At 41.9% G+C, this 117056-nt stretch overlaps 1 protein-coding gene across 1 annotated transcript; it reads right to left on the bottom strand.

Annotated features, from left to right (window-relative positions):
• Window positions 1-693: 693 nt before the first annotated feature.
• DOK7 (docking protein 7) lies at window positions 694-108742 on the bottom strand. Its single transcript, XM_073343207.1, has 12 exons — window positions 108656-108742; window positions 108430-108475; window positions 94196-94426; window positions 87900-88100; window positions 71947-72066; window positions 61518-61625; window positions 58534-59408; window positions 29338-29380; window positions 18494-18559; window positions 17361-17432; window positions 13332-13484; window positions 694-830 (listed from the first exon to the last, which is right to left on the bottom strand). The coding sequence occupies exons 1-12, from the start codon at window positions 108707-108709 to the stop codon at window positions 694-696; spliced, it is 2106 nt and encodes a 701-aa protein (XP_073199308.1). The 5' UTR covers window positions 108710-108742.
• Between the last annotated feature and the right edge of the window lie 8314 nt (window positions 108743-117056).

The following is a 117056-nucleotide window of genomic DNA, read 5'->3' on the forward strand; positions in this document are numbered from 1 at the left end:
TTGCAGGCACAACTAGACAGTCATGAATATGGCCCAACACTGCAAACACTTACACATATGCATAACTTGATGCACAGGAGTAGACCATTAACTTCAATAGGACTACACACCTATATAAAGTTAAGCATGTGCATAAGTGAGCCTGTATTTGGACAAAATTATGCCAGTAGAAAAAGGTTTTACATTCTGAATTTTCTTTCTTTGGAATTTAAGTAAGATCCTTAACAATATCTGAATATGTTTTTTGTGTTTTTTATGTACTCACGTGTATGTATACAAATATGTCTATTTGCACAGATCAATACTGTATGAATACACACCCACCCACAAACATACATCCTTATTTGCACACATTCAAAGTTCTTTAAATACAATGCCTCTGATCAGTAATCATTAGGCTATGGCACCACATTCTTCCAGGATTATTGAGTTACAGAAAAAGAAAACAGTAACTTACATATACTGTATATGGAAAAAAAAGAGGAACGTCTGGACATTACACTCAAAAGCTTAAAACACACACCATGCTACCAGTTTTCCAATTAGGAATAAGAATATTGGAATGAGTCTGGTATAAATATGATAAACAAGGGCAGCTTTTGTAAGAGGATATTTTAAATAATAAATATGTGGATCGTTTGAAATTTAAATTAGTACCAAGTTAGTGAGCAAAAAGTTCTTCCCCCAAACAGATCACTCCTGGGACCCTTTCCTCTTGTGTTTAAGTTCCTGCAGGCGTTCCTCACGGCCCTGAGCGTGCTGAGTTCCCACTTTGTGGGCTGTCTCTGTGGCCGCTAGGTCAATCTGTGCATATTTGGTTGAGCCGCCCCCTGAAAAAAAACACAAATACAACTGTATATACAAATATAACTGTACTATCATGCATTTCTGGGAAAGGCTGATCGAGAGGTTAACTCACTAGCCTGGGCTGTGAAAGGCCTGGGTTCAATCCCTGCCTACCACAGACTTCCTCTGTGATGTTGGGTAAGTAAGTTAGAGACGGAGGACTTGTGGCACCTTAGAGACTAACCAATTTATTAGAGCATAAGCTTTCGTGAGCTACAGCTCACTTCCTCAGATGCATATCGTGGAAACTGCAGCAGGCTTTATATATACACAGAGAATATGAAACAATACCTACTCCCACCCCACTGTCCTGCTGGTAATAGCTTATCTAAAGTGATCATCAGGTGGGCCATTTCCAGCACAAATCCAGGTTTTCTCACCCTCCACCCCCCCACACAAATTCACTCTCCTGCTGGTGATAGCCCATCCAAAGTGACAACTCTTTACACAATGTGCATGACAATCAAGTTGGGCTATTTCCTGCACAAATTCATCTGGACCCATGGAAAAGAAGCCCTTGAGGAATTCCACCATGATTTCAACAATTTCCATCCCACCACCAACCTCAGCCTGGTCCAGTCCACAGAAGAGATCCACTTCCTGGACACTACAGTGCTAATAAACAATGGTCACATAAACACCACCCTATACCGGAAACCTACTGACCGCTATTCCTACCTGCATGCCTCCAGCTTTCACCCTGACCACACCACACGATCCATCGTCTACAGCCAAGCTCTGCGATACAACCGCATTTGCTCCAACCCCTCAGACAGAGACAAACACCTACAAGATCTCTGTCAAGCTTTCTTACAACTACAATACCCACCTGCAGAAGTAAAGAAACAGATTGATAGAGCCAGAAGAGTTCCCAGAAGTTACCTACTACAGGACAGGCCTAACAAAGAAAATAACAGAACGCCGCTAGCCGTCACCTTCAGCCCCCAACTAAAACCCCTCCAACGCATTATTAAGGATCTACAACCTATCCTAAAGGATGACCCAACACTCTCACAAATCTTGGGAGACAGGCCAGTCCTTGCCTACAGACAGCCCCGCAACCTGAAGCAAATACTCACCAACAACCACATACCACACAACAGAACCACTAACCCAGGAACTTATCCTTGCAACAAAGCCCGTTGCCAATTGTGCCCACATATCTATTCAGGGGACACCATCACAGGGCCTAATAACATCAGCCACACTATCAGAGGCTCGTTCACCTGCACATCCACCAATGTGATATATGCCATCATGTGCCAGCAATGCCCCTCTGCCATATACATTGGTCAAACTGGACAGTCTCTACGTAAAAGAATAAATGGACACAAATCAGATGTCAAGAATTATAACATTCATAAACCAGTCGGAGAACACTTCAATCTCTCTGGTCACGCAATCACAGACATGAAGGTCGCTATCTTAAAACAAAAAAACTTCAAATCCAGACTCCAGCGAGAAACTGCTGAATTGGAATTCATTTGCAAATTGGATACTATTAATTTAGGCTTAAATAGAGACTGGGAGTGGCTAAGTCATTATGCAAGGTAGCCTGTTTCCTCTTGTTTTTTCCTACCCCCCCCCCCCCGATGTTCTGGTTTAACTTGGATTTAAACTTGAAGAGTGGTCAGTTTGGATGAGCTATTACCAGCAGGAGAGTGAGTTTGTGTGTGTATGGGGGTGGGGGGATGTGAGAAAACCTGGATTTGTGCAGGAAATAGCCCAACTTGATTGTCATGCACATTGTGTAAAGAGTTGTCACTTTGGATGGGCTATCACCAGCAGGAGAGTGAATTTGTGGGGGGGGGGAGGGTGAGAAAACCTGGATTTGTGCTGGAAATGGCCCACCTGATGATCACTTTAGATAAGCTATTACCAGCAGGACAGTGGGGTGGGAGTAGGTATTGTTTCATATTCTCTGTGTATATATAAAGCCTGCTGCAGTTTCCACGATATGCATCTGAGGAAGTGAGCTGTAGCTCACGAAAGCTTATGCTCTAATAAATTGGTTAGTCTCTAAGGTGCCACAAGTCCTCCTTTTCTTTTTGCGAATACAGACTAACACGGCTGTTACTCTGAAACCTAAGTTAGAGACGGATTTTTAAAACGTTTTAGATGCCACTTGACTGAGGGGAGCAATGCCTCACCCCAGGCAGCCGGCCACCTCATGGAATTTTCAATCCTGCGTTGGGTGACTCCACGTAACCTAAGCTCCATGTAGCTGTCCCCTGTGCATGGAGACAGCTAAGCCCCTAAGAAAGGGATTTTTCAGAGCCAACAAGCTGAGTAGGGAGCCGGCTCAGCTAACCAAAATTGAAATGGCAGCGAGAGGAGAGGGGCTGTGACGTTTTGGGGCTTCACCCAGACCAGAAAGGGGTCGTGTCACTGCCTGCCTTGTAACCATGTGCTGTGCAGCTATGACTCAGTTCCCTGACACCAGCAGCCTGTTCACATCACAGTGGCCTCCCCCTGGCTTCCACCAGCCTAGTTGCAGGGCAACACCAACAGCCCTTCCAGTCCCACATCTCCCCAAAACCGTCTCCCCCCGCAGTGTCCAGCCTCTATCCCAGGATACTCACAGAAGTTATTAGGTTTACTGCCTCCAAAGAGACACAGAGCACACACCAGCCTGTTAGTTTAGACTTCACCCTTCAGTTTAAACACACAGCACTGAGATGGTTTTATAATAAAACAAGAATAAGTTTATTATTAACTAACAGATATTTAAGTGATAATATATAAGAATCGAAAACAAACATGGTTACAAACAAAACATGTTTCTGGTGGCTAAAACTTAATTTCAGCCAAGGTGGATTTGATTCAGACAGGTGGATAGAGCCCTCTTTAATGTTTTTAATGAAGTAAATCCTAATGGAAACTGCGTGATCATGGGAGACTTTAACTTCCCAGATATAGACTGGAGGACGAGTGCTAGTAATAATAATATGGCTCAGATTTTCCTCAATGCGATAGCTGATGGATTCCTTCATCAAGTAGTTGCTGAACCGACTTGAGGGAATGCCATTTTAGATTTGATTTTGGCGAGTAGTGAGGACCTCATAGAAGAAATGGTTGTAGGGGACAATCTTGGTTCAAGTGATCATGAGCTAATTCAGTTCAAACTGAATGGAAGGACAAACAAAAATAAATCTGTGACTAGGGTTTTTGATTTCAAATGGGCTGACTTTCAAAAATTAAGGAAATTAGTTAGGGAAGTGGATTGGACTGAAGAATTCATGGATCTAAAGGCAGAGGAGGCCTGGGATTACTTTAAGTCAAAGCTGCAGAAGCTATTGGAAGCCTGAATCCCAAGAAAGGGGAAAAAATTCATAGGCAGGAGTTTTAGACCAAGCTGGATGAGCAAGCATCTCAGAGAGGTGATTAAGAAAAAGCAGAAAGCATACAGGGAGTGGAAGATAGGAGGGATCACCAAGGAAAGCTACCTTATTGAGGTCAGAACACATAGGGATAAAATGAGACAGGCTAAAAGTCAAGTAGAGTTGGACCTTGCAAAGGGAATTAAAACCAATAGTAAAAGGTTCTATAGCCATATAAATAAGAAGAAAACAAAGAAAGAAGAAGTGGGACCGCTAAACACTGAGGATGGAGTGGAGATTAAGGATAATCTAGGCATGGCCCAATATCTAAACAAATACTTTGCCTCAGTCTTTAATAAGGCTAATGAGGATCTTAGGGATAATGGTAGCATGACAAATGGGAATGAGGCTATGGAGGTAGATATTACCACATTTGAGGTAGAAACGAAACTCGAACAGTTTAATGGGACTAAATCGGGGGGCCCAGATAATCTTCATCCAAAAATATTAAAGGAATTGGCACATGAAATTGCAAGCCCATTAGCAAGAATTTCTAATGAATCTGTAAACTCAGGGGTTGTACCGTATGATTGGAGAATTGCTAACACAGTTCCTATTTTTAAGAAAGGGAAAAAAAGTGATCCAGGTAACTACAGGCCTGTTAGTTTGACATCTGTAGTATGCAAGGTCTTGGAAAAAATTTTGAAGGAAAAAGTAGTTAAGTACATTGAGGTCAATGGTAAATGGGACAAAATAGAACATGGTTTTACAAAAGGTAGATCGTGTCAAACCAACCTGATCTCCTTTTTTGGGAAAGTAACAGATTTTTTAGACAAAGGAAACGCAGTGGATCTAATTTACCTAGATTTCAGTAAGGCGTTTGATATGGTGCCACATGGGGAATTGTTAGTTAAATGGGAAAAGATGGGGATCAATATGAACACTGAAAGGTGGATAAGGAATTGGTTAACAGGGAGACTACAGCGGGTCATACTGAAAGGTGAACTGTCAGGCTGGAGGGAGGTTACCAGTGGAGTTCCTCAGGGATCGGTTTTGGGACCAATCTTATTTAATCTTTTTATTACTGACCTTGGCACAAAAAGTGGGAGTGTGCTAATAAAGTTTGCGGATGATACAAAGCTGGGAGGTATTTCCAATTTAGAGAGAGACTGGGATCTCCTACAGGAAGATCTGGATGATCTTGTAAATTGGAGTAATAGTAATAGGATGAAATTTAATAGTGAGAAGTGTAAGGTCATGCATTTAGGGATTAATAACAAGAATTTTAGTTATAAGCTGGGGACGCATCAATTAGAAGTAACGGAGGAGGAGAAGGACCTTGGAGTATTGGTTGATCACAGGATGACTATGAGCCGCCAATGTGATATGGCCGTGAAAAAAGCTGATGCGGTCTTGGGATGCATTAGGCGAGGTATTTCCAGTAGAGATAAGGAGGTTTTAGTACCATTATACAAGGCACTGGTGAGACCTCACCTGGAATACTGTGTGCAGTTCTGGTCTCCCATGTTTAAGAAGGATGAATTCAAACTGGAACAGGTACAGAGAAGGGCTACTAGGATGATCCGAGGAATGGAAAACTTGTCTTGTGAAAGGAGACTCAAGGAGCTTGGCTTGTTTAGCCTACCCAAAAGAAGGTTGAGGGGAGATATGATTGCTCTCTATAAATATATCAGAGGGATAAATACCAGAGGGGGAGAGGAATTATTTAAGTTCAGTACCAATGTGGACACAAGAACAAATGGATATAAACTGGCCACCAGGAAGTTTAGACTTTAAATTAGACAAAGGTTTCTAACCATCAGAGGAGTGAAGTTTTGGAATAGCCTTCCAAGGGAAGCAGTGGGGGCAAAAGACCTATCTAGCTTTAAGATTAAACTCACTAAATTTATGGACGAGATGGTATGATGGGATAATAGGATTTTGGCAATTAATTGATCTTTAAATATTCATGGTAAATAGGCCCAATGGCCTGTGATGGGATGTTAGATGGGGTGGGATCTGAGTTACTACAAAGAACTCTTTCCTGGGTATCCGGTGGTGAATCTTGCCCATATGCTCAAGGTTTAGCTGATCACCATATTTGGGGTCAGGAAGGAATTTTCCTCCAGGGCAGATTGAAAGAGGCCCTGGAGGTTTTTTGCCTTCCTCTGTAGCTTGGGGCACAGGTCACTTGCTGGAGGATTCTCTGCTCCTTGAAGTTTTTAAACCATGATTTGAGGACTTCAATAGCTCAGACATAGGTGAGAGATTTATCAGAGGAGTGGGTGGGTGAGATTCTGTGGCCTGCGTTGTGCAGGAGGTCAGACTAGATGATCATAATGGTCCCTTCTGACCTTAATATCTATGAATCTATGATTTAAATTACTAGTCAGGAAGACTCGATTTAATCATGGATTTCTACATAAAAGTGCATTCTTATTGGTTGTTATAACCTTAATACATATTCTTCACAACTCAGAGATAGATGTAGGTTTCATTTTTAGAAGGTACACACTATACATTTTTAAAGTGATTTATTTTGAAAACTTCTCAGATTGGTTTTACAGCTATATCAAAAAATGAATGATTGTTTAGTTATTTCATTTACCAAAGGTAATTGAAGCAGATATTTATGAAGTCATTGGGAGGTGAACTATCTCCAATTGAACAAATTTATCATTAATATTTGGAGAGTTTTCTTGCCATGCTGTATTAGGAGGAGATCACAACCAGACAGACATTTAAATTGTTTTATTTAACTAAAACAACAACATTATGTATTCTGGATTTTTTTCTTCAACAACAAACATATAATATTTTAACGAAACAAGCATATAAATTTTTGAATTTAGTTAAACATTCAAGTTTTTTAAAATCAGGTTTGTTTTAGTTAAAATTGTTTTTAACTAAAATAGTTAAATGAAATAATTTTAAAAAAAAATTAAATCGACTATGTCAGCCAGGTCAATGTGAGAAACTTAAAATATTGGCTTCTGCAGCTAACTCAGTTGTCTTCACCTTCATTTTCCTGGTGGTTCATAATCTGGAAAAGAAAAACAAGCTTTCCTGCTTTTTCAGGTCCCAAACCATTTCTCAATTTGGAATGAATTAATCCAAAGGAAGAAAATATTCTTCCTACACTGGCAGAAGAAGTTACTGCTGTTAAAAGTGAGATTATCACTTCAACAGTCTCTTAATCCAAGTGCTTCAGTGACTTCCACCAGTTCACTGGTATGACTTTCTTTAAAACATCATCAGCAAACATATTTCTTGAATGGTTCACCCTTAGCTCTGAAGTTTTTTATAGTTGGCATTATGGAGGGGTGATTGCTGGATGTCCATGTCACAGACGACTCCTCCTCTTCAGCAGTTAAGGTTTGACCCTGGTATTGAGAATATTTGCAAAAAATGAACTGGAGATAGTGCTTGTCCCATTCATTTTTTTAAAGCTTTTAACTCTGTCATTGCATATTTCTCTTTTTAAGATCTCTCTCAGTTCCTTCCAAATTTCAACAGCGTCATCAATAAAACAGCGATTTCCCTGCATTTTGTTCAAGGCTACAGAAATATGCTTCAGGGTACTCAGCACTTGTTCAACATTTCTCTTAAGCCCAATGGTGAGAACTTTGGCTGTGACAGTGCCATCTATTTTTTCACGATTTTGTTCACAAACTGTCATCAGATTAGGCCAGTTCTTGATATAGAGCTCAAAACAGTCCACTCCTGAGTTCCATCACACGTCTTGTGGGAGAGTTATCTTGGGTCCTCCCACTTTTTTCAGAGCAGCTGCTGCGAAATGGTTGTTACGGAAGTACTTTGCAATTTCAACAACATTAGCTTTTATTTCTGGAACACTGAAGTCTTTGGCTAGGAGGTGTAGCAAATGAGCACTGCAACCATATGTTATTAGCTTGGGACTGGTCTTAATGACTGAACCATGTTAATGAAGTGTGGGTTCTCAATCATATGGAAAGGACAGTTTGTTGCATAAACAAACCAGGCAATTTTTTCATCAATTACCTCTTTTTGTAATCTGCTGGTTCTTATCACAAACTTATTTATTGTTGTTTCTGGATAATGGAGGCTTTTTCTTCTTTTTGCTACAGGTGATATACTGTGGCTATGTGACATACATGATGTGACTGAACCACTATCATTGGCAGATAACTTTGAAACTATAGAAAATGATGGTGATCTTGAAGGTGGATAGTCTTCAGAATCCTGTATGTTGAGGATGGATTCTCCTAAACAAAATAAGTCAATGCAGTTATTTAATTATTATTACCATACTGCTCATTTAGTATTACTCATTGCATTCATTGATACTCAGTACTGCTTTAAAGGTGAAATTGTAAAAGGAGGAAGATCTGCCTATTTCAGCTATTTATTTTTTATCACAACTGCGTCTAAAATGATAGTACCATAGAGTAACAACTATATTTTTTGCTCAAACATGAGAATTCAAGAATAGTCCAGAAGGAAGACAGGCAGTCCTTAAGAAAGAAATATTAAATAAAGAAGTTTACCAACCTGAAGATCCTACATGTTCAGACATGTTCCTTTCATCATCTTCAACACAGCTTCCTCCTGAGAAGGAACTTCTCATGATGTTGTTTCATTCGTGCAACCAGGCCTTGCATTTCTTTGTTGCACTTTTTGTATTTTGGATGCATGCCTGTCTTACCTACAGGTAGAGGAACTTCATTAAAATATTCCCAAACTGGGTTTCTTTTATGGACTGCTGCCATTATAGGTTTTCCCTTCTAGTGAGAGAATGGTATGGTAGATCTCAAATCAATGAAGGCTACGCTCGGAAAGACCTCAAGACTTCTGGAATATGCTGCTCAAAAAGTTTAACTTTTGTTTCTACTGCCTGTCCCTTCCTTCTCACATTTATCTCCAGACTTCTTCTCCTTGTCCAGATCTATTCTGCCCCAACAATCTTCTACTCACTGAACTTTTTGAAACTTTGCACTTTTAGAGAGAGGTAAGGTACACAAATTTGCAGAGGGACAATAGGGTTGAGGTCTGTTATTTCTCACCTCTATATATTTTATTTATTTATTTATTATTTAAAAACATTTTTGCTGTTAACAAGCATGTTATCCGTGGAAACACAAATCCACAGTTTGAGAACTGCAAAACTAAGCATCTCTGATGGTATCTTCCATACTGAGCATTGAGTCCCATTGGGTAGATAGAAAGATTAACCTAAATAATCTATACAGAAGCTCCTGGAACCCCATAAGATTGGGTCCCTAATCCATGAACTATTGGAACTCATTTACAAATCTTTTCTTAAACATTACATGAATATATGGTCTCATACTATAGAATTAGAATTTATAATCCCTATTCAATGATGAGATATTTTTAATTAAGATACATTATAGCTCAAAGCTATCTTTAGATAGGTTTTTTCCTCAAAAAGCATTTTATAAAAAAAATCCTATTTAAATTTAAAAAATCTGATTTTTTTTAAATCATTGATTTTTATCCACCCTGATTTCATCCAGTGACAATCTTTGTCTATGTAGGTTTCTCACCTATAGTCAGTTTCAGCTGGATCCAAGACGATCCATTTTTCATCAGCTCAAAGGGCACTGCTCCCCCTTTGGCCCCTAGGTGATGGATGCCAAAATGGCATTGTGTTTCTGCTTATATTTTCTAAAATCTATTGTGTCTGTTTCAAGAGCAGAGTGCAGGCTCCATCCCATATCATGAACATTAAGTGGTCTTCCCCTCCCAGCACAAGTTTAGCTTGATGGCTTTGTTTACCTTATATGTAGATATACTTTTCATTGTCCCCTGAGGTATTACGTGGCTCAGTTTACATTGGAGACACAGGAAAAGAGGCAAAACAACATTCCTTTGTCTGGGACAGGCTGGGTTTATGCCCTGTTTGCAAAACACCTTTTAACACTGTATTTCCAGCACACATCTTTTAATTCTTTATGCATCACCCATACATACATCACACAATAATCTTAACGACTAGAGTGTTACCGGTTTGCATACGATACCTTACCTGATACCTTTTAGATATAGATTATGACAACACTGTTGGGGCAATGAGTGTGTCAGGCCTGTTGTGAGTTATGGAATGGTGTGCCCTCTGCCAGTTGGCACAGAGGGGCTCCCTGACTCACGGAGGCTTAGATGGCTAAGTAAGTAGAGAGCAAGAACAGCTCTATAGTCTGGTGGTTAGGGCACTCATCTGGGAGGAACGACACCAGGTTCCAGTCCTTGCTTCAATGAATATTTTATTTATACGAAGCTGAACAGCATCAACAGGAGAGACTGAGAAAGAGCCACTTGTGAATACCCAATAGCCTCGTGGTTAGGTAGGAGACTGTCTTTAAGCCACTGCTCTAAATCAGACAGAGTGGGGATTTGGACCTGGGTCTCCCACATCCCAGGTGAGAGCTCTAGCATTGGGCACAAAGGGGAGTCACCTCACCTTTGTTTACTTCCAAGAATGGGTTGATCTGATTTAGGTACCTAACTTCAGGGGAGGGCTCATAGTTGAGAGTCCCAAGTGGACAGAGACATCTCCCGGAGTTTGGTTCTTAACTAGCTTTCTGGGGTGGAGCTTTAGGTAATGCCCCTCTCCTCAGCATTTCTTCCTGGCTACTTTAGGCTGCTCCCCACTCAGAGTGCTGGCTTCTGTGAATCTCATTCTTAGGCACTGAACTCTCACCATTCATTGTAAATGGAGCCTGGGCACATAACTCAGGGCTGAGATATCCACTGTGTGGCAGGGTAGTTAAATGATGCAAAGCCAGATCCTGAAAGGTATTTAGGTGCCTAGCACCCATTGATTTCAATGGGAGTTAAATACCTTTGAGGATTTGGGCCTAAGTCCTTTTGTAGATCTAGACCTCTGTGCCTCATTCCCCCCACCCCCCAAATGGCAGTATTAGCACCTCACAGTTCTGTTGTGAAGACAACTACATTAATGATTGTGAGGTGCTCAGATACTATACAGTGATAGGGGCCAGATTAGTACCTTAGATAGGCATGGAGAAACAGTGGTAACACTTAAAAGTTATAAACCTGTTTAATCAAAACTAGATTTAAAAAACACATACAGAAAATTGCAATTTCAATACTTGAAGATCTTATAGGGAAAATTTTTGGTCCTGAGTAGAAGGAATTAAATGCAAAATTCTCACTGGAATTTATCTGAATGGGGAATTAATCTTCCATATCTCCATGTATGGTGTTTATGATTTATTCTCAGGTGCCAAAGGGTTAATCCTGTAAGGGGCTGAGTAGCCCAGAGCCATATTAAGGTATATGGTCCTCTGATCTAGCAAACCACTTAAGCACATGTTTACTTTTAAGCATGTGAGTAATCCCACTGGTCAATGGGACTATACATGTGCTTAGAATTAAGCACATACTCAGGTGCTTTGCTGGATATTAGAATTCGTAAAAGTACAGAGAAAGGGAACAAAAATGTTTAGGGGTATGGAAGAACTTCCATATGAGAAGCGATTAAAATGACTGGGTCTGTTAAGCTTAGAAAAGAGACAACTGAGGTTATAAAATCATGAATGGTGTGGAGAAAATAAATAGGGAAGTGTTATTTACCCCTTCACCTAATACAATAACCAGAGGTCGCATAATGAAATATATAGGCAGCAGGTTTAAAACAAATGTAAGCAAGTACTTCTTCACACAACACACAATTAACCTGTGGAACTCATTGTCAGGGGATGCTATGAAGACAAAAAGTATAACTGGGTTCAAAAAAAAGAATGAGGTAAGTTCATGGAGGATAGGTCCATCAACAGCTATTAGCAAAGATGGTCAGAGATGCAGCCCCATGCTCTGGGTGTCCCTAAACATCTGATTGCCAGAAGCTGGGACTGGATAACAGGGGGTGGATCACTCAATAAATTGCCTTGTTCTCTTCATTCCCTCTGAAACACCTGGCACAGGCCACTGCCGGAAGACAGGATACTGTGCTAGATGGACCATTTGTCTGACCTACTGTGGGTATTCTTATGGATCATACCAGAGTATTCAGCATCTTGCAGAACTAAGTCCTATAGGTCCATGCCTCAGGCCCCAGTTCCTGGAGTCATGAAATTATATCAGGTTCTTAACTTTTGTTTATTTAAAAAGGCAAGTCTCTAAACCTCATAGACATGAAGAAAACCTTGAAACTATGAATCAAGTACAGGCAATTAAATGATATCTGCCTGAGTCTGCAGACAACCTGAAACATTTGCTCTGAAAGGGCTGAAGTCCCATTCATCTTAATGGCATCCTAATGCCAAGACCCACTACTCTGGGAGGCCCTACCAACATCGCTGCAGCAGAGGAATCTGTGCCTGGCAGGAGAGGAGTGCAGTGGACCTGAGCTACCTAAATTAGGCCAGGACAGTGCTAGATACCAGAGCAGCCCAGAATCAGGTAGGCACAAAAGCTCAGTAGGGCCTTTTTGGGGCTTGCATCTCTGAGAAGCACCAACACCAGTTTCTAGATGAAAGACTGTGGAGGCCCTGTGTGGCCTGGTTTGGCACGTTGAGGAGGTATGCTGATAGGGTTAACTTTTTTCTGTTTTATGAATTTCATGGATGTGGCCTTTTTTGCCTGCCAGAGACATTTAAATACATAGGTGATGAGCCCCTGCAGCCCTACAGAGCTGCGGGTGCTCAGTGCATCTCAAAATAAGGCTACTTTTATGTAGGTGCCTAAATATGGGCTTAGTTGTTTAACTTTATACACCTACATTTGAAAAATGTGGTTAGGCCCAGATCCACAAAGGTATTTAGCTGCTAATTTCCATTTAAATCAATGGTGGTTAATACCTTTGTGGATCTGGCCTATGTGACTCACTTTCCACATCTGTATAATGGAGAGGATAACCCTGACCTAACCCCCAAAGGGCTTTTGACAATTGCATGCTATATAAGTCCTAAAATATTATATAAAAGGCAAGGACAATCCTGCAAGGGCTGGAGACATAGCAGCCTCCAGAGCCTGAGCTTAGCAGGACAGTCCCTAATAAAATGTTTCTAAATGTTGACAGTTGCGGGCAGACCCCAGCAGAAGCAGCTGGCGGCCATGAGTACAGGACCTCCCTCTGGATGCACACACAGTTTACATTTGTTATCATTTAGTAGTAGTAATAGCCCACTTAAAGGCCCTTACCTCTTATGCCTGTGCTAGGTTCTTGAAGCTCCAGTTCCATGTAGTGGAGCTGTTTCTTCGATGTAGGAGTGACAGGAATATTAACATAGATTGTTGTCTCACTGTGCGGTCGATCAGACACAGGTAGATCTGTTGAATAACCTACTGCCCCTCCTAAAAAAATTAACATAGTACAATTATGACTGAAGTTCATAACTACTAATAATCCATTTAATAAAAGCAAACATTTCCTTCAAAAGTTCTATATGGAAATGCTCAGTAGAAAAAAGACACAAGGGATCTGCACCCTAAAGCATTCATGTACGTAACTGTGGACCTGATCAGGCTGGAGCTGAGGAGAATCTTGAACTGTTCATATATATGTTATGTTGGAAGGTTGGAGAAAACCTCTTTGAAGCTGGTTGGTGTAGCTAACCACTGCACTTCATTTAGAATAAATGTAACAAACAAACAAGCTCCTTCATGGAACCAAACAGCTAGAACAGTAGAAGCCACATCCAAAGCACAGGTACATGACCCACCTGGAGTAGAAGCTGAACTAGGTGGCCCAAGGGGTTCTATAGAGAGTGATACTTTACCACCAATGCAACAGCAGAAAAGCACAGAGAAGGAGCACAGAAGCCCCAGACACAGCCAGAGAAACACTGGTAGCGTAACCCTGAGAAAAAAAGCTAAAGGGAGAGCTTTAGGGTAAACGACTGGCTAAAAGAGCCTTACAACTGTGAGCAAAGAAACTGTCTCCTGTTATGGATTTCTACTGTGTTCAGTAAACTGGACTTATTACATTATTTGTAAATAAACGGAGTGCATCAAAGAAATACCTGACTCCATCACCATTTTCTCCTACTAACAAAACCAAACCACTTGATCCGGAAAATTGGCTAACCACTTGGGTCAAAAAGTGATAACAATATATATGAAGAGAAGAAAACAGCAAAGAAATTCTAGAAAGTGGGGTAGATGGTCAGAGCAACGTGAAAGGAAGATGATTTTGGTAGCAGCTTTCTAAATTAACTGGAGGTGGAAGATGAGGGGGCTAAGGAATAGGAGTTTCACGTAGCCAGGGTGGGAGATATATGTTGGACATGAACAGACCATGAGGAACATTTGAATTCTGAAGATACTGTGGGAGAAGAATTGGCAAGATTTGGCAATTGCCTGGATGTGAGAGGAGAAAGAAAGAAGAATTAGAGATTCTGCAACCAAGACTGCAAGCTATGGAGACAGGAAGAATGGTGTTGTCAACAATCACACAGAAAGGGGGAAGATGGGATGGTTTTCAGGGCGCGGAGGGGGAAAGGCATGAATGATATGATTTACTGAGACTTCTGGGCAGTATTTTGGCATAAACTTTTCTCTTGCTGTTACCATGTTTCTGATCCCTTTGCAGACATTGTGGTGTAATGAAAATTGTGTTGAAATTGTGATTTATCACATTACATTCTCAGACATTTTCCTGGTGCTGCTTGCAGGCAGGGGGTTCTGTAGTGGAGCATATGATCAGAGTCAGTCTTCCAACAGATAGCCTACAGTAAGGAAGGATGAACTGTGCTTCTCTGTTTTAGAGAGCAGCATGCTTTGCTGCTCTCTGTTTTGGGGTTCTTGTATGTTATCATTCTGAATGATAAGAAAGTATATGTTGCAACATTCCAGCAAGAGTACTTTATGTTTTTTTCTAACTTCTCTGTTTGTATGCCATAAAATATAACAGACACCATCCTCAGCGTGTGTCTATACTACAAACATTACAGTGGAACAGCCACAGCTATGCTGCTCTAGTGTAGACACTTACAAAAGTGATGGAAAGGGTTTTTCCATCACTATAGTAAAACCACCCTCCTCAAAGGTGATAGCTAGGTAGAAAGAAGGATTCTTCTTTAAAGTGTAGACATATTTAAGTGAATTTACTACCTTCTGATAGGTTTCAGAGTAGCAGCCGTGTTAGTCTGTATTCGCAAAAGAAAAGGAGTACTTGTGGCACCTTAGAGACTAACCAATTTATTTGAGCATAAGCTTTCGTGAGCTACAGCTCACTTCATTGGATGCATACAGTGGAAAATACAGTGGGGAGATTTATATACATAGAGAACATGAAACAATGGGTGTTACCATACACACTGTAACGAGAGTGATCACTTAAGGTGAACTATTACCAGCAGGAGAGCAGGGGGGAAAAAACCTTTTGTAGTGATAATCAAAGTGGGCTATTTCCAGTAGTTGACAAGAATGCCTGAGGAACAGTGGGGAGGTGGAGGGAGGGGGAAATAAACAAGGGGAAATAGTTTTACTTTGTGTAATGACTGTGACAAAGTTCCTGAGCTGTAGCTCACGAAAGCTCATGCTCAAATAAATTGGTTAGTCTCTAAGGTGCCACAAGTACTCCTTTTCTTTTTGCGAATACAGGCTAACACGGCTGTTACTCTGAAACCTGCTCTACCTTGGTGGGTCTTGGGCTTATTTGTGGATTTGCTCTCCTTGGAGCTTCACGGCAGCCCTCAGCTTGGCCGTTTTTCTGAACCCACAGTCCAGGTTGACTCCTCCTGTGTCTGACCAGGAGTTGGGAGGATTTGGGGGAACCTGGGCCCACCCTCTACTCCAGGTCCCAGCCCAGTATGCCAACATTTTGCCCAGTATGCCAACATTTTAAGTCAGCCATAAAAATGTTGGCATACTGTGGGGCCATGTGGGTACCCATAGCAGTGCCGCTGATTTGAAGGTATACATTGACCCCAAATGTGAAATAGTTATGGGTAAGGACAAAGTCACAAAGCTCAGCCACCAGGTTTACCGTGACATTATCAGGGATACTGTTCCTGACAGCTTGTAGTCCATCTTTGTGTGGAATGTTGGTGTAGAGGGCTTCTGCATCCATAGTGGCCAGGATGGTGTTTTCAGGAAGATCACTGATGGATTGTAGTTTCCTCAGGAAGTCAGTGGTGTCTCGAAGATAGCTGGGAGTGCTGATAGCGTAGGGCCTGAGGAGGGAGTCTACATAGCCAGACAATTCTGCTGTCAGGGTGCCAATGCCTGAGATGATGGGGCGTCCAGGATTTCCAGTTTTATGGATTTTGGGTAGCAGATAGAATACCCCAGGTTGGGGTTCCATGGGTGTGTCTGTGTGGATTTGTTCTTGTGCCAGTCTTTGCTTACAGACAGCCCCCCAACCTGAAGCAAATACTCACCAGCAACCACAAACCACACAACAGAACCACTAACCCAGGAATCTATCCTTGCAACAAAGCCCATTGCCAACTGTGTCTACATATCTATTCAGGGGACACCATTGCAGGGCCTAATCACATCAGCCACACTATCAGAGGCTCGTTCACCTGCACATCTACCAATGTGATATATGCCATCATGTGCCAGCAATACCCCTCTGCCATGTACATTGGCCAAACTGGACAGTCTCTATGTAAAAGAATAAATGGACACAAATCAGATGTCAAGAATTATAACATTCAAAAACCAGTTGGAGAACACTTCAATCTCTTTGGTCATTCCATTACAGACCTAAAAGTTGCAATTCTTCAACAAAGCAACTTCAAAAACAGACTCCAATGAGAGACTGCTGAATTGGAATTAATTTGCAAACTGGATACAATTAACTTCGGCTTGAACAGAGACTGGGAGTGGATGTGTCATTACACAAAGTAAAACTATTTCCCCTTGTTTATTTCCCCGCACCCCACCCCCCACTGTTCCTCAGACATTCTTGTCAACTGCTGGAAATGGCCCACCTTGATTATCACTACAAAAGGTCCCCACCCCCTCACCGCGCCATTCTCCTGCTGGTAATAGCTCATCTTAAGTGATCACTCTCGTTACAGTGTGTATGGTAAAACCCATTGTTTTATGTTCTCTATGTATGTAAATCTCCCCACTGTATTTTCCACTGAATGCATCCGATGAAGTGAGCTGTAGCTCACGAAAGCTTATGCTCAAATAAATTTGTTAGTCTCTAAGGTGCCACAAGTCCTCCTTTTCTTCTACCTTCTGATGTAATTGGTTGCCATTCTGTTTACTCACCAGGTTCTTCAGGGCCAGTAGAAGTTCCAAGTTCTGCAGGTGGTGCCATGAACCCAAAACCACCTTTAGGACCTAGAACATTGAAAAATTTCCAACATATTTGGTCCCACTGTAGCTAGTAAATTGGATGGTGACGATAATGTATACAATTGCTTTCTTTTAGTTTCTAGACACATAATCTAAATAACAATGCTAAAAACCAATTGAAGAGCTAAATACAGGCCAAGTAGAAGACATTCATATTTTCTAATGAGAACAACTGCAAGGAATAAACATTAACACAGTTTTAAAACTTCTCAACTGAGAGCTGTTGGCGTAAATGTGCATTTTACCATAAACTGCAGTAGGAGTAATATCGAGCCTTGAGTGTAGGTTTCAGTGAGGGGTGAGAGGTTGATCTTGGGAGCTCCTGGAAGGCCCTGATTAAAGTTCCATCACCAGAATGGCGGGATGATTTTCCCAACTGGGATGGAGTTCGCCTCTTCCCTGGAAATTGCTTAAGCCATCCCTCCCAGAGATGATTCTGCTTGCTGACAGGAAATTTGTCATCTTTGGAATGGACCACGTTGCACCACATCACAAGTGTTTACAAAACATACCCCAGGGAGAATACCCCCAGCTCCCTCTACAGAATCACACACCATCCCAATCAAAATTATGTAAAAGGAAGGCAACACTATACTATCAATATACTTGCATTAGGTTTTCATCTACAAATATTCCAGCTTAATGTGCTTGTTTGCCCTTGTTTGTCTCCTCCCTCCTTCGTTTTTACAGTGACGTATATTTTAAAAGGCCCTCACCGCCAGTATATAGGATTTATCACAGGCTAAGGTGGAAAATGTTTGTGGGAGCCCCTTGTTAAAATATTGGCAGCATTTCACTGACATGAATAGGATTAGTGCCTGTGCTTTGGCACACATCCCACCTGTCACTCCCTTTTCTAAACTTATCCCATCTGTCAATGCCATTTCTAACAAAATATTAATTCATCTACAAATTGAATGGAAAAATAAGCCATAAGACAGAGGAAAATATCACTATTAAACATCACTTTTTAAAATATTTTATTTTATGGGAAAAGTTACACACTTTTATGTACACACCACACCCCTTTAACTCACTATACTTACCAGCTTGCAGAGTGTGCCCTTTGGGTATTTTCAGAGATCCAGAAGCTGCCATGACAGAAGAAGCACCTGTTTTTAAAGAGAAATCTGCACATTAATACAAACTATCCTTCGTTAGGATTAGCTGTCTGTTGTGCCCACGCATTCACAGTCAATGTTTCCAAATAAATTACCCTGGAAAAAGAAATCATTGGTAAGAAACAAAAGATTGCTTTTGTCATTGGAGGTCTTTGTTCCCATAGCTCCCTTTTTCAGTTCATTGAAATCCTCATCTTGTAATTGTTGTTACATAAATTAATTCTTCTGTGTTGTTTCTTTGGAACAAAGAATCCCCCCAAAAAGTTTCCACTGGCCAGAAGCTGCCATCCCTACTCACCCAATCAATGGGCCTATTCACAGAGTAAGGTACTACTACCTAGTGTGGGTAAGAGGGACAGAATCACCCCCAAAGTTTCAGTTGTGAATTGCTGCTGCTGCAACCCTAACTGTGGTTTTGGAATAGTTTAGCCACAAAACTTGGTGCTGTAATTAATGCCTCATCAGACCTGATCCAAAACAATCGAATTGTAGGCATGATGCAATGAATAAGCAACAAATAGAGTGGGGAAGGGCCAGGCTTTGACTTCAGTGGGTTTGGATCCAGCCCTCGCTTGCGCCGATGAAACATTGTTCAGAGCTTTACTGTCTGATTTAATCACAGGAGTCTGAGATAACATGAAAAGTAGATTATCCAGACCATCTCTCCATCAATCCAGAATTGCTCAGTATGGTACAGATGTAGAAATATACATCAGATTTATACCATTTCCAAGTTATATAACCTGTTAAGACTGTTATTATGACATCTATTTAGGCAATTTAGAACAGAGTCACTTTTCATTGTGGGCACCATTACTCATGATGAGTTGCACTTACACAAATAATCCCAGTGGGGCTCGTTGTGTGTGTAAGTGCTACTCAGTTTAAGTAAGGGTGGGGGACTATGCCCTTTATTGTCTTTTTTTAATACCACACTACTGGTGACAGAACAGCTGCGCTGTGTGCTGTTTGGCAGAAGGAGACTGCATTTGGTACCTGGTATAGAATTACCATCACCTCCTAAAATTATGAAGATTCCTTGAAGAGGTGAGTGACTGAGTTTCGGAGACACAGTTTAAAAATAGCCAAGCATATCTTACCCTCACCTTGAAGAAATTATATAAAATAAACAGGCTCTCAATATTGAACTGTCAAACAAAGCTGAATAACCAAGGAATCATGCTAAATCGAAGCAATGCAAAGATGATTTAAATCAAATATGAATACAGATTAGAGGGTGGTAAACAAATACTTCACAAGTACACAGCTGGACAAAAATCTCAGCATTACAGTACTTGTGCACACAAAAGTATGTACTCTATAACCAGAGGACACAACACACATTTTAAAAAGTATCTAATACTGAGGAACTGGATTTAAAAACAAAAACAAAAACAAAAAAAACCCCTCAAATGGGGCCAGTTTATAGAGCTCTTATACACCCCGGTGAGCACTTATTCACTCAGTCACATTGGTTTCAATGGAAATACTCACATGAGTAAATGTTCCTTAGAGTGAAAAAGTGTTTCACAATCTGGCCTCCTGGTAATGACCAGCTATGTTTTCATTGTGATTGGTTTTCTTTTTCCTCCTCTAGCTTCCCAGAGGCTATAATGTGCCCCTCTGTGCGTCTTTGAGACGTAATCAACTTTATGCAAATGACAGTTTCAACTTTTTAGGAGAGACAGACACAGATGTTTCTTAACTGCATTGTAATAAGTTTCATTTTCCTGTTCATCACAAAACTGAGCTGAGTGAGTTTAATCAGGAACTCAGTGCAATTCAATAGGATTCATCCAGCAGGGCAGGTGGACTTTTAAGCAACATTCTATGAGTTGTGGAAGAAGAGAATCTGCCCTGACATTTGGAAAAAAAAAAAACCAAAGAGAGAAAATAAACAATTAAAATTAAATATTTGAATCCATTTATGGTCAGGTTGATGTTACCCACTGGGCATAATCTGGTGACTGACGTACTTATGTTGTGGAATTTCATGTGAAGTCTTTTCATGTGGCTTTGAACTCCATATTACATCTACTTGTGCTAATGGAGAACATTAAAATAAACACATTGTCTGTTGAGACAGGATGTGATGTCCTCTTGCTTCTTTAGAACCACACATATGGTATGTCCTGTTCTTTGTTACGGACACAAGCATACATAATGCAGCAAATGAGAGGAGCTGGCTGACAAGGTAAATTTTCAAGAATTTGAAGCACCCATCTCCATGACAGGCATTCTCTTTCCCTCTCCAAGCTCTTCTGCCAAGCGACTTCATATGATGTGTTTTTGGGGGGGTTTTACAGTTCTTGGTGATGTCCATTTTTAGCATGGCTGACTCTGCCATGCCCTGTGTTCAAATGCATTAACTCATTTATAAAACTGTTTACATTTTACTTCTCATGCTAAGAGGAAAAAAATGTTCAATATGGAGCAAAGAATTGGTACCCTTCCGAGGCATTTTTCTTGTGAAAATCAAGTCCACATACATTCTATCCATAGAATTGCACTCATATAGCTCCTGCAGCTATGACAAAAAGAATCAACACTTGAAATGGCCAGCTGACCTGCTTGTAGCTTCATGTCAGTAGTCAGTCCTTTATGCCGACTCTTCAATGGTCAGAATGTTTTGCTATGTATGCAGTTAAGTAGATAATGCGTAAAAATCTCATAAAAACAAAATGAGAGATTATGGAGGTTCAAGTACAAACATTATAAACTGAGCCTTACGAGTTAAATTTTCAAACTTTGCCACCTATGTGATGGCCACTAATAGGAATGTGCACATGTTAAACAAGCGCTTACGTGCACAAGCTCCTTTTTTGCATTCACAACGTTGGCAACAAGGTCTGAATGTCTAGACTGCCTGATTGTCTGGAAAAGTCATTACCTACAGAAAAGGAAAATAGTTTAAGTTCTGCGATAAAGTTGTGTTACTTGCTGCATTAAAACTAGATGAGGCACCTAAATCTGCTCAGCACATCACTTAATTAGATGCAAATTCTTTCATCTCTTTCTTTGAAGAGAGATGTTATCTTAAATAATAGAGCATCCAAAGCATTGTGCCATTGTGACTGTTTGACGATGGGGGAAACTTTGGGCGTGTTTGTTTTTATCGAAACATATCAGAAGACTTGCTGGTGCTGTAATTCATTTATAAGATCTCCCCTGCTTGTATCTTTCTGCTATTTTAAAGTGATTTCACACCTTATTTATGTGACAAATAGTGTTTAACTATGGTGCACAAATCCGTGGACATCTACAAACATTTCTACTGTTTCTGAAGAGATCTTGCCATACTCTGAAATATTCCCCGTCTTTATAATGGGGAATTTCTACAGATAGGATAGAATCTTTCAAAACAGTATACATTTTTAAGGGCACCCCATAGTCATGATATTGTCTAAACTGTGTGACAGGGTCAGGCCAGATGCCTACAGAAGCGTGATAGAAGGCATATATATTAGTCCCAGATTAAGTAGATCCTTTTTCCCTGGGTTAGGTGACAGGGGCAGTTCCAGAACAAGCAGGAACTTGCTGGAACCAGTTTTGACAGGCAGGCTAATTACGACACCTGGAGCCAATTAAGAAGAAGCTGCTAGAATCAATTAGGACAGGCTGGCTAATCAGGGCACCTGGGTTTAAAAAGGACCTCACTTCAGTTAGGGAGAGGTGCATAAGGAGCTGGGAGTGAGAGGATGTGCTGCTGGAGGACTGAGGAGTACAAGCATTATCAGACATCAGGAGGAAGGTCCTGCGGTGAGGATAAAGAAGGTGTTGGGAGGAGGCCCTGGGGAAATAGCCCACGGAGTTGTAGCTGTCGCACAGCTGTTCCAGGAGATACTCTAGACAGCTGCAATCCACAGAGCCCTGGGCTGGAACGCGGAGTAGAGGGCGGCCCTGGGTTCCCCCCAAACCTCCCAACTCCTGATCAGACACAGGAGGAGTTGACCTGGATTGTGGGTTCCACCAAAGGGGAGGTCTCTGGGCTGTTCCCCGACCTACATGGTGGATCAGCAGAGACTGCATGAGTGGTTATTCTCTTTTTCCCCATGCTGGCCAGTGATGAGGTTATCTGAGTGAATGTCAGATATGAGCCATGAGAGTGGCCTAACCGAGGGCTGCCGTGAATCTCTGAGGCAAGCAAATCCGCCAATAAGCGCAGGACCCACCAAGGTAGAGGCTGAACTTTGTCACAACAGTTTATGATTCTTTGTGGTGCCAGGAAGAGCCAGGCAGGGGTCCCTATGACATATAAAGAATATAAAATTCCCCATGCTGATTAACCCTCTCAGGTCCAGTCCTTCGGTCCTTAAAGGTTGGAAGGTGCCAAGGCTGGCATTTTCAGTTTCCTATCTCGGGTGCCTCTCCTTATGGGCACTGTTTGACAGATGTATTTTCAAACGTGTATTAGATGTGTCTGCTGTAAACATGTTGATGCACCCCAAGTCCAGGATCTGTGTAGGCCAACGATGAAGGTCATGAGAATGGATTTCCTTAAAGGAAAAACCCTGGCACCCACACCATGCTGGCACACAAGAGTCTGCATCTGTGTTCACCACAGAGTTGAGATCTGCAGGCTCCCTGCTTCTCAGTGCTAGGGGAGCTGGGGCAGGCGAGGAATAGAGGCAGGAGAATACTAGAGCATCTTATTTGTGTAGTCACAGCTCCATCACCCTTTGCCTCCCATGGAGCAGGGACTAGGACCCATGGGCTCTACTTCCACTCTGAAGAGGAAATAGCAGCCACTGAGTGATTCTGCAAGTGCCCATGGTGTTATAGGAAGGATTCCTTCCCTTCTTGCCCCAGCACAGATCCCATTATTCAGATGTGCACTCAGGCCAAGATTTCAGGCACATTAAATAAGATATATAAACTGATTAAAATTCTGTACCAGTTTATCTACACTTTTTCTGAGCTCATTTCCTTTTTTCTAAAGGAATTTTAATTGTGTGCTCATAAGATTCAGTACAGTCAAGCAAGAGTAAGTCATATGACAGAAGACTATTTATTATTAATCAATTTCTCATCATAAAAACTCTGCTATATTAAAATCTCTATCACTGCCAAGGATGACATATTAACTGTGGACAATGTTCAAAATATAATCCTTTTTTGGTCCAATAAAATATTACAGTCTACTTTATCTTTCCCCCACCTCAAGGACTGATGATAAATTTCCTGCCATGCTTTCATGAATTATAAATTGCCTTCAGCCTTGTCAGTGGCCACCAAGTCACCATGGCACGGATTCTTCTCTTGCAGTGATCTAAGTCAGGAATAACCCCCCTGAAATCAATGAAGGTACAACAGTAACTAGCTTCAGGAGAGGGGAACGAGGCTGAACAGTTCTGCAGTAAAAGAGATGTGCTCCTAAAAAGCCTCTTCTTCTTCTTCTTCATAAGAGCTAAATTACCAGATAGTTTGGTTTAATTTCAGCACCCATTCCCTCTCCGTTATATATATCACTTTAAGCTGTCTTGGGTTTCTCTCTTCCGTTCTTTATCTACATAACAACAATTTAACCAAGATACCATGTTCATAATTAGCATCCTGACATTTCAGTGCATTCCATTCCATGGCACTGTTTTGCCTATATTCCTTTATTCATCCTCCAGAACATTTCCAAGTCAAGCTTTATGCAGCTTTTGTATAACAAGCAAAGAAGTTGTCACGTGGAGAAAGCTCTGTTGTGATGCAGATGATACCTATCATTTGAAAGATGAAAAAAAGGAACTGCATGCACAAGAAATGAAAAGTTTTAATGATGATGATACCTAATTATATTCAGGTTCACTGCTTTAGGGGGGGGTTATCTGCTACGATTCTAATTAAGTTCCTGATTTTGCACAGGCAATTAAAAAATGAAGGCAAAATTCTGTCTGACTCCTGTGAGTGCAAAAAGTGGTGGTAGAAACTGTGAGGCCACCACAACTTTGTCCCAATACATAGGTCCTGTGCAAGGCTAGAGTCACCAATGGTGCTAGTTGTTGCAAAGGATGGGGAGGTGGAGGGAATATTGGCCTATCCTTTTCAAGCACTTGCCAGCAGAGCTTCCCCTAATCAGAAGGGACTTCCTTCTTCAAAGCTGGTTCTGTGGTGGTACTACCGGCTCCTGAAGGCATCGTGCTTACTTGAGCACACATACCTACAGGGAACAGCTCCATTCCAGCTTCTCCCATAGATACTATCACAATGCCATAATGGAGCTCAGGATATCTTAGTCCTGCAAATCCAGCAGAACCAAGTTTTCCAGGGAGTCTACTTCCATCTCATTCTGCTCAGCCTTGCTGAAGTTTTTCAGACAGATACAACATATGATTTTAAAACAGAATTAAATTATTAATTTCACCAGGTTATTTTGCACTTAGTAGCAGTTCTTGAAAGACATTTAAACAAAAGCGTTATTCACTGACATATTTGTGAACACTTTTTCCACAGCATGTTTGAGTTGATATTAGAATTAAACACATTTCTTTTAAGCTGAGAAATATTTAACCTATTGTGTTCATGCCACTGGTAGCTGAACATGTAACTCCAGTTGTTCATTCAAAACTGAAGTGATTAGCAAGAGAAATGTTTTAGAGAGCACATAGAACTTCATGGCACTGCAAAGATGTCTTTGCATTTGTGCAAGGTATTTATGTGCATAGTTCAGGCAATTGTTTATGTAAATTGAGGATTAAGATGCACAGAGAAACAGGCATGTGACTAATTGGGTTGCTGCATGTTCAGGTAACAGAATTGTGCATGCAGTTACACGCACAAATTATACACGTGAATGCGTACAGCTTGCACCATGGCTTTTCGTGTGCATGGCCTATTTGGCCAATTCATTAGATCAGTTACCTCAAATTAAGTGATTTTTCTCAAAACTCCTGGTCAGAGACGGTCTTTAGTTTGGCACCAGCAAATGAAAGGCAGGGGATGAAAACGGAGATAAAAAAATATATGTAATAAAGAAATGTGGGCAAGCTCTAATGAGGCTCCCTAAGCCTGATACAATTCTTTGAAATACGATTGGAGAACAACGTGACCTGGATTAAAGATGAAGGAAGCAAGATATCAGGATAGTATTACTTTCCGAAGCATTGCAACACATCAGGTTCAGTTACATTTGATGAGTCTGCAAATACAAAGACAATACTTTAAAAGGAAGCATCTGAGAATGATAAAGATGAGACACTGAGAAAGAAGTTGTGTGGGTTTCTTATACAGAATTTAAAAAGAAATTCCAAAGATGCAGTTATAAAAAAGTAGAAGAGATGAAGATATCACAAAGGAGGCTAAGAAAATAAAAGTTAGATGAAGGAATAATTAAAAAAAAAAGATTGTTTTGGACTTTTATAGAAGTGTTCTTACCTTCCTTTGCCACTCTTGCATTTTCTGATCTTTATCACACATTCTATATCTTGCCCACTAGTTGCGTTCAAATCCCCACTTTTCTTTATCCTGCTGATTTCTTCTTCTTTCTGTCAGATGGTGAATTATATTGATCCATTTTCAATTAATATTCTTGCCATGTATTTTTGCTTGTGTCAATGACTTTCAAATCTTCTCACCCTTTAAAGAAAAGATCTATTTTCTCACTAAGTGGATATTTAATTGTAAATTTTAAGAGAGCTTTGCCTCTGTTTCCCATTTTCCTTGTGTTCAGATGGATAACAGGGAGAAGATTGTAAATTTTCAAAGAAATTTCTCTTAGTGGCACATTTATAATAATGTTGTGTGACTCTCTTTCTCTGCTGCAAAAAAATATTATAATCCCAACTAGGTTTTTCTTTATGCATACTTTTTTTTAAAATTATGGCAGAATTCTTCATCTCATGAACATCTTGATCTTCTGAACTACATCAGTGGGTTTATATAATGTACTGTTAGATTTGCTTTGCTTAGATGAGCAAACATTTCCTGTAGATATAGCCATTATACTCTCATTATGATTACATTTCCTTTGCTAAAAGATAACACGTTGAAATATACTCAGATGCAAAACCACAGCATGCTCTTCCTTTTGCCAGCTTCATTACATGCATTTATATTATTATGATCCCATTAATAATTCCACTATTGTTTTTGTTCTGTTGAAGTTGTCATTTGACTTTTAAATTACTTGGAGCTAGATTGTTACACCATTACTCATGTTAAGTAATACTCTTAGGGCTTGTCTCCACTTACCAGGGGAGTGATGCATGACGATCGATCCACCAGGGTGTCGATTTAGCGGGTCTAGTGAAGACACGCTAAATCGACTGCTGATCACTCTCCCGTTGACTTTGCTACTCCACCGGCCCGAGAAGTGTAAGGTAAGTCGACAGGAGGGTTTCCCCTGTCTACCTAGTGCAATGTAGACACCACTAAGGTATGTCAACTCCAGCTACGTTATTCACATAGCTGGAGTTTCGTAACTTAAGTCGACTTAGCCCTGTAGTGTAGACCTGCCCTTAGTATCCCTATTCATCTCAGTGTGACTACTCAAGGAGTAAGGCACTACTAACAAGAGTAACAATCCAGCCCTTTGTATTATATCCTCCTGCAATGCATTAGAATTATTCCATTACTTCTGAGTATCCTCACTGTAAGAAAATGCTTATTTGCTTAAGTAAAATGTTCTAGTGCGTAATATATAAAAAAGCCAAAAAGTATGATGTATTTTTTCAAGGGTGGCCTCCCTTTTTGCTGACCCAGCATACTCCCAGGAAATCTGCACATTAATTGTGAGCACAAATCTGTGTGCGTGTACCTCTACCTACTTGACAGCAGGCACAAATCAGGCAATTAGAGATACAAATACTCGCCAGATGAAGATATACCACAGATAAAAAGTGCAAGTTGCCACAATCAAGTGATCCTTTTCAAACCTGAAATTTACACCTACATCTTGTGCTCCTGCAAAGTATTGAAGGTGCAAATACTGGTATTTAGACAACTACTTCCTCTGCACACAAAATCATGGAGTAAGTAGTCTATGTGCTATTATTTGAACCTATAGTTTTGCAAGTTGAAATAATGGCGACCGAAATATTGCAGCTAAAAATTGCAACTACAAATAAGAGGCCTTGCTGAATTTTAATCCTTAATTAGTTTAAACTTCATTTGTTCTATTTTATAAACATTTCCATCATAAAGCAGACCTCTAATTTGTTTAGGATAACATTACTAAATATTAGAAGGAAAGAGGACAAAATTAGAAGCAGTCATCCAAATTCTGCTTTCTGTTACACCTGTATAAATCTGGAGTAACTCCACTGACTGTACTGCAGTAACAGAGGACAAGAGTTGCCATATGGTTCTAAATGAAGTTTTTCCTCCTTACACAATGCAAATCGTCCTAATAACAAGTGATCTTCATTAGAAGACTTTCTGGTGTTTGATTTGTTCATTCCAGAATCAATCTATTCGTGATATCATAAAATCCAGCTGTTAAAGAAGTAGGATAGATGGTTTAAAATGAAAAACAAATATGTAAACACAATTTTGTTTTGTTTTTTATGTATATCAGAAGCAGGAAACCTGGGACAAAATCAGTGGGTCCATGGGGCTACCAGGAAGTAAAGGGAGCAGTTAAGGAAGATAAGGATGTTGCAGAGTTGCTATACAACTTCTTTGCAACTGTCTTCACCAAAGACAATGTCGGGGTGCTACATACCTCAGATTGACTGTACTCTTTTCAGATAATAAAAATGAAATCTTATCAGAGACCAAGACGATTCATAGATTCCAAGGCTAAAAGAGAATATTATGATCATCTACTCTGACCTACATAACACAAGCCATAGAACGTCCCCAAAAATAATCCCTAAAACATGTATTTTAGAAAAACATCCAATCTTGATTTGAAAATACTTAGTGATGGAGAATCCACCACCACCCTTGGTAAATTGTTCCAATGGTTAATTATCTCACCTTTAAAAATTTACGCCTTATTTCCAGTCTGAATTTGTATAGCTTCATCTTCCAGCCATTAGATCGTGTTATACCTTTCTCTGAAAGAGAAGGTGCTGGAACAATATGGTAAATTAGACAGAGACCTTAGGGAGAGTAAGATATTTTACTGACAGACATAGTTTCCATGCAAAAGTATATAACATGTTGTCGTTACCTAAGTAACCTGAGGTCATAGTTAATCTTGTAAGCCAGATTTGTAGCTTCTTTTCCAGCTTTTGTGAATCAGTGTAGTTCCACAATGGAGCTGCACTGATTTAAACTAGCTGAGGTTCTGGCCCTATGCATCTGAATGTTATTGAGAGGACCTGGACGTGTACATTATGAATGGTTCTATGTGCGCAGCGAAAGGAAGCTTGTTGTGAAGGTGAAGAGTCTTCGGCTGCCTGGAAATATGAATGAGCTTGAGTGGAAGTCATGTGAGCTGAGTTTACTCTGGATGCTACTTAGCCTTAACCATTCACCCCAACCTTATTGATTGTATTGGTAGGAAATGCACTTGAGCAACCTTACCTCTAAATTAAATACTGTTTTTCAAGTTTGTGAACCCATGTCTTGTGTTGAACAGCAGTTGAAGACACTACAGATTTTTAACATATTTTACAAAAATGTAAATCATACAGACTGCACTAGAATAGCCAACCGCAGGGGGAATCCTTTTCCACAAAGAAACTCAGTCCCGAATGTAGTGTCCTTATATGGTCAACAATCCCGCAGACTGCAAGATTTGGCCTTCAATTTGCACCCCCACACACACCCTTTTTGGCAAATTGGGATTACAAATAGTAATATTTAGCAAACCAAACAACTAAATGGGCTCCTACCTGGGAGAGCTGGTAAGACTCCAGACTGTAAAACTGCTGTTCCCTAAACAAAACAGAAAGGGTTAGAATGAAATCTCTCTTTACATGTAACAAAGGTTACACAAAAGTACAATCAACATTGTGAAGGAGTCTTTAGTTACGCAAAAAAGCCTGTTTAAGATCCGGAACAGCAACAAAAATACCCTGGAAAAAATGTATAAACAATACCTATATGAAATGTCTACAATATACTTTTAAGGGTCACTAACTTTACTTTGACTGCTTTGAAACATACAAAAACAGCTACTCTGAAACTCAGCACTGATTATGAATTAATTATTCATTAATAGCTATTAGCCAGGATGGGTAAGGAATGGTGTCCCTAGACTCTGTTTGTCAGAGGGTGGAGATGGATGGCGGGAGAGACATCACTTGATCATTACCTGTTAGGTTCACTCCCTCTGGGGCACCTGGCACTGGCCACTATCAGTAGACAGCATACTGGGCTGGATGGACCTTTGGCCTGACCCAGTATGGCCATTCTTATGTTATGTTCTTATGTAATTATGAATTAAGTGAGAAAAAAGCAGCTCAACTCTCTAATTCAAGATTAGATAAAATCAGAGTAACAGGTTTAACGTAAGGCTGTATGTGTGCTTGAGTCTCTCCATATGCAATATAATAGATCACATTCACCTCGCCACAAGCAGAGTTAGACTTCCAAAAAAATCTGAAATAATTTTTCTCAATCAGTAGAAAACAAAATAAAACTGTCCACATTAATTATTAGCTACATCGAAATTCAAGTCACATGGAATTCCTGCAGGAAACATGCACACAGAAAATGTGTTATTTTAAAATCTAAAAACCATGATGCGATATGCCACTGGGTGACAGTGTAGTGTGGCACCAAACACTGATGACTGGGGAGAACTGTGTGGGATGATTCATTATCTGTGAGAAAAATCTAAACACTGTGGCAGATGTACAGCTCAAGTTTTTACTAGTAATCAATCTGTTAGGCGATCTTCAAAAGGCTGTTATTTTTACTCTAGCATCCCTATATCTTTTCCAATGCCTATATAATGTCAGACTTTGCTTATGCTTTTTTTGGTTGATAACACATTAATTCAGGGACAAACTCATGCAATAAAAATCTTTCAATTTATTTACTTCCTTCAAGTTCTTATTCTCAACTGCCTACCTCTGTTCAGAAGTTATATACATAAATTCAGTAAAAAATAAATAAATACAGTATTAGGGACCTGGTCCGACTCCCATTAAAGTAAATGGAAAGACTCCCATCTATTTGGATGGGAGTGGGATTGGGCCCTAAAGATAAGAAGGAAGAATATTGGTTCAGGGAATGAAGAGAAGGTTCCTTATCTTGTGTGGTAATTGAGGTTCTTCAAGATGGGTTGTCCCTGTGGATGCTCCACTTTAGGGTTTCTAGACACCTATAGTGGAGCACCCAAAAGGATGCTCCTCCAAGAAGAACTAGACAGTAGAAAGAATTCTGCTCAAGCTCTTTTAATGTTAAACAACAAGAGACAAGTATTTAGATTTGCAATGTAAAACCACCTCTACCTGTGGGAAGAGCACACAGGAGACAATTTCAGGCGTTGACTGACTCCACTACAGTCATGAAATCTAAAGCTTCAATATTTACTTGTGTAATCCTGCTTGCTATATTTTTTAACATTGGGGAGATTGACGATGAGCAATTGTTTACACTGGAAGGAAAGAAAACACCCTATAAAAAGAAGCAGAGCCAAGATTTCATTTCTGAAGGATAAATCTAGCAGCATTTCAGAAAAAGAAAAGAGCATTTGATCAAATTAAACTCAAGTGTTGCTGTTCATTTCTATAGTTACTGAGTGCCAATCTACAAGTGGATGCATTTCAGTGGCGAGTAAAATGTTTTTTTGCATATGTAAAGTCTGAAAAGTGTTTTGAGTTCTTTTGGGAGGAAAGTTGCTATTATAAGGGGAGTTGATCTATTATATCAACAATTATAAGGGGCATTGACATATTTTGGTTGCCTAACTTTTTCATTATAATAGATTCTTGCAACGATTTTTGAGAAGCTATATCATCTCCATTTTAATTCTGCAGAGGTGACTCCCTGAGGCTAGAGAAGTGCCTTTTTTTTTTCTTTTGTCCCATGGCAACTCAGGGTTGCTAGGTTATAATACGTTCACAATCACCACAGCTCTCATTTGTGTTCCTCAGGAAAGTTCTGGAAAACTGAACGTGAATATTCTAATGCTAGGCCCATGCTACCACAAGAACAGTAGCTGCCAGTTAATTTAATTAATCCAGTACCTCAAGTGACAGATTACAGTGCTGTAGATTTAGGGTTCACACCCTGCTAATGATGAAGGGTTGTGTACATATACTAATTTGTTTTTACCTTTTCCCTTTAAAAACCCCCTACATAATTATATACACAAAACCCGTGTTCAAAGAACATTTTAGTTAGCTTGCAAAGTCAAGCACTCAAAAGTGAGAAAAAGCTAGATTTAAGGTTGTCAGTGCAACTTTAATTTTTCCCCATTGTGCATATGAATTATGATATCAAGGCTGAAGTTTTTAACACCTATTTTGCTTCAGCCTTCATTAAAGTTTAATCATGATCAGATACTTAACACAGTTAATATTAACAATAAGAGAATGGAACACAAGCCGGAATAGAGAAAGATAAAGACTATTTAGATAAGTTAGATATATTCAGGTTGGCAGGGTCTGATGAAATTCACCCTAAAGTATTTAAGGAACTAGCTGAAGCAATCTCCAAACTATTAGTGATTATATTTCATAACTCATAGAGGATGGGGGAAGTCCCAAAGGACTGGAGAAGGGCAAACATAGCACATATCTTTAAAAGGGGGAACAAAGGGGACCTAGGGAATTATAGACCAGTCAACCTAACTTCAATACCTGGAAAGATACTGGAACAAATTACTAAACAATTAATTGGTAAGCACTTAGAGGATAACAGGGTAATATGTAATAGCCAACATAGATTTGTCAAGAACTAAATCATGCTTAACCAACCAGATTTCCTTCTTTGACAGGGATACTGGCCTAGTGGATAAGGTGAAAGCTGAAGACATTATATGCCTTGATTTTAATGAGGCTTTTGTCACAGTCCTACAACATTCCCATAAGCAAACTGCAGAAATGTTAAATTTCTAGGTTAAATTACTATTAAGTGGGTTCATAACTGTAACAGGGTGCTGGCCAGGAGGTCCTGAGCCAGGCCTCTGTTAGCCCAGCTCCAATTAAGAAGTATTAATTGGGGCTGGCTGAGTATGCCATGCCTAATTGCTAGAAGAGAAGCTCCTGAGGGCCTTATTAACCAGGGGGCTATATAAAGCTGGCAGGCAGGCAGGAAGTGAAGGGGGGAGAGAGAGAGAGAGAGAAAGAAAGAAAGAAAGAAAGAAAGAAAGAAAGAAAGAAAGAAAGAAAGAAAGAAAGAAAGAAAGAAAGAAAGAAAGAAAGAAAGAAAGAAAGAAAGAAAGAAAGAAAGAAAGAAAGAAAGAAAGAAAGAAAGGGAAGAGCTGCCAAAGGCTGTGCATCCCGGCTGGCTGGAGAAGTTAGCTAGCTAGCTGTCCCGCAGGTTGCTGGTTTGGAGCAGACTGTAAATAGAAGGTGGTGGGAGCTGACACTGAAAATAAAAAGCACGGGTGATTCCACTCAGAAGAAAAGGAGTACTTGTGGCACCTTAGAGACTAACGTACTCCTTTTCTTTTTGCGAATACAGACTAACACGGCTGTTACTCTGAATCCACTCAGAAGGGGTCTCTGGCTGATTTGTTGCGAGGGAAAGCAAACGCCTTGTTACAATAACTGATTGAAAGACTGTACTCAAAGAGTAGTTACCAATGGTTCTCTGGGAGGGTGTATCAAGTGGGGTCCCACAAGAGTATGTCCTGGGTCCAGTAGTATTCAATATTTTCATTAGCGAGAGATTATGCTTATAAAATTTGTGGATAATGCCAAAATGGGGTGGTTGCAAGCACTTTAGAGGACAGGATTAGAAGTCAAAACAACCTGGACAAATTGAAGAATTGATCTGAAATCAACAAGATGAATTCCAATAAAGATAAGTGTAAAGTACTACACTTAAGACAGAACAATCAAATTTACAAATACAAGATGGGGAATAACTGGCTAGGCAGTAGTTTTAGTTTTTCAGTTTTATATTCTCGGATGTGTAAAAGAAGTGTCATTTATAAGATATGGGAGGTAACTGTCCCACTCTACTCAGCATTGGTGAGGGCTCAGCTGGAATACTGTGTCCTCGTTTTGGGTGCCACACTTTAAGAAAGATGTGGGCAAATTGGAGAGAAGCCAGAGTAAATCAACAAAAATGAGAAAAGCTTTAGAAAAACTGACGTATGAGGAAAGTAAAAAATTGGACATGTGTAGCCTTGAGAAAAGACGACTGGGGGGGGGGGCGGGGAGAGAGACCTAATAACAGTCTTAAAATATGTTAAGGGATATTTTAAAGAGGATGGTGATCAATTGCTCACCACGTCCACTGAAGGTAGGATAAAACGTAATCAGCTTATCAGCAGCAAGGGAGATTTAGGTTAGATATTAGAAAAAACTTTCTAACAATAAGGATAGTTAGTGCTGGAATAGGCTTCCAAGGAAGATTGTGGAATCCCCATCCTGAGAGGTTTTTAAGAACAGGTTAAGTCAAGGACCCTTCCTGCCCTGCATTAAAATGAGACAGCCCCTTCCTCATTCAGCATACAGGATGGATGTGTAAAGGGCCAGAATTAAATAGCAACCTGTAGAGTGTTCTTTTAACTGTTTTGTCAAAGTACAGTCATATAAATAGATAGCAAGATATTACAGGTCCTGAGTGAGAGGTAGGACGCCGGTATGGTGGTAGTAAACTGAAAGTATTCTAATATTCTGAATAGTTTACTATTAATGTATTCAGTTTTTCTTACTTGAAGTTATCATCTGAAAAGTGGCTTTGGCACCTTCTAACTCAACAGCTCTGCTCCCTGTATGTATTTAAAGTCATAACTACTCACTTAACTGACAAAAATAAGATTTTGCTCCTTTTTAGACCTGTCAGCACTGCAGAAGCTTAACACCTACAGGAGAATGAGTAGGATTCTTTGTTGGCTCATGCACCATCCATAGAATTGTTAATTAAATTTCATTTGCAGAATTGTTAGGGTTGCTGATGTGAGAGCTAGAAAGAATTCAGCTTGATTTTCAGATGTAAGGATGAGCTTGCATTCCTAGCAGTCCAGAAAACCACCTTTATACTTGTAAACTGAGCTAATTTGATATGGAAATAATTAAAAGCCTCAGATTGTACAGTGCCTAGCACAATGGGGCTGCGAGGTGCTATTACAATACAAATACTGAATAAAATAATAATAATAATAATGAGAACACTCAGTTACCATGAGGAGTGTGTTGCAAATGGGCAGATAGATTAGGAAAAATTATACAGAGAAAATCAAATAAATACGATTTTTAGATATATAATTAAAGTAGAATAGTTAGATTACAATAGTAGATATAAAGATAGAAATGGTTAATTAGAAAAGATTAGGTAAAATTAGATAAGATTTTAGATATACAGTTAAATTAGATTAGCTAGATTTGAATATCTGGACCAGATTAAGATAGATAAGATTAGATACTAGGTGGAATAAGATATAATTAGATACAACTAGACAGGTAAAAAAATTATAGAATTGGTAGACTGAATAACTAGATAATCACTGAAAAACAGCCAACATTGAACTCCATTATGACATTTTTACTGAGTAACTTTGCAGAAAAGTGCCATACTCAAACAGAATTGCATTGTCCATCCTTTTATGCAATATGCCATATTTTGCTGTTTCTACACCTTTTGGCCATAGCCTACAATCCTTATTTAGGGAAAAAAATCCACTCAGTCACTATGACTTTTGCCACAGTAATGACAACATTGTCAGACCCTTAAGTAGTATACAAAAGTTGGCGGGGCAGGGGTGTAAGGAAACAAAAAAAGGGTTCTTGTCTGTCTGCACCATTTTCAGATTATTGCATAAATTTACAAATGTAACACAACATTCTCAAATACAAAATGAAAAATATAAAGAGGTGCATAGTATAGATCTGTAAATTATAATTGAGTCAAAGCAGCAAGAAGATAATTTACCTAACTTAAATTATGTGTATCTTTGTTATGTATGGTATGAAGCGTGGACAAAGTTTATGCATAAATCCAACCATTCTGCTATGACTCATGAAATAATTTAGGTGAAGCAGCTTTCTAATGCAGGCTTTTTTATCTATGACCCAGGAGCTGGGTATTGAAATAATGTAATGCATGGACTTAGTTCAAACAACCTCACCATTACAACACCCACAGTAAACGGATATGTACCATTTGCGTATTGCACATCATGAACTTCATGTCCAAGGCTATTTTAACCCTGGTAGGGATCTGGTTGCTGTCAGATGACATTCATTTTTGATGTTCTACTTTCAAATATCTTGGGTAGGGTTCAATGATAGATGTCAGAAGGACCTACTAGGTGGATACACTGGATCATTATTCGCAGATTAGCTCGGTTACCCCCGACTAAGCGTAACCTAACTGTGGCACGCATTTCCATGTTTGCAAATCAGGACCATGGCACAAGATTTTTTATGGCCCAAAAAAGGATGCTTTTAAATGTGCCTATTCCATAGCAGTGCGTTCATCCAGTTTATATTAAGATGGTATTTGTCCACTTTAAATCCTATTAAACTACTGATTTACTTAACCAGATTTCACTTAAAACTATAAGCCAGTCAGGAACACTGTCACATGTAGAATGTGCAGCTTTTCCTTTCTTAATAGGCCTACAATCTCATTTCCAAACTACTGAAATATTAATATACAACAATTGATCTCATCACATGTATCACTTCATAGAGCCCCGATCCTGCACTGCTAAAGTTAATGGGAGCTTTGTCTTTCACTTCAGTAGATGCAGGATAAGGCTCAACAGCCCAGGTTCTCTGCTCCACCAAATAAAATGGCACACAGCAAGCTTAAACCAACTGGATATTTGTACTGGAGAATTTCCCTGCATAGGGAAATTTCTGACAGCTTTAGACTGATGTAGGTGGCATCACCACTTCCTAGGCCAGTTGTCCCCCACCTCCTCAGTATAATAAGGGGAGAAGGGAACCTGTTTGGGGCTGGGTGGGCGTGGCTGTGCCAGGAATGTGGTGAAACCAGGTTCCACTATGCCTGATCCCCGGTGATAAAAGCTCAGAAATTAGAATAGATTCCCTGTTGCTTTAACTTCCGCCTGGGCCAAGCAGCCAGGGATAAGGGAGCCACAACAATCTCTCTGCAGCCACCACACCCCACTCCATGTCCATGCTATTACTGGATGAATTGGAACCAGAGTTCCTAATTCAGGGCCATATGCACAGGAACACAGAACTGACACACTGGGTCACACGAATGTTCATATAATGTGGTGTCCTAACTCTGACAGTGGCTAGCCCCACATGCTTCAGTGACGATGCAAAAATAACCTGTGTACAAGGAAAGTTTCTTTATAGCCCCTCCCCCACACTAGTTCTCTGTTGGCATAAGCCTTGCTATATGAGGATTTATATTCCAGATAGGCTCTCATATTATGTGCAAAATGAAGAAATTTATAGCAACTGACATGAAAAACTGATCTTGAAAGCTACCAGATAGAAGATTGTGATTGCTCAGTAGGATGGCACCCAGTCTTGTCTGGAAAACAAGAATTCCATTTTGTGAAAAATGTTGAGGTTTTTGGCATTAGGTTCCACATTGGGACAAAGTTGAAACCTTTCTATATTTAAAAAAAAACAGGAAGAGCCAACTTCAAAATAGCCAATAGCTTAGTGGTTAGGGCACTCATCTGGGATATGAGAGAACCATACTCCCAAGTCCCTCCTCTGCCTGACTGAGACTAGGGACTTACACGTTGGGCCAGTGAATATTTAATTAGTTATACATAGTAGAACAGCTCCACCAGGAGAGATTGAGCCAGCCGGAGACTGGCTCTGTAGCTGGATGGTTAGGACACTCACAATGCGAGAGACCCACGGTCAAGTCCCTTGCCTACATCAGGCAGATCAGAGACTTGAACCTGGCTTTCCTGCATCCTGGTGGTAAATTCCCAACCAGCTCTAGTCAGAGATTAATTCTGCTTGGTGCGAAGAATTTCATACATAAATACAAGGTGGAAAGTATTGATGAGTGCAATGGTACCCAATCCACCATTAATTAGTGCTGCTGCACAGGTTACGCCTTACTTAGGCACAGATTGGCAATAGAACTGTTGCATGGTCCAACATCAGGCCTGCAGGAGGATAGACAATGTATTTTTTAACCCTAGCCCCCCAAAAACATGGTAGTGATTAAATGGAGTACAAAAACCAAAAGTATATTTTCAAGGTGCTAAAATGAAATCATTTAAAACATGGCTGATTAAAAACAGGAAAACTACCCTTCCAATAAGTGAATCAGCTTCTGCTGGTCATAGTAATCAAATGTCTCCAACATCACCTGTATAGGAACCAAATGTCAGCTCCCTGATACTTTTAGCATTTCTGAGACCCCTCAGCCACGACGACTTAAGTAATTAACTGTGCACAACTTTGGATAAGCAAGCCATTCTTTCTGTTCATCCTGCTTTGATGATTTTCAATGGCTCCATTATTCTGAGACTAGTGACAGTGTACTTTGTTTCTACCGTTGTACAACTTTTAAGTATAAACTACTTTTGACTAAGTAGACAGATGACGCTTTCCCAGAGTCTGGATTCTCTGACTGGAACAAGGCTTGAGACAAATTTCTGAGACACCAAGCTTTTCCGCATCACCACCAAGCAGTTGATAGTCTTCAAAATATCACAAAGAACGTTGGTGATATGCTAAGTTTTCAGAACTCTCAAAAGAAACTAGACAACCCTAAAAAAAAAATACTAAGTATCATACATTATCTTGGCATACAAGGACTTGCACTCCAGAGCCATTACACTGATCAAGCTGAAAATACACCCTTACGTGGACAGCTTGACTGCAGCTATGTTCAACTGTTTTGTCTGCAGGCAGAATGTAATCCTGATATTTCAAAGTGGTTTAAAAAAAGAGTCAAGATAAATTCACAAATGTAGTTATTCAAAATGAGATAGTGGAAACCATGAGTCTTAAATCCAGGAGGGAGATTTCTGAGAAATTTCCTGGAAAGTGGTCTACAATTATGGTAGTTGAAACAACGGAATTCTCCAACAAAGAGCAAGTGGTTTTATGGATATTATATGTGGATGATGACATGAACGTTGATGAAGAGTTCACCGGATTGTACAATATAACCTGTACATCTGCAGAGGTATATGTGTCAATAATTAAAGATACACTACTGTGTCTAAATCAGAGGCTCAGCAACTATCATGGACGTTATCAGGGTGCTGCTAATATGGCAGGCTTAGTAACAGGCGTATCAATTAGACTGTAAGAGCTACATAACTCATTGCTATGGACATGCTTTGAATTTGGCATGCTGGGACTTTTTAAAAATAATACTATCCTAATAGATACTCTTGAAACTATTTACAAAAATCACAAAATGTAATTTAAAATCACCCAAACGAAATATTACATTTCAGGACATTAAATATGAAGTGTTAAGTACATTGCCAAGCATCAATATCCTCTGTCCAAAAAAATGGACTTTCTCTGCAGAAGCACTGGCTTCAATTTCTGAGAACTACCTTTCACTTTGTGCATCTCCGAAGGTTGCAAAGCATGCTACTAAAGATCCTGAATGAGCACTCAAACTGATGGTGTAACAACTCAAATGGAAAGTTGAACTTCCTTTTTGGTATTGAACTAGCTTGAAACGTTCTAAATGTGCTAGATATGTCCAAAACTCTGCAAGTGTCAGACATTTCAGCAACAGAAGGCCAATCTTTTATGAAAATGACACTTAATTTACTTTAGTCCATCCAATCAGATGAAAGCTAGAATTTATTTTGGCAGCAAATCCCCCAGAAAAGTTTCAAGTTGGAGAGGGTCAGCACAGAAGAGAAAAGTTTCCAAGAAACTGCAAACAGGCACAGATGAACCCAGTGCAGCAAAGGAATGTTGTATGTACATCTGCTTCAAAGTAATTGATTTTACAATGTCCATTAGTCAATCAATATTTGAATAGAAAGGCTACCAAAATATTCAAAATTTTGAAACTCTCATAACTCCAAACATCATTTTTGCAAGTTCAAGGCCTGCTTCAGGTGAATGGTTTCAATTTCATCCTTGATTTTCTGATTACTCAGCTTCATCTGTTGCAAGCCAACTGTCAGCTTACAGAAAGATCACTGAAGTCAGTTCATAAATATCTCAGTTCACTAAGCCAAATCAAATGTCAGCTGTTTTCTGAAGTGATGATGTGGATGAATATCATTTTGGTGATACCAGCAACCAACACTGTGAGTGAGTGTAGTTTCAGTGCTCTCTGCTATGCTAAAACATAGCTTTGATCCACAATGGGACAATCACACCTCCAATGCTGTATGATTTTACATGTACACACAGATAAAATTTTATATGTAGGCAAGGAAAAAAGCTACAGCTTGCAGATGTTGCAGAGGAATTCATTTCAGGAAACCTAGGATAAAGATCATTTGGAACATTTTTTTGAATGTATAAGTCGTTATTTTTGTTCATGTTCAAAAAAATGAGTAATTTTTGTACCATGACTAAATTTGTCCACTTTTAATAAAGTGAGATAAACAAGCTTCTGTTCCAAACTCAGTATTTCCTTTATTTACTTATGCAATCTCTAAATTTCTGGGGAGGCTACTACTCTCCCCTGGCCCCGATTTGTCTATGCAATGAGTAGCTAGTGCATCTGTATGGCGGCAGATCCACTGGCCTCACTGTGCAGCTATCCAGAGAGTCACGCTGGTGCTGGAGAAGCGGTACACCTGAAATCATGTCTGCCTTCCCTCCCCTGCCCAATCTGTGTACATTACATATAATAGGTTGCTCTAGTGACACAAAATGGCAGTTCCATTGTGGGCACGGAAGGCCTCACACACCGGCAGCAGGTAGGATTTGACACCAAGCAAATCACCGCAGCAGTAGTACACATAGCGTTCTCTTTCAACCATGATGATTGTGAGCATTGTATTCCTGAGGAGAAGGATGGGATAGCTGGTGTCAATAGGGTAGTGGTTAGAGCACTCAACCAGAATGTGGAAGACCTGCGTTCAAGTCCCTGTTCTAATGACCATAGATTTTTATACAAAGTGGACCAACTTCAACAGGAGAGATTGAGAGAGACCCACTCCATAATACCCACTAGCCCAGTGGCTAGGGCAGTCACCCAAGAGTGGGATAGCTTGGTTCAAATCCCCGCTCCACATTAGCCAGAGGGAGAATTTGAACCTGGGTCTCTCATATCTGGTGAGAGGATGTAAGAGGATCACAGCAGCATCAGCAGCAGTATTCTGTGTGAGGCCAATTCGCCTATTGAATTGGGCCCCAGAGGCAAGATCTTTGGGAGAAATGCCTAGTCTGAAGATTCCACTGGGGTTCAGGCAAGAGCTAGGTGCCCAAACATCAGGACTTAAGCGCTATGCATATACCCAGTAGCAGAAATTTAGGTGTCTAGGGGACTTTACCAGTGGAATTTTAGGTATCTAGGGAATTCAGTTACCTGCAATGTTATTTGGGAGCTGAGTGAGGGGTTTGAGGATCTAAATTGTGGATTTAGGTGCCTAAATTCTTTTGTGGATCTAGCTCCAAATGTCCCATAAAATTATTTATTTTCCACTGACGTTTATAGCATGCCCTGTAACTGATACTGTAGTGCGGGGACAAGAGTAGAAAATCAAAACAACCTTCGATGAAAATTAAACAATATGCAAATGAGATAATGCATATTCATAATAAATGAAAACTGGGACATTTTGTTATTTGCATAAAGGCCCCAGATTTATGGACCTACAGATTTAAATGGGCATGTACCTCCATAGTGATAACAGTCACAAGGCAAACTGCATTTATCATGCACTGTTAACTGCCTCAGCTTCATTCTGCCTACCAGTCCACCTCACCTGGGAATATTTTCATAGAATCATAGGACTGGAAGGAACCTCAACAGGTCATCTAGTCCAGTCCCATGCACTCATGGCAGGACAAGTATTATCTAGACCAGTGGTTCTCAAAGCCGGTCTGCCACTTGTTCAGGGAAAGCCCCTGGCGGGCCGGGCCAGTTTGTTTACCCGCCACGTCCACAGGGCGGCCACCACATCCCTCGGCCCGCACCGCTTCCCGCAGCCCCCTTTGGCCTGGAGCGGTGAACCGCGGCCAGTGGGAGCCGCGATCAGCAGAACCTGTGGACACGGCTGATAAACAAACCGGCCCAGCCCCCCAGGGGCTTTCCCTGAATAAGCAGCGGACCGGCTTTGAGAACCACTGATCTAGACCATCCCTGGCAGGTGTTTGTCTAACCTGCTCTTAAAAATCTCCAATGATGGAGATTCCACAACCTCCCTAGGCAATTTATTCCAGTGCTTAACTCCCCTGACAGTTAGGAAGTTTTTCCTAATGTCCAACCTAAACCACCTTGACTTATTTTTTTAAACTGCCTTCTGCTGAGTTACCAGCCAAAGCACGGTCCTGTCTTCCCATTGATAGTTACACCTGACTGTGGCATTGGCAAGCTGTCTCTGCTCCCTACTCTTGAGTGTTGCTCTCTGGCTCCATCTTCCGGGTTTCCAGCCCACATATGGCGTTTATCAAAGTCTGCAGATTGTAACCCCAGCCTGATAGGTTTGCAGGCAGACAGGAGTTAGCAAGGGGCCATTTTGTTCCTTACATTCCAAACATCAGGGTGCCTTCAATCACCATTAAAACAAAAACTCCACAAAAATGGTTCCTTCTTTCTTCCAAATGTGGAATTCCACTCCAGAATTACTCAGTAAAGATTCTAGAATAGGCAATAATCAGTCCTGTCTCAATGACAAATTTAAGGTTTAATATATCATGACTCCTCGAGACTAGACAAAGAGGATCAAATCCTCAACTGGTATAAACTGATGTAGCTGCATTTATTTCAATTGAGCTATGCTGATTTACTCCACCAAAGGATCTGGACAGACGTTTTAAACCAATGGAAAGAGACAATTCCTCTGCTAACTAATAGAACATACAGCATTTTTTCCAGCCCTGATAGATGCTCCAATATCAGACTGTAAAGCATTTTTATACATAGAATGGCTATTCTGGAGATATTTTAAAATATTACTTTCAATTTTTCTCGCATCCTGAATCCTGTTCAAATGCACTCCTGATAATTAGGCATCTGATATTAGAAACGGAGAGATGCAAATAACACTTCCAATAATATATTTTAAAATTGTCTAAACATATCCCAGACAGATGACCAAAGCTCACTGTAGGGTGTAAGAAAAAAAAGTAATACTTTTAGATTGTCTTATTTGAGACATAGAATGTGACCTTCTAAATGTCATCTATGTGACTGTGCATCAGAGAAATTTTATCTGATAATAAAAGATTGCATTGTAATACATATGCAAAAAGGGGAAGTTATTAGTATGCATTCATCCTGATTTATAAGTGCACAGCAGTACAACCTTAGCATTGCATTAATTATTGCCACTTTCACGGGTAATAAGGATTCATGGAAAGAGGCTTGTTTGTTGTTTAAATAATTAATAGACCATGCATACCCATTTCCTGTTATTACTTCATAAAATAACTAAAGGAAAAGCATAACCCAGGCTGTCTATCATCTCCTGAGCCACACAAAAAGACAAGATTTGCTATGAATCATTTCTTTTTTAGAAGTGATTAAGCCCTTTTGAAGAGATACATGAATAGTAAAATCAATGTAAACTGTCCAGAATACAAATTTGTAGCCCATCTGTCTTGGTACAAAATTCAGAAAGATGGGGCAGTTGAAGAATCAATACACAAGACAACACTTGTAGCCCTTCACACACATGAAAATAGATAGTTTCAAAATAAATCCAGTTATGATGACTGGACAAAATAGCAAGTTCTTCTACATTTGTCCAAATAAATTGTGATTAGTAATTATACTAAATTCTCAACAGAGCATGGCAGCCATTTGACTATATAGGTCTCATCAGAGCCAATGGAAACTCTTGAATAGAAAGGCAAACAGCCATATACTGTCATTTCCAGCAGGAGGTAATGTCACACTACTGCAGGAATGATAGATGATTTAAAAATAAAAAGCCACTCAACGGTCCCATACTTACTGCATCAGACTTTTCTATTGCATTAAAGCTGCTAATTCACACTCATTCTATACTGAGCGAAGCTCACCTCAAGCAAAGAACTCATAGAAGGCCTCTGCACCATTCAAGACCAGCTCATCCTCAAAATAGGGCTGAAATGCGACCCAGCTAGTACCTTATGCAAACCCTCTGAACAGGGGTGATACACTGTGTGCATCTAACAAACTGTGGGTCTGACCCTGCCCTTCTTTACTCTGAATTCAATGGCAGCTGAGGTTCCACAGGACTTCACAGGCATCATTTAGCATGTCACAGGATCAACTCCGTTATTTGTTCAAATTCATAAGCATGTGCCTAATGGTGCCACACAGATTCACGGTGAGTAGCACCTTAGTATTCAACTAGGCCAGTGAAGCAATCAGACTGTGCAGAGTGAGGTACTATTCGATGTGTGTAATGGTGGAGTAACTAAGCCCCAATTTAAATAACAAATAATTTTCTATGTAGAAAACCATGACGTAGTTTCAAGGCTTAAAGACAGCCAACATAAATATAGTGCTAAGTTATAAAGTTCTATAGTTATAAAAAAGTTGGCTATCAGTAACTTTGAAAATTCAGTAATTATCCGTGGAATTATTCATTATACTCTTGTAATACTGTAATGAACAGGAATGACTTTTAGAAACAAAACAGTTTTTTTTTGACCCGATAGATATTAACAAGGCTTTTATGTGAGCACTGTGTACACTGATTGTGTAAAATTCACAGCAGGTTAGACACCATGCATAGGGTCCAGTGACTCACTTAAATCCTTCATCTAGGGCTTCAGTGGGGCATTTGTCCTTTCACAATGAAAAGGAATGAATTTCAGCCAACAGTCATAGCAGAAATTCGGAGGGAATTTCATTGTAAAGTAGTTTTTGTGCATGCATGGCAATAGGCTATTAACTTATCACAATTATTTGTACTTGTTCTAAAACATCAATAACCTAAAAGCAATTCAAGCAATTATAAAAAACTAAAACAAGATATTTTCCACTGCATGCTAAGTTATTGCCTGCGATAAAACTTTACTGATGAGTGATAGGACCCTGCAAAGCTGGGAAACCCCTGAAAATAACAAACACCGCCGCTTAATTATAGCGGCATGGCTACTGGGCACTTCTACAATAACAAACACACAGTAAAGCCAGAGGGGATCAAATGTGGAATTGCTACAAAAGCTGGTAGAGACACAGGTCTGGCATCATGCTACAACTAAAAGAACCTCTGTGTCTGAAGTGCGAACACAGCAGCAAAACTAACAATAGTTTCTGGGGTTTACAGTACGCTGTGATTACAACTTTGAAATTTGCAGCTAAGGACTATATTAGTGAGGATCTGCTCCTTGTTCTTTTCCCATTGACACTGTTCCTACAAAGTGACAGATAAAATTCTGCTTTCATGAACCAGCACTTAAAATATACTTGGGCCAGGTCGTCAGACAATGGAGCTGTGCCAGTTCATATCAGATGAGGATCTGACTCCTTCCTTCAAGCCCATTCCACATAAGGACAGAAAGTAAAAATCTTGTTATAACCTGAGTTTCTTTCACCACACAAACAGAGGAACACAAGGGGCCATAACAAAACACATGAGCAAGCCAAATCAAATAAAAATGGAAACCTTTCATGAAAAACACCTTTGTATCCATTTTCTCTCCTTTCTAACCGCTGGATGTTGCCCCTTGTTTAAAGCTGAGGTTAGTCAACTTCTCCAGAAAAAAACAACAGGTAAGGAATTTTTCTCCTGTGATCACTGAATGTGTTAAAATAATTAACTAAAATATTTTTTCTCTTCACTATATTAATTTTGCTGTTCATGGCTTCTCCCCCATTCTTACTTTTACTTCTGTCCATTTCCCATTCACAGTTCCATCATGAACGGGAAACGGCCAGAAGAAAGAAAGAATGGGCGAGAAGTCATGAGCAGCAAAATTTAATATAGTGAAGACAAAAATTATTTTCAGCTCATTTGCAGCCCATCACTGAAGTTAGAAATTGGCACCAGCGATAAAACTTAATCACAAAACCTGGAGCACCTTGCAGTACTTTGATACTGACCCAGATACAGGGTCTGTCTTGCATGTTGCCTCTGCTTATGAAGAGCAGTGTTGCAAATTATTAATTACTATTATTATCAGGATTTCTATAGCAATCATCACCCGAATACCCACACGCTCTGCAACAACCCTTACTCTCACTTCAACTGGAGGAATTTTGCACAGTGCTGCACAAAATTCAGATATGCTATTTGGGGAATTTTTGGGTGGCACAGAGCAGCTAGAGTATCCCGTGCAGAGGGGATAGCTGGGAAAGAACGAACCTGGCAGGACTCTTTTATGCCCAGCTGATTCCATGCTGCTGGAACAGTACCTTGAATTCATTGGCAGCTGGCTCCTCTAATTTACACAAAGGACCAGGACCCAAATGCCCCAGGATCAAGGGAGTATAAAAGGCTCTAAAGCCACTTTTCTACCTACCCTCTGGACTTGTGTGTGCATGCTTCAACCATACCAGAGAATTGAGGCCTCCTTTTTCAGTGCTCTTCCTGCCCCTAATTTGTGCTACTGCTTCTCCTTTGCACGTTTCTGATCTGGAGCCAAAGAAGAGAATATTTCCTGCACCCTATGCATTTGTAAACTCAGAAAACATCCTGTCCTAAACAACAGTTCAATTGGGTGAAATTATTACTATTATATGGATTAAAGTGGCACCGACAACATATCTATATAATAAAATGTCCCAAAGAGCTCACAATCTAAGAACTGTTTTTTAATCCCACATAGTATTGTTACATACATTGATGGCTAAATCGAAAATTCCACAGGAGCAGATGCTGCAGAGTAGATGGAAGAGCAAAGGCTGCTCTAAGTTACCTTCCCTGCTCCACAATACCAGGCCTAGTTGGAGGCCAAATTGATCCCCAGAGTGAGTTAGAGCAGCTTAAACCCCAAGCTCCTTCAACTTGCACCAGCTTGTGATGGCGACCAACGAGCCATGAGACCGGCCAGAGCACAGTGAGTTCCTGTCATATCCCCTGCTATCTACAACATGCTCCCATACCATGAGGGAGTGGGGTGCGGCAGGCGGGACTGGAACAGAAATCAGCTATGCTGACTTTACATCAGGCAAGAATTCCCTCAGGCTGGGGGAATCCTCAACTCCTCATCTAAAGCAGCTTTCAGGTAGTTTTGTGCTGCCATGGGCCTGACCCCGGCCTTTGAAATAACTTACATATGAGCTAGCTCACAAAGAAAATCCAGCAATGACTTAATTATTGGCTTGCAAGGGGACTGGCCAACTAACAGAAATACCCTGCTAAGGCTCCTCAGCAGATTTTTGAATAGCTATAGAAGCACCACAAGTTTAGCTGCTCTTAAGCATCTCACCATGGGCCAGATCCTGGAATCTTGACTCAGCCCTTTCTCTGGCAAAACTGCTGTTGACTTCAGAGTTTGCCTGAGAGAGGAATGAGTGAAGGGCTAGCATTTGTATATTACTTTACACAGTCAAAATGCTATACAAACATCTATTCAATCCTGCCAATAGTTCCAGGAAGGAGGTAAATATTATCATGCCTGTACTACCAGACGGGCAAAATGAGGCGTCGTTGACTTCCCTAAGGCCACAGAAGAAGAGAGAGGTAGAGCCAGGCTTAGAACTCAGGATGTCCTAAAATCTAGTCCCACTCTCAAACCGCTAGGTCCTTTCTCTCTCACACTTCCTGTGTTTTCTTTCTAGAATACGGAGGGAACAGACTCCATGTTGTCCAACTTTACCATCATAATTTGCTGCGCAAGATGTGCCTGAAAAGTGAGAATGGCTAGTTTTATGGCATTGCATTGAAGAAAATTCATGTCTTCGTATCTCTCCTAATCACGCTACATGCTCTGTGCTGACCTCTGCAAGGAGCAAACAGCCAAGCTGTTGAAATTTGTTGCTATTACTCTGGATGGGAGAAGGTAGAAGCAGCAGTGGATTGAGTCCTTACTCACTCTGCTGTGTAGAGTCTGAAGAATCACTTGAAGCTTTTCCCAAGATGCCTTCCATACAGTTCCAGTATTCCAATGGGAACATTTGTAGCAATGTGCAGAATGATCCAAGAACCATTTTTTGCAGGAAAAAAAAACTTTAATCATGTTAGTCTTAGAGCCTGCATGGCAGATGCCTGTTGATTTTCCATCCACACTAGAATGACTGATGGTTTTCTGAAACTGCCCTCATCCTATTCTGAACATATAACTCCTAGATATATTTTCTGAGTTGATATCAACTGGCACTCTGTAAAGTTGATGACAAAAATCATACTTCTATAATGCATCTACTGGCCACTCTGTAGCTATGTCTGTCACCTTCTTGAGAGCTAGCTCTGAAAAGCATATAGTCCATATAAAGATATAGGTGTGCTCCTGGATTAATAGACTTCCTAGATCAGCATGGTCAAAGTCATCATTGCAAACTTGTCCATATTGTCAACTTTAAGTGATTACATGGAAAAGGTTTTTGGTAAAAGACTCTAGGTTCATTCAGTATCCATTTTCTCTCACCTTCAGGTCCTATCTGTCCATAGTGGATTATTGCCAAGCCTCCAGACATTTCATGCATATCACTCATATCCTACTGTCATTTACAGAGTCCTTTTCTGACTCATGCAGTTACTTTGGCACTGCTGGCTAATAAATAATAATTCTTACATACCTTCTTTTAATCACAAGATCTTTGCAAATATGGCTTAAATGAGCTTCACAAGAGCCTTGTGAGGTAGGTGAACATTATACCCATTTTTCAGATGGACAAACCAAGGAAAAGAGACGTTCTTAAATTACTTGTTTATGGCCATAGAGCAACTCAAAGGTACATCTGGCTAAGGAACTAAGGAATCCTAATCCCAGCCTTCTGCTTTAATAACTAGGGCACAATGCATGCCTCTGGGTTCTGCCAGAATTTGTCATCCCTAGAACAGCCCATATTCCACAGTATATCCTTCTCATAAGAGGAGTCTCTTCTATTATCTTTTCTTTGACTGAATGGGTAAAAGGAATACTTTCTTCTGCCGTGTGATGCTGGAGTGGTGATTCTTCTTTCTGTATCTTAAAAGAAGGAAGGTATAGGATGTTGTTCTTTTTGGCAAATTCCGCCACTTCATTGTATAGTGTTCCAACTGATAATTCTTCTAGTGAGGAACGGGTTTGATTCAGAAGAAAAATGCTTTCTTTTCCTTTTTCCTGTCTTAGCCATAGTCCCAGTGTTCTGATTGTACTCTTTACCATCAATTCAGAAGACAACCATTTTTCCTGATTCTCTGTCAAGATTCCTCCTCCGTCTCCTCTAAAACAGCTAATTCTTTCTCTCTCCAGAGAAGCTCTTGCTCCCAGATGAGAAAGAGGAGGGTAGTCAGCTCTTGTAATTTTTGCTCTTATATATCGTATATCGTTCAGCTTCTTTTTCTTTCACAAGTACAAGTGGTTTTTCTCATTTACTCATTCTGACTGGGTAAAATGGATCAATATCCAAACTATCAATATCCTATTCAGCTTATCGACAGACAAATGCTTTGGCAAAAGTGTCTGCTTAGGCCATGTGGATAAATAATGATGAGCTGTCCACCCAGCACTCTAAGCAATTATTTCACTACAGGGAATTAATATACTAAAATCATCCTCAGTTGTTATCATTCTTGAGGTGTTTGATACCATTTCACTTACCAGTTCTCTTATGCCAGCCAGTTCCTTTCCAAATGTAGATCTTTGGGCAATCTAGTATGGGCCTGATCCTCAGAGGTGCTGAGCTCCTATAGTTCTTATTTATAATAACCACTTTGGATTAAGATCTCTACTCTGATGAAAAGTGCGATGGGGTCTTTCATGACAGATGGTCAGTTTATCTAATTTACATCTCATCTGAAAGATACAATAAACGGGCCCTAGTTATGCCAATGATGGTGATCAAATCAGGAACCTTCAGCACTTAATGCATGAGCCTCTACTCTCAAATTGAAGGAATAAGCCCACTCGCTGAAAGCAGCAGCAGACACAAAAAACTTCTTATATACACCAGCCATTAGAGGGAAACAAAAATCCTACCCCCCATCCCCCTTCCCACACACACAGTGTGGGTTAAAATAGCACCTCCAGTATCATGGTTGTGGTACTGACTCAGGGAAGTGCCATCCATTTATGTCACCAACATAATTTCCTACAGCATCTGTGTGTTCTTTGAATGTCTCCCATCCAAGATGGGACCCTTTTAGTAGGGCTCCAAACCAGTGTCTCAGTCTCCCTGTGCTTTTCTAGAGAAACCTTTGGTCAACCATTAAAATTGCAGGTGCTCCGCATCTCTCAAAGACTACAGGGAACCTCACCAAAACATTTTCTAACAACTCATGTGGAAGCTGGGCCTCATCTTGCTTGTTGGGGAATTGGGAGCCACGTATTATAGTATTCGCAGGGAAGACCTCCAAGGAGCACTAATAAGGTCCTGTAGGAAATGATGCTGATGATACAAGTAGAAGACTCTCTTTCTCTTTGAGTCAGTAATAAACCAATAGAGCTAGGGAACCCTGTATCACTGGAAGGACTGTCTGTGGAATGAGATATAAAAAGGTCATCATCACTTGCCATTAAGGATCCCATGGCACTTTTTATAAGAGTAAGGATGTTAACCCTGGGGTCTTGTCCAAATTCCAGCTCCAATTATTGCATTCTGGCCACCTATTTTACAGAATATCTCCCTAACAGCTTCATTTGGGAAAGTATTCTTCCCTTCCAGGCTTAGACTGGTATACTGCTGCTGTATGCCGTTTTCAGTTGATGCAAACTGCTTCAGAAGTGGCTGCAATTCAGTGGTGAGTGAAGTGATCCTCAGATTCCTTCTCTGTTTCAGGGGGATGTTATGAGGTAATTATTTAAGGTGCCCTGAGTTCATGCAAAGGATAATTGCTATTGTCACTGCCTCTGTAGAAGCTTTGTTGCCTAAGGCTACATACGCAGTACCACTTACGTCAGTATAAGTTATGTCGCTCAAGGGTCTGAATCAGCCACGCCCCGGAGCAACACGAGTTACAATGACCTAAGTGCAAGTGTGGACAGCACTAGGTCGGTGGGAGAGCTTCTCCTGCTGACATAGCTACCGCCGCTTGCGGGGCCTGGAATAGGTAAGTCAATGGAAGAGCTCTCTCCCATCAGCTTAGAGCTTCTGCACTCGAAGCACTAGAGTGGTGCAGCTGCATGCTCTGTAGTGTAGCCGTAGCCATAGCCAATAAACTGATGCAGGTGAAACGCCATGCTGGGATACCCTTGCTCATCTTCCACCATGAGTAGCCACATTTAAGTCAATGGGAAGCAAAGTACTACTCATTGTGAGTATCACAGTCTGGCCCTAACTAAGAGCACCAAATGAGATGTAATTGAAGAGAATACTATTAATAGAAATGGATAGAAATAGCCTGAAAACTGTTCTGATTTTATGCCAAATGCCAATGGCATCAAAGTCCATTCTCATAGTGAGTCAGTCAAATGTAATAGATCCCCAGACATACCTCTTCTTTGCGCAATTAAATATCATTTATTGTTGGGCTGTTATTTATTTGTATATGAGTGTGACAGTCTCTCCTTTTATAATTAGGTTACAACATGTTGCACAATAATCAGTGGGTTGGTTTTTTTTATTTGGAACTTTTGGATTTGTCTGTGTTATCAGGTATTTTAAAGCATTTGGGCTTGAAGGCTTCTTCACTGCAGCTCTGTGAAAGAAATGGTATCAAGTCAAGTTTGGCCCAATGCATTAAAGTGTTTCTAACAGAAAAAGAAACTACGTAAGACAAAGCCCACAATTTATTATGGGCCTTGTTCACTCCCATTGAAGTCAATGTCAAATCGGTCATTGATTTCAGTGGTGCAGCATCAGCGCCTATTTGTAAATGAAAAATGAGAGCAGATAAGTGGGAACACTCAGGAACTGCCTACAGCTCTGATCATGGAAGAAGAAGAGGAAGGTGTGGAGCTTTAAAAATTGAACAGTCTTTCCAGGCAGTTTAGAATTGCCCTGGAGTTTTAAAGGTAAAAGTAGTAGAATATTTTTGTTGAGGTTCAATGGAGATGTTCAAAGATGGAAAAAAGGGTTATAAAGAGTGTTGTCTGATGGTTAGACCCGGGAAATGGGAGACAGAGCTGCTTTGCTGCTGTCTCGCTGATCTGATCTAGTCAGGTCCTCTCTGTGTCTGTTTCAATATCTTTAAAATGGGTTAATTTTTTTAAGCACTTAAACTCCTCAAATGAAAAGAAAAAGTATAGAAATGCAAAGCATTCATAGCAGTATTAATCAGCAGGTGATTTACATATAGAAATAACTTCTCAGAATTGTTAAGCCTCAGAACACACTGATTTACACGCAAGGGACAGTAAGACTTTTTTTTTTAGTAGAGATTTTCTAGTACTAGCTGACTGAAAGGCAAAAAAATCTGTTTAGAACAAAGCTTACCTATCGTCATTTAGAAGAAAATGTGTATATGTGCTGATAAGAATTAAAAGTATCATATTTGTTATGTGAGCTGAGTTACACAAACCTCTGAACAAACAGAGTTTAAATATTGATAAGTGTATTTGCCAATGACATGTCTTCCTATGTTGTCCTTTATATTTGGAAATTAGAAGAGACCAAAGACATTACAAGGCACAAATGAACAGTTCTGTCTTACGTGAGATGGGAGTGTGATGACACTAGTAGAAAAATGGATGTGTATACTGATACTGTACATTATAAACAGATGTGGAAGGATTAGATTTATCAGTAAACACCGATTTCACCGTAAAAACCAATGATTAAAAATATTTCCATTGATAATAATCAAAATTTACAGATAGGCAAAGTAAGAAAAATGTTGCTTAAGAACTTATTTGAGTTTCATTTAAGATATTTACTGTGTATATATTTTGACATGTGATGTTGACAATTTGTGTTTTGAAGGTTATAAAGACTTAACTTTCTGAATCTCAGTCTACTGTCATTAAATAATTATCTGATCCCCCCATTATTTCCCACAACTCTGAAAATGTAAATAGATAAATATTGAAAAAATGCTTAAAATTTTGCACAACTGTAAACATTAAAATGGAGAATAAAAAATGCTTAAACATAATCAATATTAATCATCAACATTATTTTTAAAAAATCTAGCTTTGCCAGCCTAATTATAAAGCACCTCTATGATTTCTTTAGCATCTTTTTTTTTTTTCCCACTAATGAAAACTTCAGTGTTAAAACAAAAAAACTGAAAAACTTCCCTTTACAGATGTAACAATGAAATTGTCTGTGGCCATCCCATTACACAAGGTTACATCCTACAGACATTCTTCTTTCACACCCATTTTATAGGCTTTTATCCCCAATGACATAGGATTCAGGAGGCCTGGGTTCAAGCCTCTTCTCTATCACAAGCTTCCTGTGTGACACTGGGTAAGTTATTTAGGACTAGATCCACAAAGGGACTTGGGCACTGCAATGTCAAACTTTTAGGTGCCTGATGCTCAGTGAAATCCTCAGCCAGGCACCCAGGTTCACTTTACAGTGCATGGACAGAGTTAGATGCCTCAGAATGGGATTCACAACAGCCAGCAAGCTGAGCAAGGTAACTACTTAAGCTAGCCAGTAGGAAATGCCAAGGAGAGGAGTGGGTAGGCACTTAAGTCCAGGCCTGAGGGAGGTGCCTGACTCTGCTCAGTCACAGCCTGTGAACCCACCCCTGGATCCACCTAAGGGCCTAAGACAGGCTAGCTCTTTCTCACAAAAAATCAGAGATACCCACCCATTGTTATCACCAATAGCCCACCAGATAGGGGCACTCACCTGGGATGTAGGAGATGTGTTTTCAAATCTCTGCTCTGCCTGATCTGAACCAGGAACTTGAAACTGGGTCTCCTATATCCCAGGTGAGTGCTCCAACCACCATGCTAGAGAGTCAGACTCTCCCTTTTGCTCTCTGGCCCAATGAATATTTAACTATTTACAAATTTCCAACAGGAGAGACTGAGAGCGCTCCACCCCAGAATACCCCAAAGCCTGGGAGTTAGGTGTTGCACCATCAACGTGCCATTTGTGAAGCTAGCCCTCTGTGCCCCAGCTCCCCATCTGTAAAATGGGATAACACCCATTTCCCTGCCTCACAGGGGTGTTGTGCAGAAGGTTGTGAGGCATTCAGATACTATGGTAATGGGAGCTATACAAGTACCATAGATGGATGAATTCAGTAGAGTCATTCCTGATTTGTACCATTGTAAGTGAATTGGGACCCTCATCTCCACAGAGGTAGTGGTATTCCAGATGATCAAGCAATCAAACTGGCTGAATATATGCTGGTATTTCATAACAGACCCATAGAAAAACAATGCTTTTTATTTTTATGCTGACTGAGTCACAACAAGTTAACTAGCAAAACCTTAGTCCAATCCTATACTCTTCATGCACAAAAAAACTCCCATTGAAATCAATGGTTTCAGAGTAACAGCCGTGTTAGTCTGTATTCGCAAAAAGAAAAGGAGTACTTGTGGCACCTTAGAGACTAACCAATCTATTTGAGCATAAGCTTTCGTGAGCTACAGCTCACTTCATCGGATGCATACCGTGGAAACTGCAGCAGACTTTATATACACACAGAGATCATGAAACAATACCTCTCCCACCCCACTGTCCTGCTGGTAATAGCTTATCTAAAGTGATCATCAAGTTGGGCCATTTCCAGCACAAATCCAGGTTTTCTCACCCTCCACCACCCCCACACACAAACTCACTCTCCTGCTGGTAATAGCCCATCCAAAGTGACAACTCTCTACACAATGTGCATGATAATCAAGGTGGGCCATTTCCTGCACAAATCCAGGTTCTCTCACCCCCTCACCCCCCTCCAAAAACACACACACACAAACTCACTATCCTGCTGGTAATAGCTCATCCAAAGTGACCACTCTCCCTACAATGTGCATGATAATCAAGGTGGGCCATTTCCAGCACAAATCCAGGTTTTCTCACCCCCACCTTCACTGATGTTGGTACACAAACTGAGTTTGTGTGTGTGTGTGTGTGTGTGTGTGTGTCCCCGGGAAAAGGTGGGGGGGGGTGAGAAAGCCTGGATTTGTGCTGGACATGGCCCACCTTGATTACCATGCACATTGTAGGGAGAGTGGTCACTTTGGATGAGCTATTACCAGCAGGATAGTGAGTTTGTGTGTGTGTTTTTTGGAGGGGGGTGAGGGGGTGAGAGAACCTGGATTTGTGCAGGAAATGGCCCACCTTGATTATCATGCACAATGTGTAGAGAGTTGTCACTTTGGATGGGCTATTACCAGCAGGAGAGTGAGTTTGTGTGTGTAGGGGGGTGGAGGGTGAGAAAACCTGGATTTGTGCTGGAAATGGCCCAACTTGATGATCACTTTAGATAAGCTATTACCAGCAGGACAGTGGGGTGGGAGGAGGTATTGTTTCATGATCTCTGTGTGTATATAAAGTCTGCTGCAGTTTCCACGGTATGCATCCGATGAAGTGAGCTGTAGCTCACGAAAGCTCATGCGCAAATAAATTGGTTAGTCTCTAAGGTGCCACAAGTACTCCTTTTGTTTTTATTGAAATCAATGAGAGTTTGGGGTAAGCCAGGAATATAAGATCGGGGCCACCATTTCCACAGTTAGGCACATTTCTTGCTACCTTCACTGATGTTGGTACACCACAAGGAAGTCAATAAAAACAGCCATATTCATTTCATATCCATTCAAAATGCAAGGGGATGACAGTTGGGGCAGGGAAAACCGTATCTGCCAGATGGAAAAGGACAAAATCAGTTGGAAAAGACAGTTTTATTTCCAGGCTTCTATGAAATTTTACAAACAATGGAGGAGTTTAAAAAAACCCAACACCAACACTCTATAAAAATCTTGACGTTATTTCCTAAACTATGGCATCAAATGAAGTTACAGAAAAAAAAATTTTGTACAGTGAAGTGCTATTCCCCATTCTAATAGTGACTAGGTAGTCGGAAACGGAATGAACATGGCCCAGTAATAAATCTATAAACCTTAATAAAAACAATCCAAGATTCTGAGCCTAAAATATGCCTGATGTATATACTATACAAGGATCTCAGCTAAAATATTTATCTGCATAACTGAAAATACCTATATGAAAATACAGTGGCAAAGGCACACACAATGCAGTTTATAATGAAGGGAATCTTGCGCACACTGGGGCAATGTACCACAGAATACAAAAGAGCTTGGACATTTACTTCCTAATCTTAAACCTCAGCTGCTAATATATTTCTAGTTCCTTTATGTTTTATTTCAATGTACAATAGATTTGCTCAGTGGTTATATTCTTCACCTTGAGTGAAACAGGAAAGCGTTACTGCCATATTTTCCGTCTGAGCATGGAAGATTCCCAGTTTACAAGCCAAATGTTGATGTCCTGCATTCTGGTCATCATCCTTCCAGTCACTAGTGGAGTGGATGAGCCTTCTCGATTTTGCTCCTTAACTAGCTACTGGAGTCACTCTTGATTAGAAAAGGCAAATATTACCCTCCACATCCAGCATTCTCCATCTTCTATCCCAGACCCATTTCAGTCCCTTGATACACAGCTCTCTGACACACAGGTGTCTACACCCCTGCACCATAACCCCAAATCTGGCCTCCCTTACTGGTTCTGTTGCCAGAGGACACCGCACACCTGTACTTGCTCCAGTCTTGACATTTTTACTCCCTTCTTTCTTGGTCAAATTACCATTGAAATAAACTTTTGCCTGAGTAAGGACTACAAGATTTGCAAAAGTTCACTAACAAGGATGAACATGAAAAACTGCTGCTGTACTTCATTACTGTTATGGACTATACTGTTCTCTCCATCTCATTTACTTAGACTAAATATCAGGAATTTAAAAACATCAACACAATTTAATTAAGAGTTTATCTGAAATTGCAAAAGCATGCAAAACATTGGCCCAATAAAGGCTTTCTGAACATCTTCAAATAGATGTGGAGAACTGATGTCAAGTAATCCATGATTCAATTCAGCTTGCTCCTAGTGGTATCCCAAATGTATCCTATTCACAGCATGTAGAATAGGAAATATTTAATTACAGAATATGGGTTTGTGCCTGCACCATTTTACATGTAAAGAAGGCACGGACAGGGTCCAGTAGTCGTTTCTAAAATAACTAATCTTGCTATAATGGTTTTGATTACTTTTAACAAAAACACAATTGTTATTTGTACAATTCAGTAAAGCATATTTTCAGAGTTCTTTAAGATGGGCAGGGAAGAAAAGCAAAAGTATTTATCCTGTACTAAAACAAGTTCAAGGGAGGGCAGCATTTCTCATGTCACTGTTTATTTTCTAGATTACCATCCATTCTGCATAAGACCTTTTCCAACATTTCCCTACTGTTAGAATGGCTGAAAGTACAGTGGCCTCACAGTTTTCCTCCTACATGATGTCTGGTCTAATGCATTTAGAATCAATCGTCCAGTCAGGGAGCGGACTGGAAAAGGGGGGAGTAGTGACTTCAGTCCTTTACAGTTTTGAAGACGTAGCGTGCCAATACCATCCTCTAGTGCCCAGAGACTTTAAAACAGACTGCACTACCAGCACATAGAGCGCTGCAGGACAAGAAAAGGCCAACAGCCCAACAAGCTGATTAACTTCTTCTGAATTTGAAAACCTGTTCTCTCCCACATACTCATTTAAAATTATACACTTAAATTACCTTATTTAACAACTGTTTCTCTAAGTGAGATAATTTTGCCTGATTTCTCAGTTTATACTTCAGTTCCTAATTTTTTACATTCTCTCTCTCTCTCTTTCCCAGGTTTTCTGTGCCTCACCAACATGAACACAGCTTTATCTAGTTCCAGTTTAGCAACCACAATAAAAACACCACAAAAAAATCTTCTAAAAAACCGGTACAAGGAAATATTTTCTTCACATAATGCATTAATAGCACGTGGAACTCATTACCAAGATATCACTGAGGCCAAGAATTTAATAGGATTCAAAAAGGGATTAGACATTTATATGGATAACAAGAATATCCAGAATCATAATAGTAAATATTTTAAAATAAACAAAAGTGTAGGAAAGTATGCAAACCCTCATGCTTCAGTTCTTAAGTCAGCCTCTAACTATTGATGGTTAGGAAGAACTTTTCCTGAGAGCTGGCTCTCCCATAACCAGCTACTTCTGGGTTTCTTGCACCTTCTCTGAAGCATCTGACACAGGCCACTCTTAGTGTCATGATACAGATGGACCACTAGTCTGTTCCAATATAGTAGCTCTTATGTTCTCCTTCACCAGTCAGAAGCGCCACCATTCTGGCTTCCCCATGCACACAAGGTGCTCACATACTACAGTCATGAGCACAAACCAACTATCTGTCAAAATAAATATGCATTTTTAAAAAATGGCTATCCTAGCATATCATCCATCCTTTTCAGCCTCCCTTCACTCTACTCAAGGAATACCAACAGCAAGACATCCTCATTTGTACTAAATTAATTATCACGGGACAAACTCAACCCTCCGATGTGCCTGTGACATTTCTACTGAAGTCAATGGGAGTCACTCATGTGTATCCAAGGAAAGAATCTGGTCCACTGAAAGACAATGCTTGATGGTCTATATGTTTCAATGTTTTCCTGTTCCAGACATGGTTTTTAAGGAGGGGAGAGGTTGCCATCTACTGAATCTTTCAACATACCCATAAAACAGCACAAATGTCATTATCCCAAAAAGAAATAGGCTGCAATTCACAACTATTCTTACATCCTTACATCATTTAAATTAATGGTGTTAAATATGGTACTTAAGTCTTTGTTAGCATCTGCTCAGTATTAGGTATTTACCTTTAGTCCACCACAGATCGGACAAGCTGAAAAGAGAGCTCTTGCCATCCCAGGGTGGGGGCTATATATTTCACAGGGGTCAGCTGGGACTCCACTAGGTGGTGCCAGCTCACTACTTTTGGAGTCTAACACCTGTCCTTGTGGTTTTACATCTGACCACCTCGAAACAAAATCCACATATGTCTCATCACTTGAGTCTTTGGTGCTTTCTGGGAGTAAGGATGCATGCCTCCCCCTGTCTTGGCTCTGCTCAGGTGCCATCCGTGTTTCCGAGTGTGGTACCAGCACCTTAGGGTCACTAATGCCTTGAGGTGCTGGGTCCTGGTCCTTTGGTTGGGTGGAATCCGCACTCTTGTGTTGTACATCTATAGCAGCTGCCTGTAATAAACTCCTGGGTGTGTCATAAATATGTCTGACAGGGCTAGGAACCTGATATTCTGAGCCCAAGCTCCTCTGGGGTTCACTGTGCAGGCAAGTACATAAATTCTGATCTGAAGGAAGGTTCAATGGCAGGCTAAGCAATGATCCAAACTCATCACCATGGCAAATATCCAGACTCCCAGCATAGGAAGAGAAACTTCCAGAGTAAGAAGAGTGACTACCAGTAGCTATCCCACTGTCAGAAGAACTCTGACGACCTATTTCCTGTAGCTGTCTAGACCGAAGAGGCTTAGGAGGTGGTTTGGTGGTGCCACGTGCCCCTTCTGCAAGCGTTTTTTCTTCCCCAAAATGAATGCCCTTTGCAGGTACCAGTCCATGACTCTCTTGAGAGGTGCTGGCCGAAGACTGTTCAGGCCAAATTGTTAACCTACTCCCAACACTAGCGTCCGAGTGGCTGGTATCTGAAGACGAACTTGACAGGCTTCTATCATCTCCTGAAATAAAAGAAACTAGATCAACCCATGTTCAAAATATAATTAAACTAAAAGCAAGGAAAGGACAAATAAGCAGAGAGGACCATGGAATTCTATCTGTCTCAGGGGAGGGCTGGTTCTGCCATATTAACAGAGTGCATCTTACAATTTGTACCCCTGGAAAAAGATTCAAGAACAACTTGGTGCCCTTAGTGTAAATGTATTGTATCTCTGAAAATATATCACATTCTATGCTAAAATTGAAGATTATGTGCCTGAATCTCCTCTCTGGTGTAGACCAGGAATAGCTGAAGTGAAGCCAATTACATAACACTGGGGTAAAATATACATCAGCATATATTCTACTCCAGTGTTATTTCACTGGCTTCAGTTCAGCTATTCCTAACCTACACCAGAGAGGAGAAGTAGGCCAAATGACCTCAAAATATCTGAGGATGTTCCAAAATATAAACTTTTAATTCTAAATTGCCACGAGCTGTATATTAGATTTCAACATTTGTATTTGATTTGAAGCTGTTGAATGAGTTTCTGTTTCATAGAAATCCCTGAAATGTAGAGCAAGAAGGGACCTCAAGAGGTCATCTAGTCCATCACCCAAGCCAAGGCTGGTTTGATGCTTTTTATCTCTTACCAATGAATTTTAATTGAACAATTGCAAAGTCAACATTTTTAAAGGCATCAGATATAAAAATCAATTGTTCAGCTCGAGATTATCTTTTAGCTGATAGACCCGAAACTAAACTCTACCACGTTCCAAAGAAAAACAAAACTATACATCACGTGAGCAGATGAAAATGTAACCGATATGGCTATGATGACAGTTTTGTATTCATAATATATACACATATCCCGCCATGATACATTTATGCATGGATTGAAAAACTATTTTTCCCCACTAGTAGCTGTAGCAAGAGTATTTGCACAGAAGGTCATACATACCTGAAGCACTCACTGGAAGTGGAAAACTAAGAAAAGGCTATGAATTGTCATGGTAAGGACAGCCAGGCATTTTCATCCCATTTTAGGTATTATGGTATAGAAAGTGATTTTCTGCCCTTTTACTTAAGAATGGAAATTAATGGGTAGACAATGGGTCATTTTGTTAGTATTAATTTTAGACTTGGTGGAACAGATTCTTAGCTGGTGTAAATAGGTATACCTCTGCTGAAATCATTGGTGCTGTGTCCATTTGCATCACTCAATGCTCTGAGCATGAATCAAATTCTATTCTCAGTTACAATGGTAACCTCATTGGACTCTGTGGTGTCACTTTGGATTTGCACGGATGCAAAGGAAATCAAAATATAGCCCCCTAAATCTAACCTTTTTTTCCCCACTATGTTCATTGACTCTTGACTGTTGTTTTTCATGTTCTTTGGCTCCAGATGGGAAGATCTAGTTTTATTACCAGAAGGTATATAATAAGTAAAAATCAGAACAATAAATCCAGAGCATAGCACAAGAAATACACCCTGGAATGTGTGAATCTATTTACAAAGAAGATTTTTACTGAGGACAAAGCAAGTTATAATGGTTATTGGCTTTTAAAAATATTTGGAAGTAAATGTATATTTAGAAACACTAAGCACCAAATTATGCCTCCACATGTAAATGTCTTTAAGACTGACATGCATACACGCGCCCAAAGACACAGAAAAAGGAAGGGTTTAACGTCAAAGGACAGGAAACCAAGGTTCTGTTCCTCACCATGCCAGAGATTTGCTGTGTGACTTATGCAAGTCACTTCATGCCATAGGCCTTAATTCAGCAAGGTACTTAATCACATATCTGACTTCAACGAGACTGCTCACTTCAATGTGACTACTCACATGCTTAAAGTTATGCACATGCTTACGTACCTTCCTGACTTGGGGCTCTGGAGCCTGATCCAAAACCCACTGAAGACAACAGAAATAGTCCCACGGACTTCAGTGGACTTTTGATCATGCCCTTAAAGCAAAGGGAGCTAAGAGAGTGACCTTGTCCAATACATTTGGAAGACTCAATATTTTAAAAAGCTATGGTTTTCTTATGTCAAAAGCCTCAAGAAAAAGACCGTTGAAATAAAATCCAGACTTGTATCATAGCTTGATCGTAGGCACTTCTTACCTCCACTGCCCTGGCGACTTGAATGGGATAGTAGGCTCAGACGCTTTTCTAATTGCAAAGCTTCGTGGGCCACTCTCTCCTCCATGTAGGCTGGATTTGCGCTTGGATCTTTAAGAAAGGAACAAATGGGTAAGTTTTTGAAAAAGTCAGTGAAACTACTGAGAGAAAAACAACAAAATGTTATACTGCATCTTCTACTGTAGGGCTTTAGCAAACCTTGTCATGTGTTTGCATAGGCTACCTTCCTAAGTAACATCTCACTGACAAACTTTTTATCTTGTTATTTCCCCTCTCCAAAAGGTCATAGGATATGGGACAAGTGACCTTTAGGCCTGACCTGGAGAGGCACTGAGCAATCAGTGGGAGTTCTGAGTGCCCAGTACCTTTCAGGATCTAACCTAAAGTCAGCAAAAGTAGTAACTAGGGGACTGATCCTGAAAGGTACTGCACTGGAATCAAGGGCAGTTGAGTGCCCAGATGAGAACCTAGATCTGGGGGATTAAGAAGAGAGTATGTGACCTTTAAAATTAAGGGTGAAATCCTGGCCTCACTGAAGTCAATGGGAGTTTTGCCATTAACTTCAGTGGGGGCTGGGTTTTCACTCTGAGAGTTTCTGGTGTGGATTTATAAACTAATTCAAAGACAGTAATATTTTTGCTACCATGCAAGTTAGAATAATAGAAATAGGAGGTTGGAAGGGACTTCAAGAGGTCATCTGGGCCAGCTATTTAAAAGGATACCAGCATACGTGTTTTTTTAAAACCTTGTAAAAATTAGACAGAGAAAAGGTCAATTAGACCTTGCCTATAAAGGACTATTGCTTATATGCTTATAGTATATTTTCTACTGGTTTAGCCAGTCTAGCTCAATGAAATGTCACAATGAGAGAGGATCCCACCACCTCCTGTGGTAGGGGAGAAGGTATTGAACACTTCACAAACTTGAGTGTACACCTTCCTCGGAAAACATGCCATTCTTCTCTGTATCGCTTCATTTTCCAGCCACGCATGATAAAACCAGATGTTGGTAGCAATCATTATTATATTCTTGAGAATAATTTGACAAGATTACTGTAAACATCTTAAAAATGTACGGCATGTTTAACAGCTGCAGTGTATATGGGCTGCTAACTCATTCTCATAGAAGTTTCAGTTGGTCTCATAATTACACAGGAAAAGAAGCAAATGTGAGATACAATACAGATTAGCTTTGGCACAGCTGCAGTTACCACATTCCTGCTCACACTGATAGTCACAGCATCTGTAACAAATATATACGGAATCATTTAACAAGAGAGGAAGGATAAACAGAGAAATACATTGCTGTTCATGGGCTGGTTGAGATTATGAACAATTTCTAACTGTGGAAACCAAGATTTCCATGTTTTTACATTGTGTTTCTCCATTCTCAAAGACTCGGGCTTGGTTCATTCCTACAGTGCAGATGCATCAATGGAGACATTCACAACCATGTGACAGCTATTACTGGCCACCTTTGGAGACAGTAGGCTTAGCAATTCAGCCAGGGTTGTATAGGACCAGCCAAGGACATCCAGGAGATCATAGAGACGTACGACTGGAAGGACCTGGAGAGATCGTCTAGTCCAGTCCCCTGCACTCATGGCAGGATCAAGTATTATCTTCTAGACCATCCCTGACAAGTGTTTGTTTAACCTGCTCTTAAAAATCTCCAGTGATGGAGATTCCACAACCTCCCTGGGCAATTTATTCCAGTGTTTAATCACCATGACAGGAAGTTTTTCCTAATGTCTAACCAAAACCACCCCTGTTGCAATTGAAGTCCATTGCTTCTTGTCCTATCCTCAGAGGTTAAAGAGAACAATTTTTATTCCCCTCCTTGTAACAACCTTTTAAGTACTTGAATGAGCTCAATCAAAATATCTCACAGATCCCTTGCCCTGACCCTCACCACTGACTTTCTGGGCTGCATCAGCTGGCCCTAAGCCCTTTGGTGGAAAAGAGGTTACAGTCACGACGCACTCTTTAGCTTTCCTCCCCATCCAGGTGGGCTTTTCATTTCTGCAGATCAGTAGCCTGGTTCCCACTGACAGAATGAATTGGGTATACTAGGTATTAGTTATAGATACTTATATTGAACATTAAAGCTGCTCTGCAAGTGACAGGGCTTAAAGTGTTCTCAAAGAAATGCTGGGTCTATCAATGATCATGACTGGAACAAAGTCAGCGTCACTCCCATTTCACAACTCCAGGCCATCCTGAGGTCCACTGACTTTATAACCCTCTTTGCTAGTGACATGTCTCAGAGGCATCGCCAAAGACTTTTTTTTTTTTTTTTTTGGAGGCTGGGTCTGTGACCCCACCCTTATCCCCCTGCAACCCATCCCATTTTAGGCATTGATTAGGACCAAATCCTGCACATCTTTACTTAAGCAAAACTCCAGTTGCATACAGTGGGAACCTTGCTAGTGTAAATTGCAAGATTTCTCCATCAGTCCTCATGGCTCAACTCAGACATATCTAAACGAGGAGTTGGCTCTTTGTATACCAGGTTGCAAATTGCTGCTTGTATCTGTCCACGACCTGAGGGTGCAGAGCTGTTAGCTGTAACGCCCCTCCATTTTGGCATGCTCTTCATGCTGTGGTTTCTTCTGCTGTCTCTATTCACGTGCTCTCACATCCAAAAGGGGATGTAGTTCAGCAGAGATAAGTTTTACAAAGCACTTCAAGTGCAAGACTGGTATAGTGAGTGAGTGAACAAAACCAGACTGAATCTATATGAAAGAACCGATTAAGATGGGCTAGGAGGAAACGTGGGTTAAAGTGCATTAAGGCTTCTGATCTCCGGAGAATTGTTTGTTTGTTTTTTTAAAAATACTGGTTTAGGTCACAAGACAAAACGGGTTGGTGGTGTCATCCTACACCCCATTTGTGCACAATACAAAACCACTAAACAATGTGTAATAACTTGCCATGACAGGCAGTCTCTGCTCCAGAGAATCCCAGGACAGCGATAGGATGACCGGTCTGGACATAGCTGTCTGAGGAAGTTTTTACAGCATCTTCCCACGCAACATCTTATTAGAGCTCTAGCCAGAGAATCATTTCACGAACACTAGCTCGCTCTCTCTCTCTCTCTCCCCCCCCCACCCAGGTTGTCCATACACCTGAGCCCATAGTATCTAAGCACTTAGATTCATGCAAACATTCAAATTAAGAAAAATACTTCATCATTTCCAAACAGAAATGGATCCCCTTGTGTAAAGAAAGCTGCGCATCAGCTGCTGAAATCTTCCCCTGGCCCTACTTTCCTGGTCAATTAGCAGGGGGTTATGTGAAGGTTGAATTGACTGAGATACCTATGATGGAGGGATTTTATTTTTATCATGAGCGTTGGTGGGTATTCATTAGAACCAGCTGAGCAGTCCATTGTGGGATATTTTGAATACTTTCATACTGTGACATTTTATTCATGTATTTAAAAGCTCCAAGACCATGGAATGAGCACTATGTAGAATCACAGAAATGTAGGATTGCCAGGGACCTCGAGAGGTCATCTAGTCCAGCTCCCTACACTGAGGTGGGACCAAGTAAACCTAGACCATCCTTGAGAGGTGTTTGTCCAACCTGGTCTTAAAAACCTCCAAAGATGGGGATTCCACAAACTCCCTTGAAAGCCTATTCCAGGATTCAATTTGTGATCCACTATAACCCCCAGATCCTTTTCAGCTGTATTACTACCGAGACAGTTACTCCCCGTTTTGCATTTGATTTTTCCTTCCTAACTTCAGTACTTTGCACTTGTCTCTACTGAATTTTTTATTTTGTTCATTTCAGACTAATTCTCCAATTTATCAAGGTTGTTTTGACTTCTAACCCTCTCTCCAAAGTGTTTGCAATGCCTCACAACTTGGTGTCATCTGCAAATGTTATAAGCATACTCTCCACTCCATTATCCAAGTCATTAATGAAAATATTGTGGAGTGCTGGACCCAGGACTGACTCCTGCTGGACCCTACCAGCTATGGGAACCATTGATAACTACTCTTTGACTGTGGCCTTTCAAGCAGATGTGCACACCCTTTATAGTAATTTTATTTAGACCACATTTCCCTAGTTTGTTTAGGAGAAGGTCATGTGGGACATGTCAAAAGCCTTAATAAAATCAATTATTTTAAAATTAGTCATTTATTTTGATCCATAAAAGATGAATCCGTAACTTTTTGAGATGTCCTTGCATTATAGGTGCCATAAAAATGTATTACTGTGTTATGTTACATTGTTTTACAAAAATCAGTCAAGGATGGAGCAGCAGCCTTAATCTCTGCATTTCCTTCCTTTGCATGTGTCAGTCAGATCCTTGCTGTTACAAGTGTAGGGTGATCTTACACCTGGTTCAGCCCCTTTACATCATGTAAAAAGGGACAGAGAGTGTAAATGGGACCTAAGAAGCTCCATGTCTGATTGAAGGAGGATTCCCTCAGCACAGGCACCGTGGACAACAGCCATAAAGCTAACAACCATAAGCCCATGCACATCATCACTCACGAGCCCTGACACAGTAAGTGTACCAAGGGCATGCTGAAATGGGGCCGTAACACTGCAGACATTCCAGTTATAGGGCAGCCTGGGGATGCTGCTGCAATTTAAAATGCTGCAGGATCAAGCTCTTTGACTGTAACATCTTCATGGCTGGGGTTGTGTCTTTAATGCTCACATGTTGCTCCATCAACAAATACTATATGTAATAATAATTAATAATAAATGTGAACTATCACATCTTTTCCTTCTAAATTTTATTTTGGATTGATGTATAATGGGTTAATTATTATAGAGATGTGTGTATTTGTTTGAATGATCCATTCCAAAGCATCACAGTGGTTATTCAAATGTAGAACAAGTTTCATATACACCAGATTTCTTAAAGTATGTATATTAGAAAAGAAAGCATGGATCAGGAAAATACTTTTGTACCAAAAGTTCATTATATTTTCTACACAACTGAACTATACTTTTCAAAACTGAATACCTAAACTACCCATGCAAATCCTGCATTTGAGCAAACAAGTATGCACCTAAACATATAATGGCCACGTTTGCGTAGCTATGTGCCCACTTATGCATGCAATTAAGGCCACCACCTTTGGAAATTGGATGTTTTTTAATTAGACAAATTATCACTATTGTGAATAAAAACAAGACAATATGCTAGTTTTCCAATTTATACTTTCCCCTGTGCCCCTACACTTTCTTAGGGTTAATATTTAATAATGACAGAGCACCATTTAGCAAAGATGCTCTGTGAACTTTGCACATAAAAGGCTACGAGAGGTGTACATCATCATTTCCTCCTATCCATAGACATACTGGAAGGAAGCTTGGGGAAGCTGACTTGCTGCTTCCCCAGTCTATACCTATTCTGTGGATAGTGGAAAATTCAATCTGACTCCTTTCACTGCACTAAATTCTCTCTCTCTTCGCAAAAACGCCTTTGTTACATTAAGCAAACATTACGGACCCTTTTCCTTCTTGAGGCTGTCAAGGAGGCATGTCTGTAAGTTCTAAGTAGTCAGAGAGGGGTGGTCAAAGGCAAAAATCCAAAATCCATCAGCAAATTGTGGAAAGAAATTCTAGTTCATACTTAAACTTCTAAACCAACCAAATTACGCCATTCAGAAGATTTCATAAATAAAGCCCCAAGAAAGAATGTATTAACATGACTTTGCATTAATTAATGTAAATGTAAATAATATTAATAACTTGAGTATTTCTGAGTATAATCCACTACAAGGAAGTTTAGATCTAGTTAGCTAAAGTGCAGGGCTGATTTATCTATTTAACATATTCCTTTCAACAGACTGGGTGGATTTTGATACTCTTGCCAGATACAGTATGCAGCTGCTGGCAACCTGACCTTTTCAAGTAATACAGTACATTCTGTGTAATAGAATACTTGATAAGGAAAACTAGTCTGCACATGAATCTCCAGCACTACACAGAAGTTAGGATAGGTTGTGTCATTTTAACACACGTCTTAAACTTTTGAATGGCACCTGATAAACACAAGTCTGAAATGCAGTTGCATGCAAAGATATGCCTCTTACAATAATACAAGCTAGTCAGGTCACCTTTTTTTAATTTGCTTTCCATATGTCCACATACAGTCATCTGTATATTGTTCTGCCATTCACTGCTGATTACAGCCATGTACATTTTCCAATCTACTATGACAATATTACATGTATCTGTGAAGCATTCAAAATTCATAGGTGGGAGAATAAATTTTAAAACCATATATTGGCTGCGGCTGACGATGAGGCCGTAGAAAAATCTATAGATGCATTTTTTGGAACATTAGATGGATATATTAGCTGAAGTGTTGATGTGGGAGGTGAAGAATGGTAGATCACAATTTGATTTCTGTACAGGAATGATGACAGTGGAAAGCTAGGAAAATCAGGGAAAAGACAGAAAAACGGCCCACAGATGCTTAGGCATCCAGAGTGATTGATATAGTATAAATCCTGAAACAACAGATAGAGAACAGAGGGAAGTATACATACTTATCTATATCCACAGAGGATTTTTTATACCAAAGTACAATTACGCCCAAGTTTTGGGAGATAGCAGGCCACTAAAAATATCAAAAAAGCGCAATCCAGTGTAGCCCTATTGGCTTCAATGGGACTACACCATTTACACCATGTGAGGGTCTGGCCCTTTTAATTAAAGGGGGAGTTTGGCAGCAGGATGAGCTGCAATGGCAGTGTCTGAATCGATTAGTCAACAAAGCGACAATTTTCTATAACCACATTCAATCTTCAGGGGGAAAAAAAAGAAAAAATTGAGAGCGTTTCTGTCACCGTCCCCGCAGTCTGACACGTTTCAAGTGCCTCAAGAGATCTATGTACTTTTGTTTCCCTCTGTCTGCCCAACATCTTTATCAGCAGGAATATGGCCAGCTCTAAGAATAATGTTTATTAGTGAACCACTGCTGCAGAGCATACAGGAGGAGCGGACATTCCCTAGTGCTCTGTGTGGGTCGGTGGGGGAGTTTAACAGCAAGAACAACAGACAACGCATCACACTGACTCTTGTCAGTTTTAATCATTTCACTGGTGGTTTTTATATTATAATTCTTTGATTTGTATTAGCTTAATGAAAAAAGTACCCCATTGTTCACAGATATATATGCTTTGCAATCCTCAGTTCTGGCTGCCTGCATAAGGAGTAGCCAATTCTGATGCTTCAGTAGAAGACAAAACAGCCAAATAAGCTGTAAACGCACCCAAATCAATTCTGCAATGCTATGACATGGGTAAAATACTTCTCCCAGTTCTCATAAGCTCCTGTCTGTCATTAGAGACCCTGATTATTCCTGCTTTCTCGTTTTGCTTCTTGTTCACGTCTTGTAGCTGCACATTTTATTCTCTCAAAGAAGAGTATGAACTACACTGTAGACAACAGACAACGGTAGCTGCTGTTCTGTACTTTCTAGACAATAAAAAACTAGTGGGGAAAACTACTATTTACTCAACCTATTGGATTACCTCTTTCAAATCTGTTCCAATATGGGTCTCGTATGTATTCCTCGCACACCGAAAACTCCCATTAAAGCCAAAGGGAGATTTGGGCATGCAACTAATGCAGAACTGGCTCCTAGACATGTAAATCCTAATATACTGTACAAAGCCAACACAGGGCCAAATTCTGCTCCCTGTTACACTAATATAAATCTAAAAAACTCCCCTGAAGTTAGTGTCACTCCAGTGGAGCAGGTTATGATCAATCTGGACTAACAGAGGGCGGCACCATTTGTCTCAAAATTTATTATAGGCAGCACAGGGAGTGGCACTTTCCATTATAAGAACCAGTTTTCAGTTGCTGATAACTTTGCCCAACTTAAACAATTCAGGGTGGAATTTACCATTCCAGAAGTTTGCCTCAATTTGGAACTTAATGATTATCAGTAATTTGTTTGGATTATTTTGTAAAGTTTCAGATAAAATGGTTAAGCTGTTTCCAAGAATGAGATCAGGGGAAAAGAGGTTGCTTCGCCCGTGTTAAAAAAAAATTCTTACAACCACTTTGTTGAGAAGCTATAGCTGTCTTATCAGCCTCTGAAAATACAGCAGTTCACACGTGCTCAGTAGCGACTTGTTAGAGTTTGACAGCTAAATTCTCTGAAGACTCCATCTACACTGAGCATAGTTGACCCAGGCCTTCCTGCAGTTGCTGTTCCAGGCAGCTAGGGACTGCTCTGACACCACGCACAGGAATCGAGAACAGGGAAATCATCTTTCTTGTACTCTTAGTGCTCCCCAAGGCAACATGGTGGAGAAGGAGGAAACAGCCTAACTGGAATGCAGAGGGGTATGAGAAGCAACATGAGGCATAGGAAGAGGTGCAGGGTTAGGGAACAGGGGCTGGAGCTCAAGGGTGAGAAAGGGTTAGAAACTGGAGCCAGGAAAGGTGGCCAAAAAATAGGGTTATCATAGTTCTACATGATGGAATTTTTGTTTATAACTTTTAATTTTTTTTTTTTAAAAAAGGAAATTATATAAAAAAAATATGTTAAAAGAATATGAAATTTGCAAAAAAGTCAAGCACTCAAAAGTTAGAATTAAGGTTTCTTTCTTTAGTAGTCATAATTCTTTATCAAATTGAACCTCTTTTGGAGACCAAATAAGTTTGTATGTAATTAAATAATTTGTTTTTGCCTGTCCATAATAAAAGTCTTTATGTAAATTACAATTTTCTGAGTATACCCTAACTGACAAAATTATAAATCTGAACATCCCAACCACTTTTGTACATGTCAAAAAGACTTAATTATGAATTAATTGTTTGGCATTTTTAAATGAATTAATGTTTACATTATAAATGCAAAAAACAGCATATAAAATTAGTGAGCTGTTATGAGCCTGATTTGCCTTTCTCTCACTGGTTTTATTTACAGTAGCATAGAAGCATTGATTTCAAGGAAGCAAAAGATTAATCAAGTGCTGTATACAATATGCATCTAATTTTAAAGTGGTAGGACTGAGAGGTTTTTTCTATCTTTCCAAAAATTTCACATCCAAACTACAGGAGAACCTCAGAGTTACGAACACCTCGGGAATGGAGCTTGTTTGTAACTCTGAAATATTCGCAAAAAGAAAAGGAGTACTTGTGGCACCTTAGAGACTAACCAATTTATTTGAGCATAAGCTTTCGTGAACTACAGCTCACTTCATCGGAAGCTTATGCTCAAATAAATTGGTTAGTCTCTAAGGTGCCACAAGTCCTCCTTTTCTTTTTGCGAATATAGACTAACACGGCTGCTACTCTGAAATCTGAAATGTTCGTAACCCTGAAAAAAATGTTATAACTTTCAAAAGTTTACAACATTGACTTAATACAGCTTTGAAACTTGCCTATGCAGAAGAAAAATGCTGTGTGTGTCTCTCTCTCGCTGCTGCTGCCTGATTGTGTACATCTGGTTCCAAATGAGGTGGGTGGTAACTCATGTTTGCAACTCTGAGGTTCTACTGTAAATCTTTCATATCACATTTCAACACAAGAGATTGGTTTGTTTGCATGTTTACAGCAATGATAAAAATCCTGTAAAATTATTCTTATCATGAAAGCCATTAAATACCCCTAACTATGGACGTACAAACATTTGCTAAAAATGTGAAAGCCCCCCCGCCCTCCACCATTTTAAAAGTTTCCTCCTTCACCACAGACACTGCACAGCTATTGTTCTACAGGCTCATCTTCCACCTTCCTGCCCTGCTTGACATACTCCTTCTAACTGCGTATTACATTTCCTCACCTACTAAAACCAAAAGGTGATAGACCTCCCGCAAGATCACATCTAATTTCTCTCTCAACATTACAGTGCATGCAGCATATACCACAAAACAGAAAAAGGAATTTAATCCTTACTCACCAGAGAAGAGCCTGAACTGCAAGAGTGAGATCAGGATGAACGGGCCTGGTCCAAAGCGCTAGAAGTTCATTGGGAGTTTTTCCAATGATTTCAGTGGGCTTTGGAATGGGCTTGAGAGGTCATCTAGCCCCAAAATTAGTATTCTAGGGGTTTGGCTCAGCAAAATTTTCAATATTACAACCAGCAGCCTGATTTAGATATGGATCTAGGTTCAAACTGGGACTATTCAAACCGCAGATTTGGTTTGGGCCCATCCCTATTCAGAATATTATATTTTGGTGCAGTTAGATAAGACCAGGCAAAGGCCAGCAGCAGCAGAAATATGAATGAGCTAGAGCAGCAAGGGAATCTGGGACATTCAACTGATAAATCTGTAATGTGACATTTCAGAATGAAAATCACTTTGCACTGTCCATGCCCATCAAGTGTCTGCAAGCTGTAATTCCAATCTGAGCAATAAGTGCTAGACATGGCAAGTTCCTACTTTGCACGGTTACTCTATACTTCCTATATTAACCTGGTAGGACTGGACGCAACCCAAAAGGGCCTTTCGTCGGGGAGATGCCACGAACGATACAGTCGAACAGAAAGCTGATCTGCTCTCCTTCGGCACAAGAAAGGAAAAAAACACCAGCCCCTGAAAGAAAGCACAACATTAATACAGACTTTTCATCTGCACGTATAACAGAAACAAAGATTAAACATTTATATGTGATGATCAAAAGAATGTTGTGTGCTGTCATGAAAGAAATCAGTGAGATATATTCTGAGCAAAAAAATAAAAGGAACAAATTTAATGGCAACACATTTTGATCCGAGAAACTGTAAGCAGCAGACTCAATCATTTCTACCTTCTCAGTTAGCTTTCTGAGAGTCATGCAACCAAAAACAAATTAAACCAAGGCAAAATACAAGCGGTGGAAAACAACAGCTGTCTGTTTCTTATATTTTTATTTATACATCAACTTTCTCAGGTCAGAGCTGCATCAGTCATCTGCTTTAGAATTTAGGAGATTTGTTTACATATCAAGTATTTACTGTAGAAATCTAAGTCGTAGTTAGAGATGGGGCTGAGCAGTAAATTTCAGACCTGAACCTCTCCCAAGTTTAGGATTGTTTGGATTTGGAACATAGGAATTGCCATGCTGGATCAGAACCAAGATCCATCTAGTCCAGTATCATATCTCCAATAGTGACCAGTACCAGCTACTTCAGAGGAAAGTGAAAGGACCCCACAGTAGGCAAATGTGGGATAATCTGCTCCCCCACATTAGGTCTCAACCTGACCTCTAATAGTTAGAGATGGCTTAAGTACTGAAGCACGGAGGTTAAACCTCCCTTCTTAAATTTTTGCTAGCATTAAGGTTTGATTAAACTGAACTGAGACAGGCCTGAGTCTTGAAGCTCAGGTATGAATTTTCCCATAGTTTAAGGGGTGCTTTTTAAAGTTATATACACAACACCTACATATTGTGATGATTGGTGAGCTATGAATACCGATAGATAAACAGATCTGTCCACCGTTCTTCAGGCCCAAAACTGACCACAATCAAAGTGCAACTAAAATGCCTGTAACTGCTGGTGGTTCAAGAGCAGAAATTGGAAGAGACTCAGTATGTGTTGAGTCAGCCATGAAGGAGCAGGCTGCAGTGTGGTCTGCTCAAATGTTTGGGCTGCAACCTGCCCCTGCACTTGTTGCTGTTTAGAATTCCACAGTCTGAGATCTATAAATACACAGAAGACTTGTGGCTTTAATGAAACAATGTTTTCATTTTAAAAAGTTCAGAAAACAATAAAAAGGTACAGGACATTTCTTTACTGATTAAGGTTGAATCCAGTGAAGTCAATGACAAACTCCCATTGGGCCAAATTCTCTTTTCAGTGACGCCAGTGTATAGCCAAAGTAACTCCACTGAAATTAGTTAAGTTACTCCACATTCAGCCCATCTTAATTAAGAGCAGAACCTGACCTATTATTTTCAAACAGATCAGGACTTGGTCCTCAAAGAGTTATTTTTCTGCACAGTATTATAAGCTAAGAATTCTTTTACCCATTTTCCTGCGTACCCAAACAACTAGTATCAGTTCTGTGTGCCTATTATTAACAGAATGTAAGGTGATCCCATGAGTTGTCATCAGATCTTTACCCTTCATTCTGTTCTCGTATTTTGCTTTCCATTCATTAAGAATAGCACTCAGCAAACTTAGAATGAGAATCATAAATAAGTAAATAAATAAGCAAGCTTTGAGCTGAGTGTTGTGCAGAGGCTAGATAGCTCAGGGATTGCAGATGCCATACAGAATCCTTTACTTCTAGGTTGCCAGTATAAATCCAACTCAGGTCAGACATAACCAAAAAATTATCTTCTGTTGCTGGTTTTTTGCTGATCTCAGTCCAGTTCCCACTGGACAAGTGCCCACATTAGAAAAGGCTCTGCCATGACTGACAACCTCAGCAGAGACAACAATGACTGAACGGGCATCAAGACTGAACTTATTGTATGCACCACCATGAAGTGTTCCTGCAAGTTGGATTTGAGACACACTAGAAGGGCAACATGTGGAAGTTTGTGCCCTGCAGTATGGATAAACAGAAGATTTCAGCCATTATCCTCCCTGTGACACAGGCCCATAATCTGGGCATAATCTTTGACTCGGCCCTCTTGACACCCTTCCAGTCTGTATGTAAATCCTGTCACCTCTTGCCACAGAACATGCTCTTGTCCAAGCCCTCATCATCTCATACCATAGCTACTGTCATTTCCTTCGTTCTGTCCTTGCCTCCTCCTTCCTTGCCCCACTCAAGTCCGTTCAAAACACTGCTGCTAGAATCATCTTCCTGACTTGTTGCTCTGGGATGCCACCCCTGATAGTGCCCCTCCATGGGCTCCCACTTCCCCATCACAATAAGCAAAACACCTCTGTACTCATCTTCAAGGCCCTTCACCTTTTAGTGCCATCCTGTCTATGAGATCTAGTACATAAGAACATAAGTAAGTATTCTATGGCAACGTCATCCTCCATCTTTGTTCAACAGCAGCCTTTAATAGCTGTTAGTGCACATCTCACTTAAGCACTTTTGTGTTTTCACCCATGCTGCGCTTTAGATATGGGATCTTAAATAAAGATTTCATTGTCTCTTTCAGGCACTGGCCTCTATGTGGGTTATGCAGAGTCATACCGGGGGGATGTATTGTGCTTCAGGGTGGAGGGGAAGCTCACCTTCAGGGGTTGCATTCTCCCCCTTGCATGCTAGTCCTGCTGTGTGCAAGCTTTGGGTGGGATTCAGGTGAGAATACTCCTTGCTTCCAAGGTCCTGTAGTGGCACCAAATCTTGTATAAAGGGTGTCAAATAAGGTGTCTAAGACAAGGTTATGTTTTGCTGGTTATGATTATGCTATCTATAAATACAAAAATGATCCATGCATAAAGTTATAAGTATTGGCTCTATACCAGGGGTGGGCAAACTTTTTGGCCCGAGGGCCACATTGGGGTTGTGCAACTGTATGGAGGGCAGGGTGTGCGTCCCCAAACAGCCTGGCCCCTGTTTCTGCCCCCCCCACTTCCCACCCCCTGACTGCCCCCCTCAGAACCTCCAACCCCTATCCAACCCCCCTGCTCCATGTCCCCTGACAGCCCCCCTGGGACTTCCACCCCCTATTCAACCCCCCTCTGCTCCTTGTCCCCTGACCACCCCCGCCCGGGACGCCCCACCCCTAACTACCCCCTGGGATCCCACCCCCTTATACAGCCCCCCCTGCTCCCTGTCCCCTGACTGCCCTCCAGACCCCTATCCACACCCCTGCCCCATGACAGGCCCCCTGGGACTTCCACTCCCAACCCTCCCTGTTCCCCATCCCCTGACTGCCCCCCCCCAAGTACCTCCTCCCCATCCAACCGCTCCCTGACTGCCCCCCAGGACTCCCTGCTCCCTGACACAACCCCCCGCTCCCTACCCTCTTACCAGCAGCAGGAGCTCGCAGCCGCGCCACCCAGCCAGAGCCAGCCACGATCCCCATGCTGCCCAGTAGGAGCGGTGGGCCAGAGCACTGCCTGCACGGCAATGTGGCTGTGGGGGAAGATGGACAGTGGGGGAGGGGCCAGGGACTAGCCACCCAAGCCGGGAGCTCAGGGGCCGGACAGGACGGTCCCGCGGGCCGAATGTGGCCACGGGCCGTAGTTTGCCCACATCTGCTCTATACTGTCTGTAGTTCAAACTTGTGCTATGCTTCTGGGTGACACCCCAGACAAGTTGGTGTCAGCTCTGCCTAGCCTGCTTGATGGCCCATTAAGGACCATCAGCCATACAAGTGACCCATTGAGAGAAGGCAGACACGCCTTGTGACTCAGCAAGGTATACAGGGACATGCCTACGGACAGAACTCTGAAGTTTTTCCAGGCCATGTGATGGATAGCTTGTCTGTGGGACAAAGAAAGAAAGACCACATGGCAAGAGAATATAAAAAGCTGCTGCAGCTCCTCCATCTTGTCTTCAATCCTCCTTCATACCTCGGGAGGAACTATGCTACACTGAAGCTTTGAACAAAGGACTGATGACCCATCCCAGGTGTGGATGTTTGTACTCCAGAGACTTGATTTGAACCTGCAATTTATTGTATCGTTGCAAGCCTGAACCAAGAACTTTGCCATTATTGTATGTAATTGATTCCTGTCAAGGTTCCTTCCCCACTCTGAACGCTAGGGTACAGATGTGGGGACCTGCATGAAAAACCTCCTAAGCTTATCTTTACCAGCTTAGGTCAAAACTTCCCCAAGGTACAAAATATTCCACCCTTTGTCCTTGGATTGGCCGCTACCACCACCAAACAAATACTGGTTACTGGGGAAGAGCTGTTTGGAAACGTCTTTCCCCCCAAAATACTTCCCAAAACCTTGCACCCCACTTCCTGGACAAGGTTGGGTAAAAAGCCTCACCAATTTGCCTAGGTGACTACAGACCCAGACCCTTGGATCTTAAGAACAATGAACAATCCTCCCAACACTTGCACCTCCCTTTCCTGGGAAATGTTGGATAAAAAGCCTCACCAATTTGCATAGACCCAAACCCTTGGATCTGAGAACAATGAAAAAGCATTCAGTTTTCTTACAAGAAGACTTTTAATAGAAATAGAAGTAAATAGAAGGAAAGAAATCACCTCTGTAAAATCAGGATGGTAGATACCTTACAGGGTAATTAGATTCAAAACATAGAGAATCCCTCTAGGCAAAAACTTAAGTTACAAAAAGGATACACAGACAGAAATAGTTATTCTATTCAGCACAATTCTTTTCTCAGCCATTTAAAGAAATCATAATCTAACACATACCTAGCTAGATTACTTACTAAAAGTTCTAAGACTCCATTCCTGGTCTATCCCCGGCAAAAGCAGCATATAGACAGACACAGACCCTTTGTTTCTCTCCCTCCTCCCAGCTTTTGAAAGTATCTTGTCTCCTCATTGGTCATTTTGGTCAGGTGCCAGCGAGGTTACCTTTAGCTTCTTAACCCTTTACAGGTGAGAGGAGCTTTCCCCTGGCCAGGAGGGATTTCAAAGGGGTTTACCCTTCCCTTTATATTTATGACAATTCCATTTAACCAATTCTAGCTCTCTTCTATATCTTTTTCCATTTATGAATAAACCTTTAGATTTTAGATTCTAAAGGATTGGCAACAACGTGATTTGTGGATAAGATCTGATTTGTATATTGACCTGGATCTGGGGGTTGGTCCTTTGGGATCGAGAGAACCTTTTTTCTTTCACTGAGGTATTGGTTTTCATAATCATTTGTCCCCGTAACGAGTGGCACTGGTGGTGATACTGGGAAACTGGAGTGTCTAAGGGAATTGCTTGTGTGACTTGTGGTTAGACAGTGGGGTAAAACCAAAGTCCTCTCTGTCTGTCTGGTTTGGTTTGCCTTAGAGGTGGAAAAATCCCAGCCTTGGGCTGTAACTGCCAGGCTTTAAGCAATTTGTCCTGAATTGTCACTCTCAGTTGGGTCCCGCCAGAACCAGCATCATTACAAGGGGGTCAGACAATTATTTAATGATGGTAGATGTTGAGATTCAAAAAGTCAAAGCTTTATAACCGTTAAAACACAAATGGCCAACATCACACATCAAAATATACAAAGTCAATAACCTTAAATCAAACTCTAGGAAGTTCTCAAGCAGCACTTTTCTTACTTTGCTGATCTGTAAATTTCTATTATTTTTGAGGGAAATATTTTAGTTGGTTTGTGTATGTACAATTAAATCGATGTTACCAACATTTACCAATCGAAATCTAATCCTTTCAAGCCTAATTATTTACAAATACATCACCTCCAAACAGGCAATTTCTCAAGATACAAAAAATTTTGCAGGGTCAAACTTATTAACACTTTGCTAGAATATGAAATTAAATAGTAATAATGTGGTCAGTTTGTCAAAAAGATGAAAAATGTCCAAGAAGTCTAACTTACAGAGCAGCCTAAATTCTGAGTAAGTGAACACTTCACTGCTATTCATCATTAGGCTCTCGCATGTCTCAGGCACCTTAGTCATGCCTTAGGTTAAATAAATATTAACACACTAACATTGTATAAATAACATGAAGGTTGATATGCAGACTAAAGATGTGAAGGCAGGCCAAAGTCAAAGCTGATTTACTCTGTGCTACTCAGTGGCATAACAAGATTGCCAGTGATGGGCATAGTCTGATTGTAGATTCAGTTTATCTTAAGCACCTCACCGGAGGTTGATTCAGGTGGCACTCAATTTGAAAAGAGGCCACATCCTTTTGGGCTTTGCCACACTGATGAACCTCAACAAATTTTATTTGTTTAGTGATCCCCTTGCATGTCTCTGACTGCATGTATACAGATACAGAATCAGACACCAAAATCAGTCAGGGGAGACTAAAACACACTCTTGTCATGTCTGCTGAAAGGTGCTAATGCCTGCCCTCAAGAGTGTTGGATACTAGGTAAATCACTGAATAAAATAAAGGGGCATGCCTAAGAGCAGACACAACTGAGACTCTTTTATAGTAAAAAAGCTGGACACAAAGTAGGGGGTTGATGCAGGAAGCCAGAGAACAAGCCTGTCTGAGGGAAAGAGTGGTGGTAATGGGTCACTAATTAGATTCCAAAAGCAGGGGGTAGGTATTGGTTCCAAGCTGTGAGAGTGAGCAGAATCAGTGTGACCCTAAAATAAAGCAGAGCTGGAGGGACAGCCATGCAGGGGACATGAAGTCCCTTCCTATCCTACACTTCTATGATTTTATGATTTCTTGGGCACAAGGCTGGAGTGTCTGTCTTGGGATTTCTACAGAAGCCCGGGTGATGTAAGTTCCTACTGCAGTTCAGGAAAACACATCTCTAACGTGTATATTTCTGTAGCTAAAACAGAAGAGATCAAGGATTACTCTAACTCTGTGCCACCGATTTCTCATCCTAACGCAATCACCGCAAAATGGTCCAGAATACTGGCTTTCCATTTGGCCAAAGGAGCAAACAACAAGAACTACAGAGGGTGAAATTCACCACTCCGCTTACAGAACCCCAGTAAAAAGGCTACAGGTGGGTAATGTACCAGGGGTTACAGACTAAACTAATCCCACAATCTGAAGACACAATTTGAGTTAATGGGGCGAAACAGTGTCCACTGTCACTCCACACTCACCTGGCCAGGCTTCTGTGCATGGATTCTTGTAAGTGTGGATAAAACACTCCCCGTCTTCCTCACCCTCTGCAAGGTTATCAGATGCTTTAGTGGAGGTTCCTACTGCCTACCCACCAAATACTCCTTCCACTGCCATGCAGGAGTACAACAGAGCTTCCATGACATGGAGGGCCTTCTGAAAGGGGGAGAACTTCCACCAATTGCATAAAATTGGACTCAACAACCTAAAACTTAATTTAAAAATAAATCAATTCCTACCTGTGCTCCTGAGGGCTCCGATACAACAGCTACTAAATAGCCTTTTGACTTTACTAGAAGTGAAAGCAATGAATTCAGAGACCCAGTGAGAGAAAAACAGAAAGGCAATCATGTTGGCTTCTGCAGCAAAATAAATATTGATCTATTTAGGTTCTCTTAGGTGCCCTTTCACAATACTGTTTGATCCCCTCCCTTAAGAATAAGTGACAACAGTGATCTCTGTCTCTTGCTTTACCAATTAAAGCTAGATTGACAATAGAGAAAATAGTAGTTTATGAGTCCTGGTAAGATGCTACATGGTGGATGGATGGACTTGCAGTGTGTTTCTAAATGTTAAATATGTATATGCAGGTGACTACTACTTATTTATTTCTGGTGTGTTAAATTTCTAATTGAGAAGTTCTCTGCTACTAGAAATTATACAGCTCAGTCGTCCGTTGGAACAGAGTTCACTGCACAAGCATTTGGAAGCTCAGGAATATGTGGTATGCATCACTGTAATACCATGCAGCTGTTTACTAGATTGAAGAGCTCTCTCTTCATGGGTAAGGGACTTAGTGGAAAGCAGCCTGCAGCCAATCATGCAAGACTGAAACACTAAGCCAGTCGTTAGTGACAGTTGGCAGTATGATACTGTACAATCAGTCCCCAAATGTTAAAGAGAAAGTACGATCGGGAAACCGGTGGTGAAACTAAATAATATCTTACTGAACTTTGCTTAGTGTTATTTTAATTCTACACACAAAAGCCCACAGAAGTTGTTCTGTAATCGTACTGTGGAATGGTATGCACCAGCAAACTATTTACATGGAACCCCACAACAAATAAGACTCTGTGTGTCTGTCTGTGTAGGAGGAAGGTTCATAAGATTTCAGTGAATTTACTACACATGAAAGGTGCCATGTAGACAATCCTGGAGACCGAAGTCCACAGAAAAAGTACCACACTGCAGCAATGCAAGTTTCTTCATGCTTTCCCATCAATGTGCCTTAATCCTAACCTTGAAGGACCCCCTGTAGAGATGAGATAGCTCATTCAGGCCGTGTCCTCTCTTTTGAAACTGCATCCATTCAGAATAGGATAGTCAGCTTAACCCAGCTCACATATCCTAGACTTGCACAAAACCTCCAGGGCCCAGTCTGCAAAAGGCTAGCCATGGTAAAATGCCTGCAAGTTGGCATGGAGACTCTACACAAACCAGAACTGCCCAGAAAAGTCTTTAGCCATTACACACAATCTATGCCTCAATGATCCCCTCCTTATCATCTGTCTTCAAGAAAAGGTCTAGTGACCTCCCCATGCGGGGCTCCTCTGGTTAAATGGCCCCTTCTGCTCTCCCTTGAGCTTTATGGGGGTGCCAGCAGGCTTTTCAAGGGGCACCCACTGTAGTGGAGAAGATAGGAAGCACCCACTTCCCTTCCCCAAAATGTCAGTAAGATAACGGAAAACACTCCTGCTCCCATTGCCAGCCAGCTGCACACACCCTAGCACAGTAGCTGGCATCCTCTTAAGGGTTCTCCTCCTAGGAGATGCACTTGTGGGGAAGGTAGGGCAGCTTCAGACCTGGTTCAGGAACATTTTCCTCAGTCTTGGGCTGAAGTACACAAATGTAATAGAACCTGAGCCCATGTTGAATCTTAGTGGCTTTTTGCGCATACTACATGAATTTTTCACAGCGCCCTCGAAATCAAAAAATCTCTCGTAAAGGGTAACAATTTGTGGTCACTACAAATCTACACTATATTTGAACTAGTCATTACCAAACATGTGAGCAATTCCTTCCCTAGATAATTCTTTCAACGTATTTTGAGCCAAAACACATTTACAAAAAAATGTGGTGTGTCTGAACTTCAGCTATGGATGGATATTGTGCATGCAGTACCCCTGGCCTGAACGTACACTTGTTTGCAGCTCCTGGAAACAGAACAAGAAAGTACTTTCTACTCTCCGGAACTGTAGTACAAAAATAGTGCTGTTCAGGGTAAACAAATCAGAAATTAAGGAAAACTGGAGTTGGGTAGATGTTTTGTTTTGCAACTTTAAGAATAATCAGTTAGTCCCATGGAAATGCTGTTTAATTTAAAATACATTGGCAGCATATTCTTGAATATTGTCCCACCTATCTGAACTGGGCTTTTAAATCTTCTTCATGCTGGCAATTTAGTTGTGCTAAAGTGGGCTGGGTTCAAACTCCCACCTGAATCAATAATTATCATCGAAGTACACTTGTTTTAGGTTCTTCTATAGCACCTGCCAGCACAAGTTATTAGTGCCTTACCATATCAATTTATCTTCACAGGGGGAAATTATTAGGAGGAAGAAAGGCACAGAGAGTCTGTGGTAATATTCAGACCCTCTGTGTCTCAGGTCTGATGGTAACATCCAGAAATGAACTGTGTTCTCCTGAAAACCTGATGGTCCAGTGCTTTAACCGCAAGACCATCTCCTCCTCCTAATAATGAATATGTTATTGTGGAATCTATTAATAAAACCTTAAACTCACTCTTCCTCCCCAGTCAGAACTATAATCTGAGGGAACAAAAATGGATTAACAAAAAGCAAGACTACATTAGAAGACTCTACATAACACAGAGCACCATTGTTACGATGACCTAACAATTAATATTAGAATGTAGGACTTATCATAGTAACCCAAACAAAAGCACACTTCCCAATACTCTTCTTAAGGTGAGTTTATGGAGGTTTTGGAGAACATAGGCAGCCAACTTGTGTAAATATACACTTTCAGCTCTTTTTGTAACCAGATTTCTTGTTCTATAAAATTAATATGTCCCTTTAACTGGTTGTCTTCATTAACTAGCCCAGTTTTGATAGTACAGGACAGTAAAAAAGAATAAGGGATAAGGAGATGGAGAGTTAAATATATGCATGAGGATGGTCTCTTCTGTGCCACCATTTTTTCCTACAACAATCAATTAGAGTAACATTCTACGTAGGTAGCGATTCAGAAAAGCATCCCTGCTTGGGACAGCACTTAAGCACATTCTTAACTCAGACTTAAAATTAAGCATATGCTTAAATGCTGTTGTGTGTAGGGATGTTCTTAAGTGCTGTTCTGAACCAGGGTCTCACTGGGTATGTCTACTCTGGAATTAGACACCCACGGCTGACTTGGGCTCACAGGGCTCAGGCTAAAGGACTGTTTAATTGCAGCATAAACATTTGGGCTCAGGCTGTAGCCCGAGCTCTGGGACCCTCCCCTCCCACAGAGTCCCAGAGCCTGGGCTCTAGCCCAAGCCCAAATGTCTACACTGCAATTAAACAGCCCCTTAGTCCAAGCCTCACAAGCCCAAGGTTTTTAATTGCAGTATAGACATACTGTTGATAATGTTTTGAATGTTGCTAATGGCAGATAATAGAAATATGGCATTTATTTATTTATTTTATTTACAATGGCAGATTTTTTTTTGTGCAACTTATGACAAATGAATGCACAAGTTCTTGCTCTTTAATAGCACATGTACGACTTGCAGATCATGGCACATCTTTCAGTGGGAATTGTGGGCATTCGGGACCTGGATATATCAGCTGAACACTCTTGATAATAGATCAGTGTCCCCCCGCCCTGCCCAGCAAAAACACCAAAATAAAAATATATGTAAATATTACTTTTAAAAATAAAAATGAAAAAAGTCTACAGGGTTCTTCTTAGCCTGGTCTCCCACTGATTATTTTCCAACATATTCAGTAAACGTGGATACTGCTCATGGCGGACTCTGCATCAGATGACATACTGCACATTCAGTTACACCAATAAAACTCATACTAGATTAAGGCTAAAATATACTTTGTGGGGTTTTTTTTAACATGGATTACAGAGCCATAGCAACACTAACATTCACAACACCAGACATTGATAAATAGTTGACGACCATCCAGAACTCAGACACTTCACCTGCACAGACTTAACCATGTGTTTAAAGACCATTTTAATCAACATCATATCAAGAAGTACAGCATATCTTCCTGGGTCTGTGAAAATGCCCCTTTCAATAGGGGACAGCAGGCCTATTTCTTTTCTCACTGATAACAGTTTTACGCTAACTTCAGTGGCAATACTTCTGATTTACCCTGTGTAAGTGGGGAAAATCAAGCCCTTTATGTATCCTAGGACACTCACGTGGCTAAAGGTATAAACACCAATCGTTAAACTAAAAGTTTATTTACTATGTGATAGACCCTCAGTAATAATCACTTTGCTAACTGTGCAAAAAATTAGTGGCCTACACCTTTCTTTTGAAAGACTCAAGAGATGATGTAGCAAATTCTATATTGCTGAAATGTCATTCTTGAAAAATAAACTACAACGCGTTTACTTCTACTGTATGAAGTATACACATAAAACTAAACTCCAATTGACAAAAAAGAATACATTACATTTTGAGATGCTTTATATCCTTAAGTTATCATTTTTGTTTATTTTGTTCATTAATTTTCACCATTTTAGTGAGTCTGTATTTTATTGAATAAAGCAATAGTGCATGAAATATATATAGCACAGATTCTTGATTAATAACATCTCATTAATAAGAAATGTCTGAGCATCTCCTATATATCCTTAGTAATATACTATGACATTAATATACACTTCATTATTCACTACAAACAAACCCACAATATTTGCTACTTCCTACACAATATATTTAATAAAGTGGACAATACAAAACTTGTAAGGTCTATACACACTTACACAGTCATGTTTCAACATCAACATATTAAATAACATCACAAAGATCAATCACTCTGACTCTGTCCTTTTCTATCAGTACATCACACTGAGAAAATACATAGAACTCTTAAATAATGTACCCTGGGACTATATTCCTTTTCAAATTGTAACTAAAGATTATTAATACACTATAGATAATAAACAGTATATATCCATTTCCATTACAGAACATAACAAGGGGGAAAGGTTAAGGCTGGCTTGGTACTACAGATCAGGTACTGGAGTGGATTATGTGGTACTAGGAATTGGCTGGTCCAATTGTCTATTCATTTCTAGTCTTTCTAACGTTTAGGGGAATATTTCTTACAGGTATATAATTTTTGTAAAGAAAGTTTAATTTAAATTCTGTGGCCTTTGGGTGTGAATTTCTCCCCACCCTCTCTGGGGAGCTCATCAGTGACCAGTCAAGTCCTCGTGCTGAACATCAATGACTGGATTGTCCCCTAACTCAGTGGTTCTCAACCAGGGGTCCGGGGCTCCCTGGAGGGCCACGAGCAGGTTTCAGGGGGTCTACCAAGCAGGGCTGGCATTCGACTTGCTGTGGCCCAGGGCAGAAAGCTGAAGCCCCAACACATGAGGCTGAAGCCTGGGGCCCCATGCCCCACCGCCAGGGGCTGAATCTGAAGAGTGAGCAACTTAACTTCATGGGGCCCCCTGTGGTGTGGGGCCACAAGCAGTTGTCCTCTTTGCTACCTCCTAAACACTGGTTCTGGCTTTTATATGCAGAAAAATGGTTGTTGGGGCACAGCTGGGCTGTGGAATTTTTAAAGCACGTTGGGGGGGCCTCAGAAGGAGAAAGGTTGAGAATCCCTACCCTAACTGAAGGGACATTCACTATTCCTTACAGAGCTGCACTCTGGGAACGCTTCATGTCCTTGTACGTCCTCTTGTAGCAGCAATGTTACACAATGAGGTGGTTTGACCGCAGGAGTAAACAGCACAATGGCATAAATTTACTGGCCAGCTATGAGACAACCAGCACAAATGCCTTCCCCAAAGTACTCAACTCCTTGCATTTCCCAGATTTCTTGGCTTAGTCAGGCAGCCAATGAAGAAACATCCTTCCAGAGCAGGATGGCTGCTAAGTAAGCATTTTCATTTTGGTCTTCACTTACCCCTAACATTTCTACTGTCAAGAAAGAAAACTACAAATGGAATTGCATTCAGTCATTCTCTTCTCATGTACACTAAGTAGCAGTAAATCTCTCTGCTTTACACCCATGGTAATAACATTCTCCTCTTCTCAGCTAAGCAAAGCACCAAACAAATCAACCTTTTAAACAATGCAGATTTCAGATACATTTTTAGTGGTTACTGGAGACTCTCTGTGGGAAAGGGAGGGGAAGGCACCAAAGAGAAGTGCTGAGGTTTTGTTAGTTACAGGCATGTGAGGCCTGGACTTCATATTAGTTTTCTATTAGCCAGTAAGGTACAAAAACTGCCATTTTCACTTTTGAGAAATTTCAGGAAAATATTCGGTTTTTTTCCAGTGAAATTTGCAGAAAACAAAACACTCTGAAGCCAACATGTTCCAATAGCAACATCCCACAAACCACAGAACTGCTCATCAAGACAACATTTAAAGCCCCCATTGCTCAGAGAGGGAAGGAGAATGTCTTCTCCTGAGGCATCTGTTTGAAGAGTCAGGGGGGAAAATTGAAGCCAAAGCATCACATCACTTTTGTACCATTTATCTAGTACAAATCACAGCATTTCTTATCTCCAAGAGAGCCTTAGTTCTAAGTGAATACAGTACTCCGTTCAAACAGTGAAATGATATACTCTCTCTTTTGAGGTGCTTATGTTAATAAAGATTAATACCTGATTTAATCTACCAATCTGTTACTAAATTTATTTAAAGGTTGCTTGGCATTTCCATGATAATTCCCTGCAGTGTGGGGATGAGGAGCTAAATATTGCAGTTGTTTCATATTTCATCAGTTCAAAACTTGGTACTCTGTACAAATGGTCAGGAAACAGCAACAGCTTCTAAAGGACTTTTCACTCCATTTTAGATGCTTGTGCAGAAACTCTACACAGTAAACTGCTCCATTCAAAACCTAAATACATTTAGCATTTTCAACAAGTAACTAAGGGCCACATTTTCTAATGCAAACTCTGAAATTACTCCTGCAGTGCAGCATACACGTATGTTTAAACACACAACCATCAACTGCATATGAACAGTTTTTTGCACATGCAAATCAAGTAGCTGCACCTGTGATTTCATGACCTGAAAGTGAAAATGGATATGCACATAACTGACAAGCACAGTTCCAAAGTTTGCTTTTGAAAATATGATGCTAAAGGACTATTTGGATTTGGCATCCTGCAAAATTATATTAGAGTGATTGATGTAATTTTGATCAACTGATAGATTTGAATGGATAGATTGATATGATAGTTTAGTAAAATAAATAATACACTGAGACTTGGTTCCAGTGGTGGATTAATGCACAGGCCCACAGGGCCCATGTTCCAGGGCCCCAGCAAATTTGAGGGCTCCTGCAGGAGCACCAGAACCTGGGTAGAAGTAGGGGAGGGGCCGCCAGCAACAGAATCGTGTCCCCTCCCCCTGCTCCTCCTCGTCCCCCTGAGGCCCTGCCCCCTGTCCAGGCTGGAGCCTGACCATGGTAAGAACCGCCCAGGGAGCATGGGCCACTGTGAGGAGCCCCTGGCCCGTGTCTCCACCACCCAGGGCAGCTGGAGGGTCCAGGGCTCCCTACAGAGTGGCCCAGACTCCCTGGGTGGCTCTTACCACAGCCCAGCTCTGCCGGTCTCCAGCTCGGCCAGGAGGCAGGGCCTCAGGGAGGAGGAGCAGGGGCAGGGCCCCATAGCGAGGGGGGCTAAGGGCCACCTCAGGCCCCCCACTGGGAAGAGGCTGGCGCCACTAGCAGGGGCTACACTTCACAGTGCGGGGAGCTGATCACCTTATCTCCCCCCACTGCGAAGCACCCTGCCACTGCTGCTCCGAGCCTGCACAAAGCTACTACACCCATGTCAAAAATGGGTGGGTGGGCATGGCCCCTCTGACTCCCCTGCCCCCCTGCCCTGCCCAGTTCTGGTGCCCCAAGACCCCCCATAGTGTGGGGAGCCCCAATGTTCTTTGTGCCCAGGGCCCTAATAAATCTTAATCTGCTTTTGATTGGTTCCGAAGACATTTCTCTGAAATACCCAGAATCACTAAGTTGTGTAATAACTAACGTATATAACCACAGGATTTTATTTTCATTATCCTTGTCCTCCCTCCCCCTTTCCTTCTTTTGTTTCTTACATGCCTTTGTTTTTTCTCATCTCAAATTAGACTATAAAACTCTTCAAGGCAAGGACTGTCTCTTACTTATTGTCTGCAAAAACAGAACCTTGATTCTGGTTGTACTGAGTCCTAGAGGAAACAACTATCCTCTACTACAATACAAATGATAATATAATCTTAGTTTAATAGATTTAAGGCCAGAAGGGATCATCTAGTCTGATCCATAGCACAGGCCATAGAATTTCATTCAGTTATTCTTGAACTGAGAGCAAAAAGTTGTGTTTGACTGAAGTATACCTTTCAGAAAGGCATCCAGCAATATTCACGCAACATCCATCACACCGATACTATTTTTGTCTGCATAACAGTGCTCAGTCCTGCAGCTTCTTGCATACATGAGTAGTCCCACTGAAGTCAATGGGACTACTCATACAAGAAGAGCTTCAGGATTAGGTCCCTAACTTGCACATTAATCAGACTGGTATTTATTTATCTGCAAATAGATTTTAAAAAACTAGAATGACAGTTTCCATTTGTACTTACAGAAGCCGCACCTGGTGCCCCCTTCAAAGATGAATCCATTAGGGACCGCTCCATATCGGCGCAAATCTGAGAGCTTCCACTGCCCCATGACCGTGGGTGGAAGGTCTTTTACAAGGACTAGAATGTCATTGCAGAAGTGAAGAGTAGCCGGTCCACTCTCCAGCTTAGTGCCAGGTGCTACAGCAACATGAAACCTATGAACTATTCGTGGGCAAAAAAAAAAAAAAAATACAAATAAACCAATTAATTATGGTAGCAAGCAGGAAAAAAAACAAGCATGTTTGTAACAGAAACCAGTTTATTTAATAGTATTGTGTAGACTGAGTCCTAGCTACTATGCCATTTGGATCTACTATTATCAGATAAGGAACTCAGAGCATTTTTTTCCCCTCTAATAGTTCTGGGTAGCACCCAGATATCTTGGCAATGGCAGTATGGTTGCCAACCCTACAGGATTGGTCTGGCGTCTCCAGAAATTAAAGATTATGTCGTGTGATTAAATCTCCAGGAATAAGTCCAACCAAAACTGGCAACCCTAAATGGCAGTCATGGATCACTTGCACAGATATTAGGCCAATTTAGCTTTTGGAGCAATGCATTTAGGCTGTGAGCCATAGTTCAGCAACATGACTGATTAGAGACAGCTTTTTTCAAACATCCTTAAAGGGTGATGTGTTCCTCAGTGGTCTCGTTTCCTACCCCTGTTGCCTTCCCCAAATGATTCACCTCATGTTTAACCATCAGGACTCAAGGACAAATATATTCATCCCCAGATAACTGCATTCCAATAGGGAGTAGAATCCTCCAGACATCTTGGCCACACCCTACCTCAATTCCATTGAGAAAAGGAGTACTTGTGGCACCTTAGAGACTAACAAATTTATTTGAGCATAAGCTTTCGTGAGCTACAGCTCACTTCATTAGATGCAGTCCATTCCATTCCACTGATTGCTCAACTCTTTGCTGAACCTCTCCCCACCTCCTTTACCCTCCTTCTTCAAAATGAACCCTCCTCCTCCGCCATGTCAGGCCTCCATAGGCACTTGCGTTGCTGCTGAAATTGGAGGGTGTGAATGGAGGGCCTCACTTTGACATTTCCTGCTCTCACCCTCCAGCCTGCTCTTTAGAAAGAAGCCACTGAGTGTTGACCCCTCTCTGGCTGTTCTGAGTTGCTCTGACGTTTCCTAGGCTGAAGGCAGGACTAGGAGCTGACTGATCAGGAGGATACCCCAAGAACTAGATAGGGGTTCACTTTAGGCACGGGGTTCTACCCATCCTATTCTCACAACAGTCACAGACTCTCCTCCCCACACGTACTATCCATGTGGTTCAGTAGACAGGGCAGCAGGCTAGGTTCTATTCCCAGCTATGCCACTGACTCACTCTGCCACCTTTGACAAGTCATCCCCAATCTTAGTGCCTTGGTTTTCCTACATGTAAAATGGGGATAATGACGCTTACCCACTTTTGTGAAGCGCTTCGCGATCTATGGATGAAAGGTGCTGAGTACTGTTGTTATTGCTGTATCCCAGGAAGTTAGTGGATTCTCAGGTGACAGATACCTCAAAACTGACCAACTTCCTAAGGATTACCTTGATCTAAAGTATTACTACATATTTAAAATATTAAAATATTTAAAATTTCCTCTGCATCAGAGGTGCACACTAAGCCCAAAAACTGCCTACTCATCACTAAAATCCACAGGGAAAGCACTAAAGAACCAATTCTTATAACTATTCTTCCCTTCTCCTTGACTAGATTTTCTCACCTTTAAAATGTCAGGAAATTTAACAGCATCTGATCTTTGCTTCTCATATAAGTATTCTGCTGTGTTCTTCAATAAATTACCATCTAGCTATCAGACAACTCCTCATCTATACCTGCATTTGATAATTTCCCTAAGGTCCTAGCAGAATTAGCCAGAAAGTAATTCAAGAGAAATGTAAAAGGAAGCCAGAGAGAGAACTCACCATAGCTCTACTTATGGCGTGGCTCCAAAACACTGCTGGGGAACAAATCTGTGTTCAGGTGATATTGCTTGTCTGCTGTGTGATTATTACCACTTATTTAGAAAAATCCAATACACTACCAAAGTGAAACCAAATCATCGCTGATTATAGAATGTTCCTTATTCAGTCTTACATCAACTTAGACATCACTCGGACGTTACTTCTGTTTGTACAAGATGGAGCTTTGTAAGTAGCCCTAGTTTAGAGGCTACCAGACTATGAGCTTAGTGGTTCTGTTCCACCACATCTAAATGATGAACAGGGTAACTAATGGTTGCAAGCTCCAATTGCTGCATAAATAAAAAATTGACAGCTAGAGTTCCAGAATCACCCCTAAAATGTGCCAAGTCAACACCTAGATTTAAACACACCCAAATTTGAGGAAAGTTTAGATCTGGATAGAAACTTTGTGGTATAGGCCCAACTCTGATGTAGCTGTAGAAAGCAGCAGTCTTTCCTTCCTGAAATGTAACTTTTACAGTGTAGTCCCCAAACCTCCACTCTACACAGGAATACAGGCATTGGCACCCTGACACCAGGACTGTCTGGCTATGTAGACTCCCTCCTCAGGCCCTACTCTATCAGCACTCCCAGCTATGACTCCCAGACACCACTGACTTCCTGAGGAAACTACAATCCATCGGTGATCTTCCTGAAAACACCATCCTGGCCACTATGGATGTAGAAGCCCTCTATACCAACATTCCACTCAAAGATGGACTATAGGCCATCAGGAGCAGTATCCCCGATAATCTCATGGCAAACCTGGTGGCTGAACTTTGTGACTTTGTCCTCACCCATAACTATTTCACATTTGGGGACAATGTATACCTTCAAATCAGCGGCACTGCTATGGGTACCCGCATGGCCCCACAGCATGCCAACATTTTTATTGCTGACTTAGAACAATGCTTCCTCAGCTCTCGTCCCCTAATGCCCCTACTCTACTTGCGCTACACTGATGACATCTTCATCATCTGCACCCATGGAAAAGAAGCCCTTGAGGAATTCCACCAGGATTTCAACAATTTCCAACCCACCATCAATCCCAGCCTGGACCAGTCCACACAAGAGATCCACTTCCTGGACACTACGGTGCTAATAAGCGATGGTCACATAAACACCACCCTATACCGGCAACCTACTGACCGCTATTCCTATCTACATGCCTCCAGCTAGACCATACCACACGATCCATTGTCTACAGCCAAACTCTACGATACAACCGCATTTGCTCCAACCCCTCAGACAGAGACAAACGCCTACAAGATCTCTGTCAAGCGTTCTTACAACTACAGTACCCACCTGCTGAAGTGAAGAAACAGATTGACAGAGCCAGAAGAGTACCCAGAAGTTACCTACTACAGGACAGGCACAACAAAGAAAATAACAGAATGCCACTAGCCATCACCTTTAGCCCCCAACTAAAACCTCTCCAATGCATCATCAAGGATCTACTACCTATCCGGAAGGACGACCCATCGCTCTCACAAATCTTGGGAAACAGGCCAGTCCTTGCCTACAGACAGCCCCCCAACCTGAAGCAAATACACACCAGCAACCACACACCACACAACAGAACCACTAACCCAGGAACCTATCCTTGCAACAAAGCCCGTTGCCAACTGTGTCCACATATATATTCAGGGGACACCATCATAGGGCCTAATCACATCAGCCACACTATCAGAGGCTCGTTCACCTGCACATCTATCAATGTGATATATGCCATCATGTGCCAGCAATGCCCCTCTGCCATGTACATTGGCCAAACTGGACAGTCTCTACGTAAAAGAATAAATGGACACAAATCAGATGTCAAGAATTATAACATTCAAAAACCAGTTGGAGAACACTTCAGTCTGTTCGGTCACTCGATTACAGACCTAAAAGTGGCAATTCTTCAACAAAAAGACTTCAAAAACAGACTCTAGCGAGAGACTGCTGAATTGGAATTAATTTGCAAATTGGATACAATTAACTTAGGCTTGAATAAAGACTGGGAGTGGATGTGTCATTACACAAAGTAAAACTATTTCCCCATGGTTATTTCCCCCCTTTCCTCCCCTGCTACTGTTCCTCAGATGTTCTTGTCAACTGCTGGAAATAGCCCATCTTGATTATCACTACAAAAGGTTTTCCCCTCCCCCGCTCGCCTGCTGGTAATAGCTCACCTTACCTGATCACTCTTGTTACAGTGTGTATGGTAACACCCATTGTTTCATGTTCTCTGTGTATATAAATCTCCCCACAGTATTTTCCACTGCATGCATCTGATGAAGTAAGTTGTAGCTCACGAAAGCTTATGCTCAAATAAATTGGTTAGTCTCTAAGGTGTCACAAATACTCCTTTTCTTTTTGCGAATACAGACTAACACGGCTGTTACTCTGAAATCTCTCATTTCCCTCAGTTTTATAGTTGGCTCCCTTAATTCCACTGGATCCTCTAACCCTGCCTCTCTTGCCTCTCTCTCCCACCATCATCTCACTAGCTCCCTCTGTATCTACTCCCTCTGCAGAACACTTCTGGAGGAAACTCTCCACTTCAAGTTCACCCACTCCTCATTCTGTTCTGCCATCTTCCTTGAAAAATAGCTCCAGTCCTCCTCCCTAATGGTATCCCATACCTACAACCACCAATGCTCATTTGCCACCTTTTACTGCCCCCTCAAGTCCTTAACCACCATCCTTAAATTCATAGATTCCAAGGCCAGAAGGGACCCCGGTGATCATGTAGTTTGACCTCCTGCATAACACAGGCCATACTACCTCCCCCTCAGCCCAGGAGCTCGTTGACTTCAAGGAGAAAATTGTCAGGTTCTCTTGTAAGTTTCCTCCATCCCCTCCTAATATCCTTTTCTCCTTTACCTCAGTCAGACTCAGGTATCTTGCTCACTGTCTATTTCCAAACCGCCCACCCCTCCCCGTTTTGCCCCATGGCATACAAACACATTTTACTGTCCCCATCGTCAAAGAACCAAACCTCAAACAACTACTGTCCCATTTCCCTGGTTTCCTTCACATCTAAACTGAATGGACTGTGTACACCCACTACCTTAACTCCCTCTCCTCTAAATCCCTCCTGAATTGCCTCCTGTCTTGCTTCTGCACTCCACTGAAACTGTTCTCCCCAAGGTCTCCAAAGAGCTCTTCCTGACCAAGTTTTACGTACTCCATTCTGTCCTTTCAATAAGCCCTGTCCTTGCTCTGCCAACTGTGCCAACCTTCATGCCTCTCCAGTTCTTTCCCCAACTCCTATCTCCATGCCTTCCACACTGCCCCCTATGCCTGAAACAACTTCTCTATCCTGATACAGCAGGTTCCCCCTACACCTCATTCAGCTCACTTCTACCACACATACACACCCCATGCACACAAACTTATACTACATGTTTTCCCCACCCCAACACTGCATTAGAATGAAATCAGGAAAACAAAACAAACCCTGCCAAGCTTGCACCCTCCTCCACAATTCTCAGTGCATCTAGAGTTATCTGCATCTGTCTTTTAGACCATAAGCTTCTGAGGCAAGGGTGTCTTTGTATAGTGACACGCCCATCGTCAACACTTAACAGGTGATAAATTATACATAAATAATAATGATCATCAGTAATAATAAATGTATGTCCTAATGCTTTACCAAACACTAAAAGCCAATTACCCTGGATTATCCCCATATAATAAATTGTCGGCCACTACAACGCATTTCAGAGCTACAGATCTGAAAATGAAGGACATAGTAGATTAAAGTTAAACGTACAGGTGAGAATGGCATCTTTACTATGAGATTCTCCCATTACATGTATTTGAGAGGGGATGTTCAGCAGCACTGCTCATTATCTAGTCTATCAGACAGAACTGGGAGTGGGTATTAATTCCTGGGTTCTAATCATGGCTCTAACACTCATAGTTTTTGTCCTCCCTGAGCACAAGGATTTGTCATGAATCCATGTGCTATAGACACAATTAAAAGCTAAAGTTGACAAACCTCTGACTTGGATAGCTAGGACTAGAGCCCTGGCCCCTCAGCCCCACAAAACACAAGCCTTTAATACCTGAGCCAAAGAAGATAGTAGAAGCACGTTGCAGTTATTACCTTACCCTCTCTGTGGCACACCTCTAGTGGGCAGTACACACACATTACACACTGCATGTGACAGCTGACCTGGAGCACACAAGGAAGTGAAGGCTGTTGGCTCCAAGGCCAGTGACAATCTGGACCCTTTCAACTAAGGGTTTTGTTTGCATTCTTTCCAAAAGAGAAGAATGTGACAAGACAAAGGTTACCTTCCCCCAAACTGTAGCGAATCCGTACATCCCATGCATACATAGTTTCCTTGTTGTCAAATCCCAGCATCACGACTTGAGATAGACAGATGATAGCAAGTGTGTGATTTAAGCCCTCATAGGAGAGCCCAGGATCCAGGCCACAGATGTCTTCTAAGGTCACACTGCTCCTCTCCTTATGTCCTTTGGCTCGCTCAGATTTATCCTTGTACACCAACATGACTAAACAATCTGAAAGAAGCAGAGCTGTCAGAGAACCTGACGCGTAACGGAACACAATTCTCAGTACTCGACTTGAGAAAACACATTTGCCAACTGTGCCATAGGCTGGCTCAATTCAGTTTTCACTCCGTGGAAACTACTAAAAAAAATTGTAAAAAGTGAATATTTTCCAGGCTGTTTTTAAGGTGACTTAAGACAGACAGAGAAGAATATTTCTTGCAGATGACTGTCTCTCTCCAGAATTCTGCCCTTCAGCTTAATTTCCTGTCAAAACTATGCTTAAATCGTGATTTTTAAAGTTATAATCTTACTTTTAGAACGATAAACAAGATCAAGGGTAAAGAATCTCTTCTGGATAATGCCAATAATGGATCAGGTAGAGAATCACTTAAAGCTATGCCCTCTCATTTTTACCTAGCATTCACACTCATATTTCCTTTCTTAGAATTCACTGTGTTCTGAAGTGCAGGATTTGATGTAGGGCCCAAATCCTGCAATTCCCTGTGTGCAAATGGACTGCTGAGCCTGGGCAGAGCCCCACTGACTTCAGGGGGCACCATGCAGGCACATCAGCTCACTCTTGCACAAGAAGTTGCAGGCTTTGGGCTTAAATTGTATAAGTCAACATTTGATGCTTTATGTTCAATTTCTTTTTATTCATGGTGTCTGTGTGAGCCCCCGTAGGATGTGTCCAGGACTTGTATTATTTGTTTAAGATTTGACATTTGTGTTTTTATTTTGATGCTATTATACTGTTGGTGCTCTTTTGATAACAGTAATTGTTACACTTTTTACATTATGTTTTAAAATCTAGTCTCACTGTAAGTTCCATCATTATGACGCTCTTCCTTATCTCAGGCTTATGTGGGTGCAACAGACTGTACACCCCTGTATTCACCCCTTGCACACTACTGTAATAATCTTTGTACAAAGTATGCCTTGTGGGGTATCATTTGAAAACTTAATTTGCTGGTCATTATGGTCCTGGTAAAATACATCTAGCAACATTGTATGTAAATTACAAAATTCCACTTTATGGTATTACTAAAACATATTCCAAGTCTGGGTAGTGGTCAAACCAGTTCCTCAGAGACAAAAGGCAAGCTGATGCCTCAGGCCAGGTGATAACAAGGTCAATGGGCCATTACTTACTAAATGGTCATTCTTTGGCAGGAAAGGGGGCATGAGCGAAAAATGTTCCCATCCACACAAACTTTTTGTCTCCTGAATCTCAGCTGAAGATGCTTCTCAAAGGAGGAAGAGAACTATAAAAAGAAAGGGGAAGACATCCAAAGAGCACCCCTCTCTCTGTCCATTGAGTCACTGCACCAGAAGGAACAAAGGAAGTAGCTGTTAAACAGCAGAAGGGGTCCTGGCCTAACAAGTTTGGCCAGTAAGACTGTTGAGAGCATGTGGCGCGGAAAACATTTACTTCGAATATAACATTGCTTGTTAAATGAGACATGAGTTGTGTTTTATCTTTGTTTTGCTTGTAAGTGTTTCTGATTTGTATGCCTCATTAATTGTAGTCACTTAAAATTCATCTCTTTGTTGTTTTATCTAAACCAGAGTGTTTGCATTGAAGAGTTTGGGAAACTCCACTTGGGATAACAGGATTTGTTCACATCATTTCTATTAATAAAATGATGGTCTATTAATAAAATGATGAGCATGTCCAGGAGAGGACTGGGCAATACAAGACGTACATTTCTGGGGAAATATCTGGGACTGGGAGTTTGCTGCAGTATATTTCAGGCTGGTAAAAACCTGGGCGCAACTGGCAGTAAAGTGCATGTAAAAAAAAAAAGGAATACTTGTGGCACCTTAGAGACTAACCAATTTATTTGAGCATAAGCTTTCGTGAGCTACAGCTCACTTCATCAGATGCATTCAGTGGAAAATACAGTGAGGAGATTTATATACACACAGAACATGAAAAAATGGGTGTTTATCATGCACACTGTAAGGAGAGTGATCACTTAAGATGAGCTATTGCCAGCACGAAGGGGGGGAGAAAACCCTTTGTAGTGATAATCAAGGTGGGCCATTTCCAGCAGTTAGCAAGAACGTCTGAGGAACAGTGGGGAGGGGAGGGAAATAAACAAGGGGAAATAATTTTACTTTGTGTAATGACACATCCACTCCCAGTCTTTATTCAAGCCTAAGTTAATTGTATCCAATTTGCAAATTTTAATTCCAATTCAGCAGTCTCTCGCTAGAGTCTGTTTTTGAAGTCTTTTTGTTGAAGAATAGCCACTTTTAGGTCAGAAATCGAGTGACCAGAGAGATTGAAGTGTTCTCCAACTGGTTTTGAATGTTATAATTCTTGACATCTGATTTGTGTCCATTTATTCTTTTACGTAGAGAAAGTCCAGTTTGACCAATGTACATGGCAGAGGGGCATTGCTGGCACATGATGGCATATATCACATTGATAGATGTGCAGGTGAACGAGCCTCTGATAGTGTGGCTGATGTGATTAGGCCCTATGATGGTGTCCCCTGAATAGATATGTGGACACAGTTGGCAACGGGCTTTGTTGCAAGGATAGGTTCCTGGGTTAGTGGCTCTGTTGTGTGGTTGCTGGTGAGTATTTGCTTCAGGTTGGGGGGCTGTCTGTAGGCAAGGACTGGCCTGTTTCCCAAGATTTGTGAGAGTGATGGGTCGTCCTTCAGGATAGGTAGTAGATCCTTGATGATGTGTTGGAGAGGTTTTAGTTGGGGGCTGAAGGTGATGGCTAGTGGTGTTCTGTTATTTTCTTTGTTGGGCCTGTCCTGTAGTAGGTAACTTCTGGGTACTCTTCTGGCTCTGTCAATCTGTTTCTTCACTTCAGTAGGTGGGTACTGTAGTTGTAAGAACGCTTGATAGAGATCTTGTAGGTGTTTGTCTCTGTCTGAGGGGTTGGAGCAAATGCGGTTGTATCGCAGAGCTTGGCTGTAGACAATGGATCGTGTGGTATGGTCTAGGTGAAAGCTGGAGGCATGTAGATAGGAATAGCGGTCAGTAGGTTGCCGGTTTAGGGTGGTGTTTATGTGACCATCGCTTATTAGCACCGTAGTGTCCAGGAAGTGGATCTCTTGTGTGGACTGGTCCAGGCTGAGATTGATGGTGGGATGGAAATTGTTGAAATCCTGGTGGAATTCCTCAAGGGCTTCTTTTCCATGGGTCCAGATGATGAAGATGTCATCAGTGTAGCGCAAGTAGAGTAGGGGCATTAGGGGACGAGAGCTGAGGAAGCATTGTTCTAAGTCAGCAATAAAAATGTTGGCATACTGTGGGGCCATGCGGGTACCCATAGCAGTGCCGCTGATTTGAAGGTATACATTGTCCCCAAATGTAAAATAGTTATGGGTAAGGACAAAGTCACAAAGTTCAGCCACCAGGTTTGCCGTGACATTATCGGGGATAGCGTTCCTGACGGCTTGTAGTCCATCTTTGTGTGGAATGTTGGTGTAGAGGGCTTCTACATCCATAGTGGCCAGGATGGTGTTATTAGGAAGATCACCGATGGATTGAAGTTTCCTCAGGAAGTCAGTGGTGTCTCGAAGATAGCTGGGAGTGCTGGTAGAGTAGGGCCTGAGGAGGGAGTCTACATAGCCAGACAATCCTGCTGTCAGGGTGACAATGCCTGAGATGATGGGGCGCCCAGGATTTCCAGGTTTATGGATCTTGGGTAGCAGATAGCATACCCCAGGTCGGGGTTCCAGGGATGTGTCTGTGCGGATTTGTTCTTGTGCTTTTTCAGGGAGTTTCTTGAGCAAATGCTGTAGTTTCTTTTGGTAACCCTCAGTGGGATCGGAGGGTAATGGCTTGTAGAAAGTGGTGCTGGAGAGCTGCCGAGCAGCCTCTTGTTCATATTCCGACCTATTCATGATGACAACAGCACCTCCTTTGTCAGCCTTTTTGATTATGATGTCAGAGTTGTTTCTGAGGCTGTGGATGGCATTGTGTTCTGCACGGCTGAGGTTATGGGGCAAGTGATGCTGCTTTTCCACAATTTCATCCCGTGCACGTCGGCGGAAGCACTCTATGTAGAAGTCCAGTCTGTTGTTCACTCTCCTTACAGTGTGCATGATAAACACCCATTTTTTTGTGTTCCGTGTGTATATAAATCTCCTCACTGTATTTTCCAGTGAATGCATCCGATGAAGTGAGCTGTAGCTCACGAAAGCTTAGGCTCAAATAAATTGGTTAGTCTCTAAGGTGCCACAAGTACTCCTTTTCTTTTTGCGAATACAGATTAACATGGCTGCTACTCTGAAAAGTGCATGTAAGTCATTCCCAGCTATTGATGAGCAGTCCAGAAGTGCAGGCAACACCAGAAAGCAGTGTAAAAGACACCACAGGTTAGAGAGCACAGGTGATAGAGCTACTCACCAGTCTAGATTATACCCTGGGTATGGCAATGGCATAGCGTCAGGACAATGGGATGGCCAGCTATGACTGGAGCTGGAACAGGCACAAGCAGGGTCAGGAGCACTGCATCAGAGCTACCAGGCAGCAGGGAGTATCCCTGACAATTTAGTGACATTGAGTGTCTGCTTTCATTAGGAGCCTAGCTAGCTATCTTGGGGTCACCTGATTAGACTCCTGCTTGTGGATTCGCTGGATCCCTAGGACTCCCAAGTAATTACCTCAGATGACTCATCAGACTCAGGCTCATGATGACTCATCACACAAAGGCATCAACTCCTTGCAGGGCTAACCACTGCTGTAATTTATAATGTGCAAGTGGGCAGTTACACCTGCTTGCAGCCCCACGGACATCAAGGGGGCTTTTTATAGGCACATCAGCCCATCTATGCATTGTAAAGTGCAGGTCCAGGGCCTAACTCAACTGAATTTCATGACCCTAGGATTAACACACATTAACGTACGCATTTTGTATGCATTATAGACATGCATATGGTTTTCCATGTGCTTCATGTCATAGCCAGCAATTTCCTTAATTTCCTAAAATTAAGGTATTAAATATTAAAAGAGCTAGTGTTGACATCAGTAGTAAAAGTACTGTTGTCTCATATTAAGTCATCTTTGTGATACTCTAAATTTAATGAAAAACATGTTTTTAACTTGATACTGTAAAAATCCCTACAACATTCCTTATCTATGTTACAAATAACACCACTGTTGTCAACTCCATGCAGTCAAAATTCATGAATTAGGCCTCCAATCATGAGATTTTAAATATAATAAATGTGGGATTATTTTTGTTTGCTTTCTGGTTTCTGAAATGTTAGGCTTCACTTGAATAACACTTCCAAGCTTTTTCTCCACAACCATGAAATATACTTTAAAAAAGAAAAAGAAAATGAAAAAGAAGAGAAAGAATGAGTTGTTTTAGAGTAGCAGCCATGTTAGTCTGTATTCGCAAAAAGAAAAGGAGTACTTGTGGCACCTTAGAGACTAACAAATTTATTTGAGCATAAGCTTTCATGAGCTACAGCTCACTTCATCGGATGCATTTGTTAGTCTCTAAGGTGCCACAAGTACTCCTTTATTAAAGAATGAGTTGTAATCATATGATTCCAGGACCTAAGGGTTCAAGAAAAACACCCAATATGATCAATCTCACAATAAAAACCAAAAGTGAGCAAGACTGTAACACCATAGTTGATAAAAATGAAAAGGATTCTTTTTTAAAAAAAATTTACTTTTCCCTACTTATGAGATTCAATTTGTCACTCCCCTGTTTCTCAGACTAAATTTCCATTGACTTCATTAGGAACGTTGCCTGAGTGAGGGCTGCAAGGTTAGGACCATATCATTCATTTATTATTTGCATTTATTTCAGTTTGGACAGTGAAAACGGATGAGCCAGTAGTAACCATTTTGTTCATGGTCAGCGTCACTCTTTTTGAGTTCTAGCAGAACACTGCAATGTTTGAATTATAAACACTTCAGGGGGATATTTCTTTGTTTAAAAAAAATCTAGTGGATCTTCTTAATATCATAGAAACATTTGTTTTGGTTTTAAATTTTGTAAATTCTTCAGGTTTACAAAATGTAAAATTGGCAGCAGTTTGTCCCAACACTCTCTGGGGTGGAAATGGAAACAAACCCCAATCCTGCAATCCGATTCTCCTGGGCAGACTCCTAAACCTGCATGCAGTCCTGTTGACCCCCATAAGACACTAGTTCCAGGGTTAAAAGTGTCCAGGATTTGTCTGTGCTATCAGATTGCAAGATGGGGGCCACTGTTATTAAGAAGTATTATAGTTGCCATGTTGTCAACTTCCATTATTTTAATCATAATTCTTGTGGTATTTGGAGACAGCTCATGAAGACAATGACTATGTGAGACACTCAGCTTTTTTTCTTAAGTACATTTCTACCTAGAGCTGGCGGGACACACAAACACACACACTATTGTCCCAACCTGTGAAAAATTTTGAGATTTTAAAAAGTTTCCCATTGTGCAAAGAAACAAAAGCAAGATCTTTCTCAGATTTTTGTGAAGCACGAGAGAGAGAGAGAGGGTATGTCTACACTGCATCGGGGCAAGAGCCTCCCCATCTGGTTCCACAGACTCATGCTAGCAGGTCTCACACTACCATGCTAAAATAGCTGGGCAGATGTTGCGGCCTGGACAGGAGCTCAGACTCTGAAGCTGGGCAGGGCCTCCAGATCCTGAGCTGAAAATGCCATCATGACTAAACAGAGTAAAAGAGACAGTGAGAGACAAAAAGACATCTTTTAAAATTGGAAGTCAAAGCCTTCTGGGGAAAACAGAAAGGAGAATAAATTCTGGCAAGTCAAATGCAGAAGGATAATTAAGCAGCCCAAAAAGAAATTTGAAGAACAATTAGCAAAAGACACAAAATGTAACACCAAAAAAATGGTAAGTACATGAGAAGCAGGAAGCCCCACAAGCAATCAGTGGGGCTACTGAATGATCAAGTTGCTAAAGCAGCACTCAAGGAAGACAAGGTTGTTACAGAGAAGCTAAATGAATTCTTTGCATCAGATTCCCACACCTCCCTCAGCCATTCTTTTCAGGTGACAAATTGAGGACCTGTCCCAGGTTGAGTTGTCAACAGAGGACATTTGGGAACAAACTGATAAAGTGAACAGCAATAAATCACCAGGACCACAGAATCATAGACTATCAGGGTTAGAAGGGACCTCAGGAGGTCATCTAGTCCAACCCTCTGCTCGAAGCAGGACCAATCCCCATCCCAGCCAGGGATTTGTCAAGCCTGACCTTAAAAACTTCAAAGGAAGGAGATTCCACCACCTCCCTAGGTAACGCATTCCAGTGTTTCACCACCCTCCTATGAAAAAGTTTTTCCTAATATCCAACCTGAACCTCCCCCACTGCAACTTGAGACCATTACTCCTCGTTCTGTCATCTGCTACCACTGAGAACAGTCTAGATCCATCCTCTTTGGAACCCCCTTTCAGGTAGTTGAAAGCAGCTATCAAATCCCCCCTCATTCTTCTCTTTCGCAGACTAAACAATCCCAGTTCCCTCAGCCTCTCCTCATAAGTCATTTGCTCCAGCCTTCTGATCATTTTTGTTGCCCTCCACTGGACGCTTTCCAATTTTTCCACATCCTTCTTCTAGTGTGGGGCCCAAAACTGGACACAGTACTCCAGATGAGGCCTCACCAATGTCGAATACAGGGGAACGATCACGTCCCTCGATCTGCTGGCAATGCCCCTACTTATACATCCCAAAATGCCATTGGCCTTCTTGGCAACAAGGGCAAACTGTTGACTCATATCCAGCTTCTCGTCCACTGTAGTCCCTAGGTCCTTTTCTGCAGAACTACTGCCTAGCCATTCGGTCCCTAGTCTGTAGCAGTGCACGGGATTCTTCCGTCCTAAGTGCAGGACTCTGCACTTGTCCTTCTTGAACCTCATCACATTTCTTTTGGCCCAATCCTCTAATTTGTCAAGGGTCCTCAGTATCCTATCCCTAGCCTCCAGCATATCTATCTCTCCTCCCAGTTTAGTGTCATCTGCAAACTTGCTGAGGGTGCAATCCACACCATCCTCCAGATCATTAATGAAGATATTGAACAAAACCAGTCCCAGGACCGACCCTTGGGGCACTTGATACCGGCTGCCAACTAGACATGGAGCCATTGATCACTACATGTTGAGCCCGACAATCTAGTCAGTTTTCTATCCACCTTCTAGTCCATTCATCTAGCCCATAGTTCTTTAACTTGCTGGCAAGAATACTGTGGGAGACCATTGCAAAAGCTTTGCTAAAGTCAAGGAACAACACGTCCACTGCTTTCCCCTCATCAACAGAGCCAGTTATCTCATCATAGAAGGCAATTAGATTAGCCAAGCATGACTTGCCCTTGGTGAATCCATGCTGACTGTTCCTGATCACTTTCCTCTACTCTCAGTGCTTCAGAATTTAGGACCTGCTTCATGATATTTCCAGGGACTGAGGTGAGGCTGACTGGCCTGTAGTTCCCCGGATCCTCCTTCCTCCCTTTCTTAAAGATGGGCACGACATTAGCCTTTTTCCAGTCATCCGGGCCCTCCCCCGATCACCATGAGTTTTCAAAGATAATGGCCAATGGCTCTGCAATCACATCCACCAACTCCTTTAGCACTCTCGAATGCAGCGCATCCGGCCCCATGGACTTGTGCTCATCCAGCGTTTCTAAATAGTCCCGAACCACTTCTTTCTTCACAGAGGGCTGGTCGCCTCCTCCCCATGCTGTGCTGCCCAGTGCAGCAGTCTGGGAGCTGACCCTCTTCGTGAAGATAGAGGCAAAAAAAGCATTGAGTAATTAGCTTTTTCCACATCGTCTGTCAACTAGGTTGCCTACCCCATTCAGTAAGGGGCCCACACTTTCCTTGACTTTCTTCGTGTTGCTAACATACCTGAAGAAACCCTTCTTGTTACTCTTAACATCTCTTGCTAGCTGCAACTCCAGGTGTGATTTGGCCTTCCTGATTTCACTCCTGCATGCCCGAGCAATATTTTTATACTCTTCCCTGGTCATTTGTCCAATCTTCCACTTCTTGTAAGCTTCTTTTTTGTGATTAAGATCAGCAAGAATTTCACTGTTAAGCCAAGCTGGTCGCCTGCCATGTTTACTATTCTTTCTACACATCGGGATGGTTTGTCCCTGTAACCTCAATAAGGGTTCTTTAAATTACAGCCAAGCTCTCCTGGACTCCTTTCCCCCTCATGTTATTCTCCCAGGGGATCCTGCCCATCAGTTCCCTGAGGTTGTCAAAGTCTGCTTTTCTGAAGTCCAGGGTCCGTATTCTGCTGCTCTCCTTTCTTCCTTGTGTCAGGATTCTGAACTCGACCATCTCATGGTCGCTGCCTCCCAGGTTCCCATGCACTTTTGCTTTCCCAACTAATTCTTCCCGGTTTGTGAGCAGCAGGTCAAGAAGAGCTCTGCCCCTAGTTGGTTCCTCCAGCACTTGCACCAGGAAATTTTCCCCTTCATTTTCCAAAAACTTCCTGGATTGTCTGTGCACCGCTGTATTGCTCTCCCAGCAGATATCCCATAAGAACCAGGGCCTGCGATCTAGTAACTTCCATTAGTTGCCGGAAGAAAGCCTCGTCCACCTCATCCCCCTGATCCGGTGGTCTATAGCAGACTCTCACCATGACATCACCCTTGTTGCTCACGCTTCTAAACTTAATCCAGAGACACTCAGGTTTTTCTGCAGTTTCATACCGGAGCTCTGAGCAGTCATACTGCTCTCTTACATACAATGCAACTCCCTCAACTTTTCTGCCCTGCCTGTCCTTCCTGAACAGTTTATATCCATCCATGACAGTACTCCAGTCATGTGAGGTATCCCACCAAGTCTCTGTTATTCCAATCACATCATAATTCCTTGACTGTGCCAGGACTTCCAGTTCTCCCTGCTTGTTTCCCAGGCTTCTTGCATTTGTTTATAGGCACTTGAGATAACTTGCTGTTTGTCCTGCTTTCTTAGTATGAGGGAGGAGCCTCCCCTTTTGCGCTCTCCTGCTTGTGCTTCCTCCCGGTATCCCACATCCCCACTTACCTCTGGGCTTTGGTCTCCTTCCCCCGGTGAACTTAGTTTAAAGCCCTCCTCACTAGGTTAGCCAGCCTGCTTGCAAAGATGCTCTTCTCTCTCTTTGTTAGGTGGAGCCCATCTCTGCCAAGCACTCCTCCTTCTTGGAACACCATCCCATGATCAAAGAATCCAAAGCCTTCACTCCAACACCATCTGTGTAGCCATTCGTTGACTTCCACAATTCGACAGTATTTACGCAGGCCTTTTCCTTCCACAGGGAGGATGGACGAGAACACCACTTGCACCTCAAACTCCTTTATCCTTCTTCCCAGAGCCACGTAGCCTGCAGTGATCTGCTCAAGGTCATTCTTGGCAGCGTCATTGGTGCCCATCTGGAGAAGCAGGAAGGGATAGCGATCCGAGGGCTTGATGAGTCTCGGCAGTCTCTCTGTCACATCGTGAATCGTGAATACCATTGTGACCAGATGGTATTCAGCCAAGAGTTCTGCAGTTTCATATTTGAGTTCCTTCAGAACTTCTAACTATGACATGTAACTTATCACTTAAATCAGCCTCTGTACCAGATGACTAGAGGATAGCTAATGTAACGCCAATTTTTTAAAAATCCTCCAGAGGCTATACTGGCAATTACAGGCCAGTAAGCCTTAACTTCAATACCAGGCAAATTGGTTGAAACAAATAGTAAAGAACAGCATGATAAGAGACATAGATGAACACAGTATGTTGGGGAAGAGTCAACACTGCTCTAGTAAAGGAAATCATGCCTCACCAACATACTAGAATTCTTTGAGGGGTTCATAAATATGTGAACCAGCGTGGTCCATTTGATGGAGTGTACTTGGACTTTCAGAAAGCCTTTGGCAAGGTCCCTCACCAAAGCTCTAAAGTAAGCAGTCATGGGACAAGGAAGGAAGGTTCTCTCATGGATCCATAACTGATTAAAAGATAGGAATAAAGGGTCAGTTTTCACAGTGGAGAGAGGTGAATAGTGGAGTCACCCAAAGATCTGTACTAGGACCTGTGCTGTTCAACATAGTCAAAAATGATCTGGAAAAAATGATAAACAGTGAGGGGGCAAGGTTTGCAAACAATAAGAAGTTACTAAAGATAGTTAACTTCAAAGCAGACTGTGAAGAGTTACAAAGGGATTTCACAAAACTGGGCGAGTGGGCAACAAAATGGCAGTTGAAATTCAATATTGAAAAGTGCAAAGTAATGCACACTGGAAAACATAATCCCAACTATACATACAAAATGATAGGGTCTAAATTAGCTGTTACCACTAAAGAAAGAGATCTTGGAGTCACCATAGATAGTTTGCTCATCCGCTCAGTGTGCGCTGGCAATCAAAAAAAGCTAACGGAACGTTAGGTACCATTTGGAAAGGGATTGATAATAAGACAGCAAATATCATAGTGCCACCATATAAATCCACTGTAAGCCCACACCCTGAATACCGTGTGTAGGTCTCGTCATCCTATCTCAGAAAAGATATTAGAATTGGCAGAGAAGGCAACAAAAATGATATGGAGTATGAAACAGCTTCCACATAAGCAGAGATTAAGAAGACAAACCGTTCAGCTTGGAAAAGGGACAACTGAGGGGAGATAAGATAGAGGTTTATAAAATCATGAATGGTGTGGAGAAAGTGAACAAGTGTTTTTTTTACCCCTTCATATAACACACAAAACGGGGTCCCCAATATAATTAATAGGCAGGAAGTTTAAAATAAATAAAGGAAGTACTTCTTCACACAACACACAGTCAACCTGGAACTCATTGCCAGGGGATGTTGTGAAGGCCAAAAGTGTAATTGGGTTAAAAAAAAATTAGATAAGTTCATGGAGGATAGGTCCATCAATGACTATTAGCCAAAATCAGCAGGGATGTAATCCCATGCTCTGGGTGTCCCTAAACCTCTGATTGCTAGAAGCTGGGACTGGACGACAGGGGTAGGTAGATCATTCTATAAATTGTCCTGTTCTGTTCACCACCTCTGAAGCACCTGGCACTGGTCACTGTCGGAAGACAGGATACCGGACTAGATTTACATTGGTCTGACCTCGTATGGCTGTTCTTATGTTCATTAGAACATATCGAACCATAAATGAAATTCTTACAGTAGTTGACAGCTTAGTCAAATACGAAACAGTGTGGTCTACACTGCCAAATTGTAAATCTCAGCTCAGGTTTCCTAGCTGAACGCTTCACAGTAGCTACTATTGCATAATCATTGTGTGTCCCACCTTTGGTTTTCAATGTTTGGTTTTGTGACCTTTTGTTTTAACCTCTTCCTAAAGATGTTTTAATAGACAACATCTATACAACAAAATGAAACATCACAATATCAGGGTTTCACTGGGGGAGTGCATTTCACAAAAGTATCAGGACCCACAAGGAAGATTAGTGCAATTTACCACCTCCTTTCTCCTTGATACAGAAATGCACCCCAGCCCCATCTACAGGGTGCAGATTCCCTTCCCAGCATGCTGTGCTGTCTCTTAAGTGAAATACATGGATAATCTCAAGCAGGGATCTTTAGCTTTAACTTCCATAGCTCACACTTACTTCCAAGCGAAACAACAGGAGCTGCATGTGCTCGTTTTTTATGAATGTTAGGTGTGGCGCTCTGACGCCTGGCAAGTTGCCGTTATAGGGCTCAGTTGGGCAAAGAATGGGCGTCCCTCCAAAGAGGTGAAAAACAGCTGAAAAAACTGCATTGTACATTAACTAACAGAAAGCCTCACAGACATTTTGGATTGCATTCTTGCACCTGTTAGCAGAAACAGCTGCAAACGCAAAGTTGAAGAGCTTTACCGTAGAACTGTTTAAAGAAATGAAAACTAAAAACACATCAAAGCAAGAGCACCCTGGTTTATGGGCATTCAACAATCATGGTTGATTTTAAATAATAAAAATAATACATTTTAAAGTGTAGAATAAGCATTCATGTTTTATTGATCTGCCACTTTCTGAAGAATCTAGTTTCCTACTTTGAGTACCTAAAGTCAGGAATCTAAATTCATATTCGGAAGCCTGAACATTAGCTTTATGAACAACAGACTTTGGGTGCTAAATAGAGACGTAATCAGCATGTAAATATTAATAAAAACAAAAATTTAGATTACTTAAACAATGATACATGTACCTAACTTTAGGCATGTTCATGTGAAAAACGGACCCTAAAGAAGATAAGATATAAACTAAAGTCCAAAGCCAACCAATAGTTCATAGTGATTCCAAAATCAGCTTTCAGGTGATGCAGGCTCACATACATATGCACAAGACAAAAACATGACTTTGCAGTCCATGTGACACTGAAAAATATTTCCAGACTTGAAAACATAACAACACAGTTCTGTGGGAGCCTTCAACTACATGATTTTCAAACTGCCCCAATAAGTTCACTAACAATTCAGGAACCACCCCTTCCACCAGGGGAAAAAGGCCACCTCGGAAGTGGTCAGATATTACAAGAGAGGAGGCCCAGATCAGATGGATCGAACAACCCAGCTGCTGTTGAACAGGGAACAGCTCCAACCCGAGTTGGAGCCAAGGGGGTAGCAAGCAGCCCCGAACAGATGAGATGTGGGAACTTGAAAAGAGAGAGTCCCGCGCCGCTGCACCAGCTTGGAGCCGGCAGTGACCCCCAAGAGGTTAAAGCCAGCCAGCCAGCCCTCCAGGGGAGGAACCACGAAGCCCGCCAGGTCCCCGCGCTAGCCCGTTGCCTTTCCCCTTCTCTCTTTCAGTTACACTTTGGGGCGCCCTCCATATCCTCTCTTGCTATTTCTAGCTGCTGGGCGCCCTGCCAAGTGACTGGCTGCTAGAAAAGGAGGGAAGAAGGAGAAACCAGCCCAGCCCCGTGTCTGGGGCGCGGGGAGAGTTTAATCTCCACACACCCGGCCCCCGGCGGGGCGCGCTCCCAGGTCTGGCTCTTCTGCCAGGAGCCCGGGGGAGGGGGATCTGTCTCCCCAGAGGAGCTGCCCACTCCCCCGCCCACAGCCCGCGGCGGCACCTACCTGCTACCGGGGAGGGTTTGCGCAGCACCAGCCACCTATTCTTCCACTGCGGAGAAACAAGGAGACATCAGCGTTAGCCCGCGGCCAGCTCTCCCCTCCCCCGCCAGCCAAGCAGCCCCCGGGGCTCGGCGCCCTGCCGGGGTGGGGAGAGAGGGGGCAGTCCCTGGGGGTGGGGGGGTAGGGGTAGGGCCCCCCCTGCAAAGCGGGAAGGCTGCAAAGCGGGGACCTTTTTTCCATCTCTCAATTTGACATGACCCTCCACCACCACGGAATCCGTCATCTTCAGTCATGATTCCGGAGCCAGACAGCTGCTCCCGGCGCGGCGCGGCGCGGCGCTCGCTCGCTCCCGGGGCCGGGGCCGCGGGGTCACTTTCAAAATAGCTTTATTAGCTCGCCGCTGCACGCGGACAGCCCGGGGGCCGGGGGGGGGGGGGCGCCAGCCGCAGCCCCGCGCTCCCTGCGGCGGCACGGCCGAGCCAGTGCACCCCCCCCCCGCGCACCCCCTCTTGCCTCAGGGGGGCTGGCCGCGCTCTGGCCCGGCCGGACTCAAGGGCTCGGACCGGTGCTTAGACACGTTTTGAAAGATCCCCCTTGTCCCGAGCATCAGGGGGTGGCCGTGTTAGCCTGTTCCCACGAAAACAAGGAGGCGGCCGGTGGCACCTTTAAGACTAAGAGATTTTCGTGGGTAAAAAAAAAAAAAAACCACTTTTTTCACCTCTGAAGAAGTGGGGTGGGGAGGGGGGTTACCCACAAAAGCTTATGCCCAAATAAATCTGCTAGTCTTAAAGGTGCCACCAGCCTCCTTTCCCTTAGCGCAGGGGTGGCCGGCCTGTGGCTTCGGAGCCACATGTGGCCCTTCAGACGTTAACATGCGGCTCCCTGCATAGGCACCGACTCCGGGGCTGAGCGTCAGGCGCCAACTTTCCAATGTGCCAGGGGGGCACTCACTGCTCAACCCCTGGCTCTGCCCCCACTCCACCCCTTCCTGCCCCCTCCTCTGAGCCAGCCATGCCCTCGCTCCTCCCCCTTCCCCAGAGTTTCCTGCACACCACAAAACAGCTGATCGGGAGGGAGGGGAGGTGCTGATCCGTGGGTAGGAGGCCCTGGGAACGGAGCGGTGTGGGGCGGGGGAATGCTGACGTATTACTGTGGCTCTTTCGCAATGTACATTGGTAAATTCTGGCTCCTTCTCAGGCTCAGGTTGGCCACCCCTGCCCTAGCGTTGTGAGCAGGGGGCAAATACGCAGCTTGCCACAGCCCTGAACTTTGGGAGAGGCGCTTGGCTGTTTAATGGGCCAGGGTGAAACACTAGATTGCCACCTACCCTAAGGCAACTTAACCGCTGATCCATGGGATGAAGCGGTGCACCGGTCCCAACACCCCACAGGAACCCTGAGAACTGGGTTTGGACCTTGAGCTAACCCAGCGTTGAGCTCTGGGCATCGCATCAAGCACTCGCATAGTCCCGTGAAAGGCCAGCGGGAGTCCTCATGTGTTCAGCATTGTGCACAGGCATAATGGGCTGGGCTGGGCTGGGTCAAAACCAGGGCGCTGAACTCTGCCGTGGAGAGTCATCGCTACTTTTCATAGCCAGGAAGATCAGCCTAACGGACAAGAATCAGGATTAAGACATAAATACTTACTTCGTTATCCTAATGAGCGTGAGCAATGCTCCCTACTGCCACTCTAGCTCCATCCCCTTAGATTAGAACTTGGGCACGTTCATTATGTTAGAAACCGAAACGTTTTGTGCTTCATCTCAACCCAGAGGTGAATTTTCCCAGTAAGTCTGAGCAAACTAGCTACGCCGTGCCATTGAGGTACAGGCACTACATAATTGCTGTACATGTTTATTATTTATACTGGAGCAGATTTCCCAAGGCACAAAAGGCAGTTGAGCACCAGCTCCCATTTAAAACGAAGGGGAGTTAAGCAGTTGTGTCTCCGAACTCCCTCACAGTGCCCAACAGTGTGTTAGGTACCTTAAATTCAGACTAAGACAGGTCTGCCCCTGGAAGAGTTTACAGTGTCAAACCTCCCTCTTGCAATCCAGTGCAAAGATCCATTATAATCAGTGGGGCACTGCACAGGTGCAAGGATCCACAGCTCATCGAGATCCGTTGCAGGACAGAGGGCAATATGAACAAAAGGTAAATTCAGAATAGGTAAATTATACCAAACAAAGAGAAGCTCTCCTCTCCCTTGAAGGAATATACAGCCCAGTGTGCTATAGCTTGACTCCTTACAAGAGGAATTATCTGCCACCAGATTAGTGGAAAACAATAAACACAGAATCATAGAATATCAGGGTTGGAAGGGACCTCAGGAGGTCATCTAGTCCAACCCCCTGCTCAAAGCAGGACCAATCCCCAACTAAATCATCCCAGCCAGGGCTTTGTCAAGCCTGACCTTAAAACTTCAAAGGAATTAGATTCCACCACCTCCCTAGGTAACGCATTCCAGTGCTTCACCACACTCCTGTCAAGGTTCCTTCCCCACTCTGAACTCTAGGGTACAGATGTGGGGACCTGCATGAAAACCTCCTAAGCTTACTTTTACCAGCTTAGGTTAAAACTTCCCCAAGGTACAAATTAATTTTATCCTTTGTCCTTGGAATATCCACTGCCACCACCAAACTCTAACTCAGTTTACAGGGAAACATAGTTTGGACACGTCTTTCCCCCCCAAAATCCTCCCAACCCTTGCACCCCACTTCCTGGGAAAGGTTTGGTAAAAATCCTCACCAATTTGCATAGGTGACCACAGACCCAAACCCTTGGATCTGAGAACAATGAAAAAGCATTCAGTTTTCTTACAAGAAGACTTTTAATAGAAATAGAAGTAAACAAAAGTAAAGGAATCACCTCTGTAAAATCAGGATGGTAGATACCTTACAGGGTAATTAGATTCAAAACATAGAGAATCCCTCTAGGCAAAACCTTAAGTTACAAAAAAGACACACAGACAGAGATAGTCATTCTACTCAGCACAATTCTTTTCTCAGCCATTTAAAGAAATCATAATCTAACACATACCTAGCTAGATTACTTACTAAAAGTTCTAAGACTCCATTCCTGGTCTATCCCCGGCAAAAGCAGCATATAGACAGACACAGACCCTTTGTTTCTCTCCCTCCTCCCAGCTTTTGAAAGTATCTGGTCTCCTCATTGGTCATTTTGGTCAGGTGCCAGCAAGGTTACCTTTAGCTTCTTAACCCTTTACAGGTGAGAGGATTTTTCCTCTGGCCAGGAGGGATTTTAAAGGGGTTTACCCTTCCCTTTATATTTATGACACCTCCTATGAAAAAGTTTTTCCTAATATCCAACCTAAACCTCCCCCACTGCAACTTGAGACCATACTCCTCGTTCTGTCATCTGCTACCACTGAGAACAGTCTAGATCCATCCTCTTTGGAACTCCATTTCAGGTAGTTGAAAGCAGCTATCAAATCCCCCCTCATTCTTCTCTTCCGCAGACTAAACAATCCCAGTTCCCTCAGCCTCTCCTCATAAGTCATGTGCTCCAGACCCCTGATCATTTTTGTTGCCCTCCGCTGGATGTTTTTCAATTTTTCCACATCCTTCTTCTAGTGTGGGGCCCAAAACTGGACACAGTACTCCAGATGAGGCCTCACCAATGTCGAAAAGAGGGGAACAATCACGTCCCTCGATCTGCTGGCAATGCCCCTACTTATACAGCCCAAAATGCCATTGGCCTTCTTGGCAACAAGGGCACACTGTTGACTCATATCCAGCTTCTCATCCACTGTAACCCCTAGGTCCTTTTCTGCAGAACTGCTGCCGAGCCATTTGGTCCCTAGTCTGTAGCAGTGCATGGGATTCTTCCGTCCTAAGTGCAGGACTCTGCACTTATCCTTGTTGAACCTCATCAGATTTCTTTTGGCCCCATCCTCTAATTTGTCTAGGGCCCTCTGTATCCTATCCCTACCCTCCAAAGTATCTACCTCTCCTTCCAGTTTAATGTCATCTGCAAACTTGCTGAGGATGCAATCCACGCCATTCTCCAGATCATTAATGAAGATATTGAACAAAACCAGTCCCAGGACCGACCCTTGGGGCACTCCACTTGATACCGGCTGCCAACAAGACATGGAGCCATTGATCACTACCCGTTGATCCCGACAATCTAGCCAGCTTTCTATCCACCTTATAGTCCATTCATCTAGCCCATAGTTCTTTAACTTGCTGGCAAGAATACTGTGGGAGACCATTGCAAAAGCTTTGCTAAAGTCAAGGAACAACATGTCCACTGCTTTCCCCTCATCAACAGAGCCAGTATCTCATCATAGAAGGCAATTAGATTAGTCAGGCATGACTTGCCCTTGGTGAATCCATGCTGACTGTTCCTGGTCACTTTCCTCTCCTCTAAGTGCTTCAGAATTGGTTCCTTGAGGACCTGCTCCATGATTTTTCCAGGGACCGAGGTGAGGCTGACTGGCCTGTAGTTCCCCGGATCCTCCTCCTTCCCTTTTTTAAAGATGGGCACAACATTAGCCTTTTTCCAGTCATCCGGGACCTCCCCCGATCGCCGTGAGTTTTCAAAGATAATGGCCAATGGCTCTGCAATCACATACACCAACTCCTTCAGCACTCTCGAATGCAGCGCATCCGGCCCCATGGACTTGTGCTCATCCAACTTTTCTAAATAGTCCCGAACCACTTCTTTCTTCACAGAGGGCTGGTCACCTCCTCCCCATGCTGTGCTGCCCAGTGCAGCAGTCTGGGAGCTGACCCTCTTCGTGAAGATAGAGGCAAAAAAAGCATTGAGTAATTAGCTTTTTCCACATCGTCTGTCAACTAGGTTGCCTACCCCATTCAGTAAGGGGCCCACACTTTCCTTGACTTTCTTCTCGTTGCTAACATACCTGAAGAAACCCTTCTTGTTACTCTTAACATCTCTTGCTAGCTGCAACTCCAGGTGTGATTTGGCCTTCCTGATTTCACTCCTGCATGCCCGAGCAATATTTTTATACTCTTCCCTAGTCATTTGTCCAATCTTCCACTTCTTGTAAGCTTCTTTTTTGTGTTTAAGATCAGCAAGGATTTCACTGTTAAGCCAAGCTGGTCACTTGCCATATTTACAATTCTTTCTACACATCGGGATGGTTTGTCCCCATAACCTCAATAAGGATTCTTTAAAATACAGCCAGCTCTCCTGGAATCCTTTTCCCCCTCATGATATTCTCCCAGGGGATCCTGCCCATCAGTTCCCTGAGGGAGTCAAAGTCTGCTTTTCTGAAGTCCAGGGTCCGTATTCTGCTGCTCTCCTTTCTTCCTTGTGTCAGGATCCTGAACTCGACCATCTCATGGTCACTGCCTCCCAGGTTCCCATCCACTTTTGCTTCCCTTACTAATTCTTCCCGGTTTGTGAGCAGCAGGTCAAGAAGAGCTCTGCCCCTAGTTGGTTCCTCCAGCACTTGCACCAGGAAATTGTCCCCTATACTTTCCATCACCCTTGTAGCTCACACTTCTAAACTTAATCCAGAGACTCTCAGGTTTTTCTGCAGTTTCATACCGGAGCTCTGAGCAGTCATACTGCTCTCTTACATACAATGCAACTCCCTCACATTTCTGCCCTGCCTGTCCTTCCTGAACAGTTTATATCCATCCATGACAGTACTCCAGTCATGTGAGTTATCCCACCAAGTCTCTGTTATTCCAATCACATCATAATTCCTTGACTGTGCCAGGACTTCCAGTTCTCCCTGCTTGTTTCCCAGGCTTCTTCCATTTGTGTATGGGCACTTAAGATAACTCGCTGATCTTCCCTCTTTCTCAGTATGAGGCAGGAGCCCTCCCCTTTTGCGCTCTCCTGCTTGTGCTTCCTCCCAGTATCCCACATCCCCACTTACCTCTGGGCTTTGGTCTCCTTCCCCCGGTGAACCTAGTTTAAAGCCCTCCTCACTAGGTTAGCCAGCCTGCTTGCGAAGATGCTCTTCCCTCTCTTTGTTAGGTGGAGCCCATCTCTGCCTAGCACTCCTCCTTCTTGGAACACCATCCCATGATCAAAGAATCCAAAGCCTTCTCTCCGATACCACCTGCATAGCCATTCATTAACTTCCACAATTCGACGGTCTCTACCCCGGCCTTTTCCTTTCACGGGGCGGATGGACGAGAACACCACTTGCACCTCAAACTCCTTTATCCTTCTTCCCAGAGCCACGTAGTCTGCAGTGATCTGCTCAAGGTCATTCTTGGCAGTGTCATTGGTGCCCACGTGGAGAAGCAGGAAGGGGTAGCAATCCGAGGGCTTGATGAGTCTCGGCAGTCTCTCTGTCACATCATGAATCCTAGCTCCTGGCAAGCAGCAGACTTCTTGGTTTTCCCGGTCGTGGCAGCAGATAGATGACTCAGTCCCCCTGAGAAGAGAGTCCCCGACCACCACCACCCGCCTCCTTCTCTTGAGCATGGTGGTCGTGGAACCCCTATCCCTAGGACAGTGCATTCCATCTCATGCCTTTCAAACTTCCCTCCATTATAAGATAATGCAAAATTTCTAAACTAGGAGGAGTGGTAGATTCGCTGGAGGGCAGGGATAGGATACAGAGGGACCTAGACAAATTGGAGGATTGGGCCAAAAGAAATCGGATGAGGTTCAATAAGGATAAGTGCAGGGTCCTGCACTTAGGACGGAAGAACCCAATGCACCGCTACAGACTAGGGACCGAATGGCTAGGCAGCAGTTCTGCGGAAAAGGACCTAGGGGTGACAGTGGACGAGAAGCTGGATATGAGTCAACAGTGTGCCCTTGTTGCCAAGAAGGCCAATGGCATTTTGAGGTGCATAAGTAGGGGCATTGCCAGCAGATCGAGGGACGTGATCGTCCCCCTCTATTCGACATTGATGAGGCCTCATCTGGAGTACTGTGTCCAGTTTTGGGCCCCACACTACAAGAAGAATGTGGATAAATTGGAGAGAGTCCAGCAAAGGGCAATAAAAATGATTAGGGGTCTGGAACACATGACTTATGAGGAGAGGCTTAGGGAACTGGGATTGTTTAGTCTGCAGAAGAGAAGAATGAGGGGGGATTTGATAGCTGCTTTCAACTACCTGAGAGGTGGTTCCAGTGAGGATGGTTCTAGACTATTCTCAGTGGTAGAAGAGGACAGGACAAGGAGTAATGGTCTCAAGTTGCAGTGGGGGAGGTTTAGGTTAGATATTAGGAAAAAAATTTTCACTAGGAGGGTGGTGAAACACTGGAATGCGTTAGCTGTAGCTCACGAAAGGTCATGCTCAAATAAATTGGTTAGTCTCTAAGGTGCCACAAGTACTCCTTTTCTTTTTACCTAGGGAGGTGGTAGAATCTCCTTCCTTAGAAGTTTTTAAGGTCAGGCTTGACAAAGCCCTGGCTGGGATGATTTAGTTGGGGATTGGTCCTGCTCTGGGCAGGGGTTGGACTAGATGACCTCCAGAGGTCCCTTCCAACTCTGATAGTCTATGATTCTATGATTCTTAAATCCACCCCGTTCAGCAAAGGATGTCCTTAACTTTAAGTACTTTACTTTACTGATTCATGGCTCAAGTCCTCTGTTTTTCCATGGAACTGATTTGGCACAAGCAGCTACAATGCACATTTTCCTGTAATGCTCTGCCAATGTGTCTCAACATTGACCTGCAGGGAACACCTGTAAAGCTGTGAGAGTATTTCAGTCTCCATGCTCATTCAGTTCTTGAACTCTGTGCTGGGATTAGCAACAAGGATGCCAGTTTTGAGGGTGAGTTTTGTGATGGGGCCATCCCTCCACCAGGGACTAGCTGAAGACCACCAACTAACATTTCACCAGAAGCGCCGACTTTGAGATTTCCCTGAGGGTGCTGGACCCCCACTCCTCCCTAGGCCATGCCCCTACTCTGCCCCCTTCTGCAAGCCCCACTTCACCCCCTCCCCTGAGCATGCTCTGCCCTCACTCCTCCCGCTCCCCCCACAGAGCCTCCTGTACACTGCGGAACAGCTGATCGCAGTGGGCAGGAGGTGCTAGGAGGGAGCGGGAGGAACTGATCAGTGGGACTGCCAATTTCTGCTGAGCACTCACTATTTTTTCCCCGTGGGTTCTCCAGCCCCGGAGCACCCATGGAGTCAGCACCTCTGCATTTCACACAGATCATCAAGCAGGCACCAGATAGCCACGACTTTTGGTACATACCTGCTTGGGATATATATTTCAATTAATGGCGTAAATGTGAAAGGCTCTGTGATAAATAAAGGGGGGGGTGGGGTTGTAGCTCCCTTTGATGGACACCCAGCCAGCCAGTTAGCTATAAAATCCCTCTTGGTAGCTGTTCTCTACTTGCTTTACCTGTAAAGGATTAAAAAGTCCCCCAGGTAAAGGGGAAAAAAAGTGGGCACCTGACCAAAAGAGCCAATGGGAAGGCTAGAACTTTTTAAAATGGGGAAAGAAACTTTCCCTTTGTCTGTGGTTGCTCTCTCTGGGCTGCAAGGACACGGAGCAGTATGGCTATAAGCAGGAATGCTGTGTAAGGTTTGAACCAGGTATGAAACATTATTTTCCATACCTGGAAGGAATCATTTGGATAGGGAATGTTTAGATAAACGCAATGAGGTTTATTTTTTTATTTTGGCTTGTAGATCTCCTCTGTGCTAACTCCA

Source organism: Lepidochelys kempii, chromosome 4 (genome assembly GCF_965140285.1).
Source record: "Lepidochelys kempii isolate rLepKem1 chromosome 4, rLepKem1.hap1, whole genome shotgun sequence".
NCBI classification, from domain to species: Eukaryota; Metazoa; Chordata; order Testudines; family Cheloniidae; genus Lepidochelys; species Lepidochelys kempii.

Excerpts from the sequence above, each read along its gene's own strand:
- DOK7 (XM_073343207.1), bottom strand. The coding sequence starts at position 108,709 with ATGACGGATTCCGTGGTGGTGGAGGGTCATGTCAAATTGAGAGATGGA. Across the intron at positions 108,476-108,655 it reads AATTGAGAGATGGAAAAAAG|TGGAAGAATAGGTGGCTGGT; the intron begins GTCCCCGCTTTG and ends GTTTCTCCGCAG. Across the intron at positions 29,381-58,533 it reads CGATCTGTGGTGGACTAAAG|GGAACAGCAGTTTTACAGTC; the intron begins GTAAATACCTAA and ends TGTTTTGTTTAG.